We start from the raw sequence: 121,120 nt of genomic DNA, 5'->3' as shown, positions 1-121,120 counted from the left end.
AGATAGCTTGGAAAAATATATATCAGCATGGAAAAATGAGCTTCGGGTGCCCTGTGAAATACAATACTCTACACAGTGTCTTCTACCGACATAATTTCTTCAATTCCCTCTTTCTGCTGGTTGGACCCAGGGAATGAGCTGTGAAGACAAGTAAGAGACTGCAAGAGTTTGGAAAATGAGTTGGGTTTTCCACTTCTCTTCAGAAAGATACAGAATTGTGTAATTCACGATGTTCCTTCATTCCCCAACCCCATCTCACTCTGAAACGTTCAGTTAAACATCTAGTCTCACTTCTATTCCAAATAATGTTAACAAGGATCTAAATGTATTGCCATACCACCTCACAAGCAAGTGGTGTATGTCTGGGCAGTCATGGCTGGAGTGAGATACAGGTTGCCAGCACATTGGTTTGCCAGTGTGACTGGTTCTGCCTATCCAACCTCCTAGGGCCATGTTCATTACACAGCTTCATCACACCAAAACCACCACAGTAAAGACTGGGTAGAAAACTGCAAAAAAAAAAAAAAAATTTATGCATTTCAGATCTCACTTCAAACCTGGTAAAGATTCCTTCACATTTGCCCTGGGACAGGACTGTTGAGTTCACATCTGTTCCACAGCAGATCACCCTAAGAGAGCTGTGCAAGACAAAGCCTGAACTATAGGTTCTACTACAGACTGTATGGCATTGTTAGATGGGAGGGAGAAGATGAATTATAAGCCACAGAAGTCACTGCTTGTGTTGGGAAGTGCAGACATTATAACGTGGTTGTCCTAGCAGCTATGGAATACCTGTAGGTGACAATTCATCCTTATCCAGTTGTTATTGTGGACAAAAAACAACTTGATCAAAGCACCGTAAATATTTAGAACAGTCTGTCCCTATGCCTCATTAATTTAAAAAAACACCACACAACTTTATCTGATGATAGGAGTTAAACTCTTTATTCCATTCAGAGGCATCTGGCAAGTAGAGCTGCATTGGGGGGCACATTACAGATGAAAAATGATCCATACTTTGTGGATATTGAAATCATTTACAGCATTTACTTTCTAGCTATTCCCAAATACTCCAAATTACCAAGTCTCAATTGAAAAGAAAAACATGAATTACCATAGTAAGTCTAGAAATTTAAGAGAGATGACAGTATTTAAATCAGCAGATGTAAATGCAGCGCCTATCCGTAAAGTAATTTTTTATGGAAAATAATGAAGTCAAATCCTTCTCAAATGTTAAGAAAGGAACATCAGACTGACTTAAGCCTCAACAAAATTTAAAATGCTATGTACTTTTCATACTTCAGTAATTTTAAATTCATTGTAAGAAAAAAAAATTATCCTAAAGGCTAGATGAAGGTCACTGTCAAAAAAGGAAAAGAAACTCATTTTTCTTTGCTAAAACTACAACATAAGTTTGTGGTTTTTAAACCAATTAGTAAAGAAGAGATGCAGGAAAAACACTTCAGACCATTTTCAAAATTACCTAATCTGTACAACAATGATCTTTGGGAAAATTATCTAGTCTATGTAGTAATGCCTCTATCTCAACATGAACCTAAGAGGTAGATAACAAAATGATGAAACAAATGTTTTTTGCTCGCTGTGCCCCTCAAATCAGTGCAGCATGGTGATTCTGATCATCTCATGCACAAAAAAACATCACAAAAAAGGTTCAGAGGTAATAGCATGGCTCTGTCGACCACACACACACAGGCGCGCACGCGCACACACACACACACAGCAGTCTTTATGCACCATGTGTTGCCACATTTTTTTTTTTTCTTAAACTGAGGTAGACTGAAGTTTATTGTAGAAACTTGAATGTGTCACTATTACCACAATCATCATTCAAATTACATTTGGAAATTATAAAATTTGGTAACTTTCCTGTTATCCCTGCCTTTTGACATTTTTTGTTCTTCTCTAATGGTTGGTTGCAGAACGTGCATAAATCCTGCTGCATCTATTATAAGCCAGGCTAGAGAGGTTGTTGTTTTGTTTTCTTGTAATCATTTTTAAAACCTTCAAAGTGGCTTAGTGTGGCCCATAACAGCGGCTGGATATGTAAACTTAGCCTTTCATTATCTTTCAATGTGATCAAACACTGTTTGACCTTCCCCCATCGTGGTAACTGAAAGCAGTATGATGTGATCTGCAGACAGCAGAGACCATCCTGGCCTCAAATATGCTCTAGCAGATCAAGTGTTCTATCAAACTGAAGATGAAGCTTGCTCTTTGAACAAAATGGCAAAGTCCAAATGGGCTGCAAATGGTTAAATGTAGCATTATTAGGTAGTGATGGTCAAAGGCACAAAGGGTTCATGCATTCAATCAAGTAGCACAAAAAAAAAATTCAGCCTCTTGCAGCCTGCTAAATTTTTCCCCCAACCCCAGCCTCTTGCCATCACTTCCTTGTCCTGTTCCCAAAAAAGTACCGTCACAAACTTTTTCATCCCATCTTAAAAGAAAACTAAACGGCATTGCTGCTATCAGAATGTTGGCATCATTCACTATCTTTTGAACATTCACTGAATTTTTTTTTTAAACAAATGATGGTGTTGAAGCCCTCAGGAAATCTGAGGCTGTGTTTTTTTTACCCACCTTACTCCCATCAGCCAGCAGCTAGAAGTGCTCTACTATATTTTTCCCCGATAAGTCTGTAGTACTCCTGGCTGGTGGCTGATCAAATTTTAATTTTTTTTAAAAAAATAAAATGCTCAAGAACTATTAGCTTTATAAAGTATACAAAATACCAAAAAAAAAAAAGCAAAAAAGGAACAATTTCTCATTGAGGTACTAAATGCCTGAGGTAGTTTAGTAAAATGCATATTTATCTTTTTATGCCCTGGCCAACACCATTCAACACTTCCCTTAGGTTATTCATGGCAGTGTTATGTAAAAATGCAACCAAATTATTTTTAAAAAATGCCACTTGTTTCAACATTGGGACTAACACTTAAACTCTTGTCAATACCCTTGCTCTAACCCAAGCCCACCCACAATCCCACCCTCCAAATGTGTTTCTTCTTTTACAACTGGACCTATAAGAGCAATGCCTTTTCTTTTTTTTTTTTGTTGGTTTTTTCTTTTCTTTTTTTTTTTTTTAACCAGTGAACTCAGAAGAGAAAGCTTCATTAAACCAAGGTCTAAAATTGTTGGGGAATAATAAGAACAATAAAAAAGACTAACGAGTTTATGTTAAATTGTGAGAATAGAACAAAAGGGAAGTGAAGGGGTCCTTATTTTAAAGCTGGGTTTCAAAAGTTTGAGAGAGCCTAAAGAATACATTCTCAGAGACAGCGTTCAACGGTTGCCTGGTCCTCGAACAGGTGATTGGCTTGGTGGATCTTCTGCATAACTTCAACAGGTGCTCACCACCCGTCTCTCTGTCGCACAGTCTGTCTTTGGTCTGGCATCTGTCTCTGATGGGCCATTTCCTAAACCTTTATTTTCGTCTTGGCTGAGGCTGTCCGCTTTGCAATGTTTTTTGCTGTTGCTGCTGCCTTCTTACCTGAGCCAGTATTTCCTGAATTTTTCTCTGAGCAAGCTGAAGGACACAAAGAAGAAAAAACAGCCCATCATGATGCCATGCTGCAGTGACTGCTGTTTACAACCAACAATAGATGCTACTGGGATTAAGAAAATATGGAATGACCATTGATTACTTGTTAGTTAAAATACACTTGGGTTAGTCCTGATGTACAACTTAAAATTTAGTTCTTCTTTTTCCACCTACCACAACTACCTGCCATGGTCAATTTTCACATCTGTAATATAGAAAGCATGAGCATAGGAAGATAACTACCCATGTTAAGATTGAATCTACAGGCTACCTTCATTTTACTCCTCTGGAGATACTAATGTTTTATAAGAACCACTGTTTTAATAGTGTACAAATTTTTTATACACCAGGGAATCCAGAAGGTCAGACTTACGTAATTTCCCAGCCCCCTCCCATCCCATCTCCTTTCTGAACTACAAGTCACCTGTAGCAAAATATCAAAAGGAACTGGTCTGAGTTAAGACTTAAGCATAGGAAGGAATCTTATGATCCTTTTCTTTATGACATTAAATCAACAGATTGGGCAATGTAGACAAATTGCATATCTGGGGGCAGTTCTTGCCAAATACCATGATATCACCCGTGTCTTAATTCCTTCTGAATTTCAGTCCAACCACAACTTGGGTTTTCTTTTGCTTTGAAAGTTTTAGCAGTGCCAGAGCCAACATATATTGACAGAAGAATTTAAAGAGATTATTTTACATATGTAACCATGCAGTATTATTATAAATCTCTCACAGGCACGAGTAAAGTTTATTGGAGCAAGACAAGCAGAGGAGCGTGGCAAGCAGTGTTTTCTGTATCCCAAGTAAAAATCTTCCACCCCTTGGTTCCTTCCAAAATCTTCCACCACATGGTTATAAAAGAAAGAACATGGAAACATCAAGCTAACACAGAAGATCATTTCAGTCCTCCTACCTGGCATGCATAGAAGTGACCAGTTATTTTCACAACCACCTGATCATTTTCATCAGGTGTCTGGTCACGAGGGACTACAACTTCTGCACTTGTCAAGTTTTGAAGCTCATTTACCTATAAATAGAGACTAGAAGTCAGAAAGTCTTAAACTAACAAATATTCCACAACAATCAAGCCTCAAAGAAATTGCCCACGAAACATCTTCCTCTTAAGTTACACTTAAAAAACACCCCTCACTAACACAAAGCATCTTTATGCAGCAGTGTGCATTCTGCAAGATGAGCCTCTTTTGTCTCTTAACATAAATTAGCACCAAGTTCTCTGGATTTGCAGAAGTGTTTTAAAGACTAAATACAACACACAGAAGGTGTTAAATACATGACTTAAAAAAAGCAAATAGATGCCACAGTGTTTACAGTTGAGTTTAAAAGTGTAAGGTCAAAAAACTCATATAATGTAGGGAAGAAGAAAAATGCCAAAGTATTTATATGTTTTGCCTCGAAAAACCTCCACAAGATGGAGAAATTCAAACAGAACAATGAGAAGTTCTATTTGTTCAAATTATTTTCAGTAGCTTATTGGCTTCTATAGTGTTAAGTACAGGTAAGGTTAAAGCCTTTGTCCCATTTACACTCATTTTGTTTTAGAAATGCACAGCATTATTTTATTAAAAATGTTTTAGATGAACAGCTTCTCAGATGTGTTTGTCCTTAAACCTCTTACCACTGCAAGTAATGGGAGCAGCCACATTGCCTTCTGACATTGAACTTAAAGACCTCATTGTACTCAAGGATGGACACACAAGACTGAATCATCTCTTTGCAAATATCATCTAGCTCCTGACTAATAACCATATGAAAATACTAGAGCACCAGCACGTTTTCAGGAGTGAAAAATCTCAGTGACGTTATTTTATACAATAAACTAAGCCTAAGAAATGCCATCAATTAAAATGAAACAAAAGTAGACGCAGGGTTTTTTGTACTACTGAGGTCTGAACATGTCTTAATTTCCTACCATTTGTTTAGAAATTATGTTTTCACTCAGTTTTGGACAGCAAAATCTGGCACATAAGCCAAGGTTCACAAAAGCAGATCTTGAGTGGGAACGTATTCATTCTAAATGGAAGAACTACATTTCTACTAATGAAAGCCCTGCAGATCTGACTGGGGCTATCGATTTTTGTTAGACTATTTCTTTTTTTTCCCCGCCATTTTTTAGATAAAAAAAATCATTCTGAGATTGGCTTCTTTTGAATCCACAGTAGAAGAAAGGAAAGCCTAACAAGTACAGCTAAGGAAATAGCTCCTGCTTTAATGTAATGTCAAAGGATTCACTAAAAGTTTAAGCCTTATGTGTGTGTATATATATATATATATGTGTATGTGTACACTGAAGTAAGAAACGTAACTGAGCAACATTAAAAGTTTTATTTCAGCTACTTACTGTTTTGCCTCCTTTACCAATAACTCTACCAGCAGCATAGGATGGCACTTTTATATGAGCCTCAAGTTTCACTTCTTCTTTAGGTCCAAAGAAATTTTCTTCTTTAAGTTTTCCATAGATTCTCCCTTGAGCCTGTAAAAAAATGCTTTCAGTTAGAGAATGTGCTTATTGGGATCTAGTTAACTTCAAGAAATTCCACAGAAAGGAGAATTCTCAGTACGCAATCCTGACACAGTGTTTTCCCTAATAAATACATTATTTTTCTAAAAGAAGTTATTGTACCAAACTAGGAAGCACCACTGTCCAGCTTTAAAGATTGCATGACAGACCAGGGAATCAAACAACACTTTAAAAGGAATCATTATTCTGCTATTCAGTAGAATATTGCTTTTAAAAGAAACTATTGCATTTCTGTAGAGGTAAAGAGCAGTAGAGAGAGCAACTGTCTGGCTGAAGCTTTTTTTATTGCACCCAGAAGCACAGAATGCAATTAATTGACTCAGTAACCCATTCTTTTAAGGATGCTAAACAAAAAAAGCCACAACACCCCCAACAAGTCATGGGATAAAGACTCCAATTAGCACAAACAGCTTGCTTTTACAATCCATTACAACATATTGTTTAAAAATAAATAAACCTGAACTTGCTCAATTTTCTAAAGTGAAAAATCTAACTGCCTAGATCTAAATAGTACCACAGGAACAGTATTACTCCAACCAGCACACAGTTCCTTTGTCTGGGAAACGCAGGAGTGCCAGGTAACAAGAAGAATGTCCATCAAGACTAAGCTTGTAAATCTTGCTGATTTTTAAACATATTTATTTTCTTATTCCCTGCCATTCACGAGTGAGTTCTTGAGAAATGGTAACCAGATCTTCTTCTATGCTTCAAAAGAACACACATTACTGCTGAATTATAAAGCAAGGTGGGATGTGGACTTTTAAAGGGTTGTAGATGTTCTTCCAGTATCCCAAATCTTTCAGCTCTTGAAAAGTCTTTAAGGCTGCAGCTTCTTCACAGCAAAATGGCAGCTGAAATACGCTGTCTACACGAGATTCCACTTCGCTTGCACATCCCCAATCCAAGGCAATGCACTGATCCCTGAATATTGGTGTAATGGATATGCCTAAACTCTAGGGAGCATTGCACCAGAGGCTGTAAACAGTGGCATATTCTCTTCCCATTGCCTTGCTAATAACTAGCCCTGCATACTGCAACATCCTCAGGCTACTGCAGCTGAGGAAGAAGGGGTGCAGTTGCTGTGGCCACCACAGACACAAATCAGACAGCAGAGCACAATGTACTAAGGAAAGGAAGCCAAACTCAGCCTCTAGGATGACAGCTGACTCTCCAAGAGCTGGTTACTCACCTGAGCAGCAGTTATTCCCTCTTCAAGTTGTTGAGCACCAGTTTACATTCTTGGTGCCCAAAAAACAATAGCCTACCCTCAAAGAGAAAGAACACCCTTCTTAAACAGAGCTTAAGGAGAGCACTAATGAGGCTTGGCCCTGACCGTAAAGGCATGCTTCAGGTTAGCAGTGGCAATAAAAGGAAGGACTGAGCTCTGCCTCTGCCCATCTTAGTCAATGGGGCATTGCTCAAAGAGTAGTTAAAAGACTTACAAGGGCTGGAGCTGAAGGAAGCCCCAAGAGATAATCCCTCTCCTTCAGAAGACCAGCATACTCAGGAGCATTGACTGTGCTAGTACATTGATCCACCTTTGCAAACAAAAGCTCAGGTGTAGAGAAGTGATTGATTGATGTCATTTTAGTCTTATGTATGGGGTGCAGAAAAGGGAGACTTTTCTCCTTGCATGATCCAGGTTGGACAGAAGAGCTGCCAGAAGAGCTCTAATTAGTGAGGAAGCCTGAGGACAAGCCTTTGCCTACATAAAAAGTCGAGATAACGGATGCCCAAATGTCCTTCAGCATGCTACTCCCAGAGGGTAAGTCCACTGTTATCTGATGAAAAGAAAGGGTAGCCAGTATCTGACCTTGTGCTGATCCCAGATCACAAGAGTACTCCATATGTAAAATATGCCATGTGGCCAAGCCCACATGCACACAAAAAACATCATGGAGGCAGACCTTCAAAGTTACCTGCCCTGATACTTTTCCAAAAATTCTAAAGGCATTAACAAAATTGATTCTAGATACTTCTGAAGTTTGTGCACCTCTTTCTTGCAAAATTACAAAGTCAAAAATAAGAAGATGCAAGAGAACAATGCCCGGACATAAACTCTCAGTGACTTTCTGTATTCTCTGGGCCTTATCTGTGATGAGGCCAAGCTGCTTCACTGAGCTGTTTGCATCACTCCTAGCCTGGTCAACTTCTTTTGGGGTAAGAAGGCTACTCCAGAACTCAATTTAAACAAAAATGAGGTAATCAGGTTGACTATCAATGTGTAGTTGTAGTGGAAATACAATTAGAAATCTTGTATTTATCCACAGAGCTATCCAAAAAGCATACAACAGCAACCTGGGAAAACTCAATCTCTCATCTTGTCAGCTTTATTATTTCAATTAAGCACATGAAACTGTTGCACATATTAAGGCAAAATGGAAAGACTGAACTAAATGGTGCTTGCAGATAAAAGGAAAAGTTAGGAATGTAATATGGCCATATTTTTTGCTAGACTCGATTCCTACTTACATGAAACTCCCAGTTTTCAGATGATCAGAATGTGGTTTCTTATAGTACTGTATTACTCATATTCTTATGAGACACTTTCCAGCAAAATAAAAGCAAAACTCCAGTGTTTACTAAAATTCAGAATAAAGCACGCTTGGAACCAAGTGTTTTATTTTCAATATCGTACCTCATGGTCCAAAGGCCACTACAGATTAACAAGTTTTTATATGTTGTACCTTGAACTGAGCTTCTGGAGGTCCAGTGATGATAACCATTCTCAGCTTAGCATCTGGTCCTTCAGCAGGGGCAATCTGGAATGGATAAACATAGCTTTTGGTAGCTGTCTTTTGAAGGAATAGTTTAAAGCCACCTCCTCCCCATTTCGGTCTCACATTCTGTTCAAGAGTGACAAAATTATTCGTTACAGCAGCAGCATCACACTTCAGTCATGACGGGTTTATTCTCTTTAAAGTGCATTAATTAGCCATAATGTAATATGGAGAAACTGGGTAAACCATAAGCAAATTTACTTCTGAAAATTAAAGACATAGCTATTCATCCACATATGGCAGAATCCCACATGCCATTTTCACGTGGCTGTGAGTGAGGTAAGACATGTAGCCTTCAAAAAGATAAACATGGTTAATAAACTGAGATTCTCATCCCTACTCATTAGCTTGAATGAGTTTTGCTCATTAGCAAAATGTTGCATTCGTCGCCCTGAGAACAGAAGATCACTTTAGTGTTGTAACTAATCAGATCCAAAACATTCCTCTATACTGGACAATGAGTTCACAGTTTCCAAGAGGTTTGTATCTACAGACATGTGTGACCCAAATAAAAATTAAGCTCCACCAGAGCTGAGACAGAGATGCCTGTAGGGTCTTTAGCAGTTCATGTCACCACAACAGTAAAATTTCTGTGGGTGTTGTTCTCAGACTCCAGTGGCATTAAATAATTCAAACTAGCCTCTGACATTCCAAATGAATCTTTTGTTTATCACAACTGACATTTCCATTGTTGCATCTAGTATTACATAGCTGTTGTTGAATGAGCAATATATTAAACACTACAGAATTTCATCTCAGCTGTTGGCATAGGGATGTTATTCATATTTAACAGCTGTAGTTTATTTCAGACAAATTACCAGTCACCATGCATCATTTTCACTAAAGAATTTTGCTAAGGAAAGTTTATAAAATTATTCATATTGTACCCTAAGATGGAGAATGCATTACATCATTACATTAGATACGGTTTGCATATCTATTTTTCATAATTTCTGCATTCCAATTGGATATATCTAAAAATACATTAATTTTACAGCAGTACATTTTTATGACATGACGTTGTGGTAAGAGCAAGCACAGACTAAATCCATTCATTCTTTAGAACACAAGTATTTTAAAGGGCCAAAATTTCAAGGCACATTTAGAGGCAACTGACTGAACAGAGCTCAGCCTGAATTGTCATTCATGAAAAGTGGACACTAGTTTTTCTTTCAGTCATATCATGTTTTTCTTAGTGAGCACCAGCACCTTTATTGAAATTTGAAGAAAAATATTTTCCATCAAGCCTTCATTATATTTTACATGTGTTCAAATGCTCTGGGACATATCCTGCTTTGCTTTTATCTTAGAATGTCCTGTTCTCAGAAGCTGGGGTAAAACATGGTTGAGGGCTGTGAAAGAAACATATATCAACTAACACTTCAGTTTCTGAAGGGGTAACCTAAGAGTCTTCTGTGTTAATTTTGTCATCTGGTCTTGGAAGAAGTAGTTATATACATACAAATAGTATAGAAGTGGTGAATTTAACTTTGGAAATTGAATAATTTTACATTCCTAACCAGAAAACAATCAATCTTCCATATGCCAAGCCACAAGCCGACAACTTCATACTCCCAAAACCTGTAAGGGTCATCCTTCCATCATGAAAGGCTACTCTGGATAGAACTTATAACTAGGGAGATGACAATGGGTTCCCAACTGTAGTACAGGATGGGCAGACAACAGCCCAGAAGTCTCTGCCTGGTTCTTTTACTGAACAATTGAGTCTGCTGGAGTCCCACACTGAGCCTGCATTGCCAAGCAATGACCACCAGCACAAAGACACAACCTGAGCTCATCAACAGCCACATGCACCTCTGAATTGACAGCCTGAACACTGCAGCCCTGTACAGAACCCCTGGGCACCTGCAGTTTTAGTCTTACTTTGTAGCTTAAGAATTGCATCAGATCTACAAAGCTCAGCATGAGCACAATGAAGATGTATGGGGATGTAAAATGTTTTCAGCTGTAACAAGCTACAGCACAACTCAAAACAAGTGTTATGCACAGAGACATACTTCCTCCACAGAGTATGATTACTGCAGTTTGGCAAGTTAGAAGTTACTCAGGCAGCACTCCCTCCAACTCTTAGCTAAAAGCACAGATTCCTTGACTCACAATGTATTATTTTGCTCCAAAGTTATGACAAAGGGCAGGTGGTCAACACGAGGGAAGTTCAGGAGCTTTGAATAATTTACCAACTGTCATATTTAATACTTTCACATAGAAGCAAGCATAGTGCTCCATATTGTTCTGCCAGATTACAGATGAAGTTATGTTTTTATTTTAATTGATAAGCATACATGCAACTTCCCAATATTAGCAAGCATACCCTGTATCTGTATAGTTTTGCTAAGACTTAATCCCATTTTCACAAAAATTTCTTTATTTTATTGCTAGTAAAGGAACAAAAGACCAGAACTTCAGAAAACTTTTAACTGAATTTCAATTAATACAGAACTGTTAAATGCATTAGGTAGAGAGGTGCCAGCCAGTAGAGGAAGCCTGAGGCCACTGTTAGCCAGGTGCATGAGAAACACTGGAAACTCCCTTTCCGCTAAATTGTCTTTCAAGGACCAACTGAAGAACTAGTTTGGACGGGTTCTTGGAGGTCCAGGTTGTTTCACATTTCTCTCTCCACCTAGCAGTACCTTCCATACACTGCTTAAGCTTTAGATACAAGCTATGGGAATGGAGAGGGAAAGAGGAAATCCATGTGATATTACACCTCCTTGCAAGACAGATCTGATAAAGAAAAATCTGCAAATCTCACTGTCTTCTATTCTATTTTCCTCCTAAAAATATGATTATTAGTGCTCAACTAACATAAACCATCTGGGTAGTATAACAACTATTTAATATACTGCTCAAAAAAAGGATGGAACTGGGCAGTGCATCAGTTGGTTGACTGATCGGCATTCAGCAAACCACACACAACACTCATTCATGAGGATTCCCCAATTACTTCACTCTGCACACTTAGATGAACACCTTCCAAGCCAAGCCAAGCCAAGCCCGCCTCACTGGCTTCCCCAAGCTCAACTCATGCCCCTCCGCCCCGGACTTTTGGCAGCTCCCCGCCATAGCACTTGTTACACAGGCCACATCTCCTGAGCAAAAACAAAGAGCTGAGAAGAAAATCTTTGCTTTACCTGTGCAGGAAAACATCAATCTATCAGCACATATAGCTAAACACTGTACTTTTATTTTTTAATTTAGGCTAAAACATAGCAGAATAGCCTAATTAAAAGAAAAAAATGCTCAGGTGTCTAGAGAGGATACATGTGGTTACAATGGCATCAGTAGCAGAAAGCCAAGGCCTTCCTACAACTGCAACTGGTACTAACCCCTAACAACACTCAAGATGGATTTCACCAAAAGGTCAACCTCTGCAAAACATCTTGTACATGAAATGTCAATACACAAACAGCTGGATGTTAAACCTGGGTAACAAGGTAAACATGATGTTAAAGAACTGACTGACCCCAGGAGCTTGGAGCACATGGATGATGCTAAAAGGTGAACACTTCAGCGTGGAGCCATCCGAGCTTGACAGCCCAGACTGATCCATCTGGAACAGAGCAGGTAGAGCAGCAGGAAACTTCACCTGTGCTGCTGTTTTTAGAAGGGGAATTTACCTCACCAATTTTCACTGTACCGAAAGAAGAAAGCCTTTAAGCACTGCATCATTAAGACGCAAGTCTGTTTCTAAGAAATCGAGACCACCAAAGTAGTTTTCTTTGCAGCTTATATTTCACACCTCAGGAGACGTTTGAAAACATGCTTCTAATTATCTTGTCTTAAGGAAGATTAAAAGATGATTTATAAACAAATGTACTATTTATCACATCACATTCTAAGCACGGAGTCGGGGAGGATGTTCACGAAAGCACGGCTTGTGCAAACTTGCTAGAAGTGTCATGTAGAATAGACAAAGTTATAGTCAGTGTAATAATACCTTAATAGATGCTCCTGCAAAACGAGAAAGTTGTTTGATGTGCTGTCCCTGCTTGCCAATAATAGCTCCAACTGCCAAGGCTGGGATGAACAGATGAACAGTCTCAGACTCAGGCTGTTGCTGTGGGGAAGAAGGAAAAATGCAGTGAATGTTTTTGAACATTATGAATCAGACTGACAAGAAAACGGGTATGGAACAGGCATGCATGGAAATGAGGGGGAAATCTTATTTCCCCCTGTGATGTCTGAATATTAAGGGTCTGGTTTTTTCTGGGAATCACAGAATTCACAGAACATGATATACAGTTTGAGCCAAAAGAGGATTCTTTCATCTTGTATAAAATACTCGTAATTTTAATGCTTAGAGCTCTAAAAAACAATTGAGGTGTTGCTTCTTTGCAAGGCTTTCACTCTTACCTGTTGCTGTCTGAATTCTCTTCCACATGCAAGACTCTGCAGGCAAGGCTACTACAAGCAGAGGGGCTACAGACTGACTAGGCAAGCTTTATAGTTTTCCTAGTTACATTTTTAATTTTAGATTGTGCTGAGTGCCACGAAAAGCCTCAGAGTTACATATATGCTACAATTTCCTTTGTGTGGGAGTGATCTGGAATGATAGCCAGCTTGAAATCTGCCAGTGATTCCTCCTGTGTAACATTATGCAACAGTTGGAGCCTTGGCAGCAGTCCTCACGCAGGCTAGTAAATTAAACACCACGTTAGGAGTTCTAAAAAGCAAGAGGACCCTACCACTGCACCCACTGGGTATCAGGCATCACTGCATCTTCCTATTGCTTTCAAGCAGACACCCCAGCTGGAAAGCACAACATAATACTCGAGATCCTCTCTACAGGCTGCATAGCCATGATCAAGCGGCAGGGTTACATATGCCACAGTAAATCATAACTATTTTAGCAGCCTCAGAAGAGTCTGTCTCAGATTAACGAGTATGGACTACGCTACCACTAATCCATCTACTTATGTCAGGGTTACCTCTCAAAATCATTTTACACAAACCTTTCTTTGAACTAGGAGGTATTTAAGACATCTCCTCTTTTAAAGCATTTCTTCCTCTGTGTAGCCCTCTTACGTATTTTCAAAATTTGTTTTGCTCATCCTCAACAAGACAAAAGCCAAAAGCCCTTTTTGTGCCAAGGTCTTTTAAGACAATGCAGACGTTCTCATCCTTGCTTTCTCAGTGCCCCAGCGCAGACCAGCACCAAGCACCAGCAAACAGTGCACATGGGACCAACCACACTCATCTAGCTTTGCTCGCGTGTATATTTTGGTAGGGATACAGACCCAGATACAGAAGCTCACCAAAGCAGCTTTTTCCATGACATTTTTGGAAAAAAACCCGCTATATTCAACACAAAGCAAAAAGCAGTTGTAACTTCTTTCAACTGGAAGTGAAGCCCCACTGCATTAACCATAAACTAATCAGAACAAAATGCTTGTTTCCAAGTTCTACCACTTCATTTTTGGTAAACACAAGTCAACTGTAACCTCAGGGGAAACAAATTCCAGGCACAGCTCCATGTACCAGGTGAAGAAACCCCAAAATAGGATATTGAAAATAGAAACACATTCTGCCAGTCGCTTTAGGTGATTACAACAGTTACCCTGTGTTTTCACACTTACAAGGTATTAGGATTCACAGTCATTTCATGCTGGTTTAAGTCCCTGTTTTCCCTGGATGCAGCCCTCCACACCCAGCCTCCCCACTGCCCTGCATGTTTTGTGGCCAGCAGGATTGCAGATTCAGACGATTTTTAAGACGGGCAGTGTGTTCCTGACCTGAATAACCAGAGAGCCACACAAGCAGCAGTCAGGATCAAGGGAGGAAGAAACAACAATTAGGTCAGGGAATGGGAAAAGGTGGGAGCACCCCTTCTAATCTGCCTACAGATCAGTTTAAAATGATCTCAAAACTACGCCCTAAAACTACATATTTGTAAGGAAAGATACCAGTCATTTCAGTATATATGTTAAAAAGACTTTCCAGAAGATTACTCATTTTCTCCTCCTATTACAAACATCCTGAGTGTTGTCATAGTAAGTCCTTTTACATGTTCACTGGGAATCCAACAAGATTTCCAGTAATTTGGAAATGCTACTGTAGGTACTCGCTCAATCTTACCACTTCAGAGAACTCTTTCTAAATGGTTACAAGTTCATGAGGCGTTTGTTTTTTTCCAGTTTTGTTGCAAGGACCTATACTAACTGCACTGGGTGTAGAGGTAACCCCTCATTCCAATCCAGACAGCTTAGCCACCTCACTTGCTCGCTCATCTCCTTGCGCCCTACCTTCAGTTGTCCACACATGCTTCAGCTCCTGCAAAAGTCCACTGCTGAAGTTTTCCCTTCCACATGTAACTCCAGCCATCCTCTTCCAGCTAAACTTTGAGCTAACACACACAGACTTTCCAGCTAGTTTGCACAACAGTGCTGCAAATCAAACGTGTAACTTGACTTGGGTTTCAAGAATTTAAGCAGCTTCTACCTAAACCCACCTCCAGACACATTTCTGTACCATGCAAACAAATCAAACTTCATTATTTTTGTTTGCATATATTTCCTGCCTTCCCTCTGTTGCCCATCTGTCTGCAGCACAGTTTCCCCCTCTTCTTCCCAAAGCTTAATTTCAGGGCACGTTCTTTACTAGATTCAACTTACCACTGAAATTCTTTTCTGCTGCCTCACACTTAAATATGAAACATGGGCAAAGGCAATGAAAGACAGAAGATGCACATGTGCCTTTCTAACTGTACAGTCAGCTCACTGTAGCACTCTTCCCCCATCCCTCCTTTTGACTTGTTGATACATTTCAACTTCTCTTTTTCCTAAAGGATTTTGTTATTTTTTATGTGACTGAGGATCTTTAACATTAAACTTGCATTTTGGTGTAATAGTGATATATGTTTACTAAAGAACAGCAGAGAATGTGGTGATACTGAAATGTTCATACACTCATTTTTCCAATTCTTGTCTGGAGAAGCACATTGGCACACATGTATAACCCAATTCATCTCCAGTATAACATGATACCAAATTTAGAGAAATCGTATCCATTTCCTTACCCACACTGATTTTTAACCACTAGAAAAAACCCACTGCATATCTATCTTTCTTTTTTCTTCTGGTAGAAACCAAGTCTAGCTAAAGCTTTTGAGAGCATCATAACACCAAGTTCAAATTATTTTCCATCCACCTCCTTACCCACAATAATTTTTAAATTCTTTTGTATTTACTGGAAGACTATCCTGCAAAAGAAATACATCCAAATATAATGCAATGACTATACCGCCCATCAATCTTACAGATGCTTCTGGGGATCTTAGAATGGAAGAAAATCAGCTATAATTTAATCTTACCCATGCCATGCCACATAAGTCAGAGAGCTTTCCAGGAACTCCTAGCATGAGTTATATCAGAAATAGATTCCTAGATTTTAAACATATGTTAGAAGCACTAAATTTAGGGAACTGATTTCCCACTCTGTGAAATCTGAGCTTCAATGTTCACTGCCTTAACAAAGCCAAGCTTATTTAAACATATACTTAAAATTTAAAAACTAAAATATACATGTGTATGTATTTTTAACAACAGTAAGGTCTCCTGTACAATTTTCTTCTCTTCCCCATTCACTTTATTTTCCCCCACACACAAGAAAATATTTTATTGAAAGCCAGCCCAACCCTGGGAACTGACAGAAACGTGGAAAGAAAATCTTCTAAAAGTAGTAACTTAGCTTCACCAAATATAGTGCATACATCCACCCTAATTTGCAAGTAACCACATCCAGTATCTGTGATGCAGAGATCACCTCTTCTGTCCCAGCAATATCTGCGATATGAACTCATGAGTAGTCCACCCTAACCAGAAAAGTTTGTCTTGTGTAGCTGTGGCACACAGATGACACTGCAGTGTTCACACAGATGGAAAATCTAGGTTGTTTTGGGGTGGGTTGTTTTTTTGTGGTTTTGTTTCGGGATTTTTAATTCCAAGAAGAGTTCCAGAAACAGATTTTTTTTAGATATAAGAAACAGATTCTTCAAGAGCGTGGAGACAAGAAACAATTAATTCAGTTCATAAACAGCTAATAATACTTGCTTTGTTTCTACAAAAAAATCAGTCTGCTTCAGTCACAAAACAGGCTTGATAAGGAATTTTTGTCTATATCCAGAATATTTAACTAATGAAAACAATTTTAAATGCTGGGTTTGTTCATTAATTAGATTCCAATTTCCATCCAAATGTTGCCTGATGAAAATCAGAAGTTAAAAATTAATCAAGCAAATAAGAAAAGCACCATTCATCATTTTTTAACAGAAAATGGAAAAAAAATACATTAAGCAAAGCAAATGGCAAACTGCATATTTGTATAAATAGAAAGACATATTCACTCTGTTAGCTAAGAGTAGCTGTGGTGGTACAGAATACACACTAAGGCTTTTAGAAAGGTAACCAAAGTACACATGTAAAATTTGATAAGTCAACTTAAATCAAATTTCGTGCTTGCTCATTTAAATCACAATTGAAAACAGTGACCTAATGCAGAGATGTAAATCAATCTACCCCACTGGATGACACTAAGCAACTGCTGCTGCACACCATTGGCTCTAATATTTTGGACTAGTCCAACACTTTTTCCTGGAGCAGCTTGGATACACCTCCTTCCATACCTCCTGCAAGTCCCTGAGCATCAGCCATCTGTCCCTAGCCTAAAAGTCCATGCCAACTATTTTTATTTTTAATTTTTCCTTTCAATTGCCACCACCTCCATCCAAGATCTAGATTAATCTGTTCCTAAATCCTGTCACCCCTCTCTGCTTCCCCATTACACTGGGCTCACCTGGAGCCCCTGCTTTGCAGGCAGCATCATGATGATCCTCTTCATTCCAACCAGACCCTGCAGCCCCACAGAAGATTTTCCCAGGCCAATCATTTCTCTGCTGCCAACCCTACCACACTGTATTTAACTCTTAGCAAATCACCTTAGCACAGCCATCATCTCTTGGTTTCCAGAACCTCAGCAGGAGTGAGGTTCTTCTCCTCCTTGGGATATTGCTACATGTCCTTCAGCACAAGGGCTATTGCTTCACACCAGAGCTAGAAGCTGAGGACTCCCACTCAAGAAAATTTGCAGGTCCACTCTTCTTTCTGCAACTCTTGCTTGCAGGGTTAGAAAGATCTGTAGAGACCAACTGCCCCTAGGATAACGTTATTATAACATTTCTCTGCCAACTCCTGATACATCAGTCCTACAAACTGCCCAAAATCACACAGAAGGAGAGCTTTCTCCCTTACCTGATAGATTGTCAAAAGAAAAATCATTCCTTCTCATCTCACACTTGGGTAATAGCCAAAGCACAGCCAGGCAAGGAAGAAAACTCAGAAAAAGAAAGCTATGATCCTCCAGGTAGACAGTGCTAGGTAAAAAAGTAGGTCCCAACTACTCGAGCTGGGGGAGTGGACATTCTATTTGGGGAATGGTATTTAAAAAAACTGAACCAAAAAAACAACAACAAACCACAAGACAAAACAACTAACAATACACAGAAAAACCAAAGGAGTTTTGCCTCCTCAGTTCTTCCCTCCTCTTTTGCTTTCAGCTGATGCTCCTGCTAGGTCAGTCCACAGCTCCCTCAATCAGCATGAGTGTGTGATCCCACCCACTGCAGAGCTCGTAAGGGGGCACGTTTGTTATTTATAAAGTTCATTTGAGAATTAATCTCTGTCTTTTTCCGCAAGCCTGCCAATAGTACAAAATTTTTCCAGTCGTGCGTTCAAGTGCCTCCATAGACCCCTTGCTCCATCAAACACATGTGGTTGGTAAATTCATGGCAACATTTGGGATAAGGCTATAAATCTTTAAAAATATTGTACCCACTGAAGTAAATACGATTTTTATGCCAGACGTCAATGGGAGTAGAATCAGATCTTTGCTAGCTTCTAAGCCTGTTACATTGCATGTTGCCAATTAATTACCTTAGGATGAGACACTTATTTTAAGTCACAAAGTCACATTAGCCATTTCTAGTCAGAATCAGGTTTTTTAAGTTGTGAGGGAAATAATTTAAAACCATTTTAAGACTGCATTGAGAAGTCTCAGACAACATTTGTCTACCATCTAGCCTACTGGGCTACTGGTGTGTTTTGGGGTTTTTTAATAATAAACAAATCCACTTTGTGAAGTAAACATAGACAGACAGTAGGTAACAGCATTAAAAAGCTCTCTTTTGCCATTCTCCCCCTTCCCAACCACCATGATCACCATCACCAAGACAAGGCAGACTTACAGACAACTTAGCCTTCAGAATACCCTGAGCTTTGTCAGAAAGTGAGGTATCATTTCATTCAAACCCTGTACCAGACACAAAGCCAAAATTTAAACCATGTTTTTGCAATGCACTCTGAAGAATTAGTCTGGCCTACAGCTATATTATACATTCTTATTTAGTAATAAAGACTTGCAGCAACAGGAAACCAGCATTAAGCCAAGTATCCTTGAAGACATCTAGTAGGATTCAATGCATTAATAAGAAATAAGCTTTAGATAATGGTGAAAGAAATCCTACTGCTTTCATTTTCCAATACTAATGCTATAAATTTAAGCTTCTGTTGGAAACAAGAGGCTCATTAAGGACAACTTAAAGTCTTAGTAGATAGGTCTAACATGATTCACAGTTTTACAACATCCTTGCAAATACCTTGAGTCACCATCTTGTACATCAGCTGAAGTGGTGCTGCCAGTGTAGATCATCAAACCATAGCCTGAGCTCCCCCACCCTCCAAGATTTTGGGTTTATTTTGACCAGACTGAAGTCCATGCTGCAAGTCTAAAGCTTTCTGCCATATTCACTGCCTAAAAAGCCAGGACAACAATCAGAAGGTAATGAGCTCTTCACTGCTGACTTCAGTCACTCAAGAGGTAGTAAAACACGACTTAAAAGAAGCAATGCATATTTTTAACTTTGATCTGCACACCCTGAAGCATTGCCAATTTTCCCATGCACAAACTGTACAGCCACCATCCTCCCAGGGTTTCACCTCCACATGAACCCCAGGTTAATGCAAGATGCAGGAGCAACAAGAAGGATTTCCAAGTATGGCAAGAAACTCCCCCATGCCAGCTTCAACATCACACTTGCAGCAAACTTTCTAGTGTGGTCAGGAGCTCCACTACCTCCCTCCACTGGGTCTGTGTTCTGGGCTGGGAATCTGTTGTGTTCAGATCAGAGCTGGCTCCCCTTTGCCCTTTAAGTGTTACTGCTGCATTAGGTAAGAAACACGTGTCACTAGATGAACCAAGAACATGACTCTTTCTGAGACACACAGCCTATGGCAAGGCCATGCAGCTGTACCTCTCTCCTCAGCAATCAGTCCCAGACCCCCAGAAATTGTGTAGGAGTCTTCTGGCTGTCCAGCTGAGCTGGTCCTCTCCTCTTGGTTGAAAACTTAAGCAATTACCCCTGTCTGTATTTCCAGTTTGGGGGCTACTGCATTTAAACACCTGAAATTCAAAGACAGCTTGTTATCGCACTATGGTCAAGAGTGAGATGCTAGTAAAATCCTTTCACTTAGTACTACTCACTCCACCTCTTGGCTCTTAAATTTAATACTTTTCATCACCATCACCTTCTACCTGGCAAGACATGGGAATCTGCTCAGACTACTAGGAGTCACAGTGGTCACAGGACCACACTTATCAGAAGCGTTTCCAACATGAGAGCCTAGCTAGGAACGAGAGGGTAGAAATCACAGAAGCAGAGAAGGAATGTTTTCTGGCAGGTTGGTTATAAGGCATTTCACAAGCAGGAACTGGTCTGACATATTTCTGAGCATGGCATGAACTTTTTGTTTTTGCAAAATCTGACTGGCCACAATGCCAAAAAAAGCAATCTGCCACCTTTTATCCTGAATAGACAGCCAAAAGCAGAAATCAACACAAGGAACAGATTGTGAAACTACGTAAGCAGTAATTTTGCTGGTCATTTACATGCAGCAAAACATAGGTATTTGGAGTTGCAATGCTGTATGACCACCAAAACAAGAAGTGTATGTATAGAAACACTTCCATTTTAAAAATCATAGCTGTAACACAGGAGCCACATGGGTGCTCCAAAGCTCACAGAAGCTGCCCAAGAAATCAGTGGCTTTGGAAGACACAGGTAGTCATCAGCTCTGGTTTACAAAGACACTGCTCTCAGATTCCATGACAGCTGCCAGAAAAACAGGTTGAGTAAACATAGAAAGATCACTTATTTTTCCATCATGTTGAACTAACAAACAAACAAGAGGTGGAGCCAGATACAACAGAACAAGGACTTGACCTACTTTTGTTTCTGGCCTGAAGGAGCTCAGTACACTCCAGTAACAAAATATTTGGCACCCCGAGGAATTAAATTTCCCATTTAGTTTAACATTCAGAAGGTGCTGAGCCTGGTACTTAGAGCTTGAGAGTCTGAGGTGCTCCAGGGAACACAGATTAAATCTTCCCACAATGAGAATCTAGGAGCACAAAAACAAATTCTTAATTCTCTTGTTCAAAGAAATTACAAATATCTCTACAAGTATTCAAATCCACAGAGGAAGACATTTTTATTTTTAAAAAGTATGGATTCGTAGTTAGCAAGTGATATTATTTGCAGTATGACAACCTCAGACTGTAAAAAGACCTACCATTGACTTGCCAGATCTTTGTACATCATATGATGACATTTTTGCTTCCCTCACAGGGGGACGGTCCATCTCTAGAGGCAGAATAGTTTGATTGCTCTGGACATGGGTCTCTGCCAACACAGCATGGCAGGAGCAGGAAAGTTTCAAGGCAAAGGGAGAACCAACCATTTTTTCCACAGGGCAGAACAACTCCATACTGTTAGGCACCATGGAGTGAACATCTTAGTTGTCAAAAAAATGCATCATTAATGAATTTAAGAAATCAAGCATTGAGAAAGGTCTGTTTCAAGGCACTGAGGTTACAGTCTTCAAAAGAAGTCTAATTAGCAGGTAAAATTTTTTGGTCAGACAATGCCGTTGCCCTATAGTGCCCTCCTCAAGATAGTATGTGTTGCAAATGTATGGTTTTAATTTCACTGATATAAAACTATTTTATAAGAACACCAGCAAATCCTTCTTCACTCCCCAAAACCAGATCCTCTTTTGGCTGTAGCATAGCTCCTCACAAAATCATCTACTGCTTAGCAAGCTAGCCAAATTAGGGCAAAGCCACTTATGATTACACACATTATAGATGTACAGACATTACTACCTTTGGGTAGGTCAGACGTAACAGTTGCAAGAGCTAATCCTATCAAACCCAGACATCCAAAGGAGCCCAACTCCACCAAGTAAGAGTCAAAGTACCTGGAAACACAGGACAGTTTTTCCTCTTCCTTGTCTCTCTCATCTATGCTCAGGGCATCAAATGAAGGCCCTCAATGAAGCAATTTTTCATTTTAAATTACTTTTCTTTCCTGCCAAAAGCATAATACAGTTATTTCTTCTCTTACTTCTATGCATTATAGAAGATGTCTTCTTTACTATTATAAGAAAATTACTGGAGAATAAAGAAGGAATCTTTCTCTTGACCACAACATCTTCTAAGGAGAAAGTTTTCCATTGGTATGTTCCTCACCTGCAACAAAAAGCTTCAAGAGATGGCAAAAAGAATAAAGGAAAGCAACCTATCAGCTGAGCTGTACAAGAACTTTGTCATTAGAAACAGGTGGTTTCATTTTTTGGTTGTGTTTACTGTAGGAAGCTACCTTTTTTTCCTTTCCTTTTTTCCCCCCTCCCTTCCTAGAAGTCACTACGCATACCACATGACCTGAAAATTAACTGTGAAGCTAAAGAAAAGGTTAGAAAGAGTGCTTTTTGAAGGCAGAGCTTCAAAAAGCTACAATGGTTATGCAAAGAGACCAGCAGAGAAAGCAGTCCCACTGCGAGTGGAGGAGTGTCTCTTCACCTTAGCTAACTTTCACAGGGTAGAAGTTCAGCTGTCTCTTCCATGACCTTACAGATGCAGGAGAGCAGCTAGTATGAACTTCTCCTGTGGAGAAAAGCTGTCTACTTCTCACTTTACTTTTAGTTTATTTGCCATGCGATAAAGAGAATTAATTCTACTGCCCTGTTTCAGCACATTCAAGGGCAGGATGAGGTCTCCACATATGGTCTTCTCCCATACTCTTGGAATGCCAAATTTCAGACCCAAAGGCTACAAAAGAAATGCAATTGTATGTAAAATTAAACATGCAGAGTTCCAGTTGTAAAAGGAAGGATGGTGCAACCCGCTTAACCCAGTAGTTGGGCCAAGTGCATTTAACTGTACACAGCTGAACTTTAAGATAAGGATTTCTTATTTGTTTGGAGCTTTAGAACCTTCAGTGTTGCATGAGAACAAACTTCTATTCTTGAGAGACAAGTATGTGCATATTCTCCCCACAGTTCAGAAGACAGAAGCAACAACTCCATCAAAACAGCTTTGAGCAGTACAACACTACATCTGAAGCAGTTTGGCTGGGATACTTGTGAAAACATTTTTTGTGGCAACATATCTTCTAAAAAAAAACCAAGCACAGGGCATATTCACTTTTCTCCTCATACAAGTCCCAATGCTTTGTGCAGGTGCTCAGGTCATGACACTTTGTTATGAATGACAGTGGGCAGACTAATGAAGCTCTTTGCAATTGTGTCAGAACTGCAACACACAGGAGCATTGAAGTGCAGAGCTAAGGAGAAAGATTTAAGGGTAAACAGAAAGTGATGGTTTCTCCAGGCCCAAAAGCAGCTGGACAAGACATCAGCTACAAATAGGCACAGAAAAGCTACCGGTCCTTAGTATGGTCACACAAGGGCATACATCAATCAAAAAAACACCACTAGTTTGATCATATCACCAGGATCATAAGAAGAAAATCTGATGGCAAAAAGAATCTTTAACTCCTAGTATTTTTTATTTATCCTACTTCTTCCTCAAACCTTGAAACATTTAAATGATTCCCAATGTTCTGATTTGTCTTTTAGGAGTCCAGAGTAATATAAACAGATTTTGGACTTTTGCAAATAGAGAGAGAAAAGTTCAGAAATTGAAACAATATACAATTCCACTGCATTCCTTTTAAATGATGCACAAAACAAGTGCTTTAAAAACAGGGAAACAGAGTTTGGACTCCGCAAATTATACAATTGCAATATCAACAACTGTTGCTAGCAATAGGTAAAAATACAAAAAAAAAAAAGGATGGTTACCCTGCACTAGATGTGGTGCTCAGACAATGTCAGCCACATGCAATAGACATGTGCACACATGCATGTTTGTATCTGTAAACAGAAAAGTAACCAGGACAACTTGTGCTTTCCTGTGTGGACTCTACTTCCAGGACAGAGTAAAGCAACACCAAGATTCTTAGGGAGACAGAAACTGCATCTCATTAGATTAGATGAGACTTTGGTACTATACACCAGTGTGAACCATCATGGAGATGGACACTAGAGAATAAGATATCTCAATCACATGGAAATCATTCTCCTGAATGTGACCCAGTCCAAGGAGTTAAATGTGAACCAGTGTTTGACAACATCTCCATCTCCTAAGTTAGTGACACTGGACTGTACCTGAAGCAGCTGGAGAACAGTGTTCATGCTCTTGTCAAATAAGCCTTATAGGTTTGCATGAAGAGGGATAGGATGAAGCATCACACACATTAGCATAGCTAAACCCACATTAATACAACTAAACCCAACTACTCAGTCCGAAACTCCTGAACATTCAGTTTTAGGAATAGTTGGCTCCAGTTGTTTGTATGGGTGTTCAGACCTGTCACTAAGCTCTGGCACTTTAACAAAATCCTAGATCTGCCTACTGTGTAGGTTTTTCATCTTTACACCCATATAAAAAAAACAGCAGCAGAAATGCGACAGACACTTGTTTCAATGATTAAGATGACACCTCAGTTTCTTCGGTAACAAGTCCTGCAGAGGGTCATAGCAATACTTTGTCACTAGAAAATAGTACATATGAAGGATCAGCTCCATATGGAAACTCTGCTGTAAATGCCCAAAGTTCAACTACCTACCTCTTCTGATCCAAGGGAGAGCCACTTGTGAGTCCATCCCCACAAGGTGAAGAAAGGGTCCATACAAAGATACTACAACAAAAGTTTCATAACCTTCAGGCACATCACAGTGGAGTCTCAAGGCTCACTATGTGGTTTGTAAGCACACAAACAGACTTCAATGACATTTGGATGCCAAGAGGCCCCTGATGATGGTGTAGCTGAAATTGCCAAGGAACACACCTTTGCTCAGTCGAACAAGCAGGAGACAGGGAAGAGCCACCCATGTCCAGTCTGGACAAAGCAGCAAAATTCACACTACACAAAAATAAGTGACACAGCAGCTTGTTATACCTTATACCCTGGTGCTAGCAGTGTTTCTTCAGAAAGGATTTTCAGCTGACTAAAAGGGATATCCTCAATATCAGCTAACCAGTGCTCCCAAGCATAAAAGGACATCCACTCAAAACAAGCTAAAGGGACTTAGGTTGCTCAAACACTTTTGCCAGAACAAGGAAATTGTTAGCAAATAGCTCAAAGGTAAATGGACATAAAGTCTCCTTGCGACTTCTTCATTAATGTTTCTTCTAAGACCTTTTTTCCCTGAAGCCTTTTTTTAGTCACAGATTTTATTTTATTTAAATCCCTCATGTGCTTTCCTAGATCTCCCTCCATGTTTACCTTTAGCCTTTCAAATTGTTTCCATTTCTCCTTCAAAATACAGCCAGACTTTTTCCTCCCCTCTTTCTACTTCTGCATGTCCCAATAACCTATTTAGTCAGTGTCTGAAAAAATTGTTCCACTAGAGGAAAAAAAAAAAAAAGGAGAGTAAAACTCTATTACAGAAAATTAATTCACACAAGGTTTAAAAGTCTTCAAAATGGAAGCTCTGTTTTCTGAACAACTGCATTCATTAAAAGAATAGGCTCATACTTTTCCTTGTTTTCTCTCCCCAGAGAGGGACAGGCACTCCAAGGAATCTGAGAGGCTAACTTGCCTCAAGTCCACAGAACCACCTTCTCTTTTCCAAATACGGTCACTGGTAAGTACAAAAAGGTGAGATAGTTTCAATTATTCATGTTCAGTCATTCAAATTGTTAATTTGTTTTCGAAGCCCATCGTGTCAGGTTCAGGGGTTGTACTGGTATCACCCCCAACCTCCACAAAAGCTGTCAGTTTATCTATACAACCTGTGAGTTTATCTCTTTTTGCATGTTAGCTTGTCACACATCTAGACTGTATGGAATGAAAGCTTTTTCAGAGGACTGAGCATGAACAGAAGCAAGAGAGTTCAGACAGTGTGGTCCTTCCAGCTGCAAAGTTTCTACAGTTTTACACAATGACACTTGTTTCTTGATGCCTTTTTCCAGATGTTGCCACTATTCTATGTCCAGAACCCTGGAAATTGCCAGAGATCTTAGCAGGCCAGAAAAGGTGCATCTGGGGGGGGTAAAGGTGCACTAGCAACAGGGGGACAGACAAGAGTAATCACCAAATTCAGCATTGTTTAGGTGCATATTTAAAGCAAAAGCAAAAAGAACCACAACAGGGGGAAAAGGTGGGAAAGAAATGAAAATAAACCAAGTGATGAACAGAACTGTGGGCTTACAGTATGCATCTCAAGAATAGCAAAGTAGTTTGTAAATCTGGAGCAAAAAGAAAGGAAAAGCCACACTTTCAATTACCACTACAGAAAGTTATATACTGTTAACAAACCACATCCTTTCTCTTAAGAAAAGAAGAAATAAACTGAGGCAATCCATTATCAGAGATAGCATTTTATATAATACAATGAAGTAGAAACCTGTAGTTTAGTTTAGTCTGCCAATCTAATTGAAGTGCAGAAGGACTGAGAGAGAATTTGTCATAAATAGAGGTTCTACTATTAACAGTAAAATAACTAAGTATAAACATATTTCCATTGTACTCTTCATTGAAGCACTTTTTTCTGATAAAGCCACTATTATACTCAATATAGTTCACAATACCAAAGTTTTTCATTCCCAGAAACAATGCTACAAGTGTAGAATTTTTCCTGTTCCTTGCAGAGACTTTTTCTTGGCTTCTTCCTCTGGGAAAAATATTTAGGCAACAACTACCCTTTAGTGCAATGTAACTTCAGTTATTTGATAAAGTTCAGTGTGCTGTGTTGCGTTTTTATTTTTTTAATTCATGAATAGTCCCAGACTTAGCTCTCTAGATGTCACTGCAGGGCAAAGAAGGGGACAAAGTGAGCCACAACAGTTTGTAAAGCTCTCTCATCCACTTGTTAGAGTTGCTTTGAAAATTCACCTTCCACTGCTAACAACCATCACCCCCAGAAACAGGGAAGAGATGAAAATTTCCTTCCATATCAACAGGAATAAACTTGCAGACTAGCATTATTAATTGAAAATTTCATCAATTTTTAAATTCTATTTTATACGAGATTTCTTTCTGTAATTATTCAAATTCTCTATAAAATAGGATCTACCACTTTTCTAAGAAACACTATTTTCTGGTTTCACTGAGCATTGCACTAAACGAGCAGTGATCGCCTGCTCCCAACTGTAGCCACATGAAGCGTTTTCAGTGTGCAAGCAGGAAGACAGACAACATTTAGAACAGAACACAGTATCAAAACACTATTCCCAGATTTTTCAGGTAATTTGGCAAAAGATGCAGCAATCTGCTCAGTTTTGAACAGCAGCATTGGACAGATTAGTAATCACCATCCACTAACCATCCAAAATCAGAGCTTCCCTTACCCCAAATGGTGGATATGAAGCAGCAGCAGCAGCAGATGCAACGCTCACTGCGGGAGGTGGTATTCCTGAAGAAGAAGGTGGGAACAGACCCAAGGCATTCAGATTTAATCCAGGAATTAAATGTGCTTGAAGCTGCAATGACAGAAGAGTTATTTAAGATTTACAGTCCTGGTTATTAACTTAAATAAAATCTGAGTTGACATAGGCTATTAACCTTTTGGGATGTTATTTAAAAAAAAAATTCATCCCCATTACTCCATGAACTCTGCTTCAAACCTATTTCCCAGACACATGCACAGACCAATAACATTAAAAACATGTAGCAGGAAAGACATCTGGCAATCACTTGCTACAATTTAGTAAGCAAAATATATTTCAAACTCTATGGCAAGACACCCAGATAATAGTACATTTTACCTTCAGAGTGAACAAAATTATCAGAAAAATAATAATTTTGGCATTATACTAAAAAGACAGTCCTGTGGAAACAGAAAGATCATGCACAAACCCTGACTTTTCATACTCTGGGGGCATAGATACATGACACTATAACCCCATCCTCCTTCCCCTATCCTTTCCCTCACACTCCTTACAAAAGATGAAGTGAGATACCTCCAGCATTTGCTGGGAAAGGATCAGCTGTAAAGTTGCATGTCTCTTGCTTGACCACAGCTGAGAATAGTGGCAGCATCATACAGTAAGGAAAAATCTGTTGTCAGTGATACAGAACTTTTCAGTACCCTTTTCCAGATAATTGACCAGTAATATTAATATGCTTTAGAAATACCTCAGACAGACACCATCTCAAGCCATTAAGGTAAGTCACCAAAAAATCCCAAAACTTCACCAACTTTAAAACTACCCTAATCATTACAAACTAAACTTAAAATCCATACAGTAACAAAGGTAGTTTTTGGCTTTCCGCATGTTTGCCAAACAGTAACAGTCTCTAGCTCAACCCATGTTATATGAACACAGTCTCTAGCTCACCCTGCTTGTTATATGAAACAAAAATGCACCACAATAAATAAACTGAAAAATATTTCCAATCTAATTCTAGACCATAAGATTTAGATACACATACACAAAAAGCTCTTCATAACTTATCATAAGTCTCAATCATTTCTCAATATGCATTAGTAATACTTTGGCAAACTAATGAGATATGTTGTTTTCATTACATAAGATCCAATCATCTTCAAATAGCTAAATGCCTTTATCATCTATATCAAGAAAAAACTTTTCATAAAGCCTTCTTAAATTAAACAATTGAAAACAGGAGAGATCCTTCTTCCATACATATGAAGAAACTGTGAATCACTACTTCATAAAACATGCAAGGTAGAGCACACAAACCACAACAGCACAAACACACCTTCCTTCACGTTTTTGTAACAAAAAAAAAAGTGAAACGGTCATTCATTTCCTCAATCTGAATCAAGTTATCAGTTCCCCCACTCAAAACCAACCAGAAAAGGCCTTCATTAAAATAACACACATGTATAAATAAATAAATAAACACGTGTCCACACCCCCCCAAATTAATAAAAGAGGCAACAGAGGCTGCAACAGGAAAATTCTGATATTAGGAAAAAAAATTCACCATGAGAATAGTGAGACAGGGCACAGATTGCCCAGAGACACTGTGGGCTTTCTATCCGTGGAGATGTTCAAGAGGAGACAAATCCCTACACAACCTAGTTTAACTTTGAAGTGGGGTCTATATTGAATAAACCCCCTGATGGGTCAGGTGACCTCCAGGAGTCCCTCACACCTAAATCTTTCTATGGTTCTAGTTTCAGAAAGAGACCACACCATAAGAAAACTCACATTCATAGCAGCAATGTCATTTTCATAGGACTCCCTGATTTTCTTCATAATTTCTTCCTCAGCCTTGGCACAAGTCTCAATACTGCCTTTAACTGTAATGGTCCTTTCTGGATTATAGAGTGTCAAGTCCTGCAATCTGCAAAGGAAACAGAAGCACAGTTAATTAGCAAACAAAAAGAGGGTAATCCACGTTTATCATCGAGAGAAATGACATCCAAGCGTGTCAAGTTTGCTCTCCAAAAAAACCACAGAATCAATTCATAACAGGGCTCAAACAGAGAATCTGGAGAAACTCTGTCCTCCTAGGAAACACAACAAACTACCACAGTGAGGTTTGGCATGAGATGGTTGAGACATGCTTAGGTGCTATGCAAAATGGAAACCATCACACTGTGTAGGAATGCAAGCAACATTCTGCTTCACACTCCACATCAGCCCTACCAACAGAGACTTTAGACAACAGAGGCTTCAGACACTTTAGACACCCCATGAACAGACCATAAGAAGCTTTCTTTCTGTGAGGACTACAGTGTATTCCTTAAGGATGGAGGGGGAAAATGCCCAACCCTCAGTGAAACTGCAGGAGAGCCTCCAAATACTCAAAATGGGAAAAAGGAAAGCTGTGTGCAAGTCAACAAAACGCTAGTAACTCCCCTGGGAAAACAAAAGGGTGACAACATTAAATGAGTGCTTTATTTGGTAACAAATGCTAACCTACTATGGTAAAACAGAATAAACAAACTGGGAAGCCATGGTATATCCATGCACTGAGAAATGGAAAAAGGGGTGAAGACAAAAAGTTCAGAGCAAGATGCAGGAGTGAGCAAGCCCGTGGCAGAAAGTAGAGAGGAAGCAGAATGCAAGGCCTTGCTTTCTTGCACAACAGGTAGCATAGCAACCTGCATATCTCAACTGAAGAGTGGCAAGCACAAAATGCATCCACAAAACAGTCCTTAAGTTTCCAGCGCAAAAGCCTCAAGTTACTGTCTCAGGAAGGAAAGCGATGGAAAACACCCCAAAGAAGAAAGGAAATGCTTTCCCAAACCATCTGCCTTACTTTACATTTATAGACAAGCTTACAAAATAGCCTAAATGAAGAGATCAGGAGAAAGACTAATTAGAGCAAAATCAGTGGGCAAATATGCTCTCTTACGTATTGATTATATCAGGCAACTTCATGGGGCTATTTCAGGCATAGCATGACAAATACAATCTTGAGACCAAGATTTTAGTGCAAATAAACCATTAACTTACTAAATTAAAAAAATACTCTGTGTTTACAGACAATATGTTATTTGTGTCACCATCAATAAAGACAAGTTGATTTCACAGAATGAAGACCGTTATCCCTGTACACATTTTTTTCCTTTAAGCAACAGCATTAACAGTCTGAGTACTGTTTGAAAACAGAATATTTATGCCAGTACAATTAAGAGAGCATGCTGGCCTTACATAATCTATTATTGAAGCACAAATTTCATTTGTTTCTCTTCCTTACACTAGTTCCATAAACCCTTACACACCTTTAAGGACGGCCTCAGGTTCTTTCACGCAAATTTGATTTCTTCTTTTTGAGGAGCCACATTCACCCCAAACTTCCTTGTCCTCATTTGAGCTATTTTCTGCTGTACTTTTTTTGTCTCCTGCATGTATTCACACCTCTTCATCCATCTTCATGTGTCTTCCAAACTTTTTCCCTTTCCTACATCCTATAAGCCTTATTCTCACCCTTTCTGGGTAAGGCCAAACCCAAGATGCCCTCAAATGCTTGCAAGTTCATGCCAGAGCATTCATTATTCAGAACAGGAGGTTCTCTGCGGATATTACTCCAGGGTAAAACTACTATTGACTGCCAAGCTTCTACAGAGATGTTAATCTGAACAGTGATTTGCAGATTTCCAGTGAAGGTGAAAACTCTTGTCTAATCTCAGCTAAATTTGAACAGGTCTCACAGTTACCTTCACAGACTCATGGACCAAAAGCTACTATGAAGCAGACTAGCCCATGTACCACAGTTTGGTTGCTAGCGGTCAAGAGGGACAGAACTGCTACTAAAAATACTCTTTCCAGTATTCATTTGCTTTACTTCCTTCCCTCTAGTCCAAAAATTTAATACATAGCAGTAACTAAAATATCGCTAATTTCACTCATTTTTGCACAAAGCTCAGAATTGATCCAGACTTACAGTTTCAAACATTCATCATTACATATGGTATAATACGTTAAAAACAACCGTCACTTAAAATATAGTCTGACACAGGCTCCACATAGCCTATGTTATTTTTAGGCTTGCTCTTGACTGAGTTTGCAATGAAGACTCACTGTTTACATAAAATTTAACTGAGCTTAAGTAACAGTTTAATCCACATGATGGAAAGGCCTCTGAAGGGCTGTTATCTCAGCCTTCAACACACATAATATTTTTCTAAGAACTCTGTACCTGAATGTACTGCAGCAGCATTGCTGCTATTTGAGACATCTCAGCAAAACCTTAGGTCACCGAAAACTTACGGAGATATCGTGATTTTAGTATCTGTGTCCTGTTCAATTTTCTTCAGGTTTCTTCCCTCTTTGCCAATAAGTCGGCCAACGAAGTTATTGTGTGCCAATATCTTCAGGGGAATTTCTTCTGTACTGTAATGGAAGTTATAACCAGTGAGACTTTTGGAGACCAGAGCATAAGTTTTTATGTGTAACGGATTAATTTTATTTTCATAGAAACATCCACAACTCCCATTCACTAACACATGTTTACACTAGATGCAGAACAAGTCCAGGTGCAGTGCAGAACTATCACCTAGAGTTTCGCTGTAACGTACCTTGAGCTAAAGGTACTGAGCTAAAGCTCAGATTGAGGTAGCAAGAGCTATTGGGAAGAAGGAGGTATATCTTAAAGCTTCTAGTGAGGGCTCACAACTTGTTAAGCTCACTCTGACTAAAAGCTATCAGTTGCTCAAGAAACTTCTGTATTTGCTCCCATTCACCTCAAAATCACAGGCAGACGATGCCTGAAGCAGCAGATGTGTGCTGGGGCTAATTAAGCAACAAGACTGTCCTGAAAGGTAAAATGTCTTAATTCCTTTACATACTTAGAAATGGATAACGGCAATGAACATGTTAACATGTTAATGGTTAATGGTTAATAACATGTTAACGGTTTTTAAAGACTACATCTTTAAATGGAGTCAACAAGAATTCAGAATTTTTAATGCTTCCACAATAAAATGCCTTTTACTCACAATTTAGTATCTTGAGCTTCCTTTTGCATGATCTCCATAATAATTTTACAAGCCGTTGAGCAGCCTTCAGGAGTGGAGTGGATGGTAATTGGTTTCTCAGCAGCACCTGCATTCTCTTTACGATGAATATCAATTCTTGAAAGAAAGAAAAACGCTAACTGTAACCATGTACTCTGTGGTAAGCCTTGTGTATTTTCAACTGTCATAAAACTAATTTATTTTGAGCTAACAGTGACTACATTTAAGTGATTTAATATTGAAATATTTACAACTTTTTAAACATATCCTAAACACTAATTCTTATGTGTTATGAAGAGTCTCTCCCATCCTGATTTTACCAGTTAAACCCCATCTTTGTAGATACTGGGATCTCCTTTCCTCAGTAGGGTCCCATCCAGATACACAGGGGAGTTATCAGACAATCTGTAGTAAACCACTGAAGACATCAAGCTTTCCCAACACTCCATCATTAGCCCCATTGCTCGACTAAGAATGACTGTGCAGCTACAGGACAGCCAGGCTTTGTCCCATCTTGTCTTTAATTAGTTCAGCAGCAGTTTCCCAGCACTCCTCTGCTAGCAAGTAGCATCATGGTACTTGCATCCATCCTCAAGATTAGTTTCTTATACTTTTTCATCCTGGATTTTGTCCTGACATTACCTTTCCTCTAGCCCCAGCCTCTATTACCCTAAAATCACTAGCCTTGGTCTACATCATGGTTTATGTAGTTCTGGGAATTTAACAAAAATTAATTTTGACCTGCATAAAGATAATGCCTAGGATATTACTGGTCCTCTGCCAATAACTGCAGGTCACATGCTCTCTCCATATCTGCTTTTTCCTTTTGCCCCTCTTCCCCAAATCATAGCTGTTTCCAAACTGAAACAACAATGTTGCTTTTCAATAAGGTCCTTCATTTTTGCAGTTCTTTCCAGTATTGAAAATTCATTTAGTTTCACAATGAAGCATTTTCCAAGAAGCCCAGGGCAATCCTTGGTAGAAGTGGAAGTATATGAAATTTCTTTTTTTATCCCCAAATCAATGAAAACATCTTTCTTGAAGTTGCATATCTGTAAAGTTAACAGCCTGCAATTATTTCTGCTCTATCCACCCTTCTTTTAAGATATAAAAGTTTTCCTTATGCCAATTTTCCAGGATTTTTAGAGTTGGAGAATTAGATGTTTTAGATATCACCTGAAAAACTGGTTACCCATAGGCAATCTACAGCCGAGTCTTGTCAGGACACCACAAATCTCTTAAACCTGTGCAGTTAAACACGCTAAATAGTCTCCTGGGTTACAAAATGCTAACGAGAATTTGGAAGGAGCATCACGATAATCCTAGGTTTGGAGGGTGGAGGAAAGCCTGTTTGTTGGGGGTTGGGGTGTAATTAGAGAGGACTCCTTTATCTTCATTAACTACTCTCAAAACTGAAGCTGCCACCCCCTCTCATACCCCTCACACGCAGCTTATTTCCACATCCCGCCTGCTGCAACTACAGAACTGGGGGCTCCTACCAGTGTACTGCTGAAGACAGCATTTTAATTCTGCTCTTAGGGGTATCCTGGAAAACTTCTCGGAATAGGAACCCCACCTCCCTCTTCATCTGTGCTGAGCTCTTCCTTGTGGGTAGGGATTTAACACACACTGGAAACAATCTCCTCCAGCATCTCTAGACCCCAGTTCTCTAAGCTTCTTAAGTCACTTAGCAGCTTGCTTTTTGCCTCCCGTGCATTTCCTTAATCTGCGTCTTGGTGTGGTCTGCAACTTGATAGCAACAAATGTGTTCTCCAGAAACACAGGGGGGCGAGGTGTAAGGAGCAGTGAGGGTAGATAGGAAGGGGTTTCGTTCATTTTTATTTCCCCTCCCACCTCTTGAATTGGCAACATTTACAAATCTTAAGAATGTCCTAAATCAAACTAAAGCTAGAATAAACACCTGAAGACCTGGATATGTCAGCACACTGACTGTATGTCCCACAGACCAACATATAACAGCTCTTTCAGTTTCCCTTTTTGTGCCAGAACCATAACAGTACATCTGTAAGCAAAACTCTCCAACAGAGTACTATCCTGCTAGCACTGCCTAGTTTCCCTCTTCTAAGAAGGGAGAAGCAAGTCAGTATTTGAACATACATCAAGGACAGAATTTAGTCCTTAAATAAATCTCGCAAAAGACTTCCTGTTCACCATTACCTTCATTTGCTCTCTGACCACACAGGTTAGTTGTGAAGTTTTACAAATTCCCCTTTACACGAGCAATGAGAACACAATATGAAAGCTATTAAATACAGTTTTGTAAAGTAACTTACTTGGACTGTGTCTGCTTTGTAATGTTTCTGATTGTTGCTCCTTCTTTCCCAATAATGGCTCCTACAAACTGCGTGGGAACCAGCATCCGTAGAGGAACGTCTGACTGTGGTTTCTGCCTTGTGGTTGCGCCAGGTGACCCTTGCCTAGGAGGACCCCTCTGTCCAAATCCACGTCTTCCCTGGGGATGTTGTTGCGGAGGTTGCTGGGCTGCCATTTCATCAGGGATGTATGCAACTTTCAAGGAATAGTTTTCAAGCTGAAACCCGTTCAGTTTTTCTATTGCTCTGTTTATTTGCAAAGGGGAGGAGAGAGGAGATTAAAAAAAAACCACAATCACATGCAGGGCCTTATAAAATGACAAGTCATTCAGACACCGACTTTTGCTCTTTATAAACTGCATGGTAAAGCTAAAAACTGGTTCTACAGTGAAAACTTACATTTTAAATTCTTCAGCCAAGATTTTGATTACACAAAGTCACAATATTAAGAACTACAAGTCAGTTCTTGCTTGCTCTGGGCTTCTGTGCACTTTATAGGTTTTGCTGGTCCAACTCTATCAGCAAAACCTCACAGGAAACAGAGCTTATACACTCAAAAGCATTCTTTTGCCCGATTTAATTTAAATCAATTTCCCAAATAGAATTAAAGTTGCACCAGAGGGAAAACTTTTTAGTTGCTATCACAGCACCTTCATTAGGGTTTTTGCCAGCATAGGCTGTAGTTTTTGCAATAAATGATATAGCTGTGACAGGAAAGAAAATAAAATATGAAAGAAGACAGTACCTAGTTAATTCTCCGCAGGAAAGGAAGCAAATTCAAATGCTTCTCAAAGGCATCTGAAATACCACTTAGCAGATTACAATAGCAAAGTGCAACTTACCAACTACTCATGTTGTAAGTAAAGTTAATTTTTAAACTAGGAAATTAAAGTCCATACATGTTAAACTCTCCAGAGATGCAAAGGTGTTAGAAGGCATTTAAATGGTGCTTCAATTTCTCTTTTAATTAGACATTACAGAGGGACACTGCCCAAATATACACAGCCCACTCCCACCATGGTGGTCCATCACACTGAATAACCTTTTGGCTGCTCAGAATTCCCCCTCTGCTCAGTCCCTCTTCCTAACCAAGGTGGGGACAAGCCAGCCAGCATGACCTTGCTGGTGGTCTTCTTTTTACAGGGGGAACACAAGTCAACCTAAAAACTTATTCTGTACAACTAAAGATCCAGCCAACAGTAGGAATAACTAAGCTACACACGACACCCTGGTAAACTAGTGACATAAAACTGATATACTTGCCCAAGAAAGACATTTCAAATTTTGCTTCAAAAGGCATTATTATTCAGATTATCTGATATATTGATCACTGAAATATGCATTGATTTGGAGTAGCTTAAAAATGCCAGGCTTAATCTTGGACCAATGATTACCAGGAGATTTTCTTTAAAGACAAAATTTAAACTAAAAGCAGTAGTGGGAGGGAAGGGGTTTCCATCTGACATTAAAGAAAAGTTCCAAACAACATATGAGCAAGGCCTGTGACATTTGGAAACTTAACCCAGTCCCTCCATTCACACATCTGCAGGAGCTTACTGCCAGTTTACCCAACACTCAGCCTTTGCAACACTTTTACCTGTCTCTACTACAGAGATGAAGCATGGTGCTAGCTAATCACCGTCATTTTCAGTAGCCAGTGAAAAATAATGTTAGTTTCCTGTCCCATTTGATAGCCTGGGTCTCTAGCAGCTGTTGAAGCCAAGCAGCAGCTTCAGAGATAAGTGGTATTTGGGTACTTGCCCTTGTCTCCCTGGAGTTGAAACAGCATCCTCAAAATACTCCAGTCGGACAGTAAAGAGCTTACGTGAAAACAAGTAATTTGTGTCTCTGGAATGGTGTTTAATAAGGGTTGGTAATAAATAAGGCTCAAGGCAATGCCAATGAACAAAGAAAGCAAAATATTGAATAACTGATCACTGCTCATTAAATACTTGTGCTAACCAAATGAAACATAGGTCCTCTGGGAATTGAGCAGGAGAGTAATTACTCCCCTAACAGAAGAATCCCTTACAGCATATGGCAAATGAGCTGGATTTAAACTTGGTAAGGCTATTTCAGAGCTGACAATTCTTAACTTTTACTCCATGGACTTTGAAGAACATTTTATTACACAATAAAACACGTTTACAAAACAGTAAGGGCAGTGAGCAGACTAGTGAAACTGGTGTTTCTCTGGATTTATCTGTCAGTTTTTAGTTTCTGGATAGATTTCCAATGCCTGAAAGGTATTTCACTGAAGTCCCTCTTTATGGACATCCTATCTGGGAAAGGGGTCTGGAACCTTTCCTTTTCATGCAAACATGAACATATTAAGTTCTTGTTGTTTGCAAATATCTAAGACCTTTACTTCTGGGTTGAGTTTTACTGAAATCAACTAAAAAGGTGAATTGCTACCAGGGAGGGAAACAGCACTTCCAGACAGTGCAGTTGCACAAGACCTGTTTCTTTTGGAGTCAAACCTCAAGATGTTGGAGAGATGAATACCAACAATTTTGCAAATGTGCTGGTAGGTTCCAATTTGACGTCCATCCCAACTCACTGTCTTCCACACTTTCATCTGACAAGTTCAGACACTGCTTCTTTCCCAAAATGTGTCAGTCTTCTCTGGCTTTAAAACATCTTTGACCAGAATCCCAGCATTAATACAAAACCTTACATTAAATCAGTGCACAAGACTTCTCACTGCTCCTCAGAAGTGGTATGGAAAGAAAAGACTAGGCTTTCTGTTTGCAACCAAGCTACATACCTATCATATTTTCACAACAAATGCTTTATAGTAACAACTAGTGCATATATACGTGTATGTATATCTATATATACATTTCTATATGCACCATCCTTTTCCTAGAAAGAAGGTTGGAATTCTTCTACTTAATAACAATTTATAAATGGCTAAATGGTTCCATATGACTATAAGTACCTTAAATTCAATGCAAACTGAGAAAAGTTCATTTGCCATTGTGGAAAATCAATTATGTCAGCAGTGAACAATCCCTGGCCACCGAAGTCATATGATGACATGGAAAAATAACACACTAATTCACCCTGTGAGTCACAGAGTTCTCCATATTTTATATGGAGACTTATTTTATAATTTGACTTGTTCAAGTGATGAGAAGTCAGAGGAGTCAGTAATTAAATGCTGCTCTCCCAAGCCTTTTGTGGAACTGACATTTCCTGGGCTGGTGGTCCCATATTCTGCACTGATTTGGGCACACAGTGGAATGCCAAGGTAACTGATTTTCAGTGGATGCACCACATACACAGTTCTGGTGCATTTCTTACACAAGACACAACCCCAGTTTTTGAAAGGTCCCTTTTGGCTGTTGAGCCTGGCCTTCACATTCCAGAATTTGACAATCTGCACTAGGTTTTTAAAATATTGTCATACATCTTTCTTTAGCTGTTCTGAATTCATTTTTATCAATTTTGTGGCACAAAACTTAGGGCTGGAATTAGGCAATGTGATGACCCAGCAGCCATTCAGCACCATAAACTCAATTTTAGAGGCATCTAGGCACTGCTTCAGGGGTTGAGGGGAAAGATGTGGAAGAAAAACCATGAAGAGACACAAGTGACTAAGAACTGTCTTCTAGATGGATGCGGAATTCCTGTGAAACAGCATCTAGGACAGCACTTGCTATCAGGAGAGTCATCCCTGCTCCCTGGGAAAGTCTGAGCCTCAGATAAAAGCAAGCGAATGGTTGGTTCTTCACAGTACTAGAGTCATCTGTTTCAGTCAAAGCTATCATCACTGCTGCAGTCCACCAAATACACTTTAAATCAAGTTCCTCTTGTGAAGCGCACACTCGCGTTGACTGACCACCTTGGAAACTCAAATCCAAGCCACAACAAAACCACCTCTGCCTTCCTACAAAGACTCTGCTCTCCCAAACACGCTGGGAGGGAAGGGGGGGGAAATCTCCTTCCATGACCGCAAGTTAATAAAGGCCAAGCAGATTACCTCTGTCAGAGAGCACTGCTGGTACCTACTGAAACAAACCACAAACCCTCTTTTACACAAAGGCTAAAAGCCTTAGTCACTTAATGAGGACAAAGAGAAAAACTCAGTAAACCGCCTCATTAAGAAGTGTCCTCCTGCCCCAAATCAGAAAATGTTTTCATTTCATATACCAGCAAGACCCAGTACACAGACATCTCTTAGTGTAGTTCGGAATTTTTTAATATAACAAATTCATTAAGAGACTGCAATGACTACTGCCTATGCACTGATAAGATGTATAGCAGCCTGGCTTATGTTCATGTAACACCTGCTCAGAAGCAAGAGAATACCTATATAAAAATGAAAGCTTTAAACAAACATTTTGTAAATTCATCACCGAAGTTCTTCCCATCTAAGTTACATCTCACTGCTATCCTCTCGTGAGCTCTCTAACAGAGGATATTTGCCCAGCCTTCTCCCTTCTGATGCTAGTGGAGGTTAAACATCCTAGAAAATGGTTACGGTGAAAGCATCGAGTCTTTTGCTGGAAATCATTCTTCCACTGATAGCATGATGACACTAAGCACTAGATGGAGAACATATTTCACTCCCACATGCAGCTTGTACATACACCACCTCTCTTTTTTCTTCCCTGAACAGATACATTTGCATACAAGAAGATGAATATACATGGCAAATTTTCTTTGACACGATAATTTTTCTTACATTAAATAAAAATACAGTTCTCATTAGTACTTTGGAAAACAAAAACAAAGAAAAAACAAATTTAAGCTTATAATCATACACTGCTGAATTTTCACTATAATCGTTCCTATGGCAACATTAGCCCTGACCCACAATGGCATGTAGAAGTATTAGTTATGTGAACTCTCATTCATCCATCAAGGATGCATGTGTGCACACACAGGCATGCAGATAGACTTGTCCTTCACTGAAGGGGTAAAAAAAAAAAAAAATTCTTTGTCAAGTATTCTAATTAAGAGGTGACCACTAGTGGACTTTAAAAATCCCAGGTAGAGCACATACTAGACACCTACACTGGAACATTTTGGGGAGCAAAAGAGAAGGTGGTGTAACTTTTGAAGGTAACAGGCATAATTTAGGTGGCAGCACGTCACAAGGACACAGTCAGCGTGTCCTGCTGGTTGCAGTCAGGGACTGATACTGGGAGAAGGAGGGGTGTCTTTTGGCAAGCATATCCCAAGCTGCCACAGCACCTGCAGTTGGGTTGTTCAGAATGAATCACAGGCTACAGGTTCTGTCGCTCACCCTCTCTTCCAAATATTCCACAACCCACCACGACGTTCACAGTTGCATTGCCACAGCAGCGTGCACGTGCTTTGTAAGGCCCTCTCCAGTTTCTGAAAAGGACAGCAGCAGGGGCAGTTTGTGAGATGGAACAAATTCCTCCTCCTCCCAAGTAGTTGCAGAAGAAGAGGGAAGGGATGTGGTCACAGAGATACCCTGGTATTTCCAGCCTTCTCCTTGCTACCCACAGTCCTGGAGAGCAAAGGGTGGTTTTCCAAGGCCCACACATGGCTCTGTGCTTGCTGTACACTCCTCCACAATGCTACCAGGCTCTCCAAAAGTACCTGATTTGCCATGCTGGCTCCCCTGCTCTGGTCACATAGTCGAGTAACAGCATCCTGCTTTTACTGACAAGACAGCCTCCTGCCTCTCCAGCTAGGAAAGAGCTGTCACTACACAGGTCAAAGACACAGACCTCTGTCCCAACTGGAAGCCACTAACTGTGCACATCTCAGATTTTGGATGCTGTGTGCTCTAAGACTTCTTTCTCAAAAAGACTGCAGCATTCTTTGATGATTTCAGCTTCCAAGTTAATTTTGGATGCAGCCCTGTATTGAACATGCTGCAACGGTAGTACCAGCCTAGAGGAAAAAAACCTCTGTCACAACAACTTAGACAGCAAGATAGAAGAATTCTCACTTTCCCAGCTGGGTGGAACCAAAAGTTTTGTTCAAAAGTATCATCCTCCAAGCAATGCATACCACACTTGTTTAGAACTGCTTATCAAAAGTATCTCTAGGTTGTGTTACAGCACTTTCATTGCACAGTACTGCTGGTACACACCAGCAGGCATGGCAGTGCCATACAGCTATTCAGAGGGGATGTAGCCAACTCTGTATGTTTTGTCAGCCAACACTCTGCGAGGTTAGTATGTGCACTGCAAAAAGTGCAGAAAAGGTGCATTTAGAACTAGGGACTCACTATATGTGTCAGCACAGAAATCTTCAAGTCATAGTGTTTGATCCAAAACTCATGGCAAAGAGCCTCATTTTCCCTAACCAGTTAAATTTCAAGCTACAAAGCTTGTTAGCAGCTGCTGACTCCTGACAACTCTAAATAGCTTTTGATAAAGTCAGTTCCTGTTACTGCACGTGCTTCATAGGATGACCAGCACTGCCTTTATCAGCTATCGGCACTTGTACACTGCTCCCTCTCCAGTGCCACTGCTGTTCAACACAGCCAGTTCACATCTGGGAAAACCATTTAACTGAAACAGCATCACAGTCACTATGGAAAAGCCATGCACATACAGGTCCTGTAATGACCCTTCATTGCAATTTCTCACAGTTTTTTCCATACCTCAATCTAGCCACTTCTCCTACGGATTTCCACATGGTTGCAAGGTCACCTCCTGAACAGAGACAATCTGAGCTAACATTTTTTTGAACAGAACGTGGACTCATCCATGTAGAAACCCATATGACCCTATGAAACCACTCACAAATGCAAATCAAGGTTCCTCCACTTGCCCTACCTGTTCAAGGGAACCAAACTGGGTCAACATTCAATCTGTATCCCTTCAGGTCCCATGCAACATTCACACTGGATACCAATTCACCTGCTTCGAACTCAAGATGTTTCCAGTCATTGTCACATGATTTCTTATGCAAACCAAAATTTTATCTTGGATATTTCCTTCACAGTCTTTGCTTATCCCAGCATTTCCTCAGGATTGCTTTTAAAATTTAGCAAGTACAGTTTGAAAGGGGAGAAACTACACGTTGCTTTTTCAGCTTCAGAAGGGAGTGTACAAGTCGAGGAATCCACATCACAGACAACAGACAGCTCAAAAAAAAAATATCATGCTTCTTTCCAGGGTATTTTTGGTACTTCCTTCTTACATCTGCAGAGGAGGAACTGGCCCATGTAATACTAATCTGTAACATTTCACGTTAAGTTTCTCCAAAACTAGAAATTCAGCCTTTTTATTAATTACTGGGCAACAGAAGAACCTGAAGAACTTGTTGAACAATACAGATTTTGAGAAAAGTTAAAGAGGGAATTCAAGGAAAACATTGTTTCCTTCAGCTCCAGTGTACACAGGAGATACCACCGACACAAGTTTCCCATCACATTTGTTTATAATGTACTAACAAGTAACCTAACACTTTGAAAGATTAAATACATGTGTTGCATTCAAGTTACGCACAGATCATAATTACTTAATTATATGTACAAATATTATTTCATTTGTAATTTTGAATTAATGCATACCATAAGCGCACTCTGCATTTTAACTGCTGTTTTTAGTTAGCCACAAGGTGGCAGAAATTTCAAAGTTAAAATAAAAAGATCATTGTAGGCTATTCCATGGGTTCGGTTTTGTTTGACCTACTATGACTAGAAAGGGGGAAGTATGCTTATGTCACCAGATTAAAACTTTAAGAACACACAAATCCTTTTTCTGTATGTGGGTAGAAAAGCAAAATTAAACCTATAGCATAATGCATAATATAAATTTTTAAAGAAAAAGTATTTACAACCACTGATTAAGAAAGTAAAAAATTATATTTTAAAATTTTAATATACAGATTAAAAGTTAACTTCTGAAGATATAAGCAAGCATAAAATATGTGGCCTGAATTTCAAAAATATCAAAAGTTATTTTAGGTATTCAGATTATACTTTTTTGCGTGTTTGAAAGCAGCATTAAATTTTCTAATCTTAAAAAAAAAAAAAAAAACAAAAAAAAACAAAAACAAAAACAAAAAAAACCCTGTCTGTCTTCTGGTTAGCAGTTACATTCTTCTATTTTTTCCCCTGTTATTTTGCTATGATTGTCCATTAAGAAACAGACACAAAAGAAGGAACACTGTAAAAGGGTATCACTAAAACATGGCTAAAAATCATTAAACAGTAACTCCTCTGTCACTGGCAAATTACTAACCTTCTGCCCTCCACATTCAAATAAGTTTGCTCGATTTTTCTGTTTCTTGAAATTTAAAATTTATTTTTTATCAAAGTGCAAGAAAAGTTGATGATAAAAATAGTTAATTAAGGTAAAGCACACTAGACTTGGTGCAGGGAAAACAGACTTTCTTAAAAGTCAATGCTTAACTTATTGTTAAAGTGATGATGTAATTAGAAATGAAGTTGCATATGAATTCCAAAGTTCAAGCCAGATGACAGTAACAACTAAGTAAGATACTTACTGTCGAGCCTGGTCCTTATTGCCGTATGTTACATTTACAACTGCAGTCTCCGTGTCAGTGTTCACTAGAAAGGAAAATGCAATGGAAAGAAGTTAAGTTCAATGTGCACTCACTTCCCACTACAAATTTGAAAGCAACTTGAGAGTAGAGCTGTACCTTGCTCACAGTTCTCCACTGTTCCATACTGAGCTAACAAACTGTCCAGCACCTATAAGAGGCAAAAGAAATGACAGATTTAAATTTCAAAGCAGATTAACAAAATAAAAGGCCTGTAAAAACACTAAAATTTGTAAAATAGTTGTATGAGAACATAGATCATTCAAGACAACCACTCCAACAAGGAAAAAATACTAACTTCTGGGAAAAAGAAGCATACATTGCTTGTATGCTTTCTCCTAACAGAAAATCTGCATTTGAAACCTCATTAATGTGAAAATAAAGAACGTAACTCCAAGAAGTCACACTGAACTGTACCTCCCAAACTTTGAAAATAAACCTCCAAGTCACCTGTTCTCAAAGTGGGCTAAAGCATAAACAGAAAGAATTAAGAGAAGAGCAAATCTGGGGTGAAACTTTCTCCATGTATTCCAAGAACACATATCTAATTTTGTCGCTGTTTGGAGTTGTTGGGTTCCTTCCTCACAACACCCTTAGATCATACATAAAAATGTTGTTTTCTTTCTTAGTGGGGTATTGCCTAAATAGACAAGGTAACCAGAATAACCAGCACACCAAGAGCTGTTTCACAATTATTTTGACAGCTTTCCCATAGACCCATTCCAGAGGAACGACTCATAACAGTATCTTCACCATTATTTTAAAGTCACAACTAATTTTTCCTTCAGTAGAAAGCTAGGGAGAAACAGGTAAATGTGTATGACAAGGAGCAAAAGAAATCTGCATGAAGTACTTTTATCTTGTATAATTTCCTTTATTCTAGTCAAATGGAGGATGGAAAAGGGGGAAGAACACAGACTTTTGGGGAAAATCAAGGTGTCAGAGTATTCCAGTAAAAGCATTAAAACACCCACAGTTGTACTGCTTCTAAAATTCATATGGTATATATTTTATTTTCTTCCTGGTGAGAAATAATGTTGCAGAAAACAGTGACCGTGGCAGTAACTAGCACAGGGCACAAGTACATCATTGTGGTGTGCTGAGTCCTAATGTTTTGTATCGGAAATTAAACTGATTCTGGAGAAGTTCATCATTTACACCAAGAAGTGGAAAAGTAAACTTGCAATCTCTTCTGTGACCAAAGTGTCATTCTCCAGCAAGTCTCTAAAGTCAAAAAGTCAGCAGGAAAGGGAAGAAACCCCTTCGGGAACAGGAGGAAACAAGGAAGCAAGGACAGAAGGAAAACAGTTAACATAAAGTTTCTGTGCAGCTTCCCATTGCACTACACTTCCCTTCGCTATATCTAGCAACTGAGTGTGCACAAATCCCCAGCCCTTAAAAATGTAAAATTTAGTCTACGCCCTCACGAGATTAAAAATCCCAGTTTACGATCTATCAATGCACCCTATACTTTACTTTGCATGGTACATGTAAGAGACATTTTTAAGATAAGTTTGGGCATATAAACTGCAATTTAAAGACAACTTATATCAGTATAATTTCCACTCTTTACCACCTACTAACATTTAAACTGCACACAGACATTTCAAAGGTAACATTTCAGAACAGATATTTAAAGGCAATGTGGTGCTCGCCAAGTTTAAGCAATGCATTACTGCTTCTAACTGCAGAATTTCCCCATCCTTCTTGTAGAGACTCTAGTAAGTTTTCTTGGCAACTGTTTTGTTTTCATAGACAAGTTGTTAATTGTCCTCTCCTTCTACAAGTAGAGATTAGCCTAGTCTGAGAGTTTGTCTTTTCAGTTCCCTGAAAAATAATTTTTCTGCCACTCCTCAGATCTGACAATTAGAAACTAAGTGAATGTTTGCTCTGAAATTCACTAAATATTACTGAAGCAGAGATGCTCCAGGGGATTAAAATAAATTAAAAGTCTGTGGAAGATCCTTTTAAGACAATTAAAATGTTGGCAGAGATGAGTGGGAGAGTTGTGCGGTCTTGCAGGTCTGCAGCTGTACCTCCACACAAGCCAGGAGAGCCACCACGTGCGATTAGAGGAAAGCCTTCTTCCACAGACAGCTTAAGTGATCCATTGAAATCAGGAGGTGAACAGAATCTCAGGTGGGGTCAGGGGTTTAGAACAAGAAAAGCAGAGCAAGTCCCTGGCTTAGAGATCCATTCTGAGAAGTTTAGTTGAAATAGGACACTGAAGAGTTCATTAGTCTGATAAACCAATTCCTTTGTCCCTACAATATGCCATTTGGCAAAATAAACACTTGAAGAAAAGTACAAAGATCAGTGTTTACAGAGCCATAGTGCTGTCTACTCTCTTATGTGGATCTGAATCATGGGTCATCTACCACCACCACCTGCGTCTCCTAGATCACTTCCATCAACGCTGTCTCCATACAACCCTAAACATCCACTGGTCAGATTATGTGACCAATACATTTGTTCTAGAACAAGCAGCAGTCACAAGTATTGAGGCCATGTTGCTGCGAACACAGCTGTGTTGGGCAGGGCACGTCTCAAGGATGAAGGACCACCGCCTTCCTAAGATCTTGCTTTATGGTGAACTTGCCACCAGCTGCCGCAAGAGAGGAGCCCCAAAGAGATGATACAAGGACTCCGTGAAACAACATCTCAGCCTTGGCCATATTGATCATCATATCTGGTCTACTCTGGTCTCAAATTGGGAAGTCTGGAGACACATTATCTTCAGCGCTGCTGATGCTTTTGAGAAAGCACGCAGGATCACTCTAGAGGAGAAAAAACAACGCAGAAAGAATCGTGCCTTGCAGAATATATTTACTAAGGAGTATTTCTGCTGTGCCTTTTGCAACCAGACACGTCTATCTTGTATTGGCCTTTTTAGCCACCAACACACTTGGGTAGAGCCCTTCCCAAATCTTCCTTCGCGAGGCCCAGCCATGACGATGATGATGCCAACACCCATGCCGTACTACACAGCAAACGTACTACAGCATAAGCTAAAATCTTTAGTTATTACTACGTTTGAACTGTGCTAACCACCAGCTCATACCCACTCTGCCCCAAAGCTGCATCACTTCAAAACAACAGAATTTCTTTATCATCCTTAATCATACAGGAAAAGAGCAAGCTAGAATGCCAGAAGTTTCATAAGAGTTTGTTGGATAATAATTGGTATTTTGTAAGGTAGTTCTATATTTAAAGTCACCAGCTTCACCAAGAAAAGAAATACTTTAAAGCTGAATTCACACAACTTTTCGAAGATACTACATTCTCTCGAGAACTATTTTCAGTATGTTTCTGATCAGCCATCAGAAACATCTCAACACACTATCCTTGCATCTGCTCCAAGAAGCCTGAGAACTAAAAGGCTCCTTCCCTGTTACTGCTGAGGAGCAGCCCAGGATGGCACATTCAGCATCCCACTCCTCTTCACAAGGAGTTCTCCACTTATGCTATTCCTTAATCCTCTTCTGAGTCATTTCAGTCAGAGACAGTGTCCATCTGGGCTTTAATCCAAGTGATTTGAGTTCCCATGTTCTTAGAAAAGTTGCTTTACCAAACAGATTAATGAAGAGTTTCCTCAAAGGATTGAAGCTTGCTTTAACTGAAATGAGAAACAATCCTCTTCAAAGACACTTGCTCTCCACAGCACTGTTCTCAGTAGAAACTTGAATTTTCATCACTATCAGCCTCATGCAGCAAAACTTAAAGCATGATAAACACCACAGGGGTGTTTTAATTAGATTGTAGTTAAAATGCACTAGTAGGAAAGTTTCTGCAGCAGGTGAGGTATATGTATGCATGTGTAAGAAGCAAACTTCATGGGTGAGAACACTTTTAACTGAACCAGCTGATCCAGATGGGAAAAGTCACTGCAGCTGTATTCAAAGCTAGATCCTCTACGGTAACTCACTTTCAAAACACAGAACTCAATTCCTGCATGCCTTTCTTGCTTCACATGTATTTACCGCAACAGTTAGTTCCTATAGACATCTTTCATTTCTTCATGTCTCTCTCTTGCTATCTTTTCTCTCTCCCCAAATTTTTCTCCCTAGCCCAAAGCCTCTATTTCTGCTGCAAAACAAACATGTTTTGTTTAAGCTGCTCTTCCGTAACACTCTCCGTGTACAGCCTTGTTGGGCAATCAGAACAAAATTCAAAGCCAAGTTGGTGGTGCAGCAGCAATTCTGATGAGCAGCTGAAAAGTTTATTTGTACAAATATTTAATCTAAGCTAGAAAAAAAAGAGGTCTTTCCTTTTCTTCAGCTCTCCTTCTCGCAGTTGTCTAAATTGGGTCTCCTGCTCTTGTTATAGCACAGATGTCTCTCTCACAAAAAGCTGCAGTCTTATACTGTGGACTTTCATTCATCAGGCTCTAAAAGCCAATTCTGACTTCATTATAAACAGCATTACCCTACACCAAGACCCACAAATCGAGGCTGCTTTACATGGAAAAAAGAAAGAAGGAAACATTACTTTTCAGTAAAGCCAAGAGCTTGATGCACACATTAAAATCTCCCTGTTCTCATACAAAATTTCACAGGTTTAAAAGTAGCACCTTTGAACAAATCAGAGCAGTTGTTTTCTGCACTTTCAGAACAGACTGTTTCATACACATCACTTTATAGTGCTATAGGATTTCTGCTGTACACCATAAGCAAATTAGTCTCAAGATATCTGGTCCGCAAGCACAGTTATCCATATTGTTTCACTCTCACATATGCACTTCGCAACAGGAACTTCACAGTGGTGCTGTAGAACCTGAAGTTATTTTCTCCACTCATGTAGAGCAAATCCATTAGACCACCACCCTTGTTTCCATGACTCCTGTGCCACATTGACTGGGAGTTAAAATTAGTCAACACAACTGAAATTGTAAATAGCAGAGGCAAAAAGAGACAGGAGGATTAGGGTCATTCAGTAAAAAAGGACATGGAAATATTTGCCTGCAAAGACTTTGAGTGTACTGTGTGAATTAACAAAAACAAACAAAAACCCAAACCAAAACACAAAAAGACAGATATCAGGTAACAATATGAGGAAAGAGTAGTTGTGTGTACACATGGCTATTAGATTTAACAGAGGAAAGGTGGGGGTGAAAGAAAACAAAAGAGCCAGGTACGGAAAGGAGAGTGTGACTAGGTACAAAGCAATGCTGATATCACTCCAGATATCAAGCCTGGCTGAACCATTAATGCCATCTGCACACTTCAGGTACTGTCTTGGTATATTTAAGTCTACAAAAAAAAAAAAGCCATAATGCCATTTTCAGTTAATTATATTAATGGAGCCCAACTAGTCTGATGTGGCCCCCATATTGGGCCCTGGTGTACTAGAATTTTCTGTGCAGTGGGAGCAGACTAGACATTTTGTGCCTTTGAGGTGTGAAATCACCTCAGCAGAGATGCTACTCTTGCAGCCACACAAGCTGCCAATGGCTGACCACGGCAGAAAGGCTCTTTAAAGTTCCTTCAGTCTGGCTTAACCTTTTTATTGGTAAAAGTCATATCCCCAACAAGGGGCCCAGCTAGCATGACTTTACAAGGAAAATTAAATACTAATAAGCCCCTAATAAATCCTTGAGGAAGCAATCATTTTTGAAAGGTTTAATTGGGTAACACTGCATTGCCTGATTGGTGGCTGTGGTGGACAGGTGAGCTTGGCTCCAGGTTGCCCAGCGCACCTTCCAGTCTGGGCAGCCTGACTGGACTACTGCCACCCATCCAGAGCCCAAGAGAGCAACTTTGCCCATTTTCACCAAAAAGGAAAGTATGTTGGTTCTTTGTAAAGGCAGAGCAGCATTGACATGGAGTATCCAATCCAGCACATGGTCTGCAGGGACACAGTTATTTGTCCAAAACCTTGTGAAGGCATTTGAATAGGCAAAGCCAGTCTGCAATGGCTCAATGCATTGCAGCATGTGGTGATGGTGTTTTTCATCCTGTAGGCCCTCCAATACCCAGTTTACTGTCTCATGAAACCATGACCATAGTCTGGAAGAATCAGAAAAATAAGCCTGGAAGCTGCTGGAGTCATTGTTTGCACACACCAGAAAGGCAGCGCCTGAAAACAATAACTCTGGCTTATTTACCACATCCCATACAAACCCTGGAGTGAATTCTTCTCCTGGGAACTTACAGTTATATCCAAATGTTCAAAACTAATAATAAGTTTACCCTATAATACAATTCTGTTTAGGTGGCATTACCAGGGTTTTAAGAATGTAATGCTGAACCACAGAGAACAAAGACAAAATTGTCAAAGGGACTTCTAATTGAGTGACCGATTTGGACACCAAGGGCTTGATTTTCCACAGTGCTCAGCACGTCTGCCTGTTCAAAGGGCGGCTTCAAAGCCACTTTTGGTAGTAAGGAGAACACGGCACTTCTACAAGACCTCTGGCTCATCACAAGACAAGCTGAAGACAAGGCACACACTTAGCAACTAACAGTGACTTTTGTTTAAGGAGTTAGCACAGCACCGGAGACTAGAACGTGCAGGATTCAGTTTGCCATGGCAACATTCAATTCCCCTAACCAAAAGGGTCTGTGTCTTCCTGAAAGTCCTCAACTTGCTGCAAAATTAAGAAAGCATGTGGTGAGTAAACTGGGTCACAACTCTTACAAGACTAATCATCTTCACTGCACAGGCTGGACTCGTGACAGCAGAGCCATCCTCTGGCCTAAGCCAATGCCTCTCCCTGCAGTGCAAAGAGCAAACATAGGTCCCTATTTACCTTGCTCTCATTATGGAACATCTGAAATGCTCAATTAAAAAAATTGAGGTAAGTGATGATGTGAACTATCACAATTTTGGTGTTTCAAATTAACCAAAAGATAGACAGCAACTGAAAAGAGGTCTCAAGAGCACCACATGCAGCCATGACTACAACTATTGTAACTAACTCCACATACCACATGTGTTTGTAAGTATTTCCAGATAGTACTGCTGGACCATTTAAATTTTTATATATATTTTTATATATATATATATATATATATATATATATATATATATATATATATACACACACACACACATCCACCCACTTCTGTATATAAAATAAAAAAGGTAACAGAAAGAGAGTGGACTAAATGCTTTAAAACTGGTATTCAAGAACAACATTTAAAAGAACCTGCCTTGAATCTGCTAAGTCAAAAATTGTTTGAAGTATAATTTACATGATTTACCAGTAGAAGAAGGTTGGCTTCTAAAAAAAAAAAATAAAAAATTAAGCAATGCAACAAGTATAAGCAACATGGTAAATCATTACAGATCAACATCAGTACCAGAACTCCCTCTCCCTTTTTTTATATAACAATTCACACAATCGAAAAATTCACTGAGAGAATATTCTAATGAAACCCTGAAAATAGAAGAAATTGAAAAAGAAATTTTTAGGCTACAAAATTAGCCCAGGTACTGAATGCAGCACACAAAAAGTTCTCCTGTGCTTTCATGCTCCCACATTACACCCTAAACTGGAAACAGTTTCTTAAACGTGTGATAGGGAGGAAAGATTAGTGTGGATTACATTAAAGAGGTATGTGATGGGGGGAAAAAAACCCCATAGTATCCAGGCAGATAAATAGCATTAAATGGTCTGCAAGGCTAAAAAAAAGTACTTGAGAAATGTTTAAGAGAAAGGTAAAAAATTGCCACTTATTAGATGCATGGGTGGCCTCCTTCACAAAGAGATTAAAGGGAACAGGATAATTCAGTTTGGAAAGGAGTGAGAGGGAATATGATACAGGTATTATGAAATAACGAATCATGTAGAGATGGCCAAATTGGCAGCTTCTATTCACCCTTCATGTAAATTAAATGAAAACAAGTTTGAAAACACAGAAATAAGTATTTATGCAACATTATCTGAAACACCATTAAGCACTGCACAATATCTGCTACAATACTTCATTAATCTTCCCTTTCTTTACACTAAAGGTGTAACTTCAAGAGCAGTTTCAGATAACATAGGAGTTTATGAACCAGGTTTGCACTAATGCAAGTGCTCCTGATTCAGTCCCCATTCTTATTTCCCGAAAATTAAAAAGCACCGTCACACAGATTGGTCCTTAAAGGAGGAACTGCTGTTTTATGCAGCTAATCCCCTTTCCCAGAATCTCCGCATGGGCACTGTTGGGGCCCCATCCTCCTCAGGCAGACGGGCTACCAGGACACTTCTGCGGCTCGGCACGAGGAAAGGATCACATGCCGGGCTGGCAGATGGGTGTTGTCAAACGTAGTAGGATGCAGCAGCAACACTAGTGTTCATCTGCCTTCTTTTGCACTGAGGCGGCCAGTTTAAGTGGAAACACTTGTCACTACTTCCACGATCTCATTTGTAGTTTGCCAAAGGGAAGGAAAAAAAAAAAGCTATAAAAGCATTACTATCCAGTGAACACCCATTGCCCAACTCTGATTAAACGATAGACTACACAAAAGCAAGGGAGCCAGCAAATTTTTAAAGAATGTTTGGAAAAGAGACTGGGATAAAGGATGATTTTTCTGCTTTACTCACAGCACTACACCAAAATACAATTGATGCCTTATAGGCAGTTTCAACACTTTCCTGTGGAGGCATCAGGCACCGGTCTCCGTCAAGAAGACGACGGCTCAGCCCCACAGTGAGAGCTGCAGTGTCCTGCTCCAGGCAATGAAAACTAGAACAGAAACGGTTACGTTTTTTTCCTTTCCCCTTCAGCCTTTTGGTCCTTTTAATTTTGCTAACTCCATGTCATTAGAGAAAAAGTGTTCTTTTTAATTGCAAAATTTATTAGGGAAAATTATACTTCTCCTGTACGCTTTACTCTCTTCTGTGCATGTGTGCACTTTTAAAAGGTATTCTGTAGCTATTTAAAAGTCTTGATGCCACTTCATACTGTTCTACAAGGCTAGTGCTAGCCTGATATTTTTCGTTTCAGTATAATAATAGTTTGTTCATTTAAAAAATGCCTTCTGTAAAGCTGGAATGCTGCAATTATAACGTATCTGTCGAACTGAAAAAAAAAAAAATCAATTTTCAGACCATCTTTTGGAACCTATCAACAATTACAAATTCCAAGAAATCTCTCCACAAGAGCACAGGCATAATTCAAGAAGAGCCCATATGTATGAAAAGGGTTCCCTCTGGTACAGGTATGACAGTGCATTACAGAGACAGAGCCAAGTCAGTGCTTGATACCAGGGAATCTTTCCTGGGAAGGTTGTCCCATAATTTAACATAAAGAATTTCCTCTAAGATCTGCTTGTAACTATCCAAAAACGATAGAGGGAATAACAGAGGCAAATCCTGTAAAATGGATTTAATTCACAGATTAGGACAGATAAAGAGGAAGTATATTAGAACTCAGATGGAGATCACATCTGAAACATCCCCTCTATCGTGCACAAGATGCAAGATGACAAGCTTTCGGGAAAAAGAATTCTTAACAATCACTTCATAAATACCTTCAATCTCTTTATAATGAGGAAAAACTATAAAAAGATTGAAGCTCTTTTTTTTGGAGTTATAAGACTCCCCTTTTCCCTTTTTAAAATGGTCTCCATAAGATGCATGCCATGCCTTTGGCTTCACAGCAGTCCTACTAAAGTATGGCACTACTATTGACCAGACACACCAGGTTTGGTCTCTAAACAACAAGGTTCTGAAATACAAGAGACTACTGAAGGGAGGGAATTGTTATCTGCATTTACTGAGGCTTACAGACATGTTGTTGCATATTCTCATACAAAGCTTCCCTTTGAGCTATCAGTGCATGTCACTTGCCTCATCTCCCTAGTTATCTTGCTGGCATGACAAAACTCCTGTAACCTGAATGCAGTCTCATAACTCACAGGGTAGCCCAGTTACTTCAGTATTTGCAACAGTTACACCTGAAATTGCAAAAGTCACCCCCACAACTGGAGAAAATTTTTTTTCTTAACCCACCTCTCCTGTTTTATATGGCTATTTCAAGCGAGAGGGAAGGAAAGAGGAGAACCTTATCTAGTCCCTGCTGTGGGGACCAGGCAACAAAAAAAGTAGGGGAGGTTGTAGGGGGACTCAAGAACTCAAGCTTGGGAGCAAACAGAAGCAAAAGTACATACACTTTAGGAGTGATCTTGGTAGAACAAGTACCCTGCCTTCAAGCGCTTGAGTTACTTCAGCTGCAGAATTGAACTGAAATAAAGTAAAGGTCTCCACAGTGCTAACATAGAGGTGAGAGCTTTGCAAACAACAACTATGTGCTGTCAAAGCCTTCAGACTGCAAAAATATGAACCTTGGAGCAAAGGGGAAATAGAGGAATTTTGAGTGCAGAAAATTTCTCTAGTAAAACACATTTTCTAGCAGCTACCTAGCTATTCAGATAGTAATAAAAATGTAAGTATACATATTTTCAACACTCAAAACCAAGTTATTCAAACCTCCCTTAAAAGGATATTACTTTGAAATTCTGTTAAACACAGATTTACTGAGATCTGAGATTTCCAAGTCTACCTTAAAGAATCCCAGCATTAAGGCCAACTCATGTACTAATCTGAAAGATAAGATTTAAGAGGATGTTTACAAATAGCCACAAACTTCTGAATGTAATTATCTAACATAGAAATTAAGATTGCAAGAAATGCACTATGCTAATACAATTTGACCTATATATACCCAAACAAAACAATTCAGAGTGTGAATGCTAAGTGCTAACTGACAGCTTAGAGACTATAAATTACTTTCAAGAGTCAATTTTGAAGGAGAGTCGAATGACAAGTAAGATGACTGGAACAATTCAAGGAGAATGGTCATAGCTAAATGAGCTAATTACACCTAAAGTGGAAGAGTGATCTGTTTCCATCTACTTGAATTCAGAGCCCTCTACAAAGAGGTGAAAGAGTTTTCCGTTTGCACCCTTGCAGGATGCATTCAGTCACCAGTAAGTTCTCAACTCTGAAGTTTATTGTTCAGCCTCATCATTAATAAAACTAGAATATGTTTTTCCTTCTTATAAAGGGACAGTGAAAGAGATGCAATCACAAAGGAAGAAAGTTTACACTGTTCCACTCACTCTGCAGTAATTATTACTCTGTAGCTGTACAGACCTGAAAACCAAAATACCCTCATACCTCATAAGCATTGGAATTCATAGAGGAAAGGGGGAATACTAAACAACATGGATGATATATGCTTTTGGGTTGTTTATTGTTCCTTTATTCATCATTTATTCAAAAAGAATTGCTTGCCTAGAACATCATTAATTGTCTGCTATTCCTCAGACTTACTTATGAAAAGCAGAAGAAATCAAATACAGCACAACAAAGGTCTGCTCTATTCTTACTGGCTTCAGCAGCTCTACAGGAAAGTTTAGACTCAAGTCTCTGTCTTCTACTTTGTTCCTAAATTTTAAATTCAACTAATCCTTTCTGCTGAACGCACCAGGCTCCAGCCGCTAAAAAAACAGTAGAGCTGTTCTTTGCTAAAGTCATCCGTGTGCCAGCATCTGAGCACTTTCACAACATCAGATGCTAGACTGATACTCCCAGTTTTGAGAAAAACCATCACAAACCTGCTATTTTATAGAAACCTGGACACTTAATTTGGATGCAAACTCTTTCTTATGCTCTGAATCAGGCACTGCAAGTATTTGAATAAGTGACTCTAGTCGTGTTTCACTGTTGTTCCATAAGTAGCTGCACAAGCTGTCCTCTGCTAAAAGTACTTTAACTCTCTACAGCAATAGTCCCCTGAACATTAATCAAAACCATCTCTAGTAGTAATAAATTTAGACTAAAGGTGAAGAATACCACAAAGCATGGAGAAGTTGTATGCCATTTACCAGTTTCACATTTACTGTACAATAAACTATCTTCCCTTGTCAAAATAACTCCCTCTCCTTAAGCTTAAAATTTAAATTTTTTGACATTTAAAAAGCCAGCACTGTTTAAAATAAGGGAAGTGGGAGTGTAAATCCCCAGTATACGCCTGTATGAATGCACACTTCATTCTGATTTTTCACTGATTCATAGCTAAATACTCAGCCCAACAGAAGGGGAGCTAGATTTTTAGGCACAGAGGGAAAGAGTACTTCAGTGCTTTGCTATTGACATGGAAAGAAAGAGGAGGCGGTGTAAGAGGAACTAAGAAATCTTGGTTATTCGCCTGTTGAATATTTAGGGAGCCACAGCTCTTAAATCCCTGCTCATGGCATCTGGATGAGAATGAAACGTGCTACTTGGAGCTGAGCATAGCAAATAGATGCTGAGAGCAGTAGTAGGAGACTGCTAGAGCAGAGGAAAATTTTATTTCCAACCATTAGCGGCACTCACCTCTTGCATTAGATCAGCAGCAGTGTGTAACAAGCAGCAAAAAACCAGGGTGGCCCAAAGAGCTTGCAGGTGTAGGCAATGGGTGCCTGGGTATCAAAATAGAGAATAGGTGGCCCAAGTGCTGAAGGAAGTGTAACCCAGCTGGGAGGCTGGGGAGGTCATGAATGGACCCAAGGACCCGGGGCCCAGCCATTGCCCGGTCTTCTGGGGATGGAGGTAAAGAGTGAGGCAGGAGTGTTCAGGAGAGATTTCACAGGGAACATGATCTATGCCTTGTAGAAAAGGACATTGGTGAAGTCTCCAACTATCATAGAAGTAAATAAGTACTAGAGATGCTTGTAAAATATGAGGGGCATCATAAAAGCTCTCCAAAAGAAATCTGAACAAGAGACTTTAGTGATAAGCAGCATCACAGTCAGATCAGAGAAAGGAGCAGATAGGAACATCAGCATCCCAGGTCAGTGACCACTCAAAAACAGCTTCTGAGTGCAAGGGAACATAGGATGAACATAAATGAGAGGTGGAGACATGCAGTAGCAGAAGCCTCAGTAGTCAACTAATACACTCCCTTACAACCACATACCATCACACACATCCCCTCCCCAATGCTTGGTTTCAGGGAGATGGAAACAGCTCAGCATGCAGAAGCAGTCATATACAAGAGACCTTGAAGCCAGAAAGCATGAGGCTACACTGATGACATGATTTTCATCAACCAGATACTTGAAAGGGAGAAAATCAAAAGCATGACAAAGGCCCTCTAAGAAAGCATGGCAGAGCTGTGCTCAGCATAGAGATGCTCCAAGATGGTCTTCAGATATGAGTCAACTGAATAAAGCTGGGCCTGTTGCACATATTCTACTATAAAGACAGGTTCTTAAGTTATGAATAATGAACACGAGTCACATACAGCACAGCATCCCAGAAGAGATGAGAAATAGTTATAATGCTAAAAAAAACACACAAAACCCCAAACCAGAAACTAGAAAGCAAACTTCCCAATAAGCAATGAGAATGTGTCAGGACCTCTAAATAAAACATGGACACTGAATGTGGAAAACAGGCTTCTCCATCAGCACAGCTCCTGGAAGCACTACAAATGGCACCTCTCTGCTGACTTACTGCTCCAAACTGTAAGGCAGGAGGAGAAGTTGAGGGCATCCCATTTTTTTTTACTTCAAAAAAGAAAGTGTTCTACATATTGGGGACCTTTTAACAACATTTAAGGTCTTTTACTTTAAGCAAATCTGAGAGGTTCAGACTAAGAGGCTGCCATATTGTCCCCTCCAGGACATCACAACGTCCCTGGCAGCAGGACTGACAACACTAGAAGAATTGCTGCCAGGTACAGAGGCAAGCTTAGAAACCTGAACACCCTTGGCTAGAATTTGAAGTCTAAACACTCTATACCACCCCAAAAATACATACGAGCATTTGGCCATTCTTCCACATAGCAACAGTAAAATCACTCTTCCCTCTGCTTACTTGAGAGCATGCTTAACTTTCAAATCAGCATAAATAGTAAGCTCAGCTATGGCAGAAAAAAAAATTATGGGATGGGGTAACATGGCTGAGTGTGCTGCAACAGCCTGTGGAAAGCAATACCCCATGAGGTCTGGCAGCAGATCAAGGGCAGTCACTTCAGTTCCTTTTCAGATTATATAGCTTTATGAAATTATTTTGGTAATATTCAGCCTTCTAAAAACCTCTCTATGGAAAGTGGTCTTTTCCAGTCCCTTATTGTTGAGCTCTTACCCACCAGTGCACAATGCACTACTGTAGTTGTGCTGGCTACCATGCCAGCAGCACAGTAGTGGTACATACTGCCGAACCAATGAGACCAGCCCAGAACACGAGGAATGTCTCCCTTTCCAGCCTCCTCTTTAATTTTAGTGCTCACACAGCTCTGCTGCCAGGGCAGGCCATGCCAGGCCGATATTTGATTTGTAAACAGACACTCCAACATGCTCATCTTAGCTGCAGGCTCCAAGTTATCTGCTGCTATTCCCAACTAGCATGCAGGAAGGTTTCCGCATGTAACCTTATCCGCAATGGTGCGCTTTCACAAGAAAGAGGCAGACACAGTTAAATATATTTTGGTTATTATACTGGTTTTTCCTCAAAGAAGGTGGGGGGGAGAACCCAACCCAGACTTTTCCTTTGTCACCCTCCAGCCTGGGTTCTGGGGTGTTCAGGAACAAAAGTGCAATTAAGGCAGAAACACTTTGCCTCTGCACACTAAAACATGCACAGGGTGTGTCCTCTTTATGTTTAATAAAGGCTCTTGTGATTTCCAATATGATAAAGGAATCACCTCAGGGTTAACGCTCTGAAAATATGAATAGAAGGTGACCAGGAAACATACAAGTTTCATTCCTTGCATTGTCTCCTACCAGTACAATGCAGGGCGCACCTTAACCTCTATCAGCAGTGGCTATCACAGAGCAGCTCCTGCAGTGTACACCAGGAACTATCACAGATAAACTTAACATTTAAAAATTACCTTGGACCCACCTTTTTCTGGCAGCTATTTAGATACAGAGTTTCAGATACCTAATTTCAGTCAACTGGAGTCTTCTGAGATTAAACTTATAAAAGTGTTCATTTTATGTTCATTTCTGCATGCTCAGAGACAGACAAGACAGATTTCACTTTCAATTTGCCTGGATTTTTTTTTCTTGACCCTTTCAGAAGAATCATCACAAGAATGGACATCCATAGAGAAAAGACCACGCTTTCTGGACAGATGGACCAACTGGCTCCACTCTCATCCATCATTCCCTTGAAGTCACCTCAGTGTTAACTTGTAGTGTTTCTTTTGTTTATTTTTTCTTCTGCGAGTTTTGCCTAAAACTCAAGGACACAAGTTTTCCTTCAGTACATTTACAAGAGCAGCAGGGGACTGCATATGAATGGATCTAATATGAGATAACCAAGCAGTAACAAGAAGCTCAAAAGGTAGCAGTGGGCTTTCTGGGGGGAATCAGTAACCATTCATTCCTCTGCTCTTCCACTCCACCCCTACCTTTTTTCTTTTTCTTTTTTTTAAGCAGAAAAGCAAAAGTTACCTCATAAGTTCTTTTTTCCCCCAATATCTCGCCAGAGAAGTAATGTGCACGTGCCACTAACAGAGAACCTAAGTCTCTGAAGAATGATGCCTGTATAAGATTATGTTCCTCACTGTTCTGGTTTTGTTAAAACTCCCATTAAAATCTTCAGTGCTTATGGTATTTTTATACCTTCAGACAAGAAATCAGGAAATAATAACTCAAGAGATCTCTGTCCAAATTCTGGGAAAAGGAAGCCTGATTTATCTGCACTCTGACTGCCTCTGTGACTACATGCTACATAAATAATCAGTCATTAATTTTTAAAAAGCCAACAAATAAGCATTATCCACTTCTTCTCATCTGTTTCTTGTTATAGTGTAGGTATCAATGCCTTCAGCTGGCTTTTCATCACAAGAGAAATGCTAAAGGTAGGCTTTAACAAGAAGAATATGAAGACAGTGAAGATATTTGTCATATTAACCATGTTAGCACATTCTCCTAGAAACCTCTTACAAAAACATTCAGACTGGTTTTCTGCAGTCGACAGATGTAAGTCTTAGAAAATCCACCCTCAGGATAATTTAAAGAATTTGTTCACAGAAGTGAACAGAAGCCCCCCATTTCTCTCTGCACTCCTGTACGGGTCTTTACTACCACTGCTACAGATGTGGATTACAGCTGCTTGTGCTTGAATATGTGCAGCTGACTATATACTTTTTCTAGGTGTTTAAATAGCTTCCTTCCACTGTGTACAAATGCGTATCTACACACACAACATAATATACATATTCATTCATATCCCTCCCACTTGCAGGATAGCAGGACTCAGCATGGAAGAGTAAGCTGATAAGAGAAGCCACTTCAGGTGTCAAAGTATAGGTTGTGGGATGTGTACACAGCACACACACCTCAAAGAGCCCTGCACAGCAGCAGCATAAGATGAATAATGGTCACTTCACTCACAATTGGTTCATTTAAAAAGTGACATCCCAAAGTCAGGTAGAACATATGGAATATTGTTTACTGAATTCAGCATCTTGTCATAGCATTATGTGTTTATTAGGATAAATTCAGTTCAAGCTGACTTTCTGAAGGTATTCAAAACTAAATACTCCTCAGGCAAAACAGAAAAATATATGACTAGATCTCACATCAACAGCTGAGAGCAAGTTTACCAGTAACAGTTTTAAAACATGACAGAAACACCAAAAATGACTGATTTAGAAAAAGGTGTACAGTAGCCCCATGCACTGGCAGGCTTCTTGGGCATCTTATTATGAGACAGAAACCCTGAACTCTGAGCCCTGAACCCTGTACACGTACAGACCCTGTACATATGTTCCCTTATCTTAATATTGAGGCTTCTGTGGTGTTTTCCCCACACAGACAAATGGGGACATTGTCCTTCAAAGCGGACAATGTCAATATGGACACACTGAAAGTTACATGCAAAAGTTATTGACTTAAAGTTCAAGTGCTTTCAATGACCTTCTGTATCTGCTGAAATTCAGTCAATTCAACCACCACTGTTTGTGCCACAGTAGAACTGCAGCTGCAGTCTACAACCTGCCTCATGACAGCACAGCTACCTGGTGTCAAAACCAAGACTAGTCTGATGAATCAGATCCTTGACTGAAGTTGGCTTGGACTTTCGGTGTGGCCCCCAAATTCCAAAAACAGCTACATGAAACACCATTACTAGAGGTATTAAAGGTCTAAACAAGTCATTTTATCCAGCATAAGGTACAATCAGCTACACCTCAGCAATTTCAAGCCAATGTTTGAGTCTGTACCACTGGAGTACAGATGACTTTTAGACACTCACCACTACAGACACCCTTCCCATATCATCATAGACTTTATACTTCTTCACAGAGGGCAGTGAAAATACTTAATGACCTTAGGTCTTCCTTGGAGGTCAGGTTTACTTGTCCTGCTAGAGATGCCTTCAAATTGGTCCACATACTTCTTACAGTGGCACACAAAGAGCAAACCCAGAGCTCCAGAGGGACTTGGCTAAAGAGACTAATGTGACAGAAGTAGCTGAGAAAAAGATGTTCACCTCAAAGAAGATGGTAGTGTGAAGTAAGGGAAAATACCTACAGTCATTCCACTCAGCACTGGGAAAATATCATCCATTAAAACTCTTGTCTCTACAAATATAATTTGATATATCAGTAACTGGTTTAGGGTAAGCCTACATTCATCAAATCATTGAATAAATTTCACTTTTAAATCATCCAAGATACTTCAGAAAATGAATGTTTAGACTTTGCACTTCATCATTCTCTCTTGCTTTAGAAACAGTACCAAGGTGTTTGCAAGCTCCTTAGTTTCATTCTCAGTTTGAGCCAACTGTCAAAAGCAAGTTATGCAGCATTAAAAGACAGAAATGGGGTTGTAAAGCAAAACATGATTCATTAATATAAATCTGTACATGAGTGCATGAGCACAAAACATCAGCATCCATCTATTATACAGTTCACATATCAGGAGAGCAAACATGTACATCTATGAAAACACACCCTTAAAATACAAAATATGTAAGAAAAAAAGGCAATATTAAAAGAACATACCTTTTCTCCCATTTATTTTTTCCAAATCTACTTCCTATTGTGCTCTTAAATGGAAATGAAGAGCATTGTAGAAGTAGTATCAAGTAGGTGTGCAGTGGTTTGAAGAAAAAGAGAAAACAAAGCTCTAGACCAGGTGAATGCTAAGGTTACATAGAGCTGACCACAGCTGTAAGTAGTAAACGACAGAGAAGGTTTGGGTTACCAGTTTGTAGGTTGAAGGGGTTTTGCACTTAATTTTTTGCCCCCCCCCCCTTTTTTTTTTTAAGATTCTATAAAATGGCAATGAGGATTGACCACAAAAAGCTTAGCACTCAGAGTACTGCAGAACAGGAAGTGTCAACACCTTTACCACTTGTGTCATGAACACAACAGGCAACAACCTGAGTTTGTAACAGAGGTGTACTAAGATACAATAGCACAAACTAAAAAAATCCATTAACATTTAACAATAACCAGCTCTGAAAAAATAAAGTTATTATTAAATTTGCTTTAAAAGTTTAAGGCAATCTTGTAATCCCAGCTTTAAAGCTATAAAAAGCTTTAATTGCAATATGCAAGTACACATCACCAGCACATGACCTGCAAGAAGAGCTATGAGAATACCAGGCAGGAAACTATCTTTATGTCTGTCCTTCATCTGCTATACCAGGAGGAAAGAGTAGACAGTCACTCTAAACCTTTCAATTAAACGTTCATTTTCTAACCATTAGAGAGAAGACAAATGGTTCAAGTTCTGGAGTTACCAACTGCAAGCTTAACTAGAACCATAATTACAAAATTCCAAGTGGTAAATTATGCATGGAGAGGCTGAAATATTCTGTTTTCTGTAAGATACAATCACCTCTTCACACTGTCCAATAATAATAAAACTGAATAAATGTTCCATTGTGTATACCTCTAAATTATCCCATGACAAGTATAAGTTGTTCTGTAAAAGTGGTTACAAACCACCAATCAGATCAAAAAAAGTGCATAGTTTTTCAACTTGGATGTAAAAACTTAGATTCCTTAATCCAGCAGAAAAGCTCAGCACCCCTACCATTCTCAGCAGAGACAGTAAATATTCCAGATCCTCAAAAGGGGTCCAATCTTACTTATTTGGCTTTAGGAAACAATCCTTCAGAGCAGGTATATTGGGGTTTATTTTTTTCACCTGTCACCTGCTAGATAAAGAAAGCTGCACAGTTCTCTACTAGGCATCACCAAGAAGAATTGTATCTGTGCAACCTTTAAATATGCAGGCAACTATACGAACAGCACTTGTGCACAGCTCCAAGTCTAATAATGAACACGCAGTTGTAAATCTGGTATGAACCAGACCACGTGAGGATACGGCCATCTGTACAACGACTGCAACGCACGTTACTGGTGAAGCGCGTGGTGTTCTTCCCTCATTAAAAACACCAGCACAAAACCATATATGTGAAGCACATGCCTGTTTACAACAATAATTCCCCCAGAAAAGCTCAGAAGACCGCAAAGCTGGCAACAAGATAGAGCAGTTCAGCCTCATGCAGCTGTGTGAAGTGTCATGAGAATGAGCTCATGCCCTGCAACGCTCGTCCGTGCCGAGGAGGCTGCGCTCACAGCACACACGAGCAAAACCAGACCCCAAGGCTTCTCACTCAGGAACACCTGGTACTGGCTGTGGCAGGCAGAGCTTCATTTTGACCACACACCTCAGAGCAAAGTGGGCACATGAGAAGCAAGAATGTATGCCTTGCAATCAAGAGAGAGGAGAGAGAAAGTCTGAGGTGGGAGTCAGACATGTGCCTGCAGCTTCACCAGCAGCAGCCCATGTTCTCCTGCACCGCGGCTTCATGCTGCAGCTCCAGTCAAGCTGGGGGGTCCCAATGCCAAGAGCCATTGGGTCAAGAGACTGGCTGGCCCCAAATCTCACCGAGTGAGCTCAGCTGCTGCTTACAAAGCAGTTGTACAGCCACCCCAGCAAGGGTGTCAACCTGTTGGGTCCCAACAGAAGACCCTTCACCCACAGATATTTTATTTTTTTTTTTTTAAGCTGTGTTTCTCCTTTTAGATTGTTGCTTATGAACTGGGAAAGACTGCAGTGAATTATATATTTTCATGTATCATGAGTCACGTTCCTCCCCTCTTCTTTGTCCCAGCTATACGACATTTCTGCATCTGATTCAAAAATGCAGGGGCATGCATTTCTCTCATACAACAAGGTTTTCAGAATTATTCATGATTTAGAAATGCACAGCTTAATTTGTACTGCTTTATAGTCTGGTCCCCATCTTTTAATGCTGTGTAACTTGTACTTTATAGTGGCTCAAGCTGGGAAAGAAACTAATCGCAGCTTGCGAACTCGTCAGTTCTGCTTCTAAGGCAATAGAGAGTGATGAAGTACAGAGACTAAACATTCATTTTCTCAAGGATCTCCTATTATTTTAAAGTGAAATTCACTCAAAAGTTCGATGGATATAAGCGTCAAGGAATTCCGTGCAACACTAACGGTTGGTATAAGGCAGGATACAGTGCAATCCCTGAGAGCAATTCTATTTGCAAGGACAACCCTTTTGGCACAAGTCAGATTATATTTGCAGAGACAAGACTCCCTGCAAATGCTGTTTCCCAGCACTGAACCTGCAACAGCTCTTCCCTCTACCTATTGGGTCTTTCCCCATCGCCCTGGTTGCTCTCCATATGCCACCACTTGAAGAAACACGTGAACTGCTTTAAAGGAATCTGGAGTACAAGAGCTCTCCAAAGCCCACAAAACGTGACCTCCAAGAAACAAGTAAAAGACAACTGAAACAACTAAAAGACCAGTGACAAGAGAGAAGCCTGAGGGAAGTCTTGAGCCTGTGGATATACATGTGGGAATGGTGAGAGAGGAGGCACAGGGAATTTCTCCACCTCAAGCAGTGGATCTGCTGAGCTATAAGCAGGTTACAACAGAACCAAGGAAACAGGAGGTTGAACAGCAGGGCAATGTGAGAAGGCCGTGAGACTCACCACTGCTCTCCCACCAGCAACAACAGCATCAACCTAGCAAAACAAGGCCCTGCCAAAATCAGAGCTTGCTCCCATCTCCCACACTTTCACAGGCATTCCCTGGCCTATGCACGCTGCTTGCTCAGTCTATCCCGCTCCCCACCCACTGTGTTTCCACTGCCACAAAGTTTTCAGGGCTGCCAGACTGACGTGTTTCCTCTCTCTGGGCCGGAGGGTGAACACCGAGTCCTCGCCCACATAGCGACCACCCCCTAGTACTCTCCGCTGCCCAAAGCCTGCCTTTGTGCCATCCTCACCCCGCTGCCACACCACATGTCACAGGCATGCTGGGGGTTCGATCTGGGGCAAAAACACCCATTTCTTCTGGGCAGCAGAGATAAAGCCACACAGACTATTGTATGCACTTACCATAAAGGTAAAGCAGGGGGCAAAGGAAGCAAGGAAGGAAGGAAGCTACATTAAGCTTACGGTTAGTTAAAATAAATCTCTCTTCCCCTCCCCTTCCCCCAGGCCTCACAAACCCAGCTCCAAACATCCCCCTTCCTACTCCCAGCACAGACAGTTGCCTCCCAGGTTCAGGCTCCAATGCAGGCTTTGTGTTTCAACAAGTCCCAGACTCTGCTAAGGAGCTGCTTCCTGCACAACCAGGGGAAACACCACATGGTACCACAGCACAGTACATGGGTCCAAGGCACAAGTTTTGCAGAATACATCCGAGGGAGGTATGGCAACCTTCACATTGTGCACAGTGTCACACTGATAAAACACGGTGTGAAATGCTTTAAAGGAGCTTAACTAGTTCAGCTTTTTTGGAAGAAAGATGTGACAAAAGCATAGTCATAAAAACAGACCAGTTTTGGCTAATATAACTGATTATTCTTCTAACAAAGTCTCAACCACATCTGAAGTAGTTTCAGTAATGGTGACGACAACAACCAGCACAAGAAAATGATGCGACTTCACAAATGAAATAAGTGCTTAAAATACTCAGAAAAGCAAATATCAAAGAAAGAGCACAGATGCCTTAAAAAGACTGAAACCTACCTCTGCTCTCTTCCACTGAGATTATAAAAAGTTACTGAGAGCATTACAAACAGATATGCTGCCTAACTTTGTTCATATACAGAAAAAATAAATTTGAAAGCTCTAAATATTAGAGTAGAACACAAAAAAAATCCCACTCCAGAACATCTGAGTGAAAACGTGCCCATTCAAACACTTGCTTAAATATGGGAGTCACTTTTTAGACAACTAGGAAGCCTGCGAGTTTGTAGCGATGTCAAACTGCCCTATTTTTAGCATTGTGTGTCAAGGGCACATGCTTAGAAAGCACTTTCACTACTTCAGCAGTTTACAGGAAAAACAAGGTAGACAAGCACTTGCTTATTTACAGACAGATGAGCCCAAATCTTGTGTGTGAATAATCACATGGGACTGCTTCGGTTTTACCAGGTGACTCACTGGGGCAGCATCAGGGCTCCTGACACAGTCCCTGAGCTCGATGCTATTGGAAGGAAATGGCTGCATAGCAATCAAAATCCTGAAGAGGGGCTAAGCAGTAAACTGAAAGCAAATGGACTACATTAATTTCTTTCAACTTAAAAGTAAATATTTCAGATAGGCAAGAATGATAAAGGGTCTGTAAAAAATTTAAAAAAAAAAAATCAACTGTTATCAAAGGCTTTGCATTCCCCAGTGGTTTTCTATTTTAGGTTCTACATATGACTAATTTTCAAACTTTTCAGTACCTCTAGCATCAGCTGTTCAAAAAAAACCCCAGAAAAAAATCTTTCATCTGTGGATGAAAGCCTGTTCAGAGTCATCTAAAGGAAGCAAGAAGCCTTATCATTTTGGCCACCATTTCTAATGTTATTTAGTACTTCCAAAATTAGACCACAGAGTATAATACTGTAAAGTCACACATTATCTGGTAGCTCTCATTCATTAATAAAAATAGTTATCAGACATCCAAGGTATTAGCAATACATATAACATTTGCCCCTCTGCTTTCAATTAATACCTATATACCTGCAACCATCTTTAGCCACTCTCACAGGTAAGTCTGCTGAATTTTTCACTAGCAAGTGTCCTTTATTTGAAATATCATCTAAATAGTTTCAAGCAAATCCCTTACTGCGAGGCACTGGCAAACTCACAAAGTACTCTTACACTTAGCTAATAAGCTACGCAGTGAGGAAGACAACAGGGACTAGAAAATGCACAATTCCAGAGAACTGAACATAAATTCCTTCTTCCCCCATTCTAGTGGCACAGGGGTGCCACAGGAGCTGTGCTTAGGCCATCCACAAGCAATTAAAAAAAAAAAAAAACTTTGGCCAGCAGCAAGGTCAGATCACCAAACTCTCACCAGTTGAATCAGATGAATCACGTAAATGAACAGAACAACTATGAAGCACTGAGCTGCCTAAAACATGGCAATAACACAACAATAAAATAAGATTTTAACAAGACAAAGGTATAAGCCAGACAGCAGCATTCTGCCTAAGGTTACAAAAGTGTTTCCGTACACAAAAGTTGTTTTGTTATTTAAAGTTATGTCCGTGCCTATCCCACCATAAAACCTTACAATTTAGTAAGTGTGTGACTCACAGTATCCTCAACATGTTTGCAAGGAACAGAAATGCCAGAGCAGGTACTAATTAATAGCCCATGGTATGCTCTGCTCATTCTGAACACAGAAATCAAGATTAGCTGCCACATGCTCTCCAGAGCTCTAGTGGAAGAAGTCTTTCAGCTGTTGAGGACTGAAGTCAGAAGACAGAAGTTTTAAGAAAAAAAAAATAACCTAAGTCGCTTTACATGAATTTTCTATTTGCACAGAAAATCTTCAACTGCATCAACTTAATAATCTGTTTTCACTAGTATGACATACTACCTTAAGTTCTGTTTTAGGAAACTTTACACAGGATATTTAAGAGTATCTTTAGTATTTTGTTTTTAAACTCCAGTGGATAATGAAACATTTAAGTGTTGTGTGCTGATCAGCACGGTCCCCAGACTACAGATACAGCAACTACCTGTGACAACTAAATCCAGTGTTATACACACAGAGTTCAGGAAAGAAGACAAAGTCAACTAGCAAACAGGCTGGAAGGCAAGAGTGGATGGTACAAGATGTGGACAGACAATGGCAGTGTTGCTTTAACAGCTTCATATGGGATTGGCTGCTGTGACTGGTCTGCATTCTGTGCTGTTCTCAGGGCAGTAAATAGGGACAGTATAGTGTGTAAAATTACTGTTGCCAGCAAAACAAGCAAACAAGCACAACTTTGGGGGGGGGGGGGGGAAGTGGGGACATATTTGCATCTCTTTTTGACTGCATTAGTAAATAAGCTGCTGAGCAACATAAATCCCATTAATTTTCCATAGGAACAGATGTTTGCCTAACACTACCTCAGTTTCAACACTTGCTCATAGAGAACATGTCACACAAAACATGCTACTAAAAGAATGAAAGGGAAAAAAAAAGAATAAAGTATAAAACAAAAACCAGTTCCAAGTTACAAGATATTTCTGTGTTTGCATAAACGAAGTAGGATGTGGGCCTAACCCCCATACAACATAGCTTCTCTCCCAAGATACCTAAATGCAATCATACTCCTGTACTACTTGTCAGGTGATCTGAACAAATCACATTCTCACAAACAAGCCCAGCATGGATGCTTTGGGAGCATCCACCTGGCTGCAGTATAGAGAGCCCAGTTCTAAAGGTTTTTGGATGCCCTACTGCTGAAAACAAGTCACTCAGCTACACCCTACAGCCCAGGGGTGAAAGGTACAGGTAGACTGCCCTCCAAGCATTTACTAACTGTATTGCTGCACATTGACTTAAAAACCTTGATCTCAAGTATGGCACGTGGCTACCCATACCCTTCTTCCCAGTCTCTCCCAGTCATGCAAAGCACAAAGTCTCACCCCAGGCCACCTTTAACCCTCAGTTCCAACCTCCCAGCAGCAAAAGCCTGCCCGCACCACTGGCCCTCACCGAGACACGGGTTGGCACGTGGGATCCAAGCTGGCTGCACTCTGTTGTAAAAGGGACCAGGAAAAGTAGGTGAGATTCAGGAAATAAGCAGCAGCAAAGGAGAAAAGCAGCAGGAAAGTTTAAAAAAAAAGAAAAAGGAGGAAAATAGATATATAGCTGCATAAAGTTGAAAGCATCAAAGTTACACTCAGGGTTGTTTTTTATCACTTTGTCTCAAACTATTAAGTAATTCAAATTCTTAATTCTGAATTAATTTGCCAAAAGTGAAAGCAAATATTGTTTTAAAAGAACTACCTGTCTCAATACAAAATGCAACGACTTTTTTGTGGCATCCACTAAAACTGTGTCAGACCAAGTGTCCAACAAGTCAACAGCTTGCTTATAAATCATGGTTCAGTGTTTATAATCTAACAGCAGTAAAATATTACACTTATACAAGACAAGTGTTTTTTTATTTTAAAACTGCTGTTAATACTCTAACTCTTCACTGGAAGTGTTCTGAAAGTGTGGTTGCCTTTTTTCAGATGAGCAGAGGGTCTGACAGAAGGTTCCTCCAAAATCATGTACATCTTTTAGATAATGGAAAAGAACTATGGATTTCAAGACCTGATTATACACACATGAAGAGGCAAGGCTGAGAAAAGCAGACTCGTTTAGAACCTCCCACGAGTCACTGAATTTGGAGATCCCGTTACTTTAAGCCCAGCCTAAATGGCTATCTTTAGAATTAAGTTCTGTTAATTGGGAGATGTAAAGGCAACAATATTACTAAGAGACACACTGCTCAAGTGCAGAACCCACCTCCATTAGTTGCTTTTCATGCATAGACAAGCCTCTGTAGTAATATGCACAGGTAGTGACAATTCTCTGAAGTTTAAATACATTGATTTTTTTTTAATCTCTGTAACTGATTTCCTATATTGATGCAAATTTTAGGATATATGCACACTGCTTTTAAGTCCATTACTCTCAGTAAAGTGCTAAATAAAACAGTGATTTATATAACTTATCATAAAAAGAAGCCTCACTCTAAAGAACTAGTATTATAAGAAAAGATGCAGAGCTTTAAGTCTTCTCACGCTTAATGACAGTTAAACATTTTCTTCTTGTTAAGATTACTACCAATGTACAAATAGAAGAATTTTTCTGCATATAATGGCATTGGTCAACCAAGGGTCACTGAGGTAACATACAAGAACTTAGAATTACACCGGTTTTTAATCATGACTTCAATACAGCAACAGGATATGATCTAGTACTGCAACAAGTAGTAAAAGTTACCATAATTTTAATATTAGCTTGATTTTAGCCCTTCCTTAAAGCTGTACATTTCCCCATGCTTAACTTCCCTGACATCGACATTTCCCCATTTATTGCCACTGTGTTAAAGGCAAAAAGAAAACCAGCAAAGTAGGCAATCATGGTTATGTTGTAGAGAACCGATAGGATTCCACTGAAAGTAACTCCCAAAATAACTTTAAAAAAAACCCACACAAAAATAGCTCTCACACAAACAACCAAGTTTCGTTTTTACGATACTGCTTTTAAACCATTAATGAGTCATCACTTAAATCACTAGCTACATTTATAAAGAATTATTCACACAGTAAACTAGACTTCATAAAATGAAACTGTATATATTTCCAATACATACTATTTTTCTCCTTTAAGCTAATTAGACACACAGGAATTCACTGATTTAAGGGTGTTTTTTAATTTTATTTTTTTCAGATTCACATTTTGAAGTACATTTACCACAGAGGTTTTGTTTCACCGCATAGCAAGAACTCAGTGTCTCCTACTTACTTAGCCTACACAAAATTTTCCTCTTTACCAGAAGAGTTTTCCACCAAAATAAATGAGACCAAGAAAGATTGTGGTGTAGCAGAGCAACACAAAATGCTATTAGTGGTAAAGTTTTTGTAGGTTGTGTCATGTCATATACTTTCTGTGCCTTCACGGGGCAGTGAAGACTTCACTAGAACAAATTCCAACCTAAGACTGACTCCTGCAATCACTGCCCACTTTGATTAGTCTTAATCTTAGTGGAAGCACAGCAATTTTCACTGATTGCTTGTTTGAGGGACATATGATTTGCGCAATGTTTATTTTGGGCCATCACTGAGGGAGGGGTGTAGCCAAATGGGCAGCCTCCCAATCCAGATCACACAAAATACAGCATTTGCACTCTAGGAACATCTCAGCCTCAGCCAAACCCAGGGAGCCTGCCAGCGTTGGGAAGAGTTGCACTCATCAAGACCCACCCAGCGGACTCCTGCAAGATGGAAACCACATTTCTACACCCTGGCAAGCCCCAGCAACTGCAGCACAGCCCAGAGAAAGCAGGAGAGGGTGACATCGGTGACCTTTGTAATGAAGTATCAAAGGTTACAAAGTGAAGACCACAGATCTCCCTTAAGTACCGTACACTATGAAGTTGACTCCCCATGAGCAAGAGGGAATGCTGCACAACACACTTCAGGAATATTTTAAAAAAAAAAATTGTATTCCTCAACTAAATCAAGCTAGAAAGTCAAAATTACAAATACCTTTACTTATGGAGGTCTTGCATCCACACACAAACCGAGATTTCACTAAAATCATTGAAGATGCAGGACACACATGAAAGAGCAAGTGCCCTGCTCATTCAAATGTCTCTGAGGATCCCAAAACAGACTTTAACGTGGATCAGTGCAAGCTGTATGCATCATGGTACCTGCACCCTACAGAGTGCTGGCTCTGTGGGTTGTATATTTTGGTGATAGACCATATTCTCACATTACTCAGTGATCATTTTGATGAAGTAATCATTACAAATAAGAAGTAATTTAACATTCAAGTGCACTCCAAAGTTACTGTATATATCCTATGTCACAAGAAAACAGAAAGGAGGAACCTATGCCTTTTTCCCAATTTCCTCTCCAATTTTCTGTCTTCTTGCTCCCAGGAGTAAAGATCATCTCACTGATAAACTGTGAAGGGTTAGGCTGCTTAACAGATTTAACAGATACACAACAGAGGAGACAACAGCTACAATAGCATGGGACAGCAGGAAAGAGCAAAGACCATATTAATGACCCCCTTATAGCTGCAGCTGGAGTCAAGCAGCAGGATTTCCTTAGACAGCATTGCTACATGTGGATCACTCTCCAAAGGAAATGAAAAGCACCACTTCTGCAGGATATACTCTCAGATAAGCCAAAGCCACAAAAGCATGCAAGAGGCAGTGATGACATGAATTGAACTGATAAAAAAATATGGGAGAAGATAAATTAATGCACATTAGCACAATAGTTACCTCAGTTCAGGTGACCATCATACCTTGGTAAGAAAAAACACAAGCATCATGACACAGATCACTAGAAATTAGTTACAATCAGCTGATGGGTAGTTAAGCAACAACACAGGCAGTGGGGTGAAAAAAGCGGTTTTATGAACTCAACAAGGTAAGAGAGACTTTAGAAAGTACAAACAAAGAAAGTGTTGCTCCGACTTTTTTTGAACGTAAAAGCAAGCTTCAGAACCACAACTAATACCTCTAGAATTTCATTCCAAAAGTGCTATATAAGAACTACATAATCCACAATCAATTCTATATGAAACATTTGTAGTGCTATTAAACTTTATTTTATATCTGTTTTCCCCAAATTCAACTAATATTCTTCTGAAACCATAGGGCAGTGCAACTGGATGACAGCAGATAGGGAATTGGGAGATCTAAGCTTATGCATGGTCACATTCCTCCTGTATATTCCATTTGGTAGATTTTTGCATTCTTAGCAGCCACAAACAGTTGATGGAAGCTGAGTATTCTGTAGGCTATAGCTTTATACACAAGACATCCACAACATAAAGTCTTAACTTAGGATCTTGTGTGCATCTGATACACATGCTGACATTTATCAAAGGTGTAAAGAGTCCTATTGTGGGTTAGCACAGAATATAAGAGCTTTATATTATATGTATTATACTGGGCCAGTACAGTAAAAAACTTCCTTGCAGTTCCAGTTATACAGAAATATTTTTTTTTTTATTCAGAAAATTAATTCAATTTTTCCTTAAAATTGAATGGAAGCAGATATTTTAGACAGAATTCACAGACAGCACCCATTAAGTTGCAAGTGAAGTAGTGTATTAATTCTGAGGTAATGTTTGCAACATCACCCATCAGTATTTCTCATGCCTACAATTATATTGTTTCTATAACTTTAAGTCATTTTCTCACTAGAACAAGAAAAATCAAAGGGATCGAAAACCTACTTATTTTTGTGAAACAAATACTCACAATTATACAGTTCCAACTAGTTATTCCTCATACTTCCCAAAAAGAATAGGTTTAAGATTTCCCATCCCTTTTCTGCATCTATCTTCAAAGCACTGCTGAAATGCTAACTGTCTCTGTATCCTCCAACATTTGACTAGCAAATGATTTGGAAAGAACATCATCTTTGGCATCAGGATAACACAAAAACTGAAAAAAACCACACACATTTTCAAAGCTCTTTAGCTCAAGCTCACAGAAGACCTTCCCCATAACGATGTAACCAGACACTGGTCACTGGCAAAGAGGATGAGGATACGATGCCCTCTGCCCCTACCTGTCCTGGTCTTTGATGGAAGCAAAAGCCCCAGGAAAGCTGTGTGTCCTACGAATCCCAGGAGGCCCTCTCGAGCCCAGGGAATACAGCTTAAGGATGTCACCATGTAGCTGCTGTGGCTAGAGTATGGAGAAGGGCAGAGAAAAAAAAAGCAGCTTCCTCCAACAGTTAGTGGAAATGAAAGCAAGACAGGAATTACAGAGCACTCTTATTTGCCAGAAAGGATGGGACCTTGGCTTATAGGCTAGGAGTTTCCTTTTGTGGCAGCAAGTCTCCAGGTATAAAGCCTCACCCAATAGTTTGCAAGCCTTGAAGGAATTATCTAAACCGCCTGCTGAAAATACACTCCAGTGGGCAACAAAGGACTACATGCAGCACCTACACCTCCTTTTCTACTAAAATCAACATCAGAAACGTTAGAAAACAGGTAAGATAATGGAAGCTTATTATTTACCTCACATTTTGCTCAGCTCAGAGAAAGAAACGAAACTCATGAATAGCAAATACTTCGCAAGGGAAGAAGACAGGGACTTCAAGTGAGGGAATAATTAATGGACAACCACAGTTGGTTTGCTAGTTTGGTTTTTTTTCCAAGTAATGCTATGAAAAAGCTTATTAGTAGGTTTAAAGACAAGCAGAGAAAAGGTTGGGTTTGTGGGGGTTTTTTAGGTGATTTTTTGTTTGTTTGTTTTGGGGTTTTTTTTTTGGTTGGATTATTTTTGTTGGCAGGGGAATGTCTGGTTTTGGTTTTTAGCTTTTCTTTGCAGAAAAAAATTGGGATTCATCTCATGGTAAAATTTTCTTTTGCTGATTTACAGAAATACCCCTGAACTGTTCATCTGGCATCAGACTAACAGTCTGGGAAGTTCTATTTAAAAGCATTTTTTAAAGTTTAAGTAACAGCGCATGAGATGTTAGAACTCAACTAGACTTTAATTTTCAACCTCTTTATAATCTACATTTTTCTTTTGCCAAGTTTAAGATGTCAAAAAGAAAAGCAGAACTAATATCCAGTATCTATAATTAACTTCTTAGGCACAAATTGAATGTGATGGTATCAATGTTCTGAAACCTAGTATTCAAATGATCCCTCGTTTGATTATAAACTTACCATGCCTGAACGAGAAAAATCTCATGAGAAACTAAGTTGGTACCTTTATGTGCTCCAATTAGATCACAAAAGATAAATACTCTTCAGAAGGGCTTTGACACTTTCAAAATCTTAAAACTCTTCACTTCTACAATAGAGTATTTGCCACGACACAAAAAAGTGACAAGTAGCCAAGCCAACATTCCGCAAAAGTCAATAGGATTTTTTAAGGTGTCCCCCCTCCCCCCAGAAAAAGTCAATGGTGCCTCCTCTCATGCTTTAGGCACCAGTTTTTATCATTAATCTTTGAAAGTTTCCCCACTGAGACTGAAGGCACCTTCCTCTTATTTGCCAAATAGAAGTTTCTTCTGTCCAAAACCCAATCACATGAATTTGGTTAGAGGTAGAAAGGCAGGAGAGGTCATATTTTTCTACAACATACAGAGGAGAAAAGTAGTCAAAGTGCTGCTGGAACAGCTGTTGATCACTTCTGGTTGCATTTACTTTCACTAAAACCAGAAATGCAAAGGGAAAAAGTGTCAAATGTCACTGCAGTATGAAGATTTATCACTTCTCTAGTTACAGTGCAGTCTACAACCTGGTTGCTCCTCAAACACGATTTTCTTTTCTTTTTTTGAGTCAGTACAGAAAACAGCATATTACTTCACTTCCACTCCACCACTTCACACAACCTATACCACCTACTTCTCTGAAAGGGACAAATACTGCTGCAAGTCAGAAGCTCTGTGGTCTTTTTGGTTAAATACTTGATCCAGTGGTGTTCATGTTTATTAAAAATATTTTTTAAAGGCCTTAAAAAATACATGGAGATATACGCGTGCTGCAGAGTCACATATCTGATCACACTAGCAGGGTAACACACATACACACGGTGACCCTTCCTGGTGCAGAGCAGCAGTGCAAGGGATGGGCTTCAGGAGCAGCAGGAGAGATTTCCAACAGAAGGGTATCACCTGCACTTCTGTGCTTTACCATCAGAAACCTGCTGCCCTTCTAGCCCAGGACAAACACCTCCTTTCTTGCAGAATCCTGGGGTTAGTTCCAAGCAGCTGTACATCAGCAGCCAGTAGCAGATTTTCAGGTTTGCCACTACCCCAGAACAGGAAAGGTCATATAGCCAGACAGATTTGATGTGTTCCCTCCCTGATCTCAAGGTCAGAAGGTCTCTGCATTTCTGAAGTTCCCACCAACTAATACAACAGCTGGTCTCACTGCATCAAAAATACAAGCAAGAGACAGCATTATACCTTCTCTGTCAAGCAGAAGATAGGCATTTAACAAGTAACATATAGTAGGGCAATGTTTTTAATTCCACAAGCTCAGAAGATAATACCATGTAGAAGAATCAGGAGTAATGCACAGTAGTCAATGCAATCCAAGGATACTGGAGGCTGCAGCTCTAACATCTCTTACATGTTGCAGTCTCAATGACCCACGGCTTGCCTCACCTCTAGGAGGCTGCATTACTGCACTGTCTGAATGGTGGAGAAATAATAGCTCCTTCATAATGGAAACATGAAGAACAGAACACAAAGGTGGCCACTAAACAGGTTGGTTATGGGAACAAAACACTTTCATGTTGAAGCAGGCTAATGTATTTCATTACTCAGGTGAGGACGCCACTTGAGAGCTCTCCTATTTCATGAAGACATAAGTTACTTCTGTAACATATGGTCACATAAAACAAATCACCAACATGTGCATTTCTACAGGGTCCAAAAGCATCACTGGACACTGGCTTTGACTAAAAGCTGTCACGTAGTAGAGTGGAAGTCATGGGTACTTGTCTCTAACATTTAGCAACAGCACCTGATTTTTTTTTCCCCCTCCTCCCAACTCCTGAGTTGGTAAAAGTTCATGTTTTCTTCTGATACCTTTTGTAGTCCTTCCACCCTCCTCCTAGATCCCACAACAAATTTCACAGCCAGTGAGCTCAGATAGCTGAAGGCTGATTCTAGTGGGTGTACACAGCACAGCTAAGAGAAGTTCATATCTGCTATACTGCCATCCACATCTGCTAAAGGTTTTTCTAGTCCCTCACAACTCACTCGAGATCATACAGTTGGAAGAGTCATAATCACTAATCTATCATGAATCTCTGCACACTCCCACTACAACCCCAGACATGAAGCCACTTCAGGTTTTCAGTATTTCCCACCACCACTTCCACTGCACTGTTTCTTCTTTTAAAAACTGTGACATCACCAGGAGGAGATGCCTCCTCAGTATGAAACCCAAACCTACGGATGGATGACACATACTAAATACTGAACCTTAACAGGAGGCTGAAATGAAGGGGCAACAAGAAAGTTTCCTATAAGGGTGCAGTCACTCAAGTACCTAAAGTCATCCCAGTTTGTGATAGCAACCTAAACCAGCAACCATTTGGGCTGCAACAACCAATACCCACAAATCAAATTAGGGGTAAGGAGCTGCCCACACCACCACCTGTAGCAAGAATGCTACAGGTCCACAGAAGTCCTATACTCAAAAAGAAGAAACAAACAAACAAAAAATTGCTGTGTTGGGATGTAACACACATCACTTCACTGTAAGCTCACATGGATGGCTCCTGTAAATATCTACACTGTAAATATCTACATGCAGATAGAGAAGAAGAGATACCAGAAAACAACATGCCAAGAAAATGAAATGTGTACTGAGAAGGTATGATGCAAGAGTTTTCCAGAACAAAAGCCTGCTGGATCTACACAAGGACACCAGATTGATAACTCAGACCACATTCAAAAGGGCGACAGCTGCTATAGGCAATCATGAAGGCTACAGATCTAATTACACATCCAATGCAACAAAGGGCTGAGGAACACCTTCCTAGAAGCCACTGGTACATCATTATAACCCTCTGTGCTTCAGAGTACATAGTTGAGGTTGGCCTCCTTGTTGCTGCTCATGCTGGGTAACTGAGTTTCGTATGAGAATTAGGTGAGCAAACAAATGAAACTGTTGCATAAATAGTTATCTACTAGCCACCTAACAGCCTGATTCTACTACTAAGAGCCACAAAAAAAAAAAAAAAAACAAACCCTCAACACCTAATAAAAGGTATACCAAGAAATGTTGATTTGGTCTATTTTCTTACACATGCATTCAATCCCCTACCAGGTTTTATAATAAAGTGGCTGTTTTCAAGGACAGTTTTAATCTATCCTCCCTTCCCCCTGCAAGTTAATGGTGGGCTACAGTTTTTAGAGTGATTTCCTGTTTGCAATATATTCTAAAAATCCTGCTCATTTGCTTCACTAAAAGGTATATGCTTGGAAGTGGTTTTTATGGCTTTTAGTCATATCACTCCTTTTGATTGCCACCACACTCAGTATCTGAAAATAAGGGAGCTATTTCAGGTTACATTCCCTTCTTTTGCTACTCACATGTACTTGGCTACCAGTTTGGGACACGAGATCAGAGGGAGCTTCAAGCTTTAGAATAACACAAAAACTTCAAAAGGCAAATACATTAACAGAACTTCCCCCTGCTCAGCAGATTTGGCTCAGCTGATGTTCATGAACATCCTAAAGATCTGCTACTCATTTTTCATGTCCTCATTGTTGCTTTCCCAGTCCAGCAGCCAGCACCTGAACCCCTGCAGCATCCAGGCTCTTGGACTGAGCATTAGCAGACTGGATAAAATGGCAGCATGCAGGTGCTGATTGTGTTGGTATCTCTTGCCTTCCCATAAGCCTGTGGCATTTCTCCCTTGCTTGGTACAACAGCTTCGCTGCTTGTCTTTTGGTCTTGTGTCTCCTCTGCAGCTGGGCTCATTTTGTTCCTTTCCCGTACTCATCCAAGAAATAACTCAAGATTTTTCTCTGTCACTAGATGAAAGCAAGAAAGAGCTGCAAAAAGAGACTCAGATGGGGCCTCAAGTCCTGAACGGTCAAGTTCAAGACTACAACCAAAACAGTCACTGTGGGAGGGAACACAGAGGTAATGCAGCAATGTGCTGGTACACGTAGAAATGAACTAGAAGGCTTGTATCAGGAGCAGCACCACAGCAGACTTGCTCATTGGAGAGGTAGCCCGAGAGCCAGTTTCTGCCTGGCCACCAAACAAGACAAAAGTCCCACACACCTAAAAGCACAGCTGTGAGAAGAGATGTGCTGACTATCATTGCTTTATAGAATCAACTGAACAGGAACTAGCCAGCCCCTCAGAAATAATCATATTTTGTTTCCCTCCCTCCACACAAGAGCCACTTGCATAAAGTTAGGTCAACATATGGTATGCATATGATTCAAATGTAACATTTCCTGGCAATCAGCAGCATGCCCAGAGGAGGATCTGCACTACCGATAATGTCAATTTTTCCCATGGCCATCATAAAAAAGAAAAGTCTACCGATCTCTTGAGACATAAGGAGTAAACCCCATTCCAGTGACTAGCTTTCCACTAGTTTTATGGTAGCTCTTTTTTGTTTAAAGGAGCAAAACCCAGGGTATACACAGATACCTCTGACAGCAACTACCTTCATAAAGTGAAATAACCTAAAACGAATGATATAACTATGTGCAGATTTGGGTCCTCAACTCCAAATCAATTAAAACTTCCACGAATGGACTAAGATAATCAAAGAATGGGAAACAGCTTCCAAAAACAACTCAGCAGGCTACAGCTCTTCAGAAAGAAAAAGAAATGGCTGAAGAATAAAGGTCATTAAAATAATAAGGGAAATAGAAAGAGATAAAAGGTAACAGAGCTATTACTATTCTACTGCTATTCACTCTTCCAATATAGGAGCTGGGAGGTAGGTGGAAGTTCAAACCATGTGAAATGAGATGGTTTTTCCTGCAACATGCCCTAAAACCATGTCACTTCACTGCAGTATATTGTGGATGCCAGGAGTTTGCATTGGTTCAAGAACATGCCCACAGAAATCCTAGATTGATTTCTGAAATACAAACTCACCATATTTCACAAATACAAACTACTATCAGTAGGCTTCAGGGCTGCAAAATGCCAGAAGCCAGTAGAGTGCTCTGGCATATAGTGAATTATCACTATATCCTTGCCCTTATTCCTGTACCCCTCCCAAGGCACAGCAAAGGTGGCTTACATGACTACATTAACATCTCTTCTGACCCAGTGTTGCTGTTTTTATGTTCTTCATGCATAAACTAAGTGGATTAAGAATCATTGAGGCCACTTGAAGTTAACATTTTTCTATTCCTTTGGCTACCATGAACAAGAGCTCATAACATTTCTCCTATTATTGCCCAAGGAACAACTTTATGCATTTCCTTCAATTCTTTTCAAGTTACACAACAGGTAAGTCTGAAGCAGCAGACTCTGGTAGTGATGTCTTCTTTCAAGGCAGGTAACTGAAATGAGTTCAGAACTTCTCCAAGAGCAGACAGAAGTAACTAGTTTCTTAATCACATTTATATCACACTAATTTTGCAATGCTTGAAGAGCATGTTTGTTTATAAAAGCACATAGCTTTACCAGCAGCTTCGTACATGCCAACACAAAAGGTATAGACCTCTAATTTCATCAGGGATTTTTGGGCTGCACTCCCAGCATCTAAAACCAGCACTTCAGCAGAAGACCCAACACCACTACAAACTACTGGTTCCTTATTTCACCCAGAAAAACTAAAATGAGCAAGATTTAGATAACTAGGAAAGAGTAAGTTTCCATATGAAAGACAAAGAAAAGCTATGTCAATAGCTTTGACAGGGATAAGTACATTTTTCTTATCAAAAAAGTATATTATTTCATAGGTCAAAAGCATATTTTGTGATTTTTGTTACAATTTGCTAACCTGAGATTGCAGGTTTTTAGAAGCTACAGTTTTCACCAAGTAGCCCCTTGGCAGTTTGGTTTTTATGCTACTGGAGTACCACTGGGAAACAAGATCATGTGATTATATGCAAAATGAAGAAAGTAGTAGTGTGTTGGTGCTACTTATTTTGCTTCTGGGCTGTCTCAATTAAGAGTGGTTTGATCAATGGGTTAATTTATCATTGTGTTTAAGGAAATTTAGCCAGCAACAGCTAAACAGTCTAAGTTCTATCTGCAGAGAAGCAATACAATTCCCAGGCATGTTTTCTCTCCTATGCATACAGGTGACAGACTTGCAGAGATTCCACATCTAGCTTAATGTTCAGTAATGATGCTATACTGAATAACAGTCGGGTTCAGGGGACAGTACCCTACCTGGCCACACTTTACCTGGACGTCAGTAACAAGTATTTTGTCCCAGGGCCTGTCCCACTTAACATCTATGTCAACGACCTGAAAGAGTTGTTGCAGTACACTCTCAAGTTTGGGGATGTGACCAAACTGAGGGGAACAGTTAACATGCCTCACAGGGAGACCTAGGCACAGTTAGCAGCAGTCTGATGAAATTTAACAAGGATAAATGCAAAGTCCTGCACTGGGGAAGAAATAACCCCCTGGACATGAGTGCAGGCTAAGGACTGCCTGGTTGGAGAGCAGCTCTACTGAAAAGACCACACAGAGTGGTGTTGGACAGCAAGCAGAATATGAGCCATGTCTGTGTCTTGGCAGCAAAGAAGGTCAACAACAACCTGGGCTGTATTAACAGAAGCACAGGTAATGGATGGAGGAAAGTTAATGGATGTTGAGTTAAAGGGGATAACCAATCACATGTAGATACTTCATCCAGTTTTGATGCCTTCAGTACAAGACACCCATTGAGAACCTGGAATGAAGGGCCAGCAAGATGGTTGGAGGCTGGAATACCTCTCTACTGAGGAAAGGCTGAGGGAAATGGGCCTGGTGAGCCCAAGAATGCACAGCTTTGGGGGGAGCATAGCAGCAGCCTGTCCTAGAGGTCATTGAGAAGATAGACCCAAGCCCTTCCCAGAGGTACAGGGTGGGAGAACAGGAGACAATAGGCTTAAGTTGATACAACAGATGTTCTCACCAGGTATAAGGTTGCATGACTTGCATTCCTAAAGGTCTCCAAGACTGGCCAAAACTTTAAGCAATGTGGCTTGAATTCAACAGAGTGCTGCTTTGAACAGAAAGTTGGACTATAGATCCTGGAATCTCTTCCAACCTGAATGGTCTTGTATTTCTAAGAAAAAACACATCACAATGCTGGATAAAGAGGTTGCATCATGAATAAAGTGACTCCTTAAGTAAAAATCATAGCTAAGGGATGTAACACTTTGTCAACTGAACTCTTGAACAAAGGTTTTCACTGATACCTTTCTAGAATCACAGATAAAAAGTAAGATTTGGTAGCTGGATTCCAAAAAAGTGTTTTGAACTAAGCAAACTTCGTGTGTCTGTTAAGATTTCTCAAGTTTCGTAGTCACTGTTAGTGACAGGGTAAACAAGTAACTATATCATTCTAGGCTTGTGAGCAACACATTGTTTTAACAGTGCCAAGCAACCCCATGGTGACAATGCCAAAATTCTTGCACACTAACAGCTGTTATAATTATTAGAATATTTCTGAAAAGTTAAGGGATTACATGGGCTTTCCTTTATCCAGAAGATCAAAAACCAGTAATGAAAACAGACATTTTCCTTATCTCAGGCACGGGACAATGGAACCAATTTGGATGGGGTGAGAAGTTTTTAATCAAACAAGTTGCACTGAAACATTCCTTTTTTTTTTTTTAGACCCTTCACTTGGGGTCTCCCACTGAATTTGGAAAGAGAAATAGGATATAGGGCCATAAATGTAGTCTCCAAAGACAAAGATTCTGTATGTCTTAGTTGGAATGGTCACTTTTAACACTTAAAGCTCACCAGTTCTCTGTGCTTTGAGAATTAGAGCCCATCACAGACAGAAGCAGCTCATACTCCAACACAGATATGCAGACAACACACTGAATCACAAAGCTGTGTGGCTCAGATGAGACAATAGATTGAAAGTCTCAAGTCTAAGTGGAAGCATCTCTCCACTTCTTGTGTGCCCTCTCCACAGCAAGGTTAAACAATATCTCACAAATCATGCCCCAAACTACTCAGTTTGCTTCAGATCACGGTCAAAAAGCTGTGGCATTTCACAGCACCTTCTTTGAAAGTTGCTCAGCCAACCCTCTTGCCTCTGCCATACAACTCGAAGTGGCTCTGTGAACAACCACCCAACAGATTTCCTGCAGCACAGCCCAAAATCATCTACTTCCTCTTCTTTCAACTTACCACCTTGACCACCTGGAGGAAGAAGGGCAACTTTCACACCTCCAAAGTCTGGCAGTCAAGCCAGCTCTGACCTGGTGAGCCTTCAGATTTCTTTGAAACAGGGTATTAGCATTATGTCTAGCTCCTGTGGTGGGAAGACCACCTTCTGTATCTTCTAGGTGCTTAGCACAACAGAGCCCTGAACTCACCTCTAACTTCTCTATTTGTTGTTTAAGCTACTACAAGTTTCCTAGAGAAAAAAATGTGTTAACTAATGCAACGTTACTTTTCTAAGTCTACAACTGTAATAAAAGAACAGCAAAATATCTTCAGTGGGGATTTCTAGGATATTAACTCTTACATGGGCAGATGTTTGATAAAAGTATCATCACTATCAACTGCTTTTAGCACGACCCTGATTTAAATAAACACTGAAGCCCAATTCTTGAAGAAAATTAACTTAGCTCATTAGATTTTTCCCTTTTTTACAAAACCATATGACAATTATCAGTAGTGCTGTAACCAACACATTCATATGAATAAATCATTCCAAGTGAGAAATACACATATTGCATGTTTATTCAAGGACCTTCACTCCCACACCGTCTTTTAAACACCTGCAAGAGGTATTTACTACTTCACATATACCTGTAAATACCATCCCCTATAATTAATCCAGGCAATTAAACCCCAACATAAGCCAGTATGTTGTCTGAAGTACAAAAGTGGGTGGTCTGCCACAGACATGGTCTCTTTCCTATATCAGATTGCCTCACCTGCAGCTAAGCCCAGCAAGACGATGGGAAATATGTGCAGCTCAGGCAAAATAGTTAATTCAGAGTGTGGGTCCAACATCAGATAATAGGAAGGAAAGATTATCATCCCCCCCCCTTTTTTTTTTTTGGCAGAAGAGGAGCAAAGGCAGTCCTCTGTGTATAGATCCAAGATCAAGAGGCAGCAGTGCCTTTCTGAGGCTCTGCATTGCCCCAGAGGCTGCTCTACCCTCTATCCTGTAGTTAGGAATGAAAATAAGCAGGAGATCAACATTCAAACTTTGTTTGATGTGCATAATTTTTGATAAATCTCTCAAGTTTCTCATTATAACAGAATTAATGGGGGAAGGAAGGGGAATCTCTCTTCAAAAGGCTTTTCATACTGTCCCCTACAACAGACTTATCAGGCAAACACTGACAACAGTACAACAGCAGGCAAGAAGCTGACTTTGTGACTACTGTAAGGTGGCAGTCATTACCAGCCTACTGTCAAACTAAAGGGCTCTATTTCATAGGGTTTGCAGGGACCATCCCATCTAGTGTAGTACCAGCTTTGTGTTTATTAAATTTGAAGATGGCACAAGGCTGAAATGAAGTGACATTATGCCAGAGGACAAGAGCTCAAAGTGATCTTAAACTACAGAAACTACTCTGGCAAAGCCTCATGGGACATCCCCAGGTGACAAACTTAAGAACAATCAATAGCCTAGAAATAAGAGTCCTGAAAAGAGACTGAAAGAACTTAAACTTTCCTCTTAACCCTCCCTAAGCAACACAGGTCTTCAAATATATAAAAGACTGATGCAGAGAACAGAAAAACTTGTTCTCCATTCACCTGTTGAATAGGACAAGTAGTAATTGGCAAAAAGTACAACTTAATGCCTAATGTAGCACACTGTTTTCTGTTTCCTCCTCAAAGATCCCTACCAGATTCCCATACCTAGCAGGCAGTAACAGATTTGTGCATGCTTAGTGTTCTGCTAGCATTTTTATAGCTATACATTATTTTTATAGCACTACATTAAGTTGGGATTCTTGGAGGATGCTTGAGGCGAAAGACTGTATTTCAGTATATTTTAAGTGTTTTTACTGTTGATTCACCTTACTTCTAGAATTCTTTTCATTGTAACTCCAGCTCCTTTCTGCATTTCCTCTTTACATCTTGGCTTTATGAAAAATATCTATTCTGTATAATCCTAACTTAATTGCAATAGTTCTATGGTGTTTTTTTTTCCTTCCTTAAAACCTACAAGTTCTCCACCTATCTTCTTCATATCCTTGGTATTCTAAAATAAGCTGCATCTTAAGCAGGTACCATTTATCAAGATTAGTTTTTACACTGCATCTCTAGTTTAAAGAGCAAACAACCCATCCCACACAGTTTAGCTGTCTTATTCAAAGCAGTGACACAAGCTACTACAGATCCTCAGGACAAACAGTTATGTGCGCTGTAAGATTTACAAACATTTGCTCACAGAGTCAGTCTCCATTCTTTCAAAGAAACTGAAAGTTTTCTTACAAAATATGCAGATGGGTGAAGATGGTTCAAAGCTTTCTTGCACTGACAAATCTCAACGCAGAAACTGAAGTCACTTTGCAACTCTGATCCAGAAATCCTTTTTCATTACAACTTGTGCCTGGGGAATCTGAAACATCGGAAGTCTCAGCATAACTACGAGACTTCATTTTTCACTTCCATCAAAAAGTGAGGAAAAGCAAACCCTGTTTAGCAACATCCTTTTGCCATTGGAAGAGCTAAAACAGACCTTCCTTCCCACAAGTTTCTGTCCCCGAAAGCAACCTGCAAGTCTCACAGCAAAGCTAGGAATACACATTCACAGCATTTTTCTTGCTTTCTTTCCTCACACAACAGGTTCACACTTCACAGGCTGGGCTTTTAGTCTACCTTTTTTGTTACCAAGTTCATCAACACTATCTGTTTATCTGCTCCATCCAAACCAAGAAGGAAATAAGCCCACAGAAGATAAGTAGGAACTCTTCAACAGCTACCTTCCTGCTGAGCCAGCAAGTGCCATTTTTGGCACCATCTGTGTCCTGGAAGTCTGTTCTCTAGTGTTTTATTCACTAAACGTGGAAAAAATATTTGGAAAGAAAATTTCTTGAAGCATCTTCTAAACTGTAGATGCTAGTTTTAAAATGTTTTAAAAGAAAGAAAAGAAAAGGGGGTGGTATTGCACACCACAGTTCCTTCTCAGAGAACTCAACTCAAACCCCCATCGTGTTAAATCAGAAACAAACTCTAGGTACTTCAGTTTTAAATCACCACATCTAGATCTCTTTCCAGAAGGCATATAATTTTGTCTTGCAAATACACCTCCAGTGCTGAATACACACAAGTTAAGTGAGAGAGTACTTGCCATTACAAATTAGGAGTCAAATCAGTATCTTACAGACTGCAGTTCAGGAAAGAGTAATACAGATCTATTTACTTTCCTGCAGTGACTATAGAGCCAGGGTAGTAGTTTCCAATGAGAAAGCATTGAGACTGGTATATGTGGAGAATGGAAAAAGGTGGTGTGCCAAATTCTTCACTAGTCATGATTCTTAGGATCAGTCTGGACTTTGTATTTGACAAGTAAGGAGAGAAACAGGGGGGGGAAAAGGTATAACCACATACTATCACTAAAAATGATACACTAACTGAAGGTTTGCCTCACAAAAGACTTTGTAACAAGATAAAATGATTTATTTAAAAAATAAAATCTGATCATGCATGTGTTCTCCAAATTACTAAACTGATACAATAACCTCTATGTAAGCGAAACAAAAGGGAGAAGAAGTACACCAGAAGTGATGATGTTTTTATGGAACAGGGTCACTGACTGATCCAGAGTCCTCAAACACAGACTGTCCAGTGAGGGAAGGGGGAAGATGCAAACGACCTCCTGGATAAGTAGAGAACATGATCCTGGATAATCTCCTACCAGTCCAGACTCGAAATGCAGTCTGAGGCAAGTTCTAAATTTTCTTAGTTCAGACAGAGTTGCCACCTTCCCTCCACCTCCTAGCTGGGCAAGGAGTACAAGAGTACCCAACCCACACATACAGGAACCTGCAGAACCTTGCCAAAAATCTTGTGAAGTTCAAATTAATCACCAGACAAGTTTTGTACAAACCTAACCTTGAATGACTTGGAATAAATTAGAATTTTATATTTTACAGCTGCATTTTTCAAGTGAGCTCTTCAGAATAGCAACCTTGTGGTTTTGTTTCAAAGTAGTAACTCAGCAGATTACAGCAGGTCATTATCTGCCTCTTTCTTCACCACTTAAACCTGAATATGATCTAAAAAGGTTATCTTACCTTTTTTACTTATACCATGATGGTCTAGTAAGTACACAGTGAGGTCTTATATTACACAGAGGAAACAACTACAAGTCCAATTACTATAGCTGATTGTAAGAGTCAGTATTTTGTTCAGTAACTTCAACCGATGAGAAGGAGAACTCTAATTGGAATATTTTTCTCAAAAAAAAGGCAACCAGAAAAGCAAATAGCTAATCTGAATTTATGTATCTGGTTCATGAAAAGTCTTGCTAATAAATGCTTGCTACTCTGTGGCCATTTACATCACTGTTTCCCAATCTATATGGAATAACTATGGGTCAAGTGTCCTACCAAATGAGTTTTCAGAATACCCAGTTACTTCCAAGGGGAAGTCAAAGACTCCTTATCACTAAAGTTCAATGTTTTCTCTCTTCTGTGCTACTAAAGGCATTAGATTTTATTAAATAGGCATGCATGTCTCTTAGAAAAATAAGAGGGTACACCAGTGGAATAGTTTCAAGGCTTTCACCAGAAACTGATTTACTCCAGCATTTTATGAATCTCAAAAGACAGCTTCCACCTGCATGGAGAACAAAGGACCTGTACTAATAATGGGGTACCTTCTTCAGCTGATGGATCTCAAAACATTCTCAATTCAAATTAAGCTTCAGTATTCCCTGAAAGCTTTTCTGGTTTTGAAAACCAGGAGGCAGAACTGCTATCTGTGGTGCTCAGAAGCAGGAGCTACTACCGAATTGTTACACTTCACATGACAAGCACTTCAGCTACATTCCTGCAGGACCAGCATATCCCATCCCTACCACGCTTCCAGACCTGCTTTCTCCAAACCTGACAAGCTGCACTTGAGAACATTATGGATGCCTTCCTTATTATAAGAGCACTTTGTGGGTGGTTTTTTTTATAAGCCAAGGACCATCTCTGTGCAGAGATGCTCACTGGGTCCCAGTACCACATGGCTCAAGGCATGCAGGTACCACTGTGTGACACACTGGCAACAAGAACAGCCGTGAAGCACTGAACTAGAGGCATGCACACTGACTGCTAGGGACACTCCTGTGGGTTTCCCACGTAAAAAGCTTGTTTCTATAAACAACAAAATCAAAGCAAGGCAATTACTTCAACTTTTGCAAAGAATGACACTGTAATCTAAGAGTGGCTATACCAAGGGAAGAAACTTAACAAGAACAATAATCTTCTTTTCACATATCTCTATGTCACAGTACAAGGAAAGGTGTTGCAAGGTACTAAGTGTGTTTTGTATTTCAATACTGAACATACATGAGGGCCAATGGATTAGCTAACATAGGGACCTCTTTCATCTGTTGTTTTTTGGTTTGATTTTAAGGATTTCACACCCATTAGAAGTCAGTCCCGATTCAAGGAATTAACAAAAGTGATGAGGCAAGAAAATTGGCACAGAGGGACTATAAGACACAATTTAAGTAAAATCATTCCAGCTGACACACATGCACACTAACACATCATCCCCTCAGAAAATATTCTGCAAGAACATTGCTTCAACATAAATACCTCTCTGGATGTATAAACTTCTACTCTCCCTACCAAGAATTGTTTTAAGGAAGAATCAAAAGCTTTCTTACAGAGCTCAAAGGAAGTTTTTTCAAGGATTTTTAGCATCAACAAAAGATACCAGAGCCCAAGGTAAACTGACATAAGACAATTCCCTGATGAATTTAATCACCAGTTGTTGTATTTTATCATCAGCACCGTTTTGCAAGTATACAAAGCTTACCTGCTTAAGTGCAGAGGTGCTGGACCACCAGCACTTACAAAGAAAAACTTTAGGAAGTTAGTGGACAAACTGTACTTGGCAAGCAGCCCTGATGTTGCAAGAGAATCCAAAAGTATTGTAGAAGTTTTCAGGTCTCTAAATTTTGTACTCAAAGGATCAGGTCTGTGCAAGTAACTTAAGGACATCTAGGCAAGATTGAGATTATGTTAATTGGGACAATTTTAACTCTTCCTTGGGAGCTTTAGGAAGATATAGTGTTTTAAAGAGGTAGGTATAGAGAACATCTGTCTGAGACCAGATGTCAACACAGAAACTGCACCAATAGAGAAGAAGAAAGTAATTTTAAAAAAAATCAGGAAATAGATAGGAAACAGAGTAGATATCTGTAATACACAAGCAAAATTAGCTACAAATGTGTAATGAGGCATAAGCAGGTAGAAGCATTTTTAAGTACTCTGCTTAACAGTGCTTACATCCCTGTTTATTCACATCTCTGAATTGTATGTCTCTGCTCTAATACTGTTCCTACACAAAATCCTCAGAGGAATTTGGTACCAAAAAATAAGTTAATCTTCAAATTAGTCACCCTCAACCATTTCTGTAACTACTCTTCCCAGAAGCTTGACCAAAAAAAACTTATGGATTTGAAATAAGGGTATCGGGTGGATACTGTTCAGCTGAGGGGTACACAAGGTCTGGGAAGTGCAGAGGAAAAGCTTATATAGACAGCAGACACCAGAAAGGCAGGCTGAAGCAATGAGAGGCAATGTGTGCTGGTACCTTACAGAAACCCTGTAGTTTGACAGCCTAGGTTAAAGAGACCAATGCCTCCATTTTTCTTAAAGCTAAGAAGCAATCAAGTAGTGCAAACAAAGAAGTTGCTGCAGATGGAAAGTTAAATGAAGACAGACCAAACCTCCTGGAGAACTGCTACCAGAGCTATATCCTCAAACCCTCTGCCCTCTAATCTCCCTCAGGCAAAAGAATAACTTATCACTAATAAAACATGAAAACAACATTTTGAACACACATACAAGGCAGAAAAAAGAAAACAAATCTGTTCTTACGGTAGTCCATCTACTGTAAAAATTAGAATGCTATTTGTGAAGTGCAGGAAGTATACACTATACTGATGATAGCCAATAACCATAATAACATGAATAAACAATTTGCCAAAATGCCGCCACTATAGAGAAGCTAAGAAAATACAAAACCCCACCACTCAAAAAAAAAAAAAAAAAAAAAAATAAAAAGATCAGCATTACGTTGCTGCTTCTGTAAAGGTTTGGCCAAGTATTTAAATATGAACTTATTTTAAGTTTATTGAACTCATACACCAGACACCAGGTCCAAAACAGACAAGCTTTCAGTCAAAGAGAGTGACTGCATCAGGAAGTCAGCATTCACCAAAGAATCCATTTCAACATTTTTTATGGTTAGCTGGGAGAGCAGAAATGAAGGCAGTTATCTGAATTGCTTAGAAGGCTCTATTGTTCCCTCTTCCAAAGGATTTTTCCCCAGAACAGAATGGGTGGTGTGTGCAAAGCAAGTAAAAGGTGGGGGAAGGGGAAAAGTCCTGTGGATAAAGAGAGAAACACAAACAGTTTTTAAGCAAAGATATAATTTTTTTAAAGTAACTTCCTACCTCCCACTGCAAGTGAGGCGGGATATTCCTGATCTGAAGCTTCCGACTCCTGTAGATAAATTAAAGAAAAAAGCATTTAAAAAAAAACAAAACAAAACAAAAAAACGGAAAGAAAACATCATTGCAAGATAGACTATACATAGCAGTGTCATACATTTAAGCATCTGTCATACCAAGAGGGGCAAAACCAAATACACAACTCAAAAAAACCCAACAGATCGCCGAGGGGGGAATGTCAGGTCAAAACCATTTCAAGTCTAAAGAGCTGCTACAGAAATACTTGTTACACATTTGACAGCTGTTACATTTCATGAAGTCTCCACTTTTCTTGTAGACTATTTCTATTTCTGCTTTAAGGCCTTCAGTATCTAATTCTCTCTGTTATAAATGGGTGTGATAATCCCATATATTTGTACTGGGTTCTCCTTCACACACTTTAAGGATTTTTTGTTGTTATTTTGTTTTGTGAATCCACCAGGAAAATACTTCAGGATTTTATGTTCCTTCAAGATAGCGAATACAAATTTGAATTAATACATTTGCTTTGATATTAGATTAAGGAAAAGTTTAATGATGGACTATTTTCCAACGTTGACATGACTAACGTTCTTCCTCCCTGACTGGGAGGAAAGGGTAAGAGTCTAGTGAATTCCATGTATTTTCACCCCAAATTTACATCGGTTTTCATTTATCTAGTAAACAAAACATTCACTTTGAAGTGCTACTGCAAAGCCTGGCAGTGTGCTGGCTGTCTTCACAGCCAAGTCCTTTGTCTCGTCCCTTCCCCCAAAGTGAGAGAACAAATAAATGCCGGAGATGCCACAACCCCCCTGGGATTTACAAGAATGTGTAGAGTAACACAGTTTCGGCTGGGCTCAGGTAGGGTGAGCTAGTAGGGTCAGTCTGCCCATCCTGGGAAGTTCTGGGGACAGGAGAGGGGACAAAGAACGGTCTAGTTTAGAAGGTCTCAGTTACATTTTGGTTCACTAAAGCAGCTAAAATAAGTGTCTTGGGTCCAAACAGTTTTACTTCACATTTTAATTGCTCAATACTGACCTCTCACAGAAAAAAAATGCTTTACACTTTAAGGGCTTTTTATAACAGTTAAACTTGTACAGGCCAGTGAAGTCTTGCAGCAAAACAAGTTTTAGAGGTGTTCCCGTCTAGCAATAAAATCAAAAGCTTTCCTTTTCCCCTCAAAACCTTTTAAAATACACTCCTTTTGCTAATACCACCACCTACCCAGGCCTGCAGTGAGTGTTTTACATCTTGAAATGCTCTTCTCAACAGGCTTTGTCCAAGGCACAGCCGGAGGTCATAGCACAAAGCCACCTTGCCCAAACAGCTCCTCATGTGGCAGTGTCAACCCCCAACACTACAGCAACCATGAGATCAAGCAACAAGTGTGCTTTTTTGCCAGAAAAGATGAACAGGTCTTGGTTGCTCAGCATTTCTCAGCTGTTTTTACTCTCTCTCAAGCAAATAGGAGCACATTTCATCATTTGATCATATAAATAGGCAAGGAAGGGAGAACAACAAAGCCAAACCACACACAACCCTATTTAAGGTTTCATTTTCAAAAAAGCAAGGGAAGTCAGGAGCTGCTTCACTGAGAGCAGAAAATTCCTTGAAGTCTGCAAAGTTTTCCTTAAACTCAGCTAGCAATAATGCTACAAAACAGTTGCCCTAAAGTAGTGATATACTGCTCTGAAATATCAAAATAATCTCACACAGCAACCTGAAACTTGGAAGTTGGGTCCTAAAGTAGAACATAAAAGGGGATGTTCATTCAATATTAGAAATACTGGGAAATCTTAATACAGCAAAACCCCAAACCACAAAACTGGTAGCTAATATGCTATTCAATGTGCTTCAAACTGTGTTGTGCCATTACTCTCTCACACTTTGAGATTCAAATTGAAATTTATGAGTTTCACAGCAAGGAGTGCCACTCACAGAAGGATCCAAGCCCAATAGCCCTGCCCACCACGACAGGAACAAGAGGTCTCACCCCAGCTCCACATCAAGTTTGACCACAAATGCTCACACTGAGCTGTGTATATCCACTGGTGAGAAGGGAGGGCAGAAAAGTCCTTTCCAGAAGCACTTAGGTAGGTTTTCCTTCTGAAATGAAACGTGAGGTGATAGTTGTGTGAAACCTGTGTGTCTTCTCTACTGTCCAACACCTGAAAGGTGGACCAAAAAAGCCATCTCTACTTTTACTCATCTATTGTTGAGGACTAACACAAGGTTTGGAGGTGTTTTTTTTCCTTCCCATGTGACTTCAAGGATCTGAAAAGTTTGATGCAATTTAGAACTTCTGCCAGCCATTTGTAGCACAGAAATAACTCGGACATCCTAAAAAGGAGGACTAAGGGAGATGACCAAGGAAGAAATGCCACCTTAAAATTACCAGTTCCTCTACCACATTCATAAACAGCCAAAGGAAATGGCAAGCCAAGTACAAAACGGGTACAGTCCTGCTGTGCACCTCAATTTATGGCAATAGTGAGACACCTATTGTACAAAACTGAAAGGTCACTTCAAAAATACAAGAATAGCTATACCCACCATTTAATTTGGAACTGTTTATACCTTCATCAGTTTCTTGGCTGCAAGTAATTTTAACTTGTCACCCAGTGCACAACTTTGAAATCTGGTGTTTACTGATGCATGTAAGAATTTATTCTTTTACATTATTTCTGTATTACAATTAGCAATAGGGAAAAAATATAATTGAATAGAGCTTTGCATGGCCAAGAGAGGGACCACATAAAACCAGTGTAAGAAAAAAGATCATATACAGCTTTGAGATTTCCCCGTTTCAGTTACTATTAGCCCCTGTTAAAAAGGCATCTAAATATATCCCTTAAAATTACCTAGAAATACACAAAGCTTGTAACCCCTTTCCCCCTCTGCCCTTCTCCACACACAGAAAGAATAACTAGAAATGACCAAAGCGGTTTTTTGTTCCCAGGACCAGAACGAGCACTGAACAAGCAGCGAGCAGATGGAGACAGAATCTCCCATGTGCTGCGATAACCTGCAGCTCCTCCTCAGAGATCGCTCCCTCCCGTTCTTTTCCTGCACTTTGGTAGCCCCGTACATCTCCTCGCTGCAAGGCAGCACGAGTGATTTTGCAGGCACTCTCTATTGCTTGCATGTGAGCACACAGAAAAATCAGCTCTCAACTTCAGGAAAAATCCCAAACCAAACGCGAGTGTATAGCAACGAGTAAGGGACAAAGCTGGGTCCTGACTGAATTTACCAGAGCAGCAACAGCTTCCACGAGGATGGGTTCTGATTTCAGAAAGCACACTTTTGCACAGGGTCAAAACTCCACACAATAGATGGGGAAAGGAAAGAGAAAAGTATGGAAGCATCTTCCTGGAAATACACTCCCATCTCAGACACTGTCAGCTCTTTTAGGATGCTTTCCATCTTCCTCATGACACGGTTTTCTTTAGCTAAGTATGGCATACGCAAAGATCCTACAGCTATCGCAACCCAGGCAGCAGACCCTACAGAGGGCTTTGTTATGTTCTGTTTTGAAGTAATCTCAACTTTTGTTACTCTACAACTACTTGCAGTCACACTGAATGCATTAAAACAAGAAACAGTCCTCTCTCATCCCCTGACAGTATTTTATTACAATAGTTGCATTTAAAACATAGCTCACCTAGTCTTAATAAATCCTTAATAAAACACTACCAGCATCTCTCAGTGTGACTCACATAAGCCTTGTGTATGCAGTTTTTCCAGTTTAAGCAGATTTCTTAGTTCGTTTCTCCTATTCTAAATAGGCACTGCAAATAGATGTCAACTGAAAAAAGGCACAAATTATGTTTGTCCTCTGTATCATATGAAGCCTTTGAAAGCTACCTATGTTCACAGCATGTGAACAGGTGTTCCCATTCGTTTCTCTTTTTCAAAGAGACCCAAAACACCTTTAATTAGGTAAGAAGAAAACAGACTTCTCTGGTTTCTGTGCAAGGTTAGTCCATAAGCAATTGTTTGGCAATAATTTACTTTTCTTAAGAGGAATTGCACACATTCTAATTTGAGAAATTGCACATATCGTAATTCTTCTTTTCAGGTACTATCCAGGTAACAGGATTCAGTTACTTTGAGCCACTGCTGAGGACCATATGCCAATGTATTTATTCTGGGGATGTTGAGACATGGAGCCTTGTGTTTGGGGGACATGAATATCTCTACAACACTGAAAACAGGTAAAACAAAAAGCCGCTCTTGTGCCCCTTCACAAGGAAAGCAGCATATTTGTGCCACGTGTGCGCAGAGACAGAAAGAGCAAAGTACCACAAAGATGGATAATTTACTAAAAGCCATCTTAGTGATCTCTGAAGGGGTAATCTCTCTTACATAAATACAGAGAACAAACATATGCACAGGGACACCCAGTGCTCCCAACCCACAAGAACCCTCCACACACATGAAACAATACTAGACATGTCTTAGGAAAAAGGTGGGGGGAGAAAGGAAGAAAAGCCATAATTTTAGCATTTTCTTTCTTTTATATATACTTTCCTTCTTTCTCTGCCCTTCACTATATGCATCACTATTTTCCTTCAACATATCAAGTTCCTCTTGAGTTAAAAGGGTCTCAAAATTGTCTATTTTTGCATCCTTATATTAAATAAAATCTCACTATACACTTTCACTAATAGAATCTCACTGTATGCTTTATATGACATTTAGCAAAGGCAAATCACATCAGATCCACACATGTCCTTAAGGGAAAATAATTTTAAATAACAGAGGATAGACAATTTCAAAGCAAAGAACAATGAAGTATCACACTTTTGCTCACAGTCCAAAATTTTTTGTATCTCATAGGTGTGTCAAAATTTGACTATTTCAGAGTGAATCATAAACAAGTGACTGCACTTCCACACAGTTGTAACTACACTCATACGAGACCCTTCTCATCATCCTTCTCCGCCAGAGACCTGCTGCCTCCTGCTCCTCAATTCGCATTTCTCAACAATAACAACACTTAATAGACCCTTACTTCAGCAGCCATACAAACTACACACAATCTTAATGCCTTAAACCCACAAAGCACGAACGTACTCCTTTTAAACAAGAGCCTATGGAAAAAGAGTTAAATATGTTTCAAAGAAGATCAAGTGAACATTGACAATGTTAGTTCATTCAACTGTTTGAACTCAATACCTACGGGACAGAAAGTAAATGGTCTCCCTTTTCCACTCTAAGGAACGTGCAAAGAGCAAGTGCTTATTCATTTCATCCATTCTCAGTAGGTACTGCTATGCTGGTTACCTGGAAAAAGTCTTGGCACCTCACACCAATGGCACAGATGCAGAGTATGCCAATACCCACCAGCACCCAGTGCTGGTACTCCCCAGCACTGTCTCCCAGTTCATGGTCCTCAGCTCTGACAGCTACATGTGATGCCGCTGCAAACCCACTCACTGAAACAACCATTTTTCTCCCTGAGCTACAAAGAGCTGCATGAAGACAAAAATAGTCAATTCTCAGGCTTACTTCACTGACAACCCAAACTGAACATAGACAGCTGGAGATGAAATATTAAAAAAATACCACCACACAGCAAAAAACCCCTTCTGTGAACTGTGGCTAATGCCACACGGTAAGAAATAAGTTCTGTATAAAAAGTCCTGACAGGAACAGCCATAGAGGCAAAGTTAGCAACTCCTATAGCCAAATGGAAAACTGTTGGCAACCAACTGATTTAATAAGGGAAAGGGAAGAGGTGTCTTATTGTTTACTCTGCAGACAGTAAAATAAAAACAGGCAAGAAAAAACCCACACAAAAGCTACCCCCCCCAAAGAGTTCATTAGTTTCTCCCCCTCAGGTTGCTTCAAGTAGCTGATGTTTGGTCACAACAGAGTGAATCAGTGTTTTTAATGGTCTTCTAGTAGGAAGAAAAAACGGGCAGGTTTACAGGACAAAATAAAGAATCCTTAACTCTCAATTCATCAGTGTGATTAGGGAAAAAAGCAGCAGTCATTTTTTTAGTTACAAGGTGAGGGAAGGGGGTTCTTATTTTCTTCATGGTAAACGGAGGTGACAATACAGATTGAGCCACTGGAGTGACCTGTCCTGCAAGATGTGCTGCAGTCTCTGCTGCCTGCCCCCTGACTTCACACTAAAACTCCATGGGTTTAAGCAGCCATTTAACTGTTTTTAAGATGTTCACATTTGGTTCCTGAAAGTACCTAACAAACAGCAATAAGTCCATTGACTGAAAGCTGGTTGACCAGAAGCATTGACTGAGGAGAGACCTCATTGCAGTTCACAACTTCCTTGTGAGGGGAAGAGGAGGGGCAAGCACTGATCTCTGTGGTGACCAGCGACAGGACCCAAGGAAATGGTCTGAAGTTGTGTTGGGGAGGTTTAAGTTAGATATTAGAAAGAGCTTCTTCACCCAGAGGGTAGTTGGAAACTGGAACAGGCTCTCCAGGGAAGTGGTCACAACACCAAGCCTGACAGAGTTCAAGAAGCATTTGGACAATACTCTCAAGGCACACTGTGTGACTTTTGGGAATGGTCCTGCCCAGGTTTAGGAGTTGGACTCGATCTTTGTGGGTCCCTTCCAACTCAGCATATTTTGTGAAATTAAGCCTATTGAATGCTCATTCTAAGCTATCTTTTTATATATAAAATTTTATATGCAATTATATATCTCAATTTGCTTTTTCCTAACAAATAGTTCTGATAAATAGAAAACCAAAGGGTCACGCTTTTTACGTAAAAAGAAGGTATTCTGAATTTCTTTTAAAAACCAACTCAGTTTCAGTTAAGTGAAAAACAGAAGTGTTTATATCACTCCTATTAAAAGGTAATTAATTTCTAGTATATTACAAGGCACACTGATGACAGTGACTATATTTTACCAAATCAAGCCATTAGCTTGCGAAACAGATAGTTCGTCTTGATGAACTTACCTTACAGAAGAAAGGAGAATGGCTTCAAATACTGATTTGCTAAGAAACATCACCACTTTTTATTTCTACACATTGATCTGGACAGCAGAATACTTGAAGAGGAAATGCTATTGCTCCAATTTCAGACCCAATTCAGCAATTCAAGTAGACAAAGCCTGGCTAAGCCACAGGCAAACTGCAGCAATACTTCTCTTTGTGTTGAGAAATCCTAGACCCAGATTTAAAAGCATTCTGTACTACCACTCAGAGTAAGGATTTTCCGTAAAATTTAGACAAAGATAATTTTTTTCTCAAAGCTCATGCAAGACGTAACAGTTGGCTCCTAACTACACTGTTTCCCTTTCATCTTGCGCATACAAACCCACCAAAGTAGCCGCTTTGGAGAGGTGCATTATCTCAGCATTCAGGATGAAAATACTACTCTTGGATTACCTCACAGATCCCTCTGTGCTGATGATCAAATTTCCTACCAGTGCCTGTGAAACATCAAGTTTATTTACTATTTTTCACCAGGATGAAAAATCAAACAGCTGTCCATGGGACCAGTACAACCACACAGCTCTGCTCCCTAAAGCCACCAGCCAAATGACTGGGCACTGAGCTGCACTCTCCTTGCAGGATTAACTTGAATACCCTGAAAGAGACTGAGCATTTGTGGACAGACTGATAGCTCAAGAAGCACAACCAGAAGACTCACACTGACACATCCAAGTTCTCATGTTTATGTGGATTAGTTGGATAGTAGGTTTTCACCTGTTACCATTTGCTTTAGAATTTTAGTTCTCTTCATGTGACTAATTAGACTAAAAGCTTATATTCATTATTTGTAAATTCCCTTGAGTGGACCATAAAGGTATTTTAAGAAGAAAATTCTAAAGATTCTGCCATTACCATATTAATGTTGAACTCCTTGTTTTAAAAAACCTTTCATTTTCCAGGTGTTGTTAATGAGAGAAGGCTGTTAAGTTTTTTTTAAATTAAAGAATTAAGCATTACTTTAAATTTAATGGGAAGTTCTAGTGTCCTTTAGAAAAATGGGCCTATCTTTGTGCCTTGTGGCATTTAAAGCCTCTTCCCCTATGCCAAAGCTCTTTGGAGAAACTGAATTATTTTCAGTTGGGTTTTGATTCCTTTCCCTCTGTTTGATGTGGGGTGGGGGGTATATGTATGTTTTTTCTAAATGCTACATTTTCTCTTTCCCTCCTCCTCTGAGCAGGGGTCTCTTCCTTAAACAACTGTACTACAGAGTTGATTTTGTTGACCAAATTTTTTCAAGCTATGGTCACTTGCCATTTATTCTCTCACCCTACCACTAACTTGCAATTAACTGGGATGTGGATAACAGTGAAAACACTCAAGAGGTGTATGAAAGACTGAAAATAACACTTTTAAAAGCAAAAGTACTTCTAAGCATGGAGAAAAAAAAAGTCTACTTAATATCCTAATCAGTATGAACTACTAATCCTTTAATGATGGGGCACACTCATCTTTTATTTCTCCTCCTCACCCCTCCTTTCCTTCAGCCACCAAAAGAGCTAAAGGCTTCTTCTCTCCCATTACCTGTTTTCCTAGTGTCCACAGGGGTTGCTGCTTGAAGCAATATTCCCGTTATGGATTAACTGTGAAACTTTACATCAGCTGTAAGAAGCAGCTCCAGACTGAAACTTGCATACAATGTGCCCCTCCAATACATGACCAACCTAAGGGCTGGGGAGTAGCACATTAAAGAAAAAAAATAAATCCTTTTCTGTTCTCTCTCCTTTTTTTTTTTTTTTTTTAATTTCCAGGGAATTCAGCTTCTTTTAAAGAGTCCAAGGAGGAGAAAGAAATGGTGTGGATTAGGATACTTCACTACCATTTCTGAAGTAAAAGAGGATACCAAGACCACAATAATTAAAAAGCCAACAAGGTACTTTGTTCTAAGCAGCTGCTGGATACACCCTCACAGTGTATCTTCTCTACTACCATCTCTTACTCCACAGAAGTTTACAAACCAGCTAGAAACCCGATGGAAATAAGTGACACAGATATCATGTACTATGTAAAATTTTGGCAACTTTTTTTGGTATGGGAGGTATGGCACTAAATTAGATCTCATCTAACAATAACTCAGTGATTCACCCTTCTCAGACTGAAATATCTAAATAAAATTAGCAGCACTCGTAGACAAACTCAGTAGCCACCATGCTGCTGAGACCAACTGCTCAACCACGAGCCTTGTGTTTGCAGAGAACATCGGAAATGCTTTCCAGACTCCTTACACCACAGCAACAGACAGGGAGTCAAACCTATTTTGGTCTCTTTCAGGTCATGCTCAAGTGAAGCTAAGGTTGTTCATACTCAATTTGAGTTCACTGTATGCTCCAGATTAAACAAATTCAGTTCTGGTTTGGGGGGCTAGAGGGAAAGCAAAATAGCAAGAGCTGTTCTTCCTTTACAGTGTGTAGTTGCAAGACCTCTGTTACACAGTCTCAGCAAGCAGGGAACCTCCCTTTGCTACTTTTTTTTTTTTTGCCATTAAATATCCAATTTAAAACATTCAGGTTGGGAACAAGCTACTTCAGAATTTAAACTGAGCATGGCATTAGGGTAGTTCAGGGACTCATCCCACTTCTCCACTGCCTCACTGTTTCACCCCACACACAGACTTTTAAAAAGACAAGACTGTTTGCTGCCTCTCTCAGGCTACTTTACAAAAACTGCACAAATTGACGTCCAGTTCCTAAAATTATCTCAGTAAATGAAGATTCCCATGAGGTTTGGGAAATGAAAACAATAAAACACTCGTGCTGCTGAAAACACCATCTAATTTCAAAAAGCTTACATGCTGTAAGTAGAATAAATGAAAAATCTTCGCTAGTCTGATTTTAAGTGTATATGTACACTTTAGCTACCAGACAGGTTCTCTTAACATTTGCAAGACTCTTCGATGATATAAAAAAACATTAACGGGGTAACCTACTTCATTTAGGCAATTGTCTATATAACAATATCTAAAAACATGAATAATCCTGGTGCTTAAAAGAGCTAGATAAACTAAAAGCACAATTAACACGAGCACAGAGTAAATCAACACTTTCAAATGTACAGCCACAGTTTCCAGGTTCTTTCCAGTGTGTAGAGCCACTCAAAGAATGTAGAGTGTGCGTGTGCACGTGCATGCATGGCTTTCACTCTGCATCCATCCTGACTGAAACTTCCATTTTTTTTACTGTTTTTCATAAATATGTATATTACTCAATTTTGCAAGAGGACATCTTATACTGACATGACAATTGAACATTTGAAAGATATACTATGCTCCTCATCTGATGTTCCAGGGAAGCCTAACAAAGACCTGCAGTTAACTTGCTCACATGACAATTGTTTTTTAATTAAAAAATATTTTATACCTTTCAATCTCAAGACAAATCAAGAAAAATTTTAAAAATACCAGAAAGACAAATAATTTCTTTCAAGTCTTCTAGACCACACTAACAGGTATAAAGTAGAATACTTCGCCAGTTTTACAGCAGAGATATTAAGTCCATTGTACATTTCCTATTATCTTTGCTTTAAAATAAATAATTTCTTCCATCTCAATAGCTTCGGTACAATAAACCTTACACAAGTTTAAAACAGAACAGAAACTTTCAAAGTATAAATTGATGCATACTAGAGCTAAGACTGCACAGATACCAATTTTCACTTTGATGCTCTAGTAATTATTTCACTAGTACACTTCGTTGAACTAATTGAATACCAACAAGAAGAAAGAGCACTCAAGTGCTGGCCCTTACTAATGGCAATTCCACGTGGCCTTAAACTGATTAAGTGACCTAAATCAGATGAGATATAACACCTTCACCAGAGCAGCGCTAGAACATGTGGGGTTTGTACTGTCACCACCAAATAATTTCCCTTCCTTTCTCTTGCCCTATCAAAATCCAAGGCACCGAATGTGAACACTCTGCTGTTTGGCTCTGTCATTTTTATGCTGACCATCACTAGATGCAGAAATTTTTAAAAAGCGACAATGCTTTTTCTGTACTTAAGTTACTCGCAAAGAGAAACAAATTCAGTTTATGGTTTCCAGACATTATTTTCACTTCTTTTTACTATATTTTCTCTGAAGAATTCTCCCCCCAAAATTAAATCGTACTTAATTACACAAAAACCTGTGTTGAGAGAACATTTCAGAGCTGTACTTTCAGCTAGAAGTTATCTGTTATTCAGAAGACCTGCACATTCTCCTCTCAAAAAATGTTATCCCTTTAAAGTATACAATGAAGTATAGAATGCACCCTCTTTCAGCTGGTATGCAAAACTAAGTAGTATCCACACTCTGCACACGTTTTCTGCTTTAAGGTTTAATCTAAAGACTGGTTACTGAAAAAAATTTAGCTTTTTGATTTGTTTTAAGAAGTTAAATTTACAAAGTATTTAAAAACAACTAAGCAAAGTTGTATTTTTTTTTTTTTTAGAGCAACAATTTTGGCCAGGGTAAGTAAATCTATACTTGTAATCCACATGCACAGCAAATAATTTATACTGGCATAGTTAAAGCATCACAGTTTGTGTGTAAAGAGTCTTTTGCAATTTTTTATATTTACTTAATAGAAATACTGTTAATTATATCTTTCATTAAACTTTATTTTTAAGAATTACCAAAACAATCTTCTGTGCTTTTGTCACAGCAGCTTTGATTAGTGCACACAGGCTTATATAGTATAATATATGAAAGCAATGCCTGAGCTTTCATACCAGGGCTTGATTAAAGCCTTAGAGTATCATTTCATTCTGTTCAACTGGAAAAGTCAACAACTAAAATGCAATTGTTCACTGACTTAAAATTATGCAATATTTCAATTCTACAATTTCTTTCAAAGGCAAGTTATGCTGAAAAATTGCTTGTATATAAGAGGTGTAAGTATTTTCCTTAGCAACCCTTACAGTTAATATTTAATAATTTCCCCTACTTTAGTAATACTATTAAAAAATCTACCCTGACTTTAAGTAGTGACATATAAAGCAATTATAGGATAGACACTATCACCTTTTAAGTAACTCCATTATTTTTAATTTCTTTTTCACAGAAAGCAGAATATAGAGCATGTATTGAGGATGAAGATCACAGCAATCATTAACTTTTTCACGGTCACTGTAGATTTGAATACACTGCCATGACCAGAGGACAAAAAATAGAGTTTACATTTCTGCACTGGTAACCACACTCTTTATGTAGCATTTAACACTGACACTATTTTAGTTCACTTTGTATTAAACTGAGCAAAATTGTAAGTTTGGATCAGGTAGTTTCAACGCAGAGAAAAGTCCTATATCATGCTACAGCTAACCAGTTGAAACGTAAGTACAATACAAGTTAATCATCATTAATGTCAAGATTATTTGTATTTAGCGACTTGGAATTTTCAAAGGCATAACACTTTGCTGTGTATTTAAATCCAAATTAGGAACAAAGTTCATATCAATGAAGATGATAATTTTGACCAAGTTTAATAAATTATTTAGCAGATAATTACTTCAAATTTAGTTTGTATACAGATGTTCAAGCTTATTATCACATCAAGGCAGTAATTACTATCTTATTTTTACAATCATACAGTACTGATTCATAAACAGAGGTACTTAAATTAGGTGGTACTTACCCCTACTAGTAGATCAAGTTGCTCTTACCTGAGAGCACAGCTTAAGTATAGTTTAAATACACCTTTCAAAGCTTTTAAATTCAACTGTTCCATCTGTATACAGATATGACCAACACTGAGGATTTACGAACATTTTAAAAGAGAGTTGGAGAAAGCTAAAATAGCAAGTAAAAAAAAAAAAAGCTTAAGGGCCTACGATGTTGTAAGATTCACCTACAGATATAATTCATCCTTCTTTAGGGGTTACTATCCATTTTTTGCTAGAACTACTAAGTACGTCTTTTTCACTCATCTACTCCATGATCATTCCCCAAAATTTCAACTTATTTCAAGCAGCTTCATGCCTAGTACTGGACCATACAATGAAACACAACTACCAGTAACAACCAGAACTGGAGCTACCAAAAGCCTCAAAACAAAGCATCACTCCCTCCCTCTCCTCCCCCAAACCTCAAAGACACACTTTAATAGTTTGTAACCACGCGCGATATCCACAGAGTGCAAGGAAAGTTCACAGAGCTGAATGTTACAAGGAAAAGAAACAGGTCAGGACACCTGCTCAGCCCCCCCCCAAACTAGGACAAGCCCTCCTCATATAGCCCCATTCTCACCAGGCAGGGCACACACCAAGCCATCTCCAGAAAATTATCACTGCTCAAATGCCATTTCTTCCTCTGGAATTCACAGGCTTTCATCATGGTGAAACATGACTAAGTTTTGGACAGATTTTTTCGTGCTCCGCCTTTTTTTTTTTTTCCCCTTCTACCTCCCTTTTCTTCCCCCCAGAATGATACATCCAGTGACACAAGTTAGAACTATGTCAAAGAGAGGCTTTCTGCAATACAAAACCACACACGGCTTCCACCAGCCCTCTCTAGCTAAAAAGATAGCTTCAACTTTCATTTAAAAAGCCATTTTTTGAAGCCCTGCAGCACAAAACACAGCACTGCTATACAGCAGGAGACTGACCTAATCACACGTGTGGTGCTGGATCTGAACTGTCCTTCACGCATTCAGAAGTAGCATTTTCACGTTAAGATGCTGAACCTAACGTAGGCAAAACCAGTAACAGTCATACTAAGTGAACTGTGTGGATCAGGTGATGTGAGCCCAAGGGCCAGGAAGAAAAGCAATGTACATAAGCTTATTATTTGCCACAGAGGCAGCAAAATCCAACCATGGCAAATGAATGCAATTTTGTGATTTTTGCAAAGCTAGTCAAATGCAAAGGTATTTTGAACTCAATTTGAAATCTCGATGGGCTCTAGAAATTATAATGACAAATTTTCCAACTGTTTTCCCAAGATTACTTTCAAGGAGCAATGGGTAGCTTCAACTATATATAGCTTAAGCACATTCTACATACCTAAAAACATAATTTTGCTCATGCTTTGAGTTTAACTGAACAACTGTCATAAAGCCCAGCTGTACAAAGGGTGTGTACACCATCACTTTAGAGATGCTTACCATTCTATGTTAAATGCAGAATTGGGGTATATTTACATGTTAACAGCCACTTCTTGTTTAAGAGAGCAGCCAGGATAGAAGAAGGTGTAGAAATCACATTATTTATAAAATTTCTCTCTCAACCGCATTGGAAAAAACTGAAAACTTCTAAATAGATGTATATAACTCACTCTAAGCAAATATAATAAGCAGTAACCCAGAGCAAGTTATCAAACAGAACAAGACTTCACTAGTTGCTATTAAGGTTCAGATCATCAATGAGGAAAAAAACGCCTTATTTCTTAAAAAATAAAGGATCTCCTACTTTTTGACTACTATAACTTTATGTGGGGGATTTTTTTGGGGGTGGGTTGTTTTTAAATAAAATATTTTAGCAGAATAAGCACTCTAGTACATCTTCAAATTAACTAGTATTAGCAGTATAAGAACAATTTTACACCACTGTTACTGGGCTGCAGAATTAAACTCTGAATGAGAGCACACAGCATTAAAAAAAAAAATAAGAGCTGTCCATTTCTCATTTATTTTGTTCAGGGTACAAAGAAGTTGCACGTTTCTCAGAAGTATCCTACAATAAAAGCTTCTGTGGAGGTAGAAAGTTCATACAGTCAGGTAACAAACAAGTACTGACATACTCCAGCACTTCTCTTGGGTCAACAGTAGTGCCTCCTGATTAGCAACGGCAGTTTTTAGTGCTTTTTAGTTAGCATAACACCAAGTTATGCTGCTGCCCACCACCACCTAGAACTTCCTAAATAACTGAGCTTCTATTAACACAAACCTCACTGTGTAAGAACTCTTGTTGACCAGCACCCACTGTGATCGATACCACTGAGAGACACTTAGCATCGAACCCCTCTCACTTGACCCTGGTAAATAGCTCCCTCTGCACATCAGATCAATGGTTTTCCACAAAGAAAAATGTGGTTCATTCAGGGATCCTGTTCCCTTGGTAGGAAAGACCCATGTCCTCTTTATGGCACAGCAGGACAGATCTCTAACAGACCAACACCTCAAAGGCAAGGGGAACCTGTGCAAGCTGGTGTACAGCTAGTAAAGTCATCTGAAAAATTATTTCTAAACTAGCAACAATATTCCAAGACAGGAAAATTCTATTTTTTTTTTTTCTAACCACTACCTGCTTAAGTTTGCCACAAAACTTTCACCAGAAAATCATTTAAAGCATGTGTATCAGAATTTTAATTCATATAAGGAAAAAGATAAGGTTTACATTATAAATGTAATCTACTGTCATGGATTAAACTGCTACCTAAATTCCTCTAACATCCCACAGATTATGTTTTTCAAGTGTAGTCCTAAAGAGACACTGTTTTCAAACTTTTACTCTAGATGTAAGAGGAAAAATTCAACTGTTCTCCCATGATAACCAGGAAGCCACCATCACACAAAACATCTCCCCTATGTGTATAAACTAAATAATCCACTCTATCATTAAAACTAAATTTCTGGACGATCTGTTCTGTAACTGCTTTAAAATTACCGTTGTTAAAAAAAAAAATTTAAAAAAGCAAACATAAAACTTGTGTCTTTTGCCTTTGCTAGATTATATATACGTTTTCCTTGTCAAAGCTAAAGCAGTTTTGCCAACTCTGTTTCCGAAGAGTTTTCCCAAGAGTCTCCCTACAGCACGCTTAGGATTCCCTCTGATGGCAGGGAACAAGGGGCTGAGAGTCTGCAGGATCAGGCCCTAGGATGAAAGCTGCTTGGACCAACTGCACAGTACAACTCACTCAAGGTGGGGATTCTCCCACCCCTCCCCTTTCTCATAGTTAGCTCTCCCACCCTGTTTATTCCTAGAATATCAGTCTCACCTTGATCCATGCACGTTAGATATATAACGAATAATTTCAAACCCAAACATAACAAGCTTTTTACTCCATCTATAACTGCTCTTTAACATGAAATTTCAGGAAAATAATTAACTGCAAACCCAACTAATAACTTAAGTTTATTATTATTTTCCAACAGATTTTTGTTCACACAGACTAGAGTTCCCTTTATCCGGAGTTTTGATTTCTGCACTATAATATTTACAGCTCCATTAAGATGAAGCAAGCTCCATTTTTGAAGGAAAACCTACAGGACCTGTACATTTAACACGTAAAAATAAAAGACAGTTTACCAAAACAATGAAGCACAGCTATTTTCAAAGAGGAAAAATGTATTGGACACATGGTGTAGACTACATATTTTAAAACAGCATTCCTAAAGTTCAGCTGAGCATGAAAGTTAATCTTTCAAAAGTGAACATTCAGCTCCAGTTGTGTTCAAGGGTAGTGGTACTAGCAAAAAAAAAAAAAAAAACCAACCAAAAAAAACCTCCAACCTTACTATTTTTATAAATTCTCCAGATATTTTTAGCTGGTCTCTTCTCAAACCACAAATTATTTTATGGTATTACAATCTTTTAAAATGCATATGTGGATAGATATACACAAACACACACACAAGGGACACACATATACAAACACATTTCTCTTTGAAACACTTCTGATTGGTGAGACGTAATGCAGAGGCTAGTCACAAAATAATCAAGACAGCAAAAAAAATTAAAATGGAGTAATTCCCTTCCCAGCAGAAGACCTTTCATTTCAAGATAGTTTCATTTTTGTACTTAGTGCCATACCCAAGAAAAGCCAGATCCCCCTGAATAATTGTTTTATCTGTGCTCTTATCCAAATTTTAACTTAAAAGTACAGAATACTTGATTTTACCTGTTAGTGTCACTTTTCCATCCATTCAGATTTGCAATAAGACAGTTTGACTTGATGCTGATTCCACTGTACCATGAAGAGGCAGCAATAGAGGAGGCACATTGCTGCTAAGGTTACATTGCACAGGAGATAGTTTTATACTACAGGTTTCTCTTATGCCAACTGTCATGATAATACTCTTCAGCAAATAAGAATATTATAATATTTTTAATTTTGAAATTTCAATGTACTTTCAGAAAAAAAAATTGAATACACAACCTTTTTTGGTGCCACTCTTTTACTGTCATTACACATACAGTATTTTAACATTTATTAGGGTAATGCACTTCATTTGCTAAGTATCCCACTACAAACATCAAGATTTCCTTCTCTGTTAAATAGATGCATCTTTCAACACACACTCACAAACCAATCACAGAATCTTCTGACTTAGAAGGGACCCACAAAGATTATCAAGTCCACCCCTTAAATGAGTGGCCCACATATTGCAGGTCTGGAAAGAAGAAAAGCCAGGAAGCAATACAAAATTGTAATTTTTTGTTAGTTACCTGAAGTGTGCCAAAACACACAGGAGTTCTTGCTACCACATAGAAATTTTTCAAAGCCAAATTACATATTCCAGTTGATGAGAAGGAACAACTGCCATTGAAGTATCCAGGTGGATAAACATGCCCAGACAGGCTGGGTAGCACCAGTGAGGACTGGGCTTACTGATCTCCTCAGCATAACCCAAACATGAACACCTGGGGAGATTTTTAAGTTGGCGTATTCAATTATATTTTCTTTATTTGGGCAGCAAATATAACACACAGCAAAGATTCAGGATGAAAGGGTATATAAGTGCATACACTTGACATGTGCAGGGGAAAAAAAAAAAAGAATTATGGAAGCCCAAGACTAAAACTACAAAATAATACACAAGTATTTCTGATTATGTCACATTTTTAGACAAAATAAGGGGGAGTTATGTCTTGTTTTAGCTTTCAACAGTAATTAGCATATAACTTAATATAATTCTATATTCTGCATCATTAGAGATGAAGAATGGACTGATGTGGAGATAAACACCTTGTGTATGAAAACAAAATGAGAGAACCCGCATTGAAAGAGAACAGTCTTGAATAACTCTGGAAATACATAAAGCACCTCAGTATTGGTAAGTGTATTAAACCTACTCAAACTCTTCAACCCATCCCTATCTATATATAAAACACAAAGAGTTATTGTCCATACTTAGAGCATTTAATTTTGCACATGTTCTCCACCTATTTACTGATTCTGAATAATCAGATTTCAACAATACATTTTAGTCTTAAATTACAGGAAAAAAGGTTCTACATCAATAGTTCCCTTTGCCTGTGTCACTGGGCTCACGTAAGGATGAAATCACCGGAAGAGAAAATGTCTTTACACGTGGTCCATGGCACCATATGTTTTTTACCAAAATCCCAGGAGGATAAAATCTTAAATTGTAAGATGATATTAAGGAGAAGAACAGGTTTAAGGAACAAAGAATCTTTTTTGTGAAGTTCCCTGAAGGACTAGCCCTATCCATAGTTAAGTATTAGGTGTATTTTAATTCTGGGTCCTTCTCTCACATCCATTGTGGGAAGCTTCACATTTTCTGCTGGGTAGGTAAATCTCAGACCATTTAAGAATTTTTCATCAAAACTAAGTATTTGAAGTCCACCCACTAGCTAGCCAGAAGCCATAAAAGGACTCCAGCACTGTAGAGTCCTATACTCTGCACTTAAAAGAGCAACTGAAATGAACACAGCCCCATTTTACAAAAATACCACCTTCAGGGTTTCAAAAAATGTGGAAAATGTTATTACCCCATGCTTTAAGGGGGGGAAAAAAAGGGAGAAATAAAAAAAATCTTAAATATTTCCTGATTATATTTTTACTACCCTTGAATTACACTTCCAAAATGTTATTTTTTATTCCACCCCTTGAAAATTTACCATATCTATGCACAATTTAAGGTCCACTACAAGTATGCTCTCAGGGTACCTTCCATAAAAGGAAGGAAGCAAAACAAGAACAGGACTAACCCTTCAGGATATGCATTTAGAGCTGTGTTTCATGTGTTCCAGCTGATTTTTAAGAACTGCAACAAGAAGGGATTTTTTTTTTTTTATTAATGATCAAACAGTACGAGGAGCAATAAAAATTAAAATTCCAACAATGTAACAGTTAACATGGTTAGTGAAGAATTATCTGTTCTTGCCATAACAACTCATCTGTATAGGAATCACCACAATTAGTGTTTCCACTCTAATTGTAAGCTTTCACAGATCAAACAAAAAAATTTTCTGTTCGCATCTGCAAAAATAAATGGGGAAACACAGAATAAAAACCTTAAATCACTAGGTGAAGTTTCGGCCCTTCGCTCTCAAAAAATATTCTAAGTTTGGGCACAGAAAAGAGAACGAATATGGCTAATAAATTACATTTTCTATCATGTATCCTTACTTTGAGCATGTTTCATTACAAATCAATGCCGCTAAATTATTTTTTTTTTTTATGAACTGTGACCATTGCACACACCACATCTACCTTAGCATCACCAAACCATTTCCCACCGCCTTGTGCACACAAGATACAAACCCTCATTATACTGAAAATCACCAACACAATCCAATTTCCATCCACTGCTCACCCCTGGAACAGAGATGGCTGCATGAGGGGGATTTGAGACCTATTTTCCTTAAATCAGCCTTCAGACACCTCTGCATCAGAGTCGAAGCACAGCTGCAAAGTTGTTGCTCTCCCCATAGCAGCATTACCTACAGGGTACACCTTTGTTACCTGGTTCTTCTGCTCCCTTCCCAAACAGGCTCCCCAGAAGAGACATAGTGAATTTATTTTCTCAACAAAGAGCCCTCGAGGTGGGGAAGAAAAATAATTAGCCTTCTAATTGGAAAAACACCTCATCATTACCACAACTGAGGTGTTTGTGAGCGTTTTAGGTACCTGAAGGCCCCAGTAGCAGGCATAGGGGACCAGGTCTGGGTGGGAAGCCCACCTGGACATGGAAGCCAGAGCCAGAGGGTGTGCCTGGGGCAGCCTCCAGGTGCCCAGAGTTAGCGCCTGCCCTCCCCCCTCATTGCGCACAAGTGACATCAGGGCTATTTGAATAATCAGATTGCAGCCTACATCGCCTTGTGAGATACCAGCTGCTCTTGGATTGCAGCGAGGTAGTACCCAAAGCCTTGCACCACAAGTTCCACGTACGCCATGGGCTGCCAACATCCTCCCGCACTGCTCCTTTGCAAGGAGAAAACTCATCTAAGTAGTGAACGTGACTAACAGTGCCCTGCCTTCCCTCTCAGACACAACTAGCAGTCAAAATCATTACAATGCCTCCTCTAACTTTTGCATGAAGTGACCTAAACCTTTAAATATTGCAATAGCCTTCCTCCACACTGAGGGGTCTGAATGCAGAAATGCTGCATTCCTTTGGCATTCCCTTGAGATTTCAATAGTAAGGCAGGAATCTACTCCGAGCTTATTTAATACTTCGCACCTCCCCCAAAATAATTCCCCACCCTTCCATCAAGGAAACCTTGACCAGGCCCCTTCTTTCAACCACAGCATATCCCCTTGTCTGTTTTTAAATGCTTCCAGGGGGGCAGGGAGGAAGAAAGCCACACACAGGCTCTCTCCTTCCTTCCACAGCAGGTAGGCAGGCAATTTTCAAACCTGGGTGTGCCCACTTCAAATCAGAAGATCCAGCAATGGTTGGAATGCAGTGACTACTGGGCCCAAAAATTTCACCCTGAATAACAAGCCAGGCACACTCCACATCTTCTAGATTCAGCTCAACTTTATGGCAACCCTAGCTGACACCACCTCTTGACCTTCCTTTATGTGACAAGGATATGGATTACCAAACCCTTACCCTTTCCTCCTGTGCACCTCAGGTATCTTTCTACAGAGATGGCTACAAACTACCTTTGTGAGCAATAACGTACATGCTCTGATTAAAAAAACCAAACCTAACAAAAAAAACCCAGAAACTCTTCTAATTATCATGTTTAAGGAGGCTGTGAGGAGGGGAGTTAGGACTCTCCATGAAGCAGCCTCACAGCAGCAGAGGTCAATACAATGTATTGAATAATTTCAGTGCACTACAAAACAACTTTTGCTCTTATGAAGTAATCATTTGATCAAACTATTAATCGTGCACTCATGCTGAAAGACAGACTTGACACATCCAGGTTTTTTTTTTAAATGGCGTCACTTCTCTAACCGTATCTCGCACGCTGGAGTGCACAGGGCTCTCTGGAAAGCACTCCCTGGCCTTGCAGCATGAAAACACACTGGGTGGGCCTGCTGGGCAACACCCCCCACCCCAGCTGCATCTCCACCTTTCCCTCGTGTAAAAATAAGTTACTTTGAAAGCACCTTATTAACCAGTTTCGCCAACAATACTCAACAGTTGAAAACTATCCTTTTACATGTAACTAGCAACTAACTCTAAATACGCGCCCAGTTAAGCAACGTTTAGGAAAACAAGGAAAAAAAATCTCCAACTTTTTGACCCCCCTCAAAAAACGAAAACTATTAGATACCTACAAAAGGAACCAGAGAGTCACTTCTACATATGGAGGCCACTGAATGAATTTTAAGTGGCTTTCTATATTAGATTTTGGGAGAAGGGGAGCGGAAACAAAGGGGAAGGAAGTGCAGTTATGAGAAATGCAATTTAATTTTCTGTTAAACAGCAGTCTAAATCTGAACTGTATCTAATACATTCCAACATGATACTGCACAATAAAACAGTGTTTCAACAAATACGGGCTTTGGGAGAAGCAACACGGGTATGCTGATACAGTTACATTTGCAATTTTTTCAATATGTCTATATGTAGGCAATGTATGGCTACAAAAGTGCTTAAGTTCAGTACAGAATTATTTTCAACAAGTTACAGGCAGATAAATGTTTCTGATAATTGCTAATTCACAGACAAATAGGAGGACATGCTATCCAACACAAAGAATGGACTTTTACACCATTTCAGCTGACAGCTGAAAGAAGAGGAAAATACTTGTAAAGACATTAAAAAATGATTCAAAAAAAAATTGGGGCAGAACCAGTGATTTTAAATTTATATTTATATGAGTGTAATGAATTTCTTTTCAACAGCATAAATAGATTGCTGTTTGTGCAAGTTTAAGATTAATAAGCATGACAGTAAATTTATTTGAGACTAACAGGAAATTATCAATTCTTATATGGCTTACGGAATTTTCTTCTTAAATCTAAAAATATATTTCATCTACAACAATTTTGTATACAAAATATCTGAAATACAGGCTATTATAAATCCAAACCATATACCTTGCATATTAAATGAGAGAGAGCACATATAGCACGTTAATTTCCAATGAAAAGTATCAAATAAATAAAACCATGAAGATTCACATGCTATGAATTAGTCTAGAGAGTTTGCCCCCTCCCTTAACTAGAGCAAAAATCCTCCATACTTTCTCAAGTGAAGCTCTCCTCTAACACTATTTAGTGATCAAACTCCTAATTCTCAAAATACAATGCCCATCAAGACAGCTTAATCATTTTTTCCAACCAACTATCTTAAAAACACTGTAGTTTTAAAAAATAATTCTGAAATAGTAGAAGCCCCTTTTAATAAAGTTACACAGACAGACATATTTCCCAGATTGAATAATGGAGTACAGGACCAAGCACGTGGAAAGTTTGATCTTTTTTTTTTTCTACTCTCTAGTGCACGGCAGGTTTTCTGTAATCTAAATATTTGTGAAAGCAGGCTGAATTGCTATAGGCAGCATAAAAATACTACCCTGCTTTATTCCAAATATTGCTTCTTTACACGAGGCCCAACAAAATTACTGCTTCACAAAAATTAGAGGTATGTTTAGAAATTAAGGATGCATAAATCCTGTCCTCACTGGGAAGGAGTCATTCTCCTGCTGCTTCTATAGACCGGCTCAAAATAGCGATGATAAAATCCTCTCAAATACAGATGAGACTTCTACTACATGCCTATAAAATGCTGCAGACTCCAACACGGCAGGATCAAAAAAATATATACACCAGTATATTTACAAGGTGCTTTCTGTTGCTGAAGCAGAGCTCACATGCTTGCCCGTTATACAGTTCACAACACCACATTTCATTTCCTGCTAGCACAGATTTTAACTCTTCTCACAGAACTTCAAATTTTACAATCTTCACAATCATTTGTCATCAGAACATAATAACCTGCCTCTCCCACAAAAAGGCGCTTTTATTTTTTTTTTAAATAAATTAAATAGTACCACTGCTGCCTGGCCAAGACACTACATTAGAAATACATGGGGTGATACTAGAAAACCTCTCGGACAGCACTGAGTGCACGCCTGTGGTTTTAAGAAAGCGGTCCATTTATCTACAGGGAAGAGAAACACAAACCTAAGCATTTTTCAAATTGCTTCTCACTGGGTAACTAAGAGCAAGGGGCAGGGGGGTTGGAAATAAAAATAAATTACCTTTGTCTTTTCGGGACCGAATGTTCAACTTCTATGAGTTTCCCATGCAGCTCCACTTTACCTGCCGAGATAAACAGAAAGGGGAAAATATTCGAGCGCGGCTGTGCGTCCCCGTCTCTTGGAGCGGGCTCGCAGGGGTGCGAGGCAGGGAACGGGAGCGCAACACGTTAGCCCATTCATCGGCAGTCCGGGCAGCGCCGGAGCGGGGTCGCGGCGCCCGGCAAGGAGACACATCCCGGCGCCCGGGGCCGCGCCGCTGCCGGGGGGGAGCCGCGCTGCCCTCGGCGGGGCCCCTTCCCCCGCCCCGCGCTGCAAACAGCCGGCGAAACGCCGTGTGTGGGAGCCGGGCTCTGCCCCGTCTCGGGGAGGGGGAGCAGGGTCTCCGCCGCCCCCCGCGCTGCCAACTTCGGGTGGTTTTCAGCTCGGAAGCGGGCGGGAAGGGAGCCGAGAGGAGGCGCGGAGCGCAGCCCGAGCTCATCTCCTCCGAGGCAGCCTCTCCCGGCAGACCTGAGCCCATCTCCTGCGAGGCAGCCTCTCCCGGCAGATCTCCGCAGACCCGCTTCACGCGAAAATATTTTTTTTTTTTTTTTTTTAAAGCACACAAAAACAGGATGTCGGGGCCAGGAGCCGGCGCTGCTGGAGGCGGTGATGGGTGCGTGAGAGCAGCGAAGAGAAACCGAAATAAATAGCCGGGCAGCGCGGTGCGGAGGGGCAGGCAGGGCTCCCCCCTCCCAAGTTTGGAGCAATTCGGCGGCTCGCCCCCAGGCCCGCGGCCTACGCCAAACCGAGGGGAACCTCAGCCCGCTCTGGAGGGAGGCGGCCCCTCCGAGGGGCCGCGGGGGAGTCCAGCTGTGCCCGGGGGGCGTGTGTGTACAGCCGCTGCTCCGCGCAGGGCTCCGCGCCCGCAGCCCGCCTCCGCCTCACTGCACTCACCGCCCCCCCCCCCCCCCCGATGCAGCGAGGGCCCCCGGCCGGGCAGGGCTGGCCGTGGGGCTTGGAAAAACATGGGAGCTGCCGCGCCGCGGGTCTGTGGGCCCAGGCTCCCGCCCCTCCCCGGCCCCACTCCCCGGCCACTCCCGGGGGGCCGCCGCAGCGCAAGCCCCGCGCAAAGTCTCCGCGGGAAGGCCGGGCGGCTCCGGCCGCGCTCGGAAAACAACAGTTCGCCCCTCACCTGGAGGCGGAAGGGGCAGGGACCCTCCCCAACATCCCCCCCAGCCCGGCGGCGGGTCCTAGCCCGCCGCTGCAGCCGCTCCGCCGCCGCGGAGGAAAGCGGGCGGCGGGAGCCGTCGGGGCTGCGGAGAGAGGGTGGGGGGGGGGGGGTGGAAGGAGCCGCTCACCTGAAAGTGCTTCGATGGCCTTCATGGCCCAGCTCTCGTCGGGGCAGTCCACGAAGGCGTACCCCGTCTTCACCAGGAATTGGCCCGAGAAGGGGATCTTGGAGTCCTTAAAGAGACTTTCCAGGTCGAGGGGGCTGACGTTCTCGCCGAGGTTGCCGATGTAGAGCTTGTTCATCTTCCTGGCGGCTCGGGGAGGCGCGCACAGCGGGCTGCAACCCTCGTCTTGCGAGAGGAGGTGGGGAGGAAGGGGGAAATAAAACAAAATGCGATGGAGGAAGGAGAGAGAGAGAGGGAGAGAGAGAGAGAGGACAGGGAGAGGAAGGAAAAAAAAAAAAAATCAGATCTGCAGCTTGTGTCCCTCCCTCTCCCTCTCAAGGGGTAAAAAAAAAAAAAAAAAAAAAAAAAAAAAAAAAAAAAAAAAAAAAAAAAAGCGTAGCCAAACGGGAGCCCTAAGTGCCTGCCGTGCTACCCGGGCGCATGGGGGGCGCGGGGGAAACACCCAGCGCCGGGGCCGCGGATGGCGGGCTGAGGAGAGGAAAAGGAGGAGGGGAGGGGAAAAAAAACTACTTTTTTTGTCTTGCCCCCGAACCCCTTTGGCAGCAGCAGGCGGACTATGAAAATGTCACACTACGTGCATGCAGGCGCCGCCTCTCCGTATAAAAAAAAAAAAAAAAAGAGAGAGAGAAGGGGAGGGGGGGAGGGAAGGGCGGAGGGAGAGAGAAAAAAATTACTTGAATATTCCGGCTTTTTGAATGAGCCACGTGTTCAAACTACAAATCAACTTCTCACGTGAGGAATCCCAGCTCTTCAATTAGCGAGTGGATAGGGCGCACACACACTCACGGAGGAGGGCTGGGGTGAAGGACGGGGAGAGGGGTGGGGGGAGGCTGGACAGGACAAGTTTAGAGAGGGCCGGAGGGCGGGGGAAGGGGAAACCGGAGTTGGGTGGGCTCCGGTCTGCGCCGCCTCTGCCCTTCCGCCGGGGGAGACCGCTCCGAGCGCCCCCTCCGCCCAAAAACGGCTGGGCGGCCGCACCTCCCCCCGTGCGAGCGGGGTGTGATCCCAGGGAGGGAGGGGAAAAGGCACCGCAATGCCCGCCCCCCCCGCCCCGCTCCTCCCCCGCCGTGCCAGGCGGTGGGGATTATTCATCGGGGTCGTGCCTGGGCGATCCCGCTCCCCGGCACTATGGGTTGGGGGGGAGGAGGAAGAGGGGGAGGAAAAAGAGGGGGTGCGAGCGTGGGGGGAGGCGGCGGGGGAGAGAGAGCGGGATCCGCTCCCGCGCAGCGCCGCCGCGGCTGCGTGCTGGGGGGCTGCGGGACGGGGGCGGGGGTCCCTGTAGCCCCGGAGGAGCCCCATATGGTAATGATCCCGCATTACTCGCGGTGCCCCTTGTACTGAGCCTTACGGAAAGGAGGAGAAAGAGGGGGAGAGAAAAAAAAAGAAAAGACAAAGGGGTGGAGGAGAGTTGGGGGATGATGAAGAAGAGGAGAGTCCTAGGGCGAGGGAGCTGCCCGGCCCGGGGAGGGGGGCGCGCTCCCTGCCCATCTGAGCAATGGTGGACGGTGCGGGGGGGAAACGCGAAGGCACCGTTGCCGTCGGCTGGTAACGGCACACAAAGGGATTTGGCGACCCCCCTCTTTTCCTCCCCTCCTCCCCCTGCCCGGTCTAAGGAACCATTCATAATTCTCCACATTCGTACAGATACAATGGTGGGCTTGTGGGGGAGGGGTTTGGGGGTGTGGAGCCTTTCCAGTGCAAACAAAACGTTGCCTGAAGATGAAGAAAGGATACGGAAATGAAAGCCAGCACTGTGTTTAATATAGCGATCTAGTAGGTTTTGTTTAATAATTCAATGCACTTTAGCCGAAGGTTTCATTTATTCCGTGGTAGGCTTCTTGTGGTACGTTTTAATAGGTATATCCATGGAAAACGGTTAAATACTTTTATTAGTGAGCAGTGACTAGATTTCCACATGTCCTGTAGTATGTCTAGAAATCCGTAGTAAAGAGGAACCCTTCCTAGTTTTGTGCCTAAACTTCTAACAAGTATACAATTAAAGAGGGGTGATTTAAATCTCCTTGGAAGCCGTGCTGGGGTCAGGCTTTTGTTACCCGTGCTGCGGCCGCCGCAGCTCGGCGGCGGTGGTGGTACCCAGCGCTCGCGGGGTGAGTCAGTCGCTGAAGATTTTGCTTGTGGTGGTATGATGATGCAAGGAGACATGGCTCACCATGAGGGCTGAAGCCCCAGACCATTGTGAAATTGTCAGGGGCTGGGTGAATGCTGCAGTAAGTTGGAAATACGGCCCTTCTGTTGTGTGCATCCAAGCGGTTGGCTGACCAAAAACCTAATATTTGTAATTTCAATCCATTGTTTAATCTCAGGGTTATTTTAATGAACTTTTAATTGTCAGGTTATGATTGAGGAAATCGAGTGTTTTGTGTTCCGCTAATCAGAATTTAATCACAACTTCCATTTTGTAGAAAATTTGCAAATAATTATCTTGGGAATAGAGAGATTTTTTTTTTTTTCCTAGAGATTTAACCTGTTTATGACTTTTCCATGTTGGATGTAGAATTTTTTCATAAATGAATTTGTGTTTCATAACCCCTGTCTGGATAATCTGGCTGAAATAAATAATCGCTTATCCAAGTTAAAAACAGCCCCCTTGGAACTACTGAATTCTTAGTTAAACTTGTGAAAGGAATTAGTCACTGTTTCTGCAGATTAATTGCATTCTTTATAAATTTGATTTGTACTGAATCTATAAGGCAGTCTGTATGAGCTCATTTCTACATGGTTGGTCTATATTGTTATGTGGTATTTCCTCTTATATTGCTAAACAGGGTGCCTATATTTAATTTAATATTCTAGTTTGATAATCTGTTTTGTTGGAAGATTTTTTTAAAGAAATTAAGATTGAATGCTCATGATAACACTATGCATTACTTGTCCAATAACATCATAAACCGCTTTGTAATCAGATGATTGGGGGGGAAAAAACCCTTACTTATTAGCAATCCCCCCCTCTTTTTTTTTTTTTGGTTTTTTTTGATACTCTGAAAAACCTCTTGCTAATAAGCTGAAATATTTTCTGTAAATCTAAATAATGTATAGCTTTGTTTGTTAAGAAGTGTGGGTTGGTTAGTGGTTTCAAGAATAATTCCACATCTTGAATGCCAAAAAAGGCAAATCAACAACAAAAACTTGTTCATGCTTCCTGACAAATCTCCACTTCCCTGCACAGATGAACACAGTTCAGACCAATGGGGCACTCCCAAATGTTAACATTATTGAGAATATAGCTTTGCAATTTGAGATGTAATTTATTTTGGCAGTCACAAATCAAATGCGTGAGCACACATCAGAGCATTCCCACATACTAATGTATTTTTCGATTCACTTCTGTAAGAAAAAGAATTATAAAAAAAATTAATTTTTTTCTGTATTTCAGTTGTTTGTGTTTATTGCCCACAGAAGCCAAAAAGTTGTTAAAATACTTACATAAATATTGCACACAAGGAAGTACAGCCAATCTTTAATTAGCAAGGGCTTTTACGACATTCTGCCGTTTAGAATTAAAACTCAACCATGTGCTTCTCCCCACCCCCGGGTGAGACTCCGAGAGCCTCCGCCGTGTCCCTCCACCTCCTCTTTCACGGCCAGGGGAGGGCAGGGCTCCCTCCCTGCCCCTTCCCGAGGCTAGAAATCCCCGGCTCCCGCGGGGTCGGCGCACGGTGGGTGGGTAGCACGTCGGTCCGGCCGCAGCTCAAATATTTCCCATTAAATGTCTTTTTTGGGCTTTTTTTTTTTTTTTTTCCAGGTTACAGCCGCCCACGGACGGCTGCCGCGTGGGTTTGTGGCTGAGGCGCGATGGGCAGCGGGGGCCGAGCAGCCTCGGGGGGCGCCTCCCGCGGGCTCGGGGCGGCCGCCGCCACGACGGCGGGGGCGCCGCCGCCGCTGCCTCCGCCGGGGCGGCGCGGGCGCGGAGCCGCCGGTCCTCGCGGGGCGGGCACCCGCCACGACAGGACAGGACAACCGCGCTGACCCGCCCGGCCCGGCCTCGCCGCGCCCCCCCCCCCTCCTGCGTCTGTCCGCCCTCCCGCCCGTCCCTCCCGCCGTGCCCGGGGCGCGCAGCCCCCGCGGGCGGCCATAGCCGCTCGTAGTAAAGCGGCGCGGCGGCGCCGCCTCCCATTGGCTGCGCCCTGCGCCTACCAGCGCCGCCCGCCACCGCGGCGCGGCCGCCCATTGGCCCCCGCGCCGGCCCCTGGGGCGCGTGGCGCGAAAGCGGCGGTGGGCGCGGGGGTGGCGGAGGCGGGAGCGGGGATGGGAGACGGGCGGGGGGCGCGGCGCCGCCGGCCAGGGCAGGGCCGGCACGGCACGGGATGGGACGGGGCGGGATGAGATGGGATGGAAGAGCCAGCCCGCTCCCTCCCTCTCGCCTCCCTCCCTCCCGGCGGCGGGCCGGGTCTTTGTAAGGCGGTAAGTGGGTGCCACGCCGCAGAGGTGCCGATTCCGGGGCCGCCGTGCCGCAGCCGCAGCCGCGCCGGGAGGGGCGGCGAACAAAGGAGCGGCGGCGCGCGGCCGCCGTGCGGGAAAGGGGAGCGCGGCCGCCGTGCGGGAACGGGATGCCCGCACCGGAGAGCCGTGGGATAACCGCACGGGGCAGGTCTCCGGCTCTGGGGGGGCGGAGGCGGCCGGCGGCCCCCCGCCGCCGCAGGGATCGGTGCTCCCGGGCCCCGAGCGGCGCTCCCGGCGGGTCCAGCCGCCCTTCCCGAGGCGCGCACCGCCAGCTGCCTGGGCAGGTCGGGAAGGCGGTGGCGCCTCGGTGCTGGCGGCCGGTCCCGCTGCCGAGGCTGGGAGTGGCCGGGCTCGGCTCCGCCGCTACCGGCGAGGCTGCCGGGGTTCGGCGGAATGCCTGTGGGAGCACCGGGATCAGCCCCGCTCCGCTCCGGCTTGGAAGTTTTGATCACAAAATGCTGCAAAACCCAATGAATCGGCGACGGAGAGCGCGGCGGGCGGCGGTGCCGGTGTGGAGTGAAACAAATAAATCGCACGATGCATCGGAAGTTTCAGGGCTTGAGATAAAACATTGTAGCCAGCTCTGTTCGAGTTTCTTTCCAATAAAAAAGAATTACAAAGTGGCTAGCTGTCTGTGCTGTTTTGCTGATCGGAAAGTTACAGGAGTTTTTTTTTTTGTTTTATAATGCAATGTGATCACAGTGTTACTGCACAAAAGTAATACAAACAATTTCTAAATAAGTATTCCAGTATATAAAACGTGCTGATTGTGACTTACAACGAATCTCTACATGCTGATTTGAAAGTAAGTATTTTTTTTTCCCATTTTGTCCAGGGATCTCTTTATTCAAGTACTGACTGCTCGCTTTATCCTGTTTTCAGCTTTTAAATATTTGCAAACAGGTCTTTCAAAACAAAAATCTGATCACTTGCGTTTTAATGATGTGAAAATAGCTTACAGTCTTTTTTTTTTTTAATATGTATACGTACATAAACTTTTCATCAGTGTTCACTTTGCTTGGCACAGCTGGATTTAAAAGGGGACTTTCAAAATAGAACTTATCATATTTCAGTTTGATAGATGAAACCTGAGATCTTTGCAATTGTGTTGGAAAGAGTATGTAGAAAAAATAAATATATACCTTAGAGATGGGCAAAATCAGAAGTTTATTTGATCTAGTGATAGGAAGAATTGCCAATATGGCTTCCTCTAGCTAAAGAATATTTTGTGGGGCTTTTACAAGGAGTGGAGAACTGAAAATTAAGGCATTATTTAAGAAGTAAAATTGTTTCTCACTAGTTCAGTGTATTGTAACTCATTTCAGATGGGGTTTTGTTCTGGTTTTGTTTTCTTACAATTTAGAGAAATCAGAATTTATTTCTTGTTTGCTCCTCCTTTCATCAAGGAGATCTTTTGCCAAGAGGAAAAAAATATCAAGTAAGGGAGTAAAATGGGGCAGCAACCCAAGCATGAAATCCTTTTGGCGAGAACAATGAGACCCTCCTCTTCAGAATCTGTTTTGCCTTACTGGTACGATAACAGTGTTTTCAGCCAGCAGTATCATAGGTCTATTGTGAATTCAGCCTCAGGACTGTCCATATCTTAAAATTATAGGGAAGGAGTGTTAAATTTGCTTTTCAATACATAGTATTGGTTAGATTTTGATGCCCAGAATTCCTTCCAAGTAGCCATTCTTTATTAATAAGAAAAAATCAGATCTCTTCCTCTAAAAATTCTAGCATATTGCTGGCCTTTGAATAAACTCTGTAACAATTTGATATTAATATTTTTTAAAATCTTAATTTGGATGTAAATTAGTTACTTTGTTATATTAAAACAAAATTGAGGGTGGTAGCTGCTAAAGTTTCATAGTTTAATTTTTTTTTTATTTGTTTGAATATCTTAAAATTTATTTATTCTGTTATTGGAGGTTGATAAGAATTCATTGCTTTCCAGATCAGGCAAGAATTTGGTCTTTTACAAATTTTATCAGGAATAAGCATTCCAATTTCAATGTAACATTCATAAAAAGAGCTGTTTAAATTGGCCATTAATATGTATATCCTTTCAAGAATGTGGTCATGAATGTTTGTATTTAGTCTATTTTCTCAGTACAATGTGTTTTATCATTTGCTATGTATTATTTT

General features: G+C 40.3%; 1 protein-coding gene across 2 annotated transcripts; it reads right to left on the bottom strand.

Annotated features, from left to right (window-relative positions):
• Positions 1-923: 923 nt before the first annotated feature.
• On the bottom strand, positions 924-115,505 carry IGF2BP3 (insulin like growth factor 2 mRNA binding protein 3). Of its 2 annotated transcripts, XM_032697617.1 has the most exons (16): positions 115,186-115,505; positions 114,455-114,676; positions 113,118-113,178; positions 89,802-89,850; positions 43,673-43,724; positions 43,517-43,580; positions 35,033-35,317; positions 32,721-32,855; positions 31,993-32,115; positions 29,482-29,617; positions 27,652-27,783; positions 12,845-12,964; positions 8,794-8,868; positions 5,927-6,058; positions 4,481-4,594; positions 924-3,547 (listed from the first exon to the last, which is right to left on the bottom strand). In XM_032697617.1, exons 2-16 carry the CDS (start codon positions 114,627-114,629, stop codon positions 3,446-3,448), a joined length of 1,755 nt encoding a protein of 584 aa, XP_032553508.1. In that variant the 5' UTR covers positions 114,630-114,676; positions 115,186-115,505; the 3' UTR covers positions 924-3,445. The 2 variants fall into 2 exon arrangements, with proteins under 2 accessions (XP_032553508.1, XP_032553517.1); XM_032697626.1 differs by lacking the exon at positions 115,186-115,505 and having other exon boundaries at positions 114,455-114,753.
• Between the last annotated feature and the right edge of the window lie 5,615 nt (positions 115,506-121,120).

Source organism: Chiroxiphia lanceolata, chromosome 1 (assembly GCF_009829145.1).
Source record: "Chiroxiphia lanceolata isolate bChiLan1 chromosome 1, bChiLan1.pri, whole genome shotgun sequence".
Lineage (NCBI taxonomy): Eukaryota > Metazoa > Chordata > Aves > Passeriformes > Pipridae > Chiroxiphia > Chiroxiphia lanceolata.
This window is presented reverse-complemented; position numbering and strand designations above follow the sequence as displayed.

Bases quoted from the DNA above. Each gene is read 5' to 3' on its own strand.
- IGF2BP3 (XM_032697617.1), bottom strand. From the start codon at position 114,629: ATGAACAAGCTCTACATCGGCAACCTCGGCGAGAACGTCAGCCCCCTC. The intron at 113,179-114,454 runs GTGAGCGGCTCC...TTATCTCGGCAG, and splicing joins GGCCATCGAAGCACTTTCAG to GTAAAGTGGAGCTGCATGGG. The intron at 27,784-29,481 runs GTGAGTTTTCTT...CTGTCATTGCAG, and splicing joins ATGACATTGCTGCTATGAAT to CTTCAAGCACATTTAATTCC.